The 121,896-nt window shown below is 55.2% G+C and overlaps 9 protein-coding genes and 1 non-coding gene across 18 annotated transcripts; 5 read left to right on the forward strand and 5 right to left on the reverse strand.

The window, feature by feature from the left end:
- Nucleotides 1-5,587: 5,587 nt before the first annotated feature.
- LOC110140442 (CD209 antigen-like protein C) lies at nt 5,588-8,906 on the reverse strand. Its single transcript, XM_020898864.2, has 8 exons — nt 8,738-8,906; nt 8,514-8,588; nt 8,307-8,396; nt 7,952-8,041; nt 7,603-7,680; nt 7,218-7,369; nt 6,615-6,727; nt 5,588-6,008 (listed from the first exon to the last, which is right to left on the reverse strand). Exons 1-8 carry the CDS (start codon nt 8,775-8,777, stop codon nt 5,813-5,815), a joined length of 834 nt encoding a protein of 277 aa, XP_020754523.2. The 5' UTR covers nt 8,778-8,906; the 3' UTR covers nt 5,588-5,812.
- A 4,431-nt stretch (nt 8,907-13,337) lies between these two features.
- Nucleotides 13,338-13,410, reverse strand: TRNAE-UUC (transfer RNA glutamic acid (anticodon UUC)). The gene has a single exon. It is a non-coding gene; the product is annotated as a tRNA-Glu (tRNA).
- A 14,240-nt stretch (nt 13,411-27,650) lies between these two features.
- Nucleotides 27,651-60,033, forward strand: EVI5L (ecotropic viral integration site 5 like). Of its 4 annotated transcripts, none has more exons than XM_070464795.1 (20): nt 27,652-27,838; nt 42,079-42,262; nt 43,561-43,750; nt 44,063-44,287; nt 44,369-44,443; nt 45,025-45,150; nt 46,287-46,430; nt 46,568-46,657; nt 47,790-47,887; nt 47,975-48,035; nt 51,046-51,099; nt 52,644-52,754; nt 52,982-53,122; nt 55,966-56,094; nt 57,391-57,531; nt 57,612-57,767; nt 57,854-58,000; nt 58,079-58,174; nt 58,257-58,352; nt 58,526-60,033. In XM_070464795.1, the coding sequence occupies exons 2-20, from the start codon at nt 42,126-42,128 to the stop codon at nt 58,802-58,804; spliced, it is 2,496 nt and encodes an 831-aa protein (XP_070320896.1). In that variant the 5' UTR covers nt 27,652-27,838; nt 42,079-42,125; the 3' UTR covers nt 58,805-60,033. The 4 variants fall into 4 exon arrangements, with proteins under 4 accessions (XP_070320898.1, XP_070320896.1, XP_020754520.1 ...); XM_020898861.2 differs by lacking the exon at nt 52,644-52,754 and adding an exon at nt 51,927-51,959 and having other exon boundaries at nt 27,653-27,838; XM_070464797.1 differs by lacking the exon at nt 46,287-46,430 and having other exon boundaries at nt 27,651-27,838.
- A 2,745-nt stretch (nt 60,034-62,778) lies between these two features.
- On the reverse strand, nt 62,779-67,841 carry PRR36 (proline rich 36). Of its 2 annotated transcripts, none has more exons than XM_020898857.2 (6): nt 67,443-67,841; nt 66,628-66,902; nt 66,416-66,515; nt 66,069-66,181; nt 63,807-65,987; nt 62,779-63,616 (listed from the first exon to the last, which is right to left on the reverse strand). In XM_020898857.2, exons 2-6 carry the CDS (start codon nt 66,893-66,895, stop codon nt 63,108-63,110), a joined length of 3,171 nt encoding a protein of 1,056 aa, XP_020754516.2. In that variant the 5' UTR covers nt 66,896-66,902; nt 67,443-67,841; the 3' UTR covers nt 62,779-63,107. The 2 variants fall into 2 exon arrangements, with proteins under 2 accessions (XP_020754516.2, XP_070320895.1); XM_070464794.1 differs by lacking the exon at nt 67,443-67,841 and adding an exon at nt 67,064-67,390.
- Nucleotides 67,842-73,742: 5,901 nt separating this feature from the next.
- Nucleotides 73,743-79,785, forward strand: LRRC8E (leucine rich repeat containing 8 VRAC subunit E). Of its 2 annotated transcripts, XM_020898855.2 has the most exons (3): nt 73,743-75,350; nt 75,596-75,738; nt 76,545-79,785. In XM_020898855.2, exons 2-3 carry the CDS (start codon nt 75,601-75,603, stop codon nt 78,795-78,797), a joined length of 2,391 nt encoding a protein of 796 aa, XP_020754514.2. In that variant the 5' UTR covers nt 73,743-75,350; nt 75,596-75,600; the 3' UTR covers nt 78,798-79,785. The 2 variants fall into 2 exon arrangements, with proteins under 2 accessions (XP_020754514.2, XP_020754511.2); XM_020898852.2 differs by lacking the exon at nt 73,743-75,350 and having other exon boundaries at nt 75,450-75,738.
- Nucleotides 79,786-81,310: 1,525 nt separating this feature from the next.
- Nucleotides 81,311-90,970, forward strand: MAP2K7 (mitogen-activated protein kinase kinase 7). Of its 2 annotated transcripts, XM_020898843.2 has the most exons (12): nt 81,311-81,516; nt 83,371-83,418; nt 86,270-86,411; nt 86,572-86,638; nt 86,757-86,870; nt 86,973-87,092; nt 87,188-87,295; nt 87,391-87,570; nt 87,672-87,752; nt 87,876-88,018; nt 88,563-88,608; nt 88,722-90,970. In XM_020898843.2, the coding sequence occupies exons 1-12, from the start codon at nt 81,393-81,395 to the stop codon at nt 88,854-88,856; spliced, it is 1,308 nt and encodes a 435-aa protein (XP_020754502.1). In that variant the 5' UTR covers nt 81,311-81,392; the 3' UTR covers nt 88,857-90,970. The 2 variants fall into 2 exon arrangements, with proteins under 2 accessions (XP_020754502.1, XP_020754503.1); XM_020898844.2 differs by lacking the exon at nt 83,371-83,418 and having other exon boundaries at nt 81,312-81,516.
- A 95-nt stretch (nt 90,971-91,065) lies between these two features.
- Nucleotides 91,066-94,844, forward strand: TGFBR3L (transforming growth factor beta receptor 3 like). Its single transcript, XM_070464798.1, is given in 8 exon segments — nt 91,066-91,465; nt 92,422-92,558; nt 92,634-92,678; nt 92,681-92,950; nt 93,280-93,406; nt 93,510-93,668; nt 93,852-93,924; nt 94,684-94,844. Coding segments are annotated over 7 exon segments (876 nt in total). The 5' UTR covers nt 91,066-91,395; the 3' UTR covers nt 93,920-93,924; nt 94,684-94,844.
- An 89-nt stretch (nt 94,845-94,933) lies between these two features.
- SNAPC2 (small nuclear RNA activating complex polypeptide 2) lies at nt 94,934-98,427 on the forward strand. 2 transcript variants are annotated; one of them, XM_020898845.2, is made up of 7 exons: nt 94,934-95,170; nt 95,491-95,820; nt 96,416-96,511; nt 96,768-96,887; nt 97,039-97,107; nt 97,374-97,704; nt 97,794-98,427. In XM_020898845.2, the coding sequence occupies exons 2-7, from the start codon at nt 95,638-95,640 to the stop codon at nt 98,114-98,116; spliced, it is 1,122 nt and encodes a 373-aa protein (XP_020754504.2). In that variant the 5' UTR covers nt 94,934-95,170; nt 95,491-95,637; the 3' UTR covers nt 98,117-98,427. The 2 variants fall into 2 exon arrangements, with proteins under 2 accessions (XP_020754504.2, XP_020754505.2); XM_020898846.2 differs by lacking the exon at nt 96,416-96,511 and having other exon boundaries at nt 94,934-95,820.
- Nucleotides 98,428-99,586: 1,159 nt separating this feature from the next.
- Nucleotides 99,587-100,611, reverse strand: CTXN1 (cortexin 1). Its single transcript, XM_020898851.2, has one exon. It carries the CDS (start codon nt 100,609-100,611, stop codon nt 100,363-100,365), a length of 249 nt encoding a protein of 82 aa, XP_020754510.1. The 3' UTR covers nt 99,587-100,362.
- A 1,126-nt stretch (nt 100,612-101,737) lies between these two features.
- TIMM44 (translocase of inner mitochondrial membrane 44) lies at nt 101,738-114,903 on the reverse strand. 2 transcript variants are annotated; one of them, XM_020898841.2, is made up of 13 exons: nt 114,785-114,902; nt 112,888-112,989; nt 110,858-111,028; nt 109,421-109,501; nt 108,339-108,488; nt 107,196-107,335; nt 106,812-106,897; nt 106,001-106,093; nt 105,783-105,907; nt 104,919-104,969; nt 103,183-103,272; nt 102,528-102,638; nt 101,738-102,234 (listed from the first exon to the last, which is right to left on the reverse strand). In XM_020898841.2, exons 1-13 carry the CDS (start codon nt 114,827-114,829, stop codon nt 102,115-102,117), a joined length of 1,365 nt encoding a protein of 454 aa, XP_020754500.2. In that variant the 5' UTR covers nt 114,830-114,902; the 3' UTR covers nt 101,738-102,114. The 2 variants fall into 2 exon arrangements, with proteins under 2 accessions (XP_020754500.2, XP_020754501.2); XM_020898842.2 differs by lacking the exon at nt 102,528-102,638 and having other exon boundaries at nt 114,785-114,903.
- Between the last annotated feature and the right edge of the window lie 6,993 nt (nt 114,904-121,896).

The raw sequence follows: 121,896 nt of genomic DNA on the forward strand, positions 1-121,896 counted from the left end.
ATACTTTCTGGAGTGATGAAAATAAAAGCAAAAACGAACAAATGAGACCTAATTAAGCTTAAAAGCTTTGCACAGCACAGGAAACAGTAAGCAAAAGAAAAAGCAAGCCCTGGGAATGGGAGAAAATATTTGCAAAGGAAGCAACAGACATGGGATTAATCTCCAAAATATAAAAATAGCTCAGGAAGCTCAATATTTTTAAAAAAACTCAATAAAAAAATAGCAAGGAACTTCCCTGATGGCACAGTGGATAAAGAATTAACCTACCTACAGATAACACAAGTTTGATCCCTGGTCTGCCGTGTGACAGCTAAGCCCATGCATCACGACTACTGAGCCCCGCACTCTGAGCCCGTGCCCCACAACAAAGAGAAGCCACCACAATGAGCAGCCTGGGCACTGCAATTAGAGAGTAGTCTCCACTCACTGCAGCTAGAGACAGCCCAAGTGCAGCAAAGAAGGCCCAGCACAGCCAAAAATTAAAAACTTACAAAAAATAAACTAATTAAAATGTTAATTAAAAAAATAAAATAGTTAAGAAAGATCTATGGTACAGCACAGGGAACTCTATTCAGTAGTATGTAATGACCTATATGGGAAAAGAATCTGAAAAATAGTGGACATATGTATATGTATAACTGATTCACTTTGCTGTACATCTGAAACTAACACAACATTGTAAATCAACAATATTCCAATACATTTAAAAAAATATTCAGGTCTCCCCACCTACTTCTGCCACAAACAGAACAAACTAAGACAAAATCCACTAAATTAAGTTAATTTTGCTGCATTGGCATAAGTGGGCACCATTGAGCTGCCTGTCTGAACAAAAAGCACAAAAGTAAATTCAGAGAGAGTAATTGGAAGCACCTTGAGAAAAAGGAAGGAAAAGAAAAAGATTTCTGACAGTTAAGGCTTATATTGATATCCAGAAAGTTCTCAAATAGTATCTAATCAGATCGAGTAACAACCTAATTTGTTCTTGTAGACATTATGTATGTGTGAGTGTGTGTGTGTGTTTAATTCAACTTTCTAAAATTTGGTTTTATGATGTCTATGGGGCTTCCCTGGTGACTCGGATGGTAAAGAATCGCCTGCAATGCAAGAGACCTAGGTTTGATCCCTGGGTTGGAAAGATCCCCTGGAGAAGGGCATGGCGACCCACTCCAGTATTCTTGCCTGGAGAATCCCCATGGAGAGAGGAGCCTGGCGGGCCACAAGTCCACGGGGTCACAGAGAATCAGACATGACTGAGCGACTAAGCACAGCACAGAAAGAAAATACAGACAAAATCAACAAAGGAAAAAGTTCCTCTGAAATGGAATCAGGAAGTAGAAGAAAACTGTAAGCCAACACTCCAAAGACAATTAAATATAATCCAACAAACATTTCAGGATATGAAAAATCACTATACATCAAAAATTAAAAACTAGGGATTTCCCTGATAGTCCAGTGTTTAAGACTTCACCTTCTGATGCATCACCTTCTGATGCAGGTTCCGTGTTTAAGACTTCACCTGACCAGGGATGAAACCCTGTGAGGTAACTGAGATCCCACATGCTGCAGAATGCAGCCAGTTTTTTTTTTTTTTTTAATTCAAGAGCTAAAGAGCCAAGTACTGATGTGATGAAGAGATATTTGAATAAACTAGGGAAAGAAATGGCAGAGAAAGACAAAATTATTTCAGAAATGCAGATTAAATAAAGTACCCAAGAGAGAATAAACTCAAATGAAAGTGTAATAAAAAGACATTGGAGAAAGACAGAAAAACAACAAAGAAAGTGACAATGACATAAAGAGAAAGAAATGGAAAAGCTTCAGAGTGGGGGAGAAATGAATGGCAATGGAATATTGGACATTGAAGGAGGAATACACCCTTTTTTGGGATCCTTGAAGAAACAAAACAAAACAGAGCAAATATTTAAAGTCATAGGGAACCCCTTGGCAGTCCAATGATTGGGACTCCACGCTTCTCCTAAAGGGACCATAGATTCAAGCCCTGGTGGAGGATCTAGGACCACACATGCCACACCGGCAAAAATAAAAATCAATCAATTTTAAAAAGGCAAACATGGGACTTCCCTGGTATTCCAGTGGTTAAGAATTAATCTTGTAATGCAGGGGATGTGGATTTGATCTCTGGTCAGGGAATTAAGATTCCACTGCTTTGGAGCAACTAAACCTGGGCGCTATAACTATTGAGCCCTCGAGTCATAGCTGAAGAGTCCATGCGCTGCAATGAAAGATCCTACATGATACAACAAAGACCCAACACAGTCAAATAAATAAAGTAAAAATCATAATAAAAAATTTTTCCCGAAATAGAAAATCACTTGAAATTACACATTGAGAGGGCTGACTAGGTACCCGGGAAAGCAGCCCAGAAGGTCAACTCTGAGACATATTCCTATGTCTATTTGAAGACATATGTCTACTTGACTTTGAAGATTAAGATAAAATTCTTAAGTCTTCCAAATCAAGAAATTTATGAAGTCATAAGAATTATACTGATATTAGACTTTTCAAAGCTAATATTCAAAGCAATACAACAGTGGTGGAACATTAAAAATTACTCAGTGCGTGAAAGTATGAACCAAGGATTTGATAACCAGCACAGTTGTCTTTCAAACATGTACAAGAAATTAGGGAATTTAATTTATGTGCATATATATATACACGTGTACTTAGTCACTCAGTGGTGTCCGACTCTTTGGGACCCCATGGACTGTAGCCCGCCAGACTCCTCTGTCCATGTGATTCTCCAGGCAAAAATAGTGGCATGAGTAGCCATACTCTTCTCTAGGGGATTTTCCCAATCTCGGGTCAAACCCGAGTCTCCTGCAGCTCCTGATCGCAAGTGGATTCACCTGGGAAGCCCCAATCTTAGGTGGCTCAGTGCTAAAGAATCTGTGGGCCAATGCAAGAGATGCAGGAAATGCAGTTTCGATTCCTATATCAGGAAGATCCCCTGGAGGAGGAAATGGCAACCCACTCCAGTATCCCTCCCTAGAAAAATCCCATGGATGGAGGAGCCTGGCGGGCCAAAGTCCATTGGGTTGCAAAGAGCCAGACATAACTGAGTATGCATGAAATGCAAAAACAGGAGGGCAGGGGTTGGGGGGCGGTAGGGGGAACACCAGGCAAACTCAATCTGAGGAACAGTGTACAGAAAAATTGACCAGCACTCATCAAAAATGTCAAGAGCATGAAGGTCAAGACAAGATTAGACCATCACAGATTGGCGGAGAATAAGAAATGACAATTAAATGCTATTTGACATCCTGAGCCAGGAAAAGAAACAAATAAGTTCTGTAGTTTGGTTAATAATAGTGTATCAACCTGATGTTCCTGGGTTTGATCATTATACTGTGGGTGGTAAGATGTTAACATTGGAGGAATGTAGATGAAGAGTATTTGGGAATTCGTGTCTATTTCCCCAACTTTTCTTCTAAGTCTTAAAATCATTTCACAGTACAAAGTAAAATAGATAAATGGACTCCAGTGCTTCTTTCACTCATAAATTTTATCTCAGCATTAAGTTTCTATTGAGTTTGTGTCTTTAGTGGTTAGCCCACCAGCTGACCCCACATTCAGGTGTGGTTTATTTGGGAGATGAACCTGAGAGGCATGAATAAGGCAGTGGGGATGTGAGAAATGGAAAAGTGGGAATTAAAATAACAGATAGAAATAATTGACTTACCTGAAAATAGTGAGTTTAGACTGCTTATCCAGTGTGTGTCTGTGCTAAATCCCTTCAGTCATGTTCAACTCTTTGCGATCTTATGGAATAGCCTGCCAGGCTCCTCTGTCCATGGGATTGGAATGGATTGCCAATGCCCTCCTCCAGGGGATCTTCCCAACCCAAGGATCAAGACTACGTCTTTTGCCTCTAGTACACTGCAGGCAGATTCTTTACTGCTGAATCACCTGGGAATCCTATGTTTATCCAGTGGGACCAATGTAATCACAGGGTCCTCTGAATGTGGAACAGAAGAAGCAATGTTTGAGCTACACAAGGTGAGAAAGACTTAGTCATGGCTGGCTTTGCAGATGGAGGGAAGGAGCCCCCAGCCAACAATTGCAGGCAGCCTCTAGAAACTGGAAAAGGTGAGAAAGCAGATTCTCCCCTGGAATATTCAGAAAGGAAGTCAGCCCGACTTGATTTCAAGCCCATGAGACCCATTTTCGACTTCTGACTTCCAGAAGTGTAAGATAACACATTTGTGTTGTCTGAAGCTACTAAGTTTGTGATAATTTGTTACAGCACCAATAGGAAGCGAACGTGTACTTAGTCACTCAGTTGTGTCCGACTCTTTGGGACCCCATGGACTGTAGCCCGCCAGGCTCCTCTGTCCATGGGATTCTCCAGGCAAGAATACTGGAGTGGGTTGCCATGCCCTCCTTCAGGCGATCTTTCCAACCCAGGGATCAAACCCAGGTCTTCCGCATTGCAGGCCAATTCTTTACCATCTGAGCTACTGGGGAAGCCAAAACACACACCTAGAAATAGTGGGCTTTTTCAGATTCATATGACGAAAATCATAAAACTTCACTGAAGGACATTTTTAAAGTACCTGAATAGGGGAGGGCGGGTGGGGAAGGGATAGCCTGGGAGTTTGGGATTAGCAGATGCAAACTGTTATATATAGAACAGATAAACAACAAGATCCTACTGTATAGCACAGGGTACTATATTCAGTATCCTGTAATAAAACCATAATGGAAAAGAATATGAAAAATATATATGCATAAAATCACTTTGCTGCACACTGGAAACTAAGACAATATTGTAAATCAACTATACGTTAATAAAATAAATTTTTAAAAGCTAAAGTACCTGAATAACAATTGGTTCATAAATAAATGAACACATAGCTAGACAGACACATATAAACATATACATATTGTATATATGCATATTCCCAACCAAAATTACAAACTGATTCAAAATGCTATCTGGGGACTTCCCTGGTGGTCCAGTAGCTGGGAGTCTGCCTGCCAGTGTTGGAGACAGGGCTTCGATTTCTGCTCTGGGAAGATCCCACCTGCCAAAGGACAATTAAGCCCGTGTGCCACAACTTCTTAAGCCTGTGGGCCCTACAGCCCAATCTCTGCAATAAAAGAAGCCACTACAATGAGAAGCCCACGTATTGCAATGAAGAGTAGCAACCCCCCATCCCGTTCCCCGCTTACCACAGCTAGAGAAAGCCTGCATGCAGCAACGAAGATCCAGCACAGCCAAACAGAAATAATTTAACTATATTAAATAAAAACTGTATGTGGGGGACTTCCCTGGCAGTCCAGTGGTTAAGACTCCATGCTTCCAATGCAGGGGGAGGGAAATACAGGTTCCAAAAAAAAAAAAAAAAAGAAATACAGGTTCCATCCCTGGCCAGGAAACTAAGATCTCACACGCTACATGGTACAGTCAAAAAACAAAACGGTATCTGGGAAATCAAATACACAAAAAAGAGAAAATCATATTGAAAAAAGACAATATCCTTGGGTACATCAAACAGATTATCAAACTACAGTAACTGAAACAGAGGCAAAGGAACAAAAATAAGCTCAGTGGGACACATAATGCAAGGTATGACTTTATTAAGGGGATACCATGGAGGGACAGAGGGGGGAGGTGAGCCTATCGACAGATGAAGAAAAATGATCTATAGTTTGTGCAGAGATTAGTCTTAGAGGATCTCAAAGTCTTCTGAATAGTAACGGGATGGGCATTCACCAAAGGGGAAAACGGAAAGGGGTGGGGCCCAAGAAGAACCCTCAGAATGCATGTTCCAGTAGCTGATCTCTGCTAATGGGGGGCGGGGGGTGGCGGGGCGGGACGGGATGGTGGAGGCAGCAACTCTCCGAGGTCTGGGCAGGGAGCCGAGGGCTTCTCACAGATCCAGGGGTTTTCTGTAACACACCTGCCATCATTCCAGCCATCGTTGTGCAGTTCCACACAGTCCTCATCTCCGTGGTTGTTGGGCTCCCCTTTTTTCCAGAAGCTGTGAACCGCATCAGCGCTGTGAGACCCCTACTCCACTCAGTGCCCGCCCCCAGTTTTGGAGGGGCTGGTCCCTGGACTTTGACAACAAATTGCCAAGTACCAGCCAGAGACAGGTGAGGAATTCAGAGGCAGGGTTTTTGAAATGTGGGTTCAAACACCACATCCACCAGAATCAGTTCTGGGAAAGTTAAATGTGGGCTTCCCTGGTGGTTCAGACGGTAAGGACTCTGCCTGTGATGTAGGAGACCCAGGTTTGATCCCTGGGGTTGGAAAGATTCCCTGGAGAAGAAAATGGGTACCCATTCCAGTATTCTTGCCTGGAGAATTCCATGGACAGAGGAGCCTGGTGGGCTAGAGTCCATGGGGTCACAAAGAGCCTGACACAACTGACAACACTAACACAAAATTAAATGCAGATTCCTGGGCTTGCACCTAACTTACAGAATCAGAGTCCCACCCAGCTCCTACCCCCTACCCCCAGAGGAAGGCAGGACTCTGCATCTTCACCAAGCTTCCCAGGTGATGCTTTCCAGTCCAGAGTTTGAGCACCTTTGTTTTGGAGTTCCCGCCCACCTCTCCTGGGCCGTTGTCACTGGGAGGTTACCTGAGTTGGACAGGACTGTCATCCACCCACCGCCAGGACCCCTCATTGTGGTGGTCGCTGAGGCCGATCCAGGTGGGTTTATTATTTCTGGCATACCAAAAGTTCAGGAATTTCTGGGGGTGGGTGGGAAGAGGAGTATCAGGAGGAAGATCCCTGAACGCGACACATCCCATGTCTGCCCACATCTCCATGGTCCCCCGCCTCCCATAGAAGTTCTTCTCACAGTCTAGCCTAGAGGCCCTACTCAAGTTGTATGTGTTCACATGTGCATGGAGGCTGTGGATGTGTGTTAATGTAATACACATGTGGATATGTCTTAACTTATGTCTTAGTTAACACGCATTGTATATGGCCTCAAGGGCACTCTGAATTCCCTTCCTATCCATACATGGGCTCCTCTCATCCACGTTCTTCTCTCACGTGACCTTCCTGAGTCCATTATGATTCCTCCTCCAAGAAGCCTTCCCTGATTGTATCTCACCTCTCACACCCCCGCCCCACCCCCAGCTGCCCATCTCTCAGAAGGGCAGAAGCGGGAGGCAAAAGGTTCTTTGTTGACCTGGCAATATGGCCCAGCCTCTCGGGGGATCTTGCCCAGCCCACCTCCTCCTCAGTACTCTCGATGATAACTAGGTGGGCCCCAATAAGCAGACAGGCGGAGACGGCAGATCTCCAGTCACTCTGGGTCCAGGAGAAGAAGTAGCAGCTTCCGTCGAAGAACTCCCAATTCTGAGGACAAGGATGGCACAGGCCAGCTGGGGAGGAGGGGTGGAGTTGGGACAGAGAGGTTGCTTGGCTCTGAGGCTCCAGATCTTCGGAACCCAGGGCTGGGCCCTTCTGTTCAGCTGTCAGTGCAGTTTCTCAAGAAACCCATGAGGAACACCCCAGCTCTGCTCTGCCCTCCTCAGCCTGGCAGCTGCAGCAGGTGTGGCCCAGCCCCCACCCACCATCCTGTGACTTCCTCTTGACCTTGGTGTGGGTCCCTTACCCAGGGTGGCATTCATCCTGGTCAGGCGCTGTAGGATCTCCTCCAGGTTTGATTGCATCTGCTTCTGTGCAACTTCAGCTGCAGGGAAAGGATGTCAATTATTACACACCTACTGTGTGTGTGGTGCAGAGAGCCCCATGAGAACATCATGCGTCGATGTCAGGTGACCCGGAGAGCCCATCATACAGACGAGAAAACTGAGGCTTAGAGAGGGACTTGCCCGACATCGCCAGCTCACCAGGACCTCTTGCAGGGGTCCGGTCCCCTCCCCCACTCCTGCCCTCTCTCCTCCACCCCTGGGCAGTGGTGTCTTGTCCACAGCCATAGAGCCCCAGAGCCCCTTCCCTACTCAGACTCCGGAACCTGGTGTCCAGCCACTTATCCAGGCTGTTGTTTTCACGGTCTCCCGAATCTCTCTGCAGACACCGGATCCTGGAAACTACGACAGAGCAGAGAATTCCCCCTTTAAGCACTGACCCTGAGCCAAATCTACTTTCAAGGTCTCCCCACGGGGAGGATGAGCTACGTTTCACATGAGGAAACAGACTTAGGGAGAGTGACTGGCCGATGGTCACACAGAAGGTGACACAGAGCCCGAACAACCCAGCCCTAGTAGGTCTAGGGACTGTGAAAAAGGGCAAAGACCACCCCAGAGAGAAAACCCAAAGGGACCGAGGACCCCAAGCCCCTCGATGCTCACTCACCTTGAACCAGAGTGGTCAGCTGGAGCGTGAAGAAACCCAAGGAGACGAAAAGGAGCAACAGGAGAAGCAGAGGAGCCCAGGTCACACACTCTGCAGGGCCAGCAGATGGGTGGGGCTTGGGGCTGGGGGCAGAGTCTGCCCCCACTCCACCCCCTAACCGCCCCCTTTCCTCCCGGCTGCCTGCTCCTGAACCAGTCACCCCAGTACCTGGCAAGCTCCTCAAACTGTGCAGTAGTCTAGGGTGCCTCTCAGCCAGTCTCTGGCCCCCAAATGTCTCCTCCTCTGGAGAGAAGAGAGCACACGCCCGTGAACTTGGGAGTCTGTGGAGCCCTGCTCTCAGAGCTGCAAGCTGGTTGCCGGGCCCCAGCACCAGCAGGACCCTGGGGCCCTGTCATCCCCACCATCACCCCAGACTGGGGGCCCAGCCTCACCAGAGTCATCTGCCTCCTTGGGTTCATACATCTCTGCCATCCTTCTCCCCTTTCTGTTCCTCTTTCCAGCTCTTCTCTGGACAATGGTTTTTATAACCTCACGTATTTCCCTCTGTAGCCCCTCCTCAGACCTGTTCTTTCTCAACTCACAAAGAATGAGGAACACGATAGGGATAACACTTCCTTCCAGAAAAATCTGGGAAGACATGAAGCGGCTGACACAACTAAAGGAAAGGTCACTTAGGGCGGGGCAGAGGCTGGGCCATCAGCTTTGCAACCAGAAGGCATTAGTCCAACCCCTATCCAACTCTGGTACCTTCAGCCTCACGGTTCCAGAGCCTCAGTTTCCTCACCTGTGAAATGGCACAATTAGCCTGCCTAAAGGAAATTGACCCTGAATATTCCTTGGAAGGGCTGATGCTGAAGCTGAAGCTCCAATACTCTGGACACCTGATGCGAAGAACTGACTTACTGGGAAAGACCCTGAGGCTGGGAAAGACTGAGGGCAGGAAAACGGGGTGACAGAGGAGGAGACGGTTGGAGGGCATCTTTGACTCAGTGGGCATGAGTTTGAGCAAAGTCTGGGAGATAGTGAAGGACAGGGAAGCCTGGAGCGCTGCAGTTCATGGAGTCACAAAGAGTTGGACAGGACTTAGTGACTGGATGATAGCAATCCTGCTTCACACTATAATTATGAGGTTGAATCCAGTGCACTAGTAATGGATATAAACTGCCTATTCTAATGATGAACACTCAGTAATAACAGCACTTAAGCATGTGCCAACCATTCTCCTTGGTGTGTGTTCTCCCTCACTGCTACAAGTAATAAATCTAGATTTGTTAACCACAGTGTGTTCCTGATGGTCTAACAGTTCTCACCATAGCCCTGTGAGAAAGGTAGTTACTGTCCTTCTTTACAGATGAGGAAATTGAGAAACAGAGAGGGCGAGGAACTGCCTGAGGTCACACAGCTCAAAAGCAGTGGGGCTGGGAGTTGACCCCTGAATCCGATTAACCACTACACAAAGCAGTCACTTCTTCCCCCTTTGTAACTACTAAATATAATATAGACAGTCACTTGGAAACTTTGTGTATCGAACTTCCAATTTACTTCTATATGGACCCTATCTGATTCAACTGAGTATACATAACTGTCTTTCCCCCTTAATCTAAAGTGGGTCTTTTTTAGACAGCATATAATGGGATCATCTGTTTGATTCTTTCTGTCAATCTTTACCTTTTAGTTGGAGAATTTAACCCTTTTATATTTAATATAATTACTGATAAGGTAGACTTTTCATCTGCCATTTTGCTATTTGTTTTTCATATGTCTTATTTCCTTTTTATTCCTCAGTTCCTTTATTACTACCTTTTTCATGTTAAATAATTTCTTCTTTTTTAAAAAAAAAAAAGAAGAATTGATTTACAGTGTGACCTTACGTAAACTGGAAAGCCAAAGAATTTATGTGATTTGCTTCATTACAATATTTGCTTTATTGTGCTAGAACCAAAATTCACAATACCTCCAAGGTATGCCTAGTAATATAATATGGCAACTATGGATATCATATTCTACCTCCTCCTGAAGGTTTGTTGTCATTGCTATTTTCCATAGTAGTTGTTTCTTGTTTATTTAATGATTTTTCTGAACTAATTCTGCAAAGTCTCTATTCTCTGTCATGTACAATCACTTAAATCTCTACTTAGCTTTGTGCTTAGCTAGTGATTGAACAGCCTTCCTTGAAAATCTGAAACTAAAAGTCTTCACCCAGGATCTCTCTGTGTTTTGACACACAGTCAACACTCAGTCAGGAAGCTTGCAACCCGGCCTTAGCCGCCACTTCCCGCTTTCTTGGTGCCTCGAAGTCAGCCAGAATTAAGAGCTTAGGGACTTGTCAGATCTTTCCTGGGTATGCACACGGCCCTCCACATGCATGTGGGCTTCCAGATTCCCAGGAAAATGTTGGAACTTTTCAAAGCCTCTTATGTGCATGCTCAGTCACTCAGTCATGTCCGACTTTTTGCAACCCCATGGACTGTAACCCACCAGGCTCCTCTGTCCATGGGATTTCCCAGACAAGGATACTAGAGTGAGTTGCCTTTCCTCCTCCAGGGAGTTGTCCTGACCCTGAGATTGAACCCTGTCTCCTGCATCTCCTGCATTGGCGGGTGAATTCTTTACCACTGAGCCACCTGGGAAGCCCTTTCAAAGCCCCTAGAGACATCTCTTTCCTTAACTTTTCCTTTTAAGACTTTTTGGTTATGTTATTATTTGCCCCAGGTGTTAGCCACTTCCTCAGGGAGCTGTGATGTTAAAATATTTGACAGACATCCCCTCGGGAGAGGTTTTTAGCATTGGGCAAGTTCGAGTGAGGTCAATGAAAGACAATCTGTTCAAGGGTGGTCTTCCAGGGAACCACTAGATAGACCGGGTAATACTGTTCCTTGGGAACGAGGCTTTATAAGAGCTCTGACTCCATTTTTCGTCCTGTACCAGAAATGTGACCTGTTATTTTTTAAGGCTATCTTGTTTTTAAATTTTATTTTATCAAAGTATAGTCAATTTACAATGTTGTGTTAATTTCTGCTGTACGGTGAAGTGGTTCAGTTATTCACATACATAGGTTCTTTTTCATATTCGCTACCATTATGATTTATCACAGGATATTGAATAAGGCTCCCTGTGCTCTACGTAGGAACTTACTGTTTACTCATCCTATATATAATAGTTTGCATCTGCTAATCCCAAACTCCCAGTCCTCCCCACCTCCTTGGCAACCACAAATCTATCCTCTACGTCTGTGAGTCTGTAAAGCTATTTCTGGGTTGGAGAGTGGGGAATGGGACTAGGGTGAGTTAAAATTCCACCAAGCTCACTGTTCTTTATTGAGATTCAGCCGTATTGCTTGTCTAAATACTCCCTGAATTACTGTAAGCTTTTGGTTGATTGCCAGCATTCTAAAAGTGTTGATTCTGACAAATTCTGCAGTTTTTCCATTGCTTTCATGGAAGGGCAAAATTTTTACTCTGCCATTTTTGCTGACATTTCTTTCTTTCTTTCTTTCTTTTTCATTCTGTTTTTTGAGGCTTAAAGTGTCTTTGATTTGGTTAGTGGGAGCCTTTCACTCTGGCTCTGTGTCCATTTTACAGGTGCTTATCAGTTTTTTACTGATCAGACTTTCCTTGCCCAGACCCTGGAATCACCCATTTTCCAAGAGACCTGGTTGCTTTTAAGTGAAGAATGACATTTAGAAGCCAAGACCTGAGTGTTAAGTGCATCATTATTATTAGGGTGTCATTGATCTCAGGACCTCTGAGTAGACAGACAAGGAAACAGATACATACACATGTATTTCTCTATCAGTTAGTTCAGTCACTCAGTCGTGTCAAACTCTTTTCGACCCCATGGACTGCAGCACGCCAGGCCTCCCTGTCCATCACCAACTCCCAGAGACTGCTCAAACTCATGTCCATTGAGTCGGTGACGTCATCCAACCATCTCATCCTCTGTCGGCCCCTTCTTCTCCTGCCTTCAATCTTTCCCAGCATCAGGGTCTTTTTTAATGAGTCAGCTCTTCGCATCAGGTGGCCAAAGTATTGGAGTTTCAGCTTCAGCATCAGTCCTTCCAATGAACACCCAGGACTGATCTCCCTTACGATGGACTGGTTGGACCTCCTTGCAGTCCAAGGGACTCTCAAGAGCCTTTTCCAACACCACAGTTCAAAAGCATCAATTCTTTGGCTCTCAGCTTTCTTTATAGTCCACCTCTCACATCCATACATGACTGCTGGAAAAACCATAGCCTTGACTAGACAGACCTTTGTTGGCATATTTCTCTATATCTATCACAGAGTTGGAAACGACTGAGCTACTAAATGCACACACTTCTATGTTGAAAACCATGAGTTCACACCAACACTAAATACAGTAGAGTTCATTTCTAATTTACCCTCCATTTTTTTTTTTTTTTTTTGGTCACACAGTTTGCGGCATCTCAGTTTCCCAAGCGAGACTGAACTGGGGCCTTGACAGTGAAAGCCTGGAATCCTAACCGCTAAGCCACAAGGGAATTCCCACTCCATTCATCTTTGTAACACTCCTCTCTGATGGTGGGAAACCTGGTTCCCATTATACTGGATGTATTTATTTACTTATTTCATCAATCCCACCATATGTAGAGCCAACCTCATCTTCCCATCACCAACCCTTACACTGTGTAGATTCACTGGGCACTGAGCCCCGCCCCCCCCCCCGCCCCCCGGCCAGGCAGGCGGGCCCTCATGTTGTCCTTCTTACCTCACTTGGGCTCTGACATCCCACACCACTCATCTCTCTACTAGGACGGTCTCCTCCCCACGTCTGGACTCAACACTCTAGTGGCCGCCATTTTGAATGCTTCCTTCTGTCATCTAAGAACTGGCTGATTTACCTTGTCCCCAAAACACTTCTCCATCCATGTAAGCCTGTCCATACCCAGAGCTTGTGCCTGCTTGTCCCCTGGTATAGAAGCTGCAACTGCTCTTGGCTCACCTACTAGGAGTTCTTTTATTGTTAATTAAAAAAAAAAAAAGTCACACCGTATGGCATGTGGGATCCCAGTTCCCTGGCCAGGGGTCGAACCTGTACTCCCTGCAATGAAAGCACAGAGTCTTAACCACTGGACCACCAGGGAGGTCCCTGAAGGGCTCATTTTTACTTCTGAAACCCAGCTCCTCGAGGCTTCCTTGCATTTACCACTCTGACTAGTTCTATTGAAAAGCATGGGGTCTTCTAGTTATCACCGTAGAAAGGAGGATCTTTGGGAAATTTCTGCATTCTCACCAGCGGAAATCCTGTCATCACCCTTTCAACACTTATTTTGTGCTAAATGCTTTTCAGACACGATCTCAGCAAATCTCCACAACACAGCTACTACTGTCCCCATTTTACCTATGAGCAAACAGATTCAAGGGCTTCCCAGGTGGTGCAGTGGTAAAGAATCCGCCTGTCAATGCAGGAGGTGAAAGAGACGTGGGTTCGATCCCTGGGTTGGGAAGACCCCCTGGAAGAGGAAATGGCAACCCACTCCAGTATTCCTGGCTGGAGAATCCCATGTACAGAGGAGCCTGGCAGGCTACAGTCATAGGGTTGTAAAGAGTTGGACATGAGTGAGCAACTGAGTACACACACACAGACAGAGGTTCAAAGGTCACATCAATTGTCCATGATCCATCAGCTTATAAATGCTGGGGTTTAATCCATAAAAACACATCATTTTCTTTTCTTATGTAGGTTTTTTTTTCTTTTTTAGTTTTGGTCATGCCCTGTTGCATATGGGATCTTAGTTCCCCCACCAGGGATGGAACCCACATCTCCTGCATTAGAAGCACAGAGTCTTAACCATTGGACCACCAGTGAAATCCCAAGCACATCATTTTCATTCATCACTGTGTCCCCTCAATTCAAACCAGCTCAAAAAATACCCATTGAAGTGCAGAGTGGGAATTGATAGTTTTTCATCTCTTAACTGAGAAGTCTAAGAGAAGGAGAGCACCAAAGAATTGATGTTTTTGAAATGTGATGTTGGAGAAGACTCTTGAAAGTCTCTTGGACAGCAAGGAGATCAAACTGGTCAATCCTAAAGGAAATCTGTCCTGAATATTCACTGGAAGTTAAAGCTGAAACTGAAGTTAAAGTTAACTGAAGTTAAAGCTCCAATATTTTGGCCACCTGATTCAAAGAGCTGACTCATTAGAAAAGACCCTGATACTGGGAAAGATTGCATCAAGAGGAGAAGGGGGTGACAGAGGATGAGATGGTTGCATGGCATCACCAACTCAATGGACATGAGTTTAAGTGAACTCTGGGAGATAGTGAAGGATAGGGAAGCCTGGTGTGCTGTAGTCCATGAGGTCACAAAGAGCTGTACACAACTGAGTGACTGAACAACCACAATAAGAAAAAGAGAGAAGAGGACAAGATTCAGGTTCAAAATCTGAACCTAGCTATCTCACCCAGAAGGTAACCTTCTAGACCAAAAATTGGCAAATGTTTTCTGAAAAGGACCAGATATCAAATATTCTGGGTGTCATTTCTGCCACAGTTACTCCACCGTACCCCTGTAAAAACCGGGACAATATGTATCAGTGGTTGGGTGGGGCTGAGTTTCACTAGACTATTTATAAAAACAGCTGGAGCCAACTGTTCAGAGGAAGGAGACCGAATCTGTTTTATTCACTGCTATATCCCAGTGTTAAGAACACTGACTGGCAAGTAATGGGCAATTCAAAGATGATAACAAATGAATTATCACTTGTATATTCTTTTTTCCCTTCATCTATTTCTCTTTTTAAGCTTTTTTGGCGGGGGGGGGCATGCCATGTGGCTTGAAGGATCTTAGCTCCCCAAACAGGAATTGAGCACGCCCTTAGCAGCGAAAGCAGAGTCCTAACCACTGGTTGTTGTTCAGTTGCTAGGTTGTGTCCGACTCTTTGCCACCCCATGGGCTGCACCACGCCAGGCTTCCTGTCCTTCACTATCTCCCAGAGTTTGCTCAAACTCATGTCCATTGAGTCGGTGATGCCATCCTCTGTCACCCACCCCTCCTCCTGCCCTCACTCTTTCCCAGCATCAGAGTCTTTTCCAATGAGTCTGCTCCTCGCATCAGGTGGCCAAAGTACTAGAGCTTCAACTCCAGCATCGGTCCTTCCAATGGATATTACCTAACCACTGGACCACCAGGGAAATCCCATCACTTGTATATTTTTAATGGAAAAGTAGTGATACAGCCAGAGTGAGGTGTGCTAGTGGGATGGTTGGACAGAGCATGGGAGATTCAGCTGTGCAACATGTTCAAGGTGTTTTGGAGGAGTTTTTGCTATTTAAAGAAAAGAGCAGGAATGGGACTCCCATGGGGGTCCAGTAGCTGAGATTGTGCATTCCAATGCAGGGGACACGAGTCCAATCCCTAGTTGGGGAACCAAGATCCCACATGCTATGGCCAAAAAAAAAGTTTCTTTAAAGGAGAGAAAGAAATGAATTTTATCGGGCAACTATTTGGTGCCAAGAGACCTAACTTTTCTCATGACAGACCTGTGAGGTGGGTCTGAATCATAGACTGAATGCTTATGTCCAACATCCCCACCTTGGTATTCCTACTTTGAAACCAAATCCCCAGTGAGATGATATTCAGAAGTGGGGTATTTGGGAAGTAATTAGATCAAGAATGGGATCAACACTCTTATAAAAGAGACCCCAGGGACTTCCCTGATGGTCCAGTGGTTAAGATTCCAAACTCCCAATGCAGAGGACTACCTGGTTCAATCCCCGGTCAGGGAACTAGATCCCACATGTTGTAACCAAGGGTTCACATGTTGCAACTAAGACCTGGCACAGCCAAATAAATTTAAAAAAAAATTTTTTTTAAGAGAGACACCAGAGAGCTCTCTCCTGCTTCCGCCACCTGAGGACATAGCCAGAAGGAGCTGGTCTTCCACGGACCCAGAGGCATATCCTCAGGTTGTGCTAGTGGTAAAGAGCTCGCCTGCAATGCAGGAGGTGAAAGAGACGTGGGTTCAATCCCTGGGTTAGGAAGATCCCCTGGAGGAGGAAATGGGAACCCACTCCAGTATTCTTGCCTGGAGAATCCCATGGACAGAGGAGCCTGATGGGCTACAGTCCATGGGGTCACAAAGAATCGGACACAACTGAGCACACACACACAAAAACACAAAATTCTCAGCAGACACCAAATCTCTCCACATATTGATCTAATTTATTTTATTTTTTGGCTGCACTGGGTCTTTGTGGCAGCATGTGAGCTCTTTGTTGTATTGGGCAGGCTTTCTCTAACTTAGTTTCTAAGCTCAGGCTTAGTTGCTCCCTGGCATGTGGGATCTTAGTTCCCTGACCAGGGATTAAACCCCCTGTCCCCTACATTGAAAGGTGAATTCTTAACAACTGGACTTCCAGGGCAGTCCCCTCACATGTTGATCTCAGACTTCCAGCCTTCAGAACTCTGAGAAATAAATGTTGGTTGCTTAAGCCCTCAGAAGTCTATGGTATTCTGTTACAGCAGTCTGAATGGACTAAGATGATCTGTGTCCCCATTTCTCATATGGGGAAAACTGAGGCTCAAGAGTTGAGGAGACATACCACTCATGGCCTCAGAGTTGGAGACACAGTTGGGAAGGTGGTGGCTTTCCCATCTCCAAAGACACATCAGCAGAGCTGGAACACCAGCCTCTCAGAAAGGAGACAAGACACTCTACTGGATGAGCTATTCCTACTACGTTCACTACAAACTTCTCTGCCTTGTAGGGCTTTCTTGGTGGCTCAGCTGGTAAAGAATCTGCCTGTAATGCGGGAGACCCAGGTTCAATCCATGGGTTGGGAAGATGCCCTGGAGAGGAAACGGCAACCCACTCCAGTATTCTTGCCTGGAAAATCCCATGGACAGAGGAGCTTGGAGGGCTGCAGTCCATGGGGTCACAAAGAGTCTGACACAACTGAGCAACTAACACACACTGCCTGGTGTTCAATACTTGGTGACTGGATCCTGAACTGGCCACCCCATTTTCCTCTCCTGGGGCTGCGGAGGCCTGCTGAAAAACTTTCTGTTCCTCCAGGAAGCCGCATTCTCTTTCACTTCCTGACCTCTGCACGTGCTGATTGCCCGAACAGAAAACACCCATTCTCCAACCACCCTGTCCCATCTCCTCTTGAACAATCAGTCCTTCAGGATGTAACCTTTCCCCTAGAATATGATCTTAAGAAAGCTCCGGAGTATTTTCCAGCATCCTTGAGCCATTCTCCAAGTCTCACCGGATTCCAATGGGGTGTCCTGCAGACTGAAGGCAGTTCTGACATCATCCACCTGGAGACCAAATCAGTTCTGTTTAAAAAAAAAAAAGCAACTGCGTATACGTTAAAGATCTTGTTGGCTTTATCCAGTGATGCATGGACCGGGCAGCATCCAGTTTGGCAGACAGAAAGGAGCTCTGAAGGGCTGGACAAGGTTAGAGGTTTTCTAGGCAGACAGGAGCAGGGTCAAGGAAGTTGTACCTGAAAAAAAAGTGTGTGGGTCATTGCAAAGTTACTTTCCAGTAGAGGGATGGCAGGGGTCTATCAGATGATTCCTGATTGGCTGGTTTAAGATTTCATTTCTGAAACAGCTGAAACTGTCATGAAGACTGAGTTAGGCTTTATTGAGGCTTTCACCGGTTAAGTCAAAGATATCCCTTGGTATTAATAAATGTCACATTGAACTTGAAAATATGTGGGTTATTTTTAAATATCTTTTGACACTGATTTCTGACATAATTCCACAGTGATAAAAGAACAGACTCTGTATGGTTTCAATACCTTTAGACCATGAAATTTTTGCACCTTGTTTTATGTCCCTGGATATGTTCCAGTGTCTCCTAGTTTATAGTCTATGGGAACTTGAATAGAATTTGTATCCTACTGTTGTGTGAAAATTGTATAAATTTTTAATTATGTTGAATTGGTTCATAGTGCTTTTCAGGTCTACTATATCCTTCTACTTTTCTGTATATTCATTCTATGAATTTTTGAGAGTTTGATATTGAAACTCCAGCTAAAAATCTTATCTACTTTAAAAATTTGTAATACATAGTGGGACAATTGGAGAAGGAAGTGGCAACCCACTGCAGTATTCTTGCCTGGGAAATCCCATGGACAGAGGAGCCTGGCATGCTACAGTCCATGGAGTTGCAAGAATCGGACACAACTGAGTGACTAAACCACCACCACCAGGTATATGTAACTTTGTATTTTCCAAGTCTCCTGTAAATGTGTTATCATGCCTTCACAGTTTAAAAAAAATTTTTAAAAGAAAGAGAAAGAAAAGACTGAGTTAGGTGTCATGAGATTTACCATAAGTAACTCCACTTTTGGTCTGTTGCCTTATTATTTTTTAAATATTTATTTCTAAGTTGCTAAGTCATATCCGACTCTTTGTGCTACTCTCATAGACTGTAACCCACCAGGCTCCTCTCTCCATGGGATTCTCCAGGCAAGAATACTGGAGTGGGCTGCCATGCTCTCCTCCAGGGGATCTTCCCGACCCAAGGATCAAACCCACATTTCTTATGTCTCCTACGCTGGTAGGCAGGTCCACTAGCACCACTTGGGAAGCTCCATTTATTTCTGAATGTACCTTTATTTTTGGCTGTGTTGGGTCTTAGTTGTGGCAGCGGGCTTAGTTGTGGGATTCGGGCTTAGTCGAATCCCAGGCATGTGGGATCTTAGTTCCCTGACCAGAGATTGAACTCATGACCCCTGCATTGGCAGGTGGACTCTTAACCCCTGGAGCACCAGGGAAGTCCAGATATATTTCCTATTGTATCACAGAAGCCATCCTAGGTTCCCTCCAGGCTGGGTCAGATGCCTCTTCTGGGCAATCCCAACCCCTTTTTCAGGTATCACACAAAAGTTCTCTGCTTTCAGATCTGTGTCCCCTTCCAGATTGTGAGTTCCACAGGAGAATGTGTCCTTGGAATCAAAGCAGGTGTTCGACAAATGTCTAGTAAACACATGAGATGAGTGAAGAAATGTTGTCTCATTCTATTGCCTATTATCATCTTCTTTACCACCCAGACATGCACAACTGCCCAGTCCTCCATTCCCACCCAGAATCTCACCTCTCTCTTCCACTGACAAATCACATCTTTTAACACCACTTTCCTCCAAGAAGCCTTCCTTTCTCAGCCACTTGGAGCCCCATCCAAAACCAGGTGAGGAGCAGACTGTCATCCCTCAGAAGATCTCATCTGACAGCAGGAAGATTTCCCCAAAGACTTGCCCCCGGTTAGACCCCACCTTCCTCCACAGCGCTCTGACGAGTGCCACCCGCTGCTATAGAGGCATCATTGAAATAGGGCTCAATGGGCTGGGCTGGCCTCACAGAAACTTCCCAGCACCAGAATTCCAGAACCGCAGCTAACATCGCAGACCAGGAGAAGACCACGATGGGCTGTGGGCCGGAAATCAGGGAACCAACAGCCTAATGGATTTCTCGCCAGGCTGGACAGCGCCACCCAGTGGTCAAGAAGGCTTCGACATAGGTTAACAGAACAGACACCTTCCTGCCTCCTTGACTTCGCCGTGGGCTGGTCCTTTTGCCTGGCATGCCGCTCTTCCTCCTCTCTCAACGTCTTACCTGCTCTTTAGAGTGACATCACAGTCCTCCAGTTTGCTCGTTTCCTCACTTTGAGCCTTAGCTCCTCTAGAGCCCCAGGAAGGAAGGCATGCCCCACCACACATTCTGCCCTGCAGTAAAATGTCCTGAGCCAGCTGTTCCTCCAGCCTCCACGGCTCCACTCCTGGTCATGTGGGTAAACTGTGCCCCACGTCTTGGAACAGGAAGACTTCCAGGAACAGGACCACACTTCTTCCATCTTTGGGGGGAAATCCCTGGGTATCATCACACTTCTCAGAAGAGGGCTGTTCTCATTCCTGCCTTCACCCCCGCCCCAAATCACCAATGACAGTATCTACCTTTCCTTTGAGAAAAACAGCAGACCCATTTTTGTCTTGGTCCCACCCTTGATAAAGGGGGCCACTTCCTCCTTCCTGCCTGAACTCCACTTTCCTGGGACTCCCCTGATGGCCTTACCTGCTGTGTCTCCTTCTTCCTCCTGGGCTGCTCCAGCTCCATCTCCCTTCCTCTTCTTTTGCCTGACCTTGCAACTTGCCTGTCATTGATGAATCTTTGCTATCCAAATCCTCTTTTTCTGTTGGGAGGACGAGAAAGGAAGAATGCCAGGGATGGACTGATTGCCCAGTTTCTTCTCCAGGATTGTGGCCAGCCTGAGGTTGCAGAGGGCAGCAAAGTCAGAGGGAGACACCAGGGCCAGAGCTGAGTAAGAAACCATCCAAGATCCAATAGGTCAAAAGTGAAAGCCCAGGGACTCCCCTGGTGGTCCCGTCATTGAGACTTCACGCTTCCAGCCCAGGGACCTCCCTCCTTGCGCTAATGATAAAGAATCTGTCTGCCAATGCAGGAGATGCAAGAGACGCAAGTACAATCCCTAGGTCAGGAAGGTCCCCTGAAGTAATAGGAAATGGCACTCTGCTCCAGTATTCTTGCCTGGAGAGTCCCAGGGACAGAGGAGCCTGGCGGGCTACAGTCCATGGGGTCACAAAGACTGAGAACATGCACACCTGCACAAACACACACACACACACTCTTTTCCAGTGCAGGGGGGTATGGGTTTGATCCTTGGTCAGGAAACTAAGATCCCACATTCTGTGTGGTGTCACAAAAAAAGAAAGCCCAAACTGGTTTTAAATACCAAATGGCCACAAGCTGGGGTATAGGGGAGACCAGGGTGAGGCTATACAACCATCTTATCCTGATGCTATTTTAGGTACTTGGTCTTTAATCATCTTCCTTTCGAGCATCTCCTATGATGTTTAGTCTGCTCAGTTTTCAAAACTCTCCTTCTTGGATCCCTTCGGATATCTTGTGTCATTCTATGATCTATTTCCAAATTGTTCTTTGATTGTTTGTTTCAACTCTGGCTCCTCTACACAAAAGTTATCTATTATTGTATAACTAATTGCTACAAACTGAGTGGATTAACACATATTTATTATTCCAGGTTTCTGTGGGTCAGGAATATAGCCATGACTTAGTGGATCCTTTGCCTAGGATCTTTCTTGATGACCTAGGGGGTGGGATGGGGAGTTGGAGGGAGATTCAACAGGGAAGGGATGTATGTATACTTATGACTGATTCACAGTGTTGTGCAGCAGAAACTAACACAACCATTGTGAAAGTGAAAGTCGCTCAGTTGTCCAACTCTTTGCAACCCCATGAACTATACGGTCCATGGAATTCTCCAGGCCAGAATATTGGAGTGGGTAGCCTTTCCCTTCTCCAGGGGATCTTCCCAACCCAGGGATTGAACCCAGGTCTCCCGCATTGCAGGCGGATCCTTTATCAACTGAGCCACAAAGCCAAACCCAAGAATACCAGAGTGGGTAGCCTATCCTTTCTCTAGCGGATCTTCCCAACCCAGAAATCAAACTTGGGTCTCCTACATTGCAGGCAGATTCTTTACCAACTGACCTATCAGGGAAGACCAAAAACATGTGAAAGTAAAAGTCGCTCAGTTGTGTCCAACTCTGGTTAAAATACCAGAGTGGGTAGCCTTTCCCTTTCCAGTGGATCTTCCTGACCCAGGGATCAAACCGGGGTCTCTTGTATTGCAGGCGGGTTCTTTACCAGTTGAGCCACAAGGGGAACCCAAGAATACTGGAGTGGGTAGCCTAACCCTTCTCCAGGGGATCTTCCGGACCCAGGAATCAAACCGGGGTCTCCTGCATTGCAGGTGGGTTCTTTACCAACTGAGCTATCAGGGAAGCCCACAACCATTGTAGAGTGGTTATATATTTCAGTAACAAAATAACTACCTTCAGTGTCAAGCTGGAGGACTCATACGTTCTGATTTTAAACAATGCTAATCTATGGTAACAAAAAAGTTCAAAACAGTGTGGTTCTGACCCAAGAAGAGATGTATTACCAACGGAAAAGAATTGAATGTCCAGAAATAAACCCATACATCAATGGCCAGTTGATTTTTCACAATGGTGCCAAGTCCATTCAAAGAGGGGAAAGTAGTATCTTCAACAAATGGTACTGAGACAACCAGATTTCCACAAGCAAATGAATGAAATTGGACACTTGGATCACACTGCACATAAACATTAACTCAGAGTGGAACAACAGCCTAAATGTAAGAGCTAAAACTATTAAACTCTTAAAAGAAAGCATAAGGGTAAACCTGTACAACATTGAATTTGGCAACAGATTTTTAGACATGATATGCAAAGCACAGGTGACCAAAAAAATAGATAAACTGGACTTCATCAAAATTTAAAACTTTCATGCATTAAAGGACATCTTCAAGAAGGTGAAAACAACCTATCGAATGAGTGAAAATACTTATAAATCACATGATAAGTGCTTGATATCCAGAACATATATACGAATTCTCCACCTAAATAACAACAAAAACATACAATTCAGTTTAAAAATGGGCAAAAGACCTGAATAGACATTTACCCCAAGATGATGTACAAATGGCCAATAAGCACATAAAAAGATACTCAATATTATTAGTCACTAGGTAAGTGCAAGTCAAAGCCACAATGAGATAACAATTCACACCTACTAGAATAACTATAATTTTTAAAAAATAATAAATATTGGTAAGAAGGTAAAGAAATTGAAACCCTCAGGCTTTGCTGCTGGGAATTTAAAATGGTGCAGCCACTGTAGAACACACTTTAGTGGCTCCTCAAAAAGTTAAACATAGAATTATCATATGATCCAACAATTTCATTCCTCTTGTTGTTCAGTCACTCAGTCATGTCTAACTGTTTGCAAGCCCATGGACTGCAGCATACCAGGCTTCCCTGTCCTTCACCATCGCCCAGAGTTTGCTCAAACTCACATCCATTGAGTCAGTGATGCCATCCAACCATCTTGTCCTCTGTTGTCCCCTTCTTCTCCTGCCCTCAATTTTTCCCAACATCAGGGTTTTTTCTAATGAGTCAGCTCTTTGCATCAAGTGGCCAAAGTATTGGAGCTTTAGCTTCAGTGTCCGTCCTTCAAATGAATATTCAGGATTGATATCCTTTAGGATTGACTGGTTTGATTGCCTTGCAGTCCAAGGGACTCTCAAGAGCCTGCAGCTGCTGCTGCTAAGTCGCGTCAGTCGTGTCCCACACTGTGCAACCCCATAGACAGCAGCCCACCAGGCTCCCCCGTCCCTGGGATTCTCCAGGCAAGAACACTGGAGTGGGTTGCCATTCCCTTCTCCAATGCATGAAAGTGAAAAGTGAAAGTGAAGTCACTCAGTCGTGTCCAAACCTCAGCGACCCCATGGCCTGCAGCCTACCAGGCTCCTCCGTCCATGGGATTCTCCAGGCAAAAGTACTGGAGTCGGGTGCCATTGCCTTCTCTGCTCAAGAGTCTATTCCTGGGTATGTATCAAAATAATTGAAAGCAGGGACTGAAACAGTTACTTGTACACTTGTGTTCATAGCAGCATTATTCACAGTAGCCAAAAGGTGGAAACTACCCATGCCCATTTACAGATGAGTGGAAAAGCAAAATACAGTCTGTGCAAACATCAGAATGTGATCTAACTTTTAGTAAAAAGGAAAGAAGTTCTAACACATGAATGAACTTGAAAATATTTGCTAACTGAAATAAAACAAACACAAAAGGACAAATAATGTACGATTCCACTTAGATGATGCCTAAAATAAATTCATAGAGAAAGAAAGTGAAATGGAGGTTACCAGGGTCTGGGCAGGGTAGGGGGTGGGTAATGGGGAGTTTTTAAATAGGGACAGAGTTTCTACTTGGGAATGATGAAAAAGTTTTGGAAGTAGGTAGTAATGATTGCACAGCATTGTGAATGCACCTAATGCCACTGGATTTTACATTTAAAATGGCAAATGTTAGGTTACGTACATTTTACCACAATCAAATATTCTCAAAAAAAATAAGAAGAAGAAGAAGCTGCCTTGTCTCTTAAGTTCTAGGCTCAGAACTAGCCCAACATCACCTCTGATGTATTCTGTTGGTCAGAATAAGTGACAAAACCAGCTCAGATTCAAGTGATGGGAAAACAGATTCCACTTCTTCATAGGAGGAACTATATGTATTATCCCCCTATCTTTGATCAATATTCACAATAAACAAATTTTGAGTTAAAATCTTAATCTCAAAAACATATTGTGCTAAAACTTCTTATCCACTAAATACTGAGAGAAAAATAATTTAATAAGTTGAAAGATGCAAAATTTGACTCTGAAGAAATGATAACCACCTCCCCCCTACTGAAAAAAACAGAGGGAGTATTGACAGTTGGTAAAAAAAAAAAAAAAAAATTGGACAAAAAGAACCCAATTAATGAATCAAATGTTTACTGCAAAGATCACATGGAAAAAACGTTCCTGATAAAAATGATTTCAATCAAATAAAAGTGAAAACTGAAACAAAAATTGGGGACAGTTTAAGTGCACTGAATAAAAGGAAAATTATCCAGGAATCTAGTTGGCTAGATGCAGCTTAGGATTCAAAATCTTTTCCAACAGAAATGTGTTGGATTTTTTTTTTTCTCACTGAGCTTTTAAAAATGGAATCAAAGTGTCCTCAGAATAAAACCATCCTTTGTGTGAGCATGGCAGGGTGAGCAAGAGAGGGTCAAAAGCCCTGGGCATCTTTCTGGCATTTAATTTTATTCCCCAGACACCAGATGCCAATTATCTCCTAGGCAAATTCCCAGAAATGATCCAGTCCTTATATCTTTCTGGGCTTCCCTGGACCCCACACAGGTTTGTGTCTCTGCAGACCCCTGTCTCCTGCCTCCCATAACAGTCCAGGTATTTTGTTCCTTGAAAGTTGTGGGTCACACTAAACTTTCTTTTCTGGGGATGAACCCCAAGATTTGTCCTCACTCCTCCACACTGGGGGACCATGGGCAGCCAACTCAGAGATTATGCCTTGGTGGTTACTTGGCCCTCACCACATCCTGGGTATTACTCTTGCCCTCCTGACTCGAGACCATGTGTCCCATCTCTAGGGCTCACCTAGTGCTCCCCAGGTGGCACAGTGGTAAAGAATCCACCTGCCAACGCAGGAGATGCAGGTTCCATCCCTGACTTGGGAAGATCCCCTGGAGGAGGAAATGGCAACCCACTCCAGCATTCTTACCTGAAGAATCCCATGGAGAGAGGAGCCTGGTGGGCTACAGTCCATGCAATTGCAAAGAGTCGGAGACAACTGAGAGACTGAGCACAGACACACATCCCATATCTAACCATGTCCACAGGGATCCTCCCCCCACCTCTTAAGTCTGCTAGGAATCAATGGACAATGTCCATGAGGTTCACTTCAGCTTCATACTCTGCAAATACAAGGCCACCTTGTGACTATGTCAGGACTATGAAATGTCCAGCACATAAATTGTAAAGGAAGGGAACAAATAGAGACTTCCCTGGTGATCCAGCGGTTAAGGCTCCACCCTTCCACTTCAAGGAGCATGGCTTCAATCCCTGGCCCAGGGAAAAAGATCCTCCTCCCAAAAAGGAGGGGGAAGGCAAAGATATGCTTTTTTAGCCATGTGGCATGCAGGATCTTAGTTCCCCAATCTGGAATCAAATCCCAGGCCCTCAGCAGTGACAGCACAGAGTCCTAACCACTGGACTGCCAGGGAATCAAAGATGTGTTCTTTAAAAAAAAAAAAAAAAAAAAGAGGAGTATGGGGGAATATGGGCATGTGGAGGAGAAGGAATTCATTATAATTATTTTTACCATTGAGTTTTTAGAAATATGCTTCAAAGCTTTTCTGAACAGTTCCAGAATTTTAATAGATGCAATGTACAATAGATAGTAAGAGAGAGGGGGAGAGAGAAGTCACACAATGAGGGAGTATAGACAGTGGCAGAGAGGGTGTAGACAGATTCAGAGTGGAGACAGAGACAGAGAAGGAAGGCAAAATGTAGATTAGACAGAGTGTAGACAGGGGCGGAGACAAGTAACGGGCAGGGAGTGTGGCCCGATGTCGTTCACTGCTTCCCAAACCAGAAGGAACCCCCTACCTACTATTTAGAAGATTGCGATCTCAGACCTCAGTAGGTCCTGACATGGCCCGTCTTGGGTCCCAGGCTTCCCATTCCCATTTCTGTCTCCTTCCATTTTCAGCTATCATTCTGAGCTGACAATATCACTCTATCTTCTGTGACAGGGTCCCTCTTCCCCCCCGCCAGCCCCTCGAGGACCCTTCCTTGCATCTTGGGGTATAAGCGTGTCCTTTTTGCTAAGTCTTGCCCCCCTATCAGTAACTCCCCAGCCTGAATGATCCTTCCACCCTTCCCTTCCCTGTTAATCATCTTGGGCCCGCCATTCATTTATCAAACATTTTATAAGCAGTTCCTATGTGCCGGGCCCCTACTCAGCAATGCTGGGGACCCCCAGAGGAAACCTGACTGAGGTCCTGCATCACTCCCACCCTGCCCCCGGGTGTCTAAGAGGTGTGGGGGGTGCAGGAGTCATGTAAGCAGTGATAAGGACATGCTCAGAGTTTGATGGAGGAACATTAGACACTTAAGATATTTAACCTGGCCTAGACTAGAGCAGGGCCTGAGTCCCCAGTGTGACACCCCAACCCCCCAAAGTCCCGCCCCCAACACTAACTGGGCAGTGTGAAGGTGCTGTCCCTCAGCCGCAGGGACTTCTGGCAACGCCCCTTCTCAGACCCAACCCTTTGGCCACTACCTGCTCAGCCCCTGTCTCAGGGCTGATCTAGGCCACGCCCCTCTCAGCTCCTCCCCTATTTCATTCACTCCAGGTCTTAAGTCCCACCGCCCGGGAGGGCAACTGCACAACAATATCGCAATTTCATTGGCCAGAAAGCGTTACTTCACCGCCCTCCTTCAGTGTCATTGGCTTGCTAGATGTCAATTTCCTTTATAGCGGCCCAACAGTTGCCATGGCCGAGATTTGAGGGACAGATAATAATGGCCGTGCCTGGACGTCTCTTTATTGGGCAAAAAGCCCGGCTCTGGGCGGGGCTTAGCGCCAAACGCTCGCCTGCCTGTCTGCGGTTCCTCAGGGACGCAGTCTTTTCTCAGAGACACACCCCTCTCTCCTCGCTATTGGTCCTGCCAAGTGTTGATCAACAGGACGCCACATTTCGATAGGCAAAACTACCCGTCCTTCACTGCTTCCCTAACTTCAATTCGCTTCTCTCCTTAAAGGCGGCAACCTTCTGGCCGTAGCCAGGGCCCGCCTTACGGTATGGCCACGGATTGGCCAAATACGCCATCACTCCTTGATGGTGGGCGGAGCCAGAGCGGCTGGGGGCGGTGAATTGGCTGACTGGGCCTCGGGGGCGGGGCAGCGGCTCCTGTCAGCGGGTGAAATGGCAGCGGAGGAGCCGGCGGCGACCGCGGTCCCGGGGGGCGGCTGAGGGGGCCGGGCCGGGCCGGGGCTGCGGGGCGAGCGACGCGGCGGGGATCCGGCGGCGCGGCCCGGGACGGCGAGACTCAGCATGGCGATGGCGGCGTGCTCTTCACAGGTAGGTAGGCGGCGCGGGCCGGGCCTCCCGGGCGCCTTCTCAGGCCCGCGGCTCCGCGTTGCGGCCCATGGGGGCCGGGCAAGACCGGGACTCCGGGCCCCTTGCCCCGGAACCCGCCCCGGGAGCCCTCGGCACTCCCAGCACAGACACTGGCCATCGACCTCGGGCCTTGGCCCCTGCACATCCTCGTTCCTGGCGCTTCCCGACCCCTCTGGGCCCCTCCCAGGACCCTTCCAGGTGCCCTCCTCCCCCACACCGCCCCCCTCCCGGGAGCCCCCTTCAGGCCCGTGACCCCCGCTCACCTTCTTTACTGACCCTCAGGACCCCTTTCCAGGCCCTTCAGGGCTCCCACAGTCACCACCCCACAGACCCGCCCCCTACAAGCGTCCCCCACCCCGCCGCAAGCCCAGGACCCCCGCCCTCCCTCTCTCCGAATCCCCCAAGACTCCTTTCATCTGTAGACCCCTGGTCACGCCGTCCTTTTCCTCACTTCATATCCCATCCCTGGGCCCAGACCTGCCCCCACCCCCAAAGATACCAGCCTTAGAGCCATACCCCTCCAGTGTGACCCGTCCTCAGCCTCTGTAAATCTGAATTCCTGCCCACAAGCCTCACCTCAGCCTGCTGGCCCATCTCCCACCCCCAGCAGCCCCATGCCCAAGGGCACCCCCAAAAACCACTCCTGGGACCCTCCCCACACACACCCTGATCCTGACTCCTCTTGATCCCTGCTTCCTGAAAGTCCACCCTCACCTTGTGCTCAGGACAGCCCAACAGATGGTCTGAACCCCCTCCCCAACCAGGGACACCCACCCCTCTGAGGGCCCCACTCACTTGCACAGACACACACACACATACACACTCACACCTGAGAGCCAACAGAACGAAACCTGTGAATCCTCAACAGCTCATACTGATATGAGTATGAGGGGCCCAGGGTGGGTGTGATAGACGGCCTGGACCCCTCATACACAGACATTCAGGAGCCCTTCACACAAACACATGCACACAGACAGAGTCTGACTCTTGGATCCCCAACACACACAGAAACACTTAAGACCTCCAACACAGACCCAGGCAGTTGGGAACACCCCCCCACCCCCACTTGCCTCCCATATACACACAGACACACACACAGCTTCTCAGCACTTTAGCACTCCTCCTTGGAATTCACCTGCCCAGGTCCTCCTGGAAGCTGCCACCAGCTCCCAGCTTAGGCAGAGACTCCGATGTCAGCTGCCTGCCCTGCCCCAGGTGGCCAGCCTTCCCATCCACACCAGCCTGCCTGAACCGGTGCCCCCACTGGGGCTTTTGCAGGTGTGGAGTGACCCAGAATCTCCCAGCATCCCTGTGGACACCTGCCCCAGACCTCTTGCCATTCATCCATCTCTCCCCATTTTTTCCCCCTTCAAAGGAAAGGATGCTCCCTCTTTCTCTCCCCTACACCAGTCTCCCTCAAAGACCCAGTGCCTGCCCCCTGATTGATGCCAACCCGTGGCAGGGGGTGGGGGTACCGGCTGCCCCTGGCCCCAGGCCTGCAGTCTGACGAGACTGGTAGGACCAGCATCCTGACCCCATCACGCCTGCTGGCCTCTGGTGGCAGCAGCTACCCAGGTGCCGCCCCTGACTGGCCCGGGAGCTCCTTCCCCCATGGCCAGTGTGTCATGAGAAAATGAAACAGCTTCCACCCACCCTGGCATTTGGGACCCGTGTGGGGCTGGGTTTGGGCCTACCAGAAGCAGGCAGCTCTTTGTTAAGGAATATTTTCAGAAGGGAAAAATGTGCTGAAGAGGCTCGGGTGGAACACAAGTGAGGAGTCGGCTTGGTTTTAGTTGTTTTTTTTCCCACCTTGGCCTGACTGGGATGGAGCTGGGGGACCCGTGTCCACATGTCTTTCTAGGTGCTCTGGCTCTTTCTGCCCAGCCAGCTCTGGACGGCTGTCCCACAGCCCACCCCCTCGTGTCCACCCTGTGGGTTCCCCTGGGTTTTGGCGGTTGCCTGCAGGTGGTCCGGCCCTGGCCCAGGAAGGGGGCAAGTCACAGAGGCGGGCAGACCAGAGAACTGGGGAGACAGCATGTCCAGGACCACAAGGTTGAGGAGGAGCCCCAGGTCGCCCTCAAGGGGAATCTGGATCAGTCCAGCGCTGCCTGCTGTCTCCTTCGTCTGACCTAAGCCTGCCTGGAAAACCCCAGAGAAATAAGCCCAGATTCTCTGTAGACATTCACCAGTGGTTTCTGGGTGGTTCTGGGGAAAAGCGCATCTTGGCTTGAGGCCTTGACTTACCCATCTGGAAAATGGGGAGGGAAATCCCACAACCAAGACTTGGGACTTCAGGGGAGCCAGCGAGATTAGGATGTGTCCCTGAGTGTCCCCCTGGGCACCATGTGGAAGAGGGGTCCATGGGGTCTGTGGGGCAGTCGCCCCACCTGTGGGTGCTAGCAGAGTCACTGACCTTCTCTGTCCCCTGGTTGTAATTCGCTGATGCCTCCGTGAATAGCGGCTGTCCTTCCATGGCTGGGCTATGCTCAGGGCTGAGAGACAGTTTGTTATGGGATTTGTGGTCACGCGTAGACCTCCCAGAGGGACAGAGGGCAGTTGGGGTTCCACTGGCTGGTGATGCCCACACACCATGGAGCCCTCTGACATGGGGCAGACCGAGGTTCTGTGCTGAAGGGAGGAGAGAAGGGGAGACTCCTGAAGGTCACAAGGCACACAGGAAGCAAACTCCACAGCCTCCCTGGGGAGGGGGAGACTTTGTGCTGATGCACTGGGGTCAGGAGGCTCCCAGGACAGACTGTGAGCTCCTCAGGAAAAAACGAGAAGGCTCCCAAGGAGGGCTGGTGAGCGACATCAGTGCCCTTTTACCCTGGCCTGGGGGTCCGGGCAGGTCTTTGTGTCTGTGCTGCTGATGTATGGTACAGGGGGCATGGAAGGTCCTGATCTCAGTTTCCCCTTGCAGAATACAGGTGTTGGTTGTTCCAAGTGAGGCCCCCCAACAATGAACTGGGAATTGAGTCAGGGGTTATGGTATGAAGGAATGTCAGGTGTGGCCCGTGCCCTGTGTCTGAAGCCCCTCTCCACTGCAGGAGGCCAGAGCTGAAACCAGTAGCTCATGCCAACCAGGCCGTGCCATGTGCCATGCCTGGTGCCAGTTCCATTTACATATCATCTCACTTAATCCCCTCAAACCACCCAGAAGAAGCAGCATTCCAGCCCCTGCCCTGACCACCACATCCTGTGTGGAAGCAAGAGACAGATTAAAGGATGGCATGTGCTGGGAGCAGAGGGAAGGGCCCGGCGCATCCCAGAGGCGCCAGGGAAGGGGAACAGGGATGACGTATGAGTTGGGAGAGGAGCTCTCTGGCTCTCCAGGCAGGCGTGGCTGGGAAGGGCGTTCAGGCAGCCCGAACGCTTGGACCAAGGCCTGGGCAGCAGGAGCGAGCGTGGCGAGGTGCACCTCCTGGGTGGGTTTCATCCTGTACACCTTCATGTCGTGCATGCAGTCCACGGGGCACACACCAGGGGACCCTCCCTGGTCAAAGGGGTCAGTATTTGGAACTGAACTTGGAACAGCAGTCAACCCCACCCTGCCCAGGGATGTCTGCAGCACGCATGCTCTAGAAGCTGAACACAGGGCAAGGGGGAGATGAGTTAGGAGAGCTGACCTCCAGGGCCGAGGAAGAGATTGGGCCCTCCAGGGAGATCTCAAGGGCCTCACTGGCACAGTTCACCTGCACTTCCATTTCATTTCTCATCATGGTGTGTTGGTGAGATTGTTTCTTTTCTTTTTTTTTAATCTTTCGGCTGTGCCACGCGGCATGTGGGAACTTAGTTCCCCAGCCAGGGATCAAACCTGTGCCCTCTGCATTGGAAGCATAGAGTCTTAACCACCAGACCTCCAGGGATGCCTCCATGAGATTGTTTCATTGGCGGCTGTTTTCCAGCCCACAAGTCCCACAAGGGCAAGGCACGTGTCTGTTCATGGCTGAGTCCAAGGCGAGAACAGGGCATGCAGATGTTCAGTAAACACTTGGTTGGTTTCAGGAGCTGAGCATCCTCCCTACTCACCCGCTTCTGCAAGAGCGCCTGGATCTCTTCTGCAGTAAGAGGTTGTGTCCATCTACTTAGAGAGCCCCCAAAGACAGGACAGATGAACCCCACCCCAGCCCCCAGCCTAGTCAGCCTTCTTCACAGCAGGAAAGCTACCATCTTGACTTGAAGAGCCAAGAGCCTGTACAGGATGCCATTTCTCTTACTCACCTGTCCCTGGAGGGCTTCTGGGGGCTTTAAATTGTTTTCTTTGTCATCCTCAGGGACACTGAAATATACAGAAATGAAGGATTTGCCAGGAAGGAACTTGTGACAGTGGCAGGAAGTATTAGCTGCTGACATGAAGGATAATAAAGTTTTGGGGTTTTTTTAGGTCAGAAGAGATTCCACAGGTCATAATGGTCATCTGCCCCTCAGATTTTAGCCTGAGGTTGTTTACTGCTGCTGCTGTTACTACTAAAAAGATGATTATAGTTTTACTGCATTTCACATTTAAACAGAGCCACCATGGAAGCGATGGGACTGCTGAGGAGGGGAAGTTTGTTTCTTCAGTCCGCAAATGTCAGATGCCTGATGGTACGCTGGATGCTGGGGATCCAGTAGTGGGCAGGTCAGCCCCTGCCCTCATGGAACTTTCCATCCAGGAGAATATTACAGGCCAGTTCCCTCCTAGGCACTTGACAGGTTTTAGCTTGTACATTCCTCCCAACAAAACCTGTGAAGTCGGTACTGTCATCAGCCGTGTTTTCAGATGAGGAAATTGGCATAAAGTGCATCATACCCAGATCAGAAAGCAAGAAACTGGGAGAAGAGGGATTTGAACCCAGGCTTCTGGCCGCGAAGTCCTCCTCGGAGACCAGGAGACCTGGGATCAGTTATCTACACACATAACCGGGCTGGGATGAACATGGACATGGAAACATTGTGTGTGGCACAGAGGAGAGGCTAGAACTGGGGATGAGAGGAGGGCCAGCAATGACCACTTGGATTCCAGCAGCCATCCTTGTTACCCAAGGGGCAGCTCGCCCATCAAATGCCCACCCCATTGCCGAGGGAAAGCGCCCAAGACACCAGAGTCAGGGTGGTCTTTGTGGCCCAAATGACAGTTCATCAGCCTGGGTAGATGGGGTCAGGTATCTCTGAAGACTTCAGGTTCAGAAATGATTCTGTGTCCCTATAATCCTTAGAGGTAGAGCAGGGGACCTCCAGACCAGGAACCAGTACTTTCTGTCAGATCAGTGGCAGCATTAGATTAGAAATAAAGTGCATGATAAGTGTACTGTGCTTGAATCATCCTGAAATCATCCCCCCGAACCCCTGGTCCATAGAAACACTGTCTTCCATGAAATCAGTCTCTGGTGCCAAAAAGGTTGGGACTGCAGAGGTAAGAAGCTGGGATGAGGGGCGGGGGGCAGAGGCAGGGCAGGTAGGGAAACAAAATTAAAGAACCATGGGGTCTTTCTTCCTGCCTCAGAAAGATGGAGCACACACACTCTCCCCGCTGAGAAAGAGTAACTCACTTACAGAGTGCCCACTGCACTCCATGTTTTACGTGAGTTATTTCTAAAGTATGCAGAGAGAGTGGCAGCTCAGTGGATCAGCTTGGGGTTAAGACTCTAGAGTCAGAAATCCAAGTGCAGGGAATTCTCTAGTGGTCTGGTGGTTAAGACTCCGTGCTTTCAGTGCTGAGGGCTCAGGTTCGATCCCTGGTCAGGGAACTAAGATCCCTCAAGCCATGTGGTGTGGCATGGAAGAACAAAATGAAATGATTTTTTTAAAAAATACTTGAGTCACTCAGTATTTTTTAAAAAAAATTTCAAGTGTAAATCCTTCCCCTACGGCCTCATCTAGAGACCTTGTGAATGACACTACCTGCAAGGGCACCTCTCACTTGTTATCACTGTCCTGTACTTTTCTGTCTACCCTGGTACAGAATCTTCTCTCTCTCTTTCTCTCTCTCTTTTTTTTTTCTTTTCCCTCTCTTTCTTTTAAAAAAAATTTTAAATAGACTTTAGGGACTTCCCTGGTTGGTCCAGTGGTTAAGACTCCACAATTCCACTGTAGGAGGCACTAGCTGTATCCCTAGTCTGGAAACGAAGATCCCACATGCCTCATGATGCAATCAAAAAATAATAAAATTTTAAAATAAAGTAGACTTAGTTTTCAAAACAGTTTTAAGTTTACAGAGAAATTAAGATAGCACAAAGTGTTCACACAGACCCTACACCCACACCCAGTTTCCCCATTAGTAACGTTATCTGGTATGTTTGTTAAAATGAATGGACCAATATTCAGTTCAGTTCAATTACTCAGTCGTGTCCAACTCTTCACAACCCCATGGGCCACAGCACGCCAGGCCTCCCTGTCCATCACCAAGTCCTGGAGTCTACTCAGACTCATCTCCATTGAGTCTGTGATGCCATCCAACCATCTCATCCTCTGTCATCCCCTTCTCCTCCTACCTTCAATCTTTCCCAGCATCAGGGTCTTTTCAAATGAGTCAGCTCTTTGCATCAAGTGGCCAAAATATTGGAGTTTCGGCTTCAACATCAGTCCTTCCAATGAACACTCAGGACTGATCTTCTTTAGGATGAACTGGTTGAATCTCCTTGCAGTCCAAGGGATTCTCAAGAGTCTTCTCCAACACCACAGTTCAAAAGCATCAATTCTTCTGCACTCAGCTTTCTTTACAGCCCAACTCTCACATCCATACATGACTGCTGGAAAAACCATAGCCTTGACTAGACAGACCTTTGTTGGCAAAGTAATGTCTCTGCTTTTTAATATGCTGTCTAGGTTGGTCATAACTTTCCTTCCAAGGAGTAAGCGTCTTTTAATTTCATGGCTGCAGTCACCATCTGCAGTGATTTTGGAACCCAAAAAAATAAAGTCAGCCACTGTTTCCACTGTTTCCCATGTTTGCCATGAAGTGATGGGACCAGATGCCATGATCTTAGTTTTCTGAATGTTGAGTTTTAAGCCAACTTTTTCACTCTCCTCTTTCACTTTTATCACAAGGTTCTTTAGTTCTTTACTTTCTGCCATAAGGGTGGTGTCATCTGCATATCTGAGGTTATTGCTATTTCTCCTGGCAATCTTGACTCCAGCTTGTGCTTCTTCCAGCCCAGCATTTCTCATGATGTACTCTGCATATAAGTTAAATAGGCAGGGTGACAATATACAGCCTTGATGTACTCCTTTTTCTATATGGAACCAGTCTGTTGTTCCATGTGCAGTTCTTTTTTTTTTTTTCCTCCATGTCCAGTTCTAACTGTTGCTTCCTGACCTGCATACAGATTTCTCAAGAGGCAGGTCAAGTGGTCTGGTATTCCCATCTCTTTCATAATGTTCCACAGTTTATTGTGATCCACACAGTCAAAGGCTTTGGCATAGTCAATAAAGCAGAAATAGATGTTTTTCTGGAACTCTCTTGCTTTTTTGATGATCCAGCGGATGCTGGCAACTTGATCTCTGGTTGCTCTGCCTTTTCTAAAACCAGCTTGAACACTTGGAAGTTCACAGTTCATGTATTGCTGAAGCCTGGCTTGGAGAATTTTGAGCATTACTTTACTAGCGTGTGAGATGAGTACAATTGTGTGATAATTTGAGCATTCTTTGGCATTGCCTTTCTTTGGGATTGGAATGAAAACTGACCTTTTCCAGTCCTATGGCCACTGATGAGTTTTCCAAATTTGCTGGCATGTTGGATGCAGCACTTTCAGAGCATCATCTTTCAGGATTTGAAATAGCTCAACTGGAATACCATCACCTCCACTAGCTTTGTTCATAGTGATGCTTCCTAAGGCCCACTTGACTTCACATTCCAGGATGTCTGGCTCTAAGTGAGTGATCACACCATCATGATTATCTGGGTCATGAAGATCTTTTTTGTAGTTTTTCTGTGTATTCTTGCCACCTCCTGTTAATATCTTCTGCTTCTGTTAGGTCCTTACCATTCTGTACTTTATTGTACCCATCTTTACATGAAATGTTCCCTTGGTATCTCTAATTTTCTTGAAGAGATCTCTAGTCTTTCCCATTCTATTGTTTTCTTCTATTTCTTTGCATTGATCGCTGAGGAAGGATTTCTTATCTCTCCTTGCTATTCTTTGGAACTCTGCATTCAAATGGAACTCTGCATTCAAATTGGAACTCTGCATTCAAATTCAAAATCTTTCCCTTTCTCCTTTGCTTTTGGTTTCTCTTCTTTTCACAGCTATTTATAAGGCCTCCTCAGACAGCCATTCTTCTTTTTTGCATTTCTTTTTCTCCGGGATGATCTTGATTCCTGTCTCCCGTACAATGTCACGAACCTCCATCCATAGTTATCAGGCACTCTGTCTATCAGATCTAGTCCCTTAAATCTATTTCTTACTCCCACTGTATAATCATAAGGGATTTGATTTAGGTCATACCTGAATGGTCTAGTGGTTTTCCCTACTTTCTCCAGTGTAAGTCTGAATTTGGCAATAAGGAGTTCATGATCTGAGCCATAGTCAGCTCCCGGTCTTGTTTTTGCTGACTGTATAGAGCTTCTCCATCTTTGGCTGCAAAGAATATAATCAGTCTGATTTCGGTGTTGACCATCTGGTGATGTCCATGTGTAGAGTCTTCTCTTGTGTTGTTGGACCAGTACTGATACATTATAATTAACTAGATGGTAATGTGGTAAAGAATTCACCTGCGAATGCAGGAGATTCAAGAAACCCAGGTTCTATCCCTGGGCCCAAAAGTTTCCCTGGAATAGGAAACTTGCAACCCACTCTAGTATTCTTGCCTGAAAAATAGGTAAGAGTAGCCTGGCGGGCTACAGTCCATGGGGTTGCAAAGAGTCAGAAATGACTGAGCGCCTGGGCACGCAAATGATTAACTAAAATCCATATTTTATTCAGATTTCCTTAGCTTTTCTGTCTTAGGACCACATCCTGGATCCCACAGGACATTTTGTCATCACATCTCCTGAAACTTCCCTTATATGGAGCAGCTTTCTTAGGCTTTCCTTGTCTTTGATGACTTTAACACTTGAGGAAGACTAGTCAGGAATGCTCTAAAGCATCTCTTAATCTGGATTGGTCACATGATTTTCTCATAGTCTTGGGGAGGAAGACACAGAGATGAAGGGCCCTTCTCACGTCAGCATATTAAGTGCACATGCTCTCCACGTGACTTATCACTAATCCTGTTGACCTTGATCACTTGGCTGAGTGGCACAGGGACTTTTCTCTTCATTCATCCAGCAAAGACGTTGATTGAGTACCTGCTAACAGCCAGATGCTGCATTAGAGGCTTGGATTAGAAAATTAAGAAGCCAAGCCTTTGCCCCCAGTATGTTCATGACCCAGTAGGGCAGGCAGGTGTATATACAAAGAATTGCTGTAGAATGTGTCTTGGGGAACTTCCCTGGCAGTCCAGTGGTTAAGAATCTGCCTCCCAGTGCAGGGGATGTGGGTTCGATCCCTGGTGGGGGAACTAAGATCCCACATGCCACAGAGCAGGTAAGCCCCTGTGCTGCAACTACTGAGCCTGTGAGCCTCAACTAGAGAAACTCATGTGCCACAACAAAGACCCAGTGCTGCCATAAAAAAACAAAAAAGTGTGTCTTGGGCTGGGGTGTAGGGTTAGATATTTTTGAAGAGGGGAGAAAAGTGAACCCGCATACTAGAGGCAGTGGGGTGGGGGGATTTACCAGGAAAGAGTTCACCAGAAAAAGTCTGTTCCTTTTTTATGGCTGAATACTATTCCATCATATGGATAGACCACATTTCATTTATCCATTCCTCCACCAATGGACATTTGGGTTGTTTTCCCTTTCTGGCTATTGTGAATCGAGCTGCTGTGAACAATTGTATACAGGTTTTCATGTGGATGTACGTTTTTCATTCAATTCCTAGAAGTGGAATTGCTGGGTCATATTGGTAACACTTTTTTTTTTTCTTAAGAGAGAGCCTATTTATTTATTTGACTGCACTGGGTGGGCCTTAGTTGCAGCACACAGGATCTTTTCAGTTGCATCATAAAGGGTCTTTAGTTGCAGCATGTGGGATCTAGTTCCCCAAATAGGGACCAAACCCCCGTCCCCTGCACTGGGAGCATGGAGTCTTAGCCACTGGACCACCAGGCAAGTCCCATATTGGTAACTGTTTACCTTTCTGAAGAACTGCCAGACTGGTTTCCACTCTTGTTGTTCAGTCGCTAAATCGTGTCCTAATCTTTGCTACCCCAAGGACTGCAGCACACTAGGCTCCCCTGTCTTTCACTGTCTCCCAGAGTTTGCTCAAACTCATGTCCATTGAGTCGATGATACAATCCAACCATCTCATCCTCTGTCACCCTCTCCTCCTCCTGCTTTCAATCTTTCCCAGCATCAGGGTTTTTTCCAATGAGTCAACTCTTTGCACCAGGTGGCCAAAGTATTGGAGCTTCAGCTTCAGCATCAGTCCTTCCAGTAAATATTCAGGGTTGATTTCCTTTAGGATTGACTGGTTTGATCTCCTTACAGTCCATGGGACTCTCAAGAGTCTTCTCCAGCACCACAATTTGAAAGCATCAATTCTTCAGTGCTCAGCCGTCATTGTGGTCCGACTCTCATATCCATACATGACCACTGGAGAAACCATAACTTTGACTATGTGCACCTTTGTGGGCAATATGATATCTTTGCTTTTTAATATGCTGTCTAGGTTTGTCATAGCTTTCCTTCCAAGGAGAAAGAGTCTTTTAATTTCCACTGTACCTCATCTTTTATTTCATGGGTTTCTCTCAGTAATAGAAAGTTCAGATGATCATTTCTGAGTCTCTTCTCCTCCCTGCTCCACATGCTGTGGGCCGGCAGGGGCTGTGTCTCTCTTTGCCCAGCAGTCTTCAGTCCTCACCTTGGTGAGGTGAGGAAAAAGAGAGAAGGGAAAAGCTGGGGACACAGGTGTCACAATCACAGACAAGCCTTTCTGTTCATTTAAGTCCTGAAAGCAACACCACCAAGAGCCTGAAGGGATAAGGGCCAAGGCGGGGCCTGTGGAAGAAGGGGCCTCTCGCTGGGCTGAGGCAGAGGAGGAGCCCCAGGAGGCCAAGGAGCCCAGTGTCTCAAAACTATATGGGAGTGGACTTTGAGAAGGAGGAAGTGTGGGGGATTTCCCTGGTGGCCTAGTGGTTAAGACTCCAAGCTCCCAGTGCAATGGGCATGGGTTCCATCCCTGGTCAGGGAACTAAGATCCCAGAAGTCACATGGCATGGGAAAAAAAATAATATTAACAGAAAAAAAATGTAGCAGGAGGAAGAAGCATGGTTGTCAGTGTCCAAACGCTCCTGCAAAGGAGGAAAAAAGGAGGTAGAACGACCCTGGCATCTGGGCCTTTCTGTACCAGCCCTGCCCCGCCCCCGGCCCCAGCTCACCAGCAGTCTCCTCCCACTCCTCTGGCTTGGCTCAGCCTCCTAAGCCATGCGGCCAGCGTTTGGGGGCAGGGAGGGTAGTGGTGCCAGCAGAGGCTGTGTTAGGTGGCCCACCACCCACTCTTTAGGCCAGGACCCCACTTTGGGTGGCCATAGTGGAGCAGAAACAAAGGGCATTGAAGTTGAAGCTGTTGAGAGGCTGGGACCCCAGACCTGCAGGGTCTGTGCATGGATCTCAGAGGCTAGTGGCTCCTCAGCACTCGATGGGACCTGTCTTGTCTCTGTGCCCAGCCAGCAAAAGGTGGGACAGCTGCATGCCCTGAGTGTGTGTAGGGGGCAGGGGGGGCTCATTCGCCTTGTTCCACTCCACATCCCTGTCCCTAGGACAGTGCAGGCCCTCAGACAACACCCAGTAAGTGCCAGGGGAAGAGAGGCTGAGCCAATAAGAGTCCAGGTGCTCGGAGTAGAGTGGGGTGGGAGACAGGCCTGCTCACCGAGCTCGGAGGGCAGAGAGCCCATGTCCATGCCTGTCTACTGGATTCAGGCATGGGGAGCCTTGGTTAGTGCAGGAAGCGTGAGTGTGAGCATGTATGTGTGTGCGTGTGGGCAAAGGGGTGTGGGTGTGAGATCACGTGTGAATGTGTATCTAAGTATGTAGGTGTGTGATTGTGTGTGTGTGTGTATCAGAGCATGTGTGCATGAGCACGCAAGACTATATAAGTGTATCCGTGTATTGATGTGTGAGATGGTTTGTAAGTGGGAATGCATCTGAGTGTGTGGGGTGTGAGGAGTGGGTAAATGTGAGTGCATGAGTGTGAAGTAATGTGTGTGCATCAGCTTCCAGGCTGTGCAGTGTTTAGAGAGTCGGAGGAGAGTCAAGAGAAAGTGCCTGACGGATTGGAAGATCCCGCCTCTCAGACTGCACATTTCAGCCCTAGGTGTGGGATCAGGTTTATTTCTTGTGTGAAATACACATTAATATGTGATAAGTATCTGAGCAAACTCTGCGAACAGATGGCCCTAGTTGTTTCTTTTCATCAGAAACCCAGAGCTGAACCACTGGGCTCTTTGCAGGCCAGGGTGTGGGGTAGTGGGGCGGGAAAGCAATGCACTTCTGAGATTAGGGTCCCCTGGGTACAGCGGGGAAACAGTGGGCCCCAGCCCCAGCCACATGTGGCCTTTGTCCCTGAGCCCCAATGACTCCTCAAATCCAGCTGTGCTTCCGGGGCTCTGATCCTTTTCTCCACCTCTCCTTTCCCACCCCAGTCCTGATGTTAGGAAACCCACACAGCCTTTCCTGCCCCTGCTGCCCACAGAAAGCCTTCCAAGTCAGCACTTCCTGTCCGCAGCCCATCTCTGTCCCACAGCCACAGACTTGGACTCTGCGGGAAGCCCCAAGCGGCCCCCACAGTCCCTCTCTCAGGAATGATCAACTCCTGGCTTGGAGGTGTGCGTGGCTTGGTCTTCAAGGCAGGTAGTCCCTGGGCCAGGCAATGGGAAGAAAAGTTCTTCCGGTTCTGAGGGGAGCCATCACCTCAAGTTTGTACCACTCACTAAAGCTAGAGCCCTCAATGCCTTTGGGGGCCAGAGGGAGAACCAGTTCCCTGGGGAGCCACAGAGTCCTGGGGTGAGAGGGTTCTGGGTACCCCCACGAGGTGAAAGAAAACTGGTTCCCCCCCTCCCACCCCATGACAGCCCTGGAAAAGGAGACTAGAATCAAGTGCATGGCCAGGGTCAAGTCCCACCGACCTGTGGGCCCGCGGGTGTGAGTGGGGGGTTGAGCTTGGGCTGTGGGAAGGTGCCCAGTGACCTGAGGGTGCCAGGCAGGTATGTTTTTGTCCTGTGACTGTCCTGCTGCCACCTAGGGGACCAGATGCCCCTTCTCCAAAAACTGGCTGAGAGCCCCTCTGTGGTTGAGCTGTCCGAACCTCCACTGGGGTCCAGGGGAGCCTCACTTCAGACACTGGTCCGTTTGAGTCCAAAGCCTCTGTTTTTGGCATAGTGCTGAGCCACCTCTCCTAGGGCTGGCAGAGGGGAGATGCCAGTGTCCCTGAAGCTCCCAGGGGGGTGGGATCAGACCCTCCCCAGGAAGAACAACAGAGATGGGCCAGCACCAACCCGGCACATGGCAGGCCAAGATCAGGATGCCAACCAGAGCCTGTGCCTCTCGCTCTGTGGCCACCAGAGCACAGATTCCCAGCACTTGGACGTGTCCGTGGCTTCCCAGCCCAAGAGGAGTCGGCTCTTCCGGCCATTGGCAGCACCAGACAATTAACAGTAGAGAATAATTGCTTCTGGCTGTGCCAGCAGCCCACTCTGGTTGATGAGACAGGGCAGGTCAGATGCTAAGGCAGGGCTCTCAGGTCAGACCACAGCTGGGGACAGGGACCAAGGCTGACTAGAACAGCCACCAGAGCAGGGACGTCTGCAGGTCCTGGCAGGGGCCCTGGGTAACAAGCAGCCTTGGCCTCTGGCCCTGCTGAAGACTCAGGGGTGTCCGCTGAGAATTGGTGTCCATGCCCAGGGAGAGCAGAACAGCACAGGCCCTGGCCGTGGCCCTCCTGACTCCTCGCTGGCATCTGGACCATAAAAATGGGGAGCCTAGTAGCCAGCACCCAGAGCAGAAGGAACCAGCAACTGGACTGGGGTGCCTGGGGACAAGGGGTGACTGAGTAGACAGACCCGAGGCGGGAAGCCTGGGATGAGGAGGTGTCTCAGGTGAGCAGTAGGCTCACCGGTCCAGAGCCAGCAGGACAGGGCGGGCACCCCTCCCAGTGCTGACCACGCGTGTCTCTGGTCCCCAGACAGTGCTGTGACCTGGCCCTGCTCACAGCTGAGGAGCCTGACCACCATGGCGAGCCCCACTCTGAGCCCCGACTCCTCATCCCAGGAGGCCCTGTCAGCCCCCACCTGCTCTCCCACCTCCGACTCCGAGAACCTCAGCCCCGATGAGCTGGAGCTGCTGGCCAAGCTTGAAGAGCAGAACCGGTGAGTTGGGCCTTGGGGGACAAGGTGGGTCCAGCCACCCACCTTGGGGTACAGCCTGGGTCCCAAACAGAAGCTCCTGGGTGCCTCCTGCACTCAGAGCCCTGGGCCAAGTAACACTCCTGCAGAGGCTAGGCAAGAGTATTTGCCACCACCTCCCAACAGACGTTCTCCCATTCAGATGAAGAGATCATGGGATCAGGGCCCAGTGAGCCCCGCCTGCACTTTCAAGCCTTTGTTGAAGGGAAGAGTAAAACTTCTGACTCTGGAGCTGGCCCTTCCCAACCGTCTCCTCTAGCTCGGCCCCTGTTTTAAAGTGTGGGTTTTATTATTATGCCAGTAAGTCGAGGCCAGCAGATCAGATGACCTTAGGAACTCTGGGGACTTCCCTGGTCAACATTTAGAACGCTGAGCTTCCACTGCAGGGGGCATGGGTTCAATCCCTGGTTGGGGAACTAAGATCCTGCATGCCACATGGTGAGGCCAAAAAAAAGAAAAAGATAGTTTGTTACTCACAGATTCCAAGAGGAGGGGCACAGCACACCATACACCTTGCAGGGTTACCCTGGGAAGCACCAGGATCAGTCAGGATGCAGAGGGAATGAGAAAAATGTGGGTGAGAGCCTTTATTGTGGTCTCTGCCAGGAGGAGTGGTGAGGCAGTGTAATCAGGGTTAGGACTGGCTAGTCTGAGTAACTTCAGCAAGCTGGGGCACAGGGGCTGGGCCTATTAGTCTAGTATCCAGCCCTGGGTAATTAGGGCAGAGGGCAGTGGCCCCAAGTGCTAGCACCTAGTTGAGGTGGTTGGTTTGTGGACTCTGGATTGGTTGGTTTGCATATAACAGGTACACTGACAAGCAAGTCTGTAACCATTTCTGGGTATCTGCTAGGCCTGGGAGGGGCTGTCCCTCCAGGGTCAGGGAGGCCCCAGACGTCAGAGCATCAGAAACAGCTGGTTAATGCAGCCTCTTGTGGGCCAGGGGCCCCCAGCCAGCCACTCACCCTCTCTGTACCTCATCTGTAAACATATCTTAACAAAACATGCCCCTCAGGACTAAATGAGCTGATCCCCAAGCTTCTCAGCCCAGGGCACAAAGTGGGACACGTGCCTGGCAGCCTCTCCAGGGACCCATGATCAAAACCAGAGCTCAGAGAGGTTAGGTCACACAGCAAGTGCCATGCAGGAAGAACAACTAAGATCCAGTCCGGGACCCCAGGGAGGAGGGGCCGGGCTCTCTGGGGTCCAGGGGCTGGGGTTGGAAGTACCTGCAGCCACCCTCCACCCCCTGCCTGCCTGCCTAGGCTACTGGAGGCCGACTCCAAGTCCATGCGCTCCATGAATGGCTCCCGGCGGAACAGTGGCTCCTCACTGGTGTCCAGCTCCTCAGCCTCCTCCAACCTGAGCCACCTGGAGGAGGACACGTGGATTCTGTGGGGCCGGATCGCCAACGAGTGGGAGGAGTGGAGACGCCGGAAGGAGAAGCTGCTGAAGGTGGGGGGACTGTGGGGCCAGGGTGGGCTGGTCGGTGGCTGGGGGCGGGCAAGGTCCAGGGCTAGAGGTGTGCCAGGTGGAGGGAGGGGAGGGGGGAGAGTGGGCGGGGCTGGCGTCCTAGACACCCCTGCCTGCTTCCTGCCTGTGTGCTCAGTGACACTCTGTGCCATGAGGTGGCTTAGCCAAGCTCTCTGGGCCTCCGGGGAGGTGTGGACAGGCCCCATCTCCAAGGCCAGGCTGGGCGGCTGTGGGGAGGCCACTCTGGGACCGGGTCCAGCCCGGTCTTCCACGTCCCCTCTGACCGGTCTCCAGGAGCTGATCCGCAAGGGCATCCCGCATCACTTCCGGGCCATCGTCTGGCAGCTCCTGTGCAGTGCCACAGACATGCCAGTCAAGAACCAGTACTCAGAGCTGCTCAAGATGTCGTCTCCCTGCGAGAAGCTCATCCGCAGGGACATCGCCCGCACTTACCCAGAGCACGAGTTCTTCAAGGGCCAGGACAGCCTAGGCCAGGAGGTCCTCTTCAATGTCATGAAGGTGAGCCCTGGCCCTGGAGAGATGCACCATGGTCGCCGGCCCGGGGGGACCCCGCCCTGATTCCTGTGTGTTCCCGTGCAGGCCTACTCGCTGGTGGACCGGGAGGTGGGCTACTGCCAGGGCAGCGCCTTCATCGTGGGACTGCTGCTCATGCAGGTAGGTGGCCTGGGCCAGCCCAGCCCTCTCTGTTAGTCCCCTGGAGATGGACAGAAGCAAGTATTCCCTCCATCAGTGTAGGCCTGGGGTCAGAACCTACCCCAGCCCACCTGTGACCTCCAACAGTCTCCCAACCAAGCACAGAGGGCTGGTTCTGGCCACTTTCCCATCCTGCTCAGTCACCTCCCAGGGTCAGATGGGGAACCCAGGCAGAGGACTTGGTTCGGCCAGTGCAGTGTTTATGGGGCTGGGGGTTTCCTCTGGAGGCTCGGGCAGGCTCAGGAGGGGAGAATGGCAGGGACTGGATGAGAGGCTGCCTCCACCATGGGCTCTGGGGTTCAAGTCCCAGCTCCACTGTTTCTTGCCAGGTGGCCATGGGTCGTGACTTCAGCCTCTAGACGCTTCCCATCAGTGAAACAGGGGGACGATATTGACCGGAGGTTTGCTGTGGGGGTCTGGGCAGCCCGGCACTGTCTGTGTTCAGTCAAAGTAAACCAAGCAGAAACAAGCCAAGTCAGGAGAAGAGCAGCGGGCACCCCGTCCCATGCCACGCCCACTCACAGATACCCCCCCACCCCCAGATGCCTGAGGAGGAGGCCTTCTGTGTGTTCGTGCGGCTGATGCAGGAGTACCGCCTGCGGGAGCTCTTCAAGCCCAGCATGGCCGAGCTGGGGCTCTGCATCTACCAGTTTGAATACATGCTACAGGTGAGCACGCCCAGGTGGTCATGCCTGCTCACTCCGCCCCCCCATACCCTGCCAGCCCACACTCACAGGTGCTGACCTTGGCTCTCCCAGGGTGTCTCTTCTACTGAAAATTCCAGGCCTGAGAGCCCACCCAGACGTTCCAGGGCAGAAAGGGGTCCTACTCCCCAAGGGGCCAGGGAGTACTGCCTAAAGGATACTTCAGCGGCCAGACAGGGGCCAGTCCTTACAGTGGGGGCTTCTCAGAACTCAGGGTTCCAGAGTCATCCAGGCCAGGATGGAGGGGTTGGCCTGCCTCAGACACACCCCCACACCGTCCCTTTCTATCTGCTCCCCAGTGTGGTGGAAGGGGGAAAGTGTTGTCTGCCTGCCTTTGCTGATTACTAGAGAGCCGCAGCCGCCTCTGTTTATAAATAGCAGCCCCCACAGGGCCCGCTCCTGGCTGGCAGACAGCACCGGTGTACATACACACACACACACTCCAGCCTGCTCTAGAAGCTGGTTGCAGGTGGGGCTGTGTGTCTCTGTGCCAGTGGGCAGGATGCATCTGGTTGTAAAAGCCCCCTCCTCAGGCCTGGAGGACCAAGAGGTGCTGTCGGTCAAGGGGACCGGAAATGCCAGCCAGCAGGTGGCCCAGGGCCACAGAGAAGGAGCTGAGAGTTCCCGTGGCAAAGTAGCTGGCCACCACCAGAGAGTCCCTGAGTCAGGAGGAGGCCCAAGGCAGGCCAGGCAACAGCCAAGGGTCCGTTCTCCCAGTGAAGGACCACCAGGGGCTCCTAACATCTTCTCCAGCCTCAGTTTCCCCAGTTTCTGTCACTTTCCAGCCATCTAAAGTTCAGGCCGGTCAGACATCCCTTAAGCATGTCTGGGCACAAAACGCAAAGCATTGTTGGGGGTGGTGGTGAGGATCCCCGGGCAGCTGGGCCTCCTTCTATCCCTGCCTGGGTCTCCCCTCGTGCTGCTCAGAGCCCTGGGGTGCTTCTGCCCCACCCAGGGACAGTGTGGCGGGGGTGCTGCCCAGGGAAAGTCAGGGAAGGCTCCCTGAAGATGCAGGCACTTTCGGGAAGAGGGAACCTAAGGGTGTGGACTGCTACGCCCAGCACCCTCCTCATGGTGCCTGGCTGCCTCCCTGACCCCAGGAGCAGCTCCCGGACCTGAACACCCACTTCCGCTCCCAGAGCTTCCACACGTCCATGTATGCCTCGTCCTGGTTCCTCACGCTCTTCCTCACCACCTTCCCACTGCCTGTTGCCACCCGTGTCTTTGACATCTTCATGTATGAGGTGAGGACCCCTTCCTCTCCTGGGCGCGCTGGATGGAGTGACTCAGGCCCCACTGGAAACGATCCCAGGGCTCAGGGAGGGCTCAGAGGCCCCCGGCAGAGCAGAGCTGGAGATGCGCTGCCCCGCTGCCTTTGCAGGGCCTGGAGATCGTCTTCCGGGTGGGCCTCGCCCTGCTGCAGGTGAACCAGACGGAGCTGATGCAGCTGGACATGGAGGGGATGTCCCAGGTGGGCAGGGGTCCAGGGTGGTGGGTTTGCCCCCGTCGGGCACCTGGGCAAGTGAACCCTTCCTGAAAGATGGGGAGACCCTGGACTTCCTGAGCGCCCTGATCCTTTCCCATCATCTCTGCCCCCGCAAGATCTCCCTGAAGGGCCAGGGAGGGAGCCCGGAGGAGCCCCCAGCTCTGCCAGACTTGGGCCAGGGCCAGCAGCCTGGCAGCAGGGAGAGAGGAATGCCAAGCCCAGAAGTCCACTCCCCTTCACGTGCCCCCAGCTCCAGATCCCCTAGAGCCTAATGTGACAAATAGCAATACTAGCCACACCTGGAGGCCTTGGGTGTGGTTTTAGCCCCAGCAACCAGGCCAGGTGAGGGCCCAGGAGGGAGTGAGGGTCTGGGGCTGACCCTCCCCCTGCCTGCCCTGGCCAGCTGCCCTGCCTGCAGAGAAGAGGCCGGCCTGCTTCTCACTGCCGTGTCCCCATCATGCAGGCCCCTGCCCCCTCCCCGCATTCTCCAGCTGGTGGTTTGGGGAAGAATGCACAAAGGCCACAGTTGTGTCCACGAACACGGGCACCCATTGTCCGCAGCTGCCAGAGGGGGCCAGCTGGGCTGCAGAGCAGAGCCAGCCCAGTCCCAAGCCGCAGCAAGCTATGTCCACCGGCAGCATGCACTTAAACTCTGCGTGGAGGCCCCACGGGCCCTGAGCGAGCAGGCAGGCCCCCAAGGGCTCCTTCTTTCGGCTTCCTTCCTGCCATCCTAATCCTTCAACCTCTTCCATCTCTTTTCATTACCCTGGGTCAGCGGCATGGCTCCCCTTCCCCCCCATGAAGGCTCCTCTTCTCAGACCGCACCCCGGCCTTCCCCCTCAGGAGCTCCCGAAGCCTGCTTCTCCTGTAGACAGAAGTCCTGGCCACAGGCAGCTCCTTCTCACGATTCCTGCTTCTCATACTTGCTTGCTCGATCCACATACACTGATGGAGCGCCCACAGGGGGCCAGGCCATGCAAGGCCCCAGGCCAACGGGCTCTGGCTGACACTTCTGGCATGCCCAGGCCCCTCCTCCAGGGAAGCAGGGCCTCCCAGGGGCTCCGGTGGTCCCATGTGGTCAGGGCCCACACATCAGTGACCACCCATGTCTCCACAGTACTTCCAGAGGGTGATCCCCCATCAGTTCGACAGCTGTCCAGATAAGCTGATCCTCAAGGCTTACCAGGTCAAGTACAACCCCAAGAAGATGAAGAGGTCAGTAGCAGGCATCCAGCGTGCAGGCAGTAAGGGGGTCCCTGAGGGTGGGACAGTGAGCACATTGGCCCTCCCGTCTCTCTGCAGACTGGAGAAGGAGTACGCGGCCATGAAGAGCAAGGAGATGGAGGAGCAGATTGAGATCAAGGTGAGTTCAGGTGGAGATGGGCCGGGCTGGGGCAGGATGCTCCGGGAGCCCCCTCGATGAGGGTGGCCCCACCCAGCGTGGGCCACACACCAGGACGTCCCATAGCCACGAGGGTGATCCCTCGGCCCAGCTGCGCTTTCACTCACCACCAGGCTGCGTGAGAGCAAGGGCCACCCCCACCCCCTAAACTGGGGACACGGTTTAACAGGTGGACAGTTCCCTGTGCACAAAGATTCGACTTTTAGCCCTCTCCCTTCCCTGAGGTCGGGCAGAAAGTTCCAAACCTCTCATCACAGGATCTGGTCACCTGGCTACCAACCCCTTGCTTAGGTGACCTGGGGGATTTCCAAAAGTCACCTCATTAACATAACAAGTGACACCTTGATTCCTTTCTAAGAAAATTCCCAGGGTTTTAGGAGTGCTGTGCCAGGACCAGAGATGAAGACCAAATACATACTCCTGATAGATCACAATATCAGAGGGGCTTTCCTGGGCACACAGAACCTCTACACACAGACTCCCTTCCATCTCCTTCCCTCTGCTTTCAACCCTCCAGATGTGATCTTGGTTATCTCTCCACAGGCATCTAGCAGGCACCTACTGGGTGCCAGAGTCACGGCAGAGACTGAGGGCCCCCAGTCCAGTGGGGGTTGGGGACAGACACAGGCGCAAACCCCAACACAGCCTGGCTCTGTCTTCTTCTGGGACAGAGTCCCACAGTGCCTGGGCCTGGAGTCCCACAGACCAGAGTTCAAATCTCAGCTCTACTACAAACCAGCTGGGTGGCCTGCCAGGAATGTGAATTCACCTCTCTGAGTCTCAGTGGCCCTTCTGCACAATGGGGATGACACTTGCTCTCCTGTTCAAATTATTATTATGAACCACCACCATCATCCCAGCTTCCTCTCGAAAGACAGAAACAGAACCTAGATTAGAATCCAAGTCACACGCTGCCCATATCTGAGTGGGGAAAGAGGACCTTATTGTCCTGGCCCTGTTGGGAGGTTTTCTGAGAAACAGTTTTGTGTGCTGAACTTTTAAGCATCTCCCTTTCTCAGGAATGGCAGCATTACTGATGCACCAGTCCAAACATGTACATGTGTCTTGCTCATGCAGACAAGGGCCTGCTCTTACCTGGTGGCCAGGAGGGCTCAGCAGTAGGGAGGGATGCAGCAGACCCTCAGACCACATGCCCAGCCTGGAAATTCCCACAAGACAGGCCTGAGCACCGCCAAGGGCAGGGCAGGACAGATGCCTTCTCCCTTGTCCCTGCCCTGTGCCCTTTCACCTTTTGACTATTTTAAAGCAAACCTGGGATTTGTTTTCATCACGTACAGCGAGGTGACAAACACAGACAACCGCCTTTAGAAGGAGAGTTTACTCAGAGTTCCCAGAGAGGCACACCTCTGCTGTGTGTGCAGGGTCACGTGGGGAAGCATCAGTGCAGGGCAGGAGAAAAGCCTGGGCCAGAGCCCTTGCTGGGATTTCCATGGGAAGGGGTGGGTGAGGGTTCAAGGGCGTGCGTAGGCAGGTTCAAGAGAGTCAAGATTGGCTGGTTTGAATAATTTCCAGGGCTCTGGGCTACAGGAGTGGTCACCACCTGTCCTGGGACAATTGAGGGCATGGGAAATAATGGTTTGGTGTGTGAGAGGTAAGGGGGGTAGGCAGAGGTGTGACTGGTTAGGGTGTAAAAGGCAGACCAGCAGGCATGCTGTCTACTCGCTAGGAATGAACTAGTCCTAGGAGCAGCAGTGTCTCTGGGATTAGCAAGGCAGCAGGATATCAAAGTATCAAAAATACGAAACAAAAAATTTTTCAGTACTGTGATTAGTATGTAGGCCTCCACAGTCCTTGTTGTTCACACCCTATCTGGTTTTCCCCTGGGAGGAAGAGGAGCGAGGTGAGGTGTTGGTCAGCACACCCAGCTCCTCCAAGGATGGCTGAGCTTGGCCATCTGTGCGTTGAGGCCAGAAAGTGGACAGAACCATCCAGGGGTCAGGGGTCAGGACTCTGGTTCTGGATCCCTATGACGGACAGAAACCCGGGCCTGCAACAGCTCCGACTCTGGTGAGCCAGGAGCCTCCGGCAAGACCCTGCCCGCCTCCGACTCAGTTTCTCTTGACATGAGTCAGCGCCCATCAGTCAAGTCTGTGATCCTCTCTGACCATAGCTGCTTCCTGGGTGTGTTCTGCATGTTTCCATCACCTTCTTCTCCCTGGAAGAATGTCCTGTGTGATACACAGGGAAGCCGGACTCTTGCTGACCCGCTGATAGAAATGATTTCTGTACCCACTGCTTAAAGGGCCCGGGGGTAGAAACTAGGGGCGAGGCAGATGTCAACCTCCCCGGCTTCCCAGAAGGCTGTGGGGAAACCTAAAACCACAAGTACCCCACCAAAACCACAAGCACAGCATGGAAGGCGGCAGGAAGGAAGACTGCCTCGAAAATTAGCGGGGGGTGTGGGGGACACAGTGACAACTGTCGGGCGCAGCTGGTTCTCAATGGGACACAGAAATGTAGTCAACAGCACGCACGTTCCGTAAGACCCCTTTCCTTTCCTGGACCTAGACTCAGAGTCTGTCCTCTAAGCCTTGGGGCTCAAATCCAAGTTGTGAAGGGTGGGGACTGTCTGCCAGTAGCTTCCCCCAAAATGCAGAAGGCTCTGCCCTTGACAGGCCCAACTCGACTCGACAGAAGGACACGGATGCTGACTGCCCCCTCGTACCCGCTCCGTCCCCGACATACCCCCTCACACAGTGCATATCCACCCAAGCCATCACATTGGTTTTCCTGAACCAAGATTTGGTTTGGTTTGGTTTGGTTTTAAATGGCTAGTGGGCCATTCCAGATGGGAATTGACCTTGACTGTTTTCTGGGATCACCAACTTGGACCATTAGACGCTGGTGCCCTCCTGCCCGAAGATGGCCTGGCCCCAAGGGGACAGACTTCTGGGTGCACAGGAGCAGAACACGGGGCTCTGACGCACTCCCCCCCTTCCCCCAACTACAGAGGCTTCGGACGGAGAACCGGCTCCTGAAGCAGCGGATTGAGACCTTGGAGAAGGTGAGGGGTGCAGCCGCCAGCCTGTGGCACCAAACCCTCCCAGTCCTGAGCAGGACCTAGCAGCCAGAGGGCCGGCCAGCCAGCCTCCTGCCCCAGGCGCGACCCCCCCTTAAACCCCATGGCATAAATCCCACAGGCCCCACCATGTGTTTCCCTGAGACTTGGGCTGCTGTGTAAATTGGGGACCAAGGGGAAGCTTTGCCTGAAGGGGGACTGAGTTATAACCCCATTAACTGCAAATAAATCCATTTGGGTCCGGCGCCCTCCCGGGCTGCCTGGGTGTGGGCTGCTCTGACAAAAGAAAGGAGGAGAGGATAGCCATGCACCATGGAGGGGGTGCCACAGCCTTGACCCTTGCCCCCAACCCATTTTTAAATGCGGGAGTAGAGACGGGGGCTCTCAACTTCCAGCTCCCCGATAAGTCTCTCTTGACCTACTACTGACCACAGGTGGAATTTGTCATTGCCCCAAAGCCTTGAGTCTTGTTCTGCCTCCAAATTAAAACTGCACTCATGGGGGCCAGGGCTGCCCTCCACAACCCTCCTCACACAAGGCCCCAGCCCCGCAGCTCCCATGGGTGACCCTGCCCCCCCCCCCCCCCCCACTCACACAGACTCCTCCCCAGGACAGAGCTCACTCTGGCTTTGGTCTTCCTCCCGGTCCTCTCCTGCTGGTTCTCTGGTTCTCCAGTCTCACTCCTCTCTCCCGCTTCTAGAGATAGCCCACCGCGTTAGTGACATGTGGTTCTTGTCTGTCTCCCCTCTCCTGTCCCTGCGCCTTCCGCTCTGCCTCCTCCCCCTGTCGCTCGGAACCCCTCCGCCGGGTAGGAGAGCGCTGCTCTGGCTGATAGGTTAATACAGGTACTGTAGCTTTTCCTCTCCCTCTCCCACTTCTTCCCGGAGCCCACACATGACCACCAGACGCCTCTGCCTTGGCCGCTGCCATCCCTCAGGGGAGGAGGGGGGAGGGGCAGACCTGGCGCTGTGCATGGGGGCGGCTGGGGACCACTTCTCCAGGAGACAGAGGCTTCCCTCTGGGGGAGGGAGCATGCGTGTGAAGGCCTGATGCCTGTGGGCGCGTGTGAGTGTGCACGCAATGCACAGATTTCCACTGATAGGGATAAGGGTGGGGACCCTGAGGCTACATCAGCAACAGGCCCTGGCTGGTGTCTGCACAGCTGAGCCACCCCAACACAGACACAGACACACACATACACACACACACACACTCCCCTACCCCCATGGCCCCTCACGCTCTTCTCTGCTCTGACCTGCAAGGCCTGTCCTCTTCTCTCACTCGCCTGCTTCTGCTGCTGCCTCATCTTGAATGGCTTTCTCTGGAAGCTTCTGCCTCACCACCTGGTGGCTCTGAGCCTGGAATGGGGGGCCTAAATTGGGGGTTGAGGGGATGAGGCTGGGGAGTCTTAGTCTTGGGCAGGTGGAAGTCTGGGGGCCCAGGACTGAAGAAGGTTGGGGGAGAGGTGTACCCTCCAACCTGGCCCCCAGGAGCCCGTCCTGAACCTCTGGGCCCTCGGCTGTCCCCAGATCCCCGTCATCCCTGGCAGATCCTGGCCTCTGCTGTGCTGTCCACCCTGTGGACAAGGACTTATTTCTCCTCACCGGGACAGAGGTTGCACGCCAGAGCCTGGGCCCCGGGTCGGTCTGTTCCTCCAGGTTCCTCCTGGTTCCTGTTCCTGCCTGCGCCCGCCCCCCCCCCCACATCCCCAGGCCCCACGGGGCACCCCATCCCAGGCTCTGAGTGTGGGAGGTCCTTCTCCTCCCACCCCGCCTCCACCCTCTCTGAGCCTTCCCCCAGGCGGGCCCCAGGCACAGCGGGGGGTGTGAGCGTAGAGTCACGGCACCCCCGTCCTCGCTGTCCTCAGGGGCAGGTGACGCGCGCACAGGAGGCGGAGGAGAACTACGTCATCAAGCGGGAACTGGCTGTGGTGCGGCAGCAGTGCAGCTCGGCGGCCGAAGACCTGCAGAAGGCGCAGAGCACCATCCGGCAGCTGCAGGAGCAGCAGGTACCAGGCCAGTGGGCAGGGCCCCAGGCCACGCCCTGTGCCTGGCTGCCTGCAGAGCTCTGGGGCACCTGGCCCCAGTCAGCCCTGCCTCAGCCCCTGGCCCTCCTTGTCCTTCCTGGGGGACAGGTGACCCAGAGTCTCCCCCAGCCCCGCACCCAGGGGGATCCTGTGGTTTGCGTTTCCCACCCCCTAGTGAGGTGTCTGGCCTACCACATTACCACACTGAGGGCAAGACAGTCAGCCTCCCCTCCTCCCCCCAACACAAGGGCACCTGGGAACCAGCTGTCCCTGCAGGGACCCGCCCTCCACTGATAGAGCTGTGATTCCTTGGGGAAGCCTTGATGTCTCCCCAGGGTCTGAAGGGCCGTTGGGCTGTTATCAAACCAAACCCAGGTCCACTCATCTGACATGCAGCAAAACCAACTACCAACACAGGTTGTGGTGAAGGAAACTACAGCATCTTTTGCAAATAAGGAGAAAGGGCAGCTCATGCTCAAAAGAACCCAGAAAGTCCCTGATGGCTTTTAGGCAGGGGATTTTTTAGTATTTTCATTTATTTATCTGGCTGAATCAGGTCTTGGTTGTGGCACTTGCGACCTTTTGTCTTCACTGCGGCACGTGGAATCTCTAGTTGCAGCATGTGAATTCCTTGTTGTGGAATGTGGGATCTGGTTCCCCAACGAGGGATCAAACCCGGGCCCCCTGCGTTGGGAGTGTGGAGTCTTAGCCACTGGGCCCCCAGGGAAGCCCGTAGGCGGGTTTTTTTTTAATGCAGTGCCAGGGGAGAGGGTCCTAGGATGCAGGGTCAGCTCGTGGACCTTCTTCTGATTGGTTGGTGGTGAGGAAACAGGGTGATGTTTAGGGAACTTCAGTCATCATCAACCCTCTGGCTACAACCAGTCTGGGGTCAGTGTGTAGTCACCATGCTCCACCTGGCTGGGGCTCTTAGTTTCTGCAGAAGTCAAAGACCCATGTCAAGTAGTTATCTCTCCTCCCTCAGGAGGACCTAGGCCTCCTGGGACTCTATGGTCCTCATCGTTTACTGCCTGAGGCTGCTTTCCAGGACTCAGTGGAGGCCTTGGAGACTACAGCCTTTTTCTACAAACAAGAAACAGGGACACGGAAGGGCTTTTGTATGCAGGAGGGCCCACGGGGTCCTGCTTGGTTTCAGCCCGCCATTTTCTTTGAAACTCAAGAGAAGGGTGGCACATGAAAGGCAATAAAGTTTTGGAAGATAGAGAGGTTAATCATACACTCGGCTGGGGAGCTGTTTCAGGGCTTCCTCAGGGGATGGGTAGGCAGCCATGCATGGTAGAAGCTGGGACAAGGGAGGGTAACCCCCTCCAGTGCCCAACACCTTGCCCTCAGAAGAGGGTCTGGTCTGTGCCCACCAGCCTGATCTGACGGGTTGGGAATGAGGTGGGGGCAGCCCAAGTCTGTTGTGGAGTCATGAACTCGGGTGGGTGGTGGAGGGCCCATGGGCTGAAGCATGGCAGAGTCTACTTCTCCCAGAGAGGACTTCCAGAACTCTCCTCCAGCCACACCCAGCAACTGCCTTCCTGATGTGGTAACCCACTGGCAGCTGTGGCCTCCAAACTCAGCAAGTACGCCTGAGCACAGGCCCCGAGGGGCAGGGAAGGGTGCTTTCAGCTCTCCACACCCCAGGGCTAAACCAGCAGGGCCTAGCAGTGAGGTGAGGCTCCCTGATGTGGAGAAACCACAGGGTGCTTGAGAAACAGGAAGAGAAGGAATGGTCATTGGCTGAGGAGAATCCCCCGCTTACGTGTTGAGCCTCTGCTCCTGGGGACAGAGGGGTAGAACTTCGCCATTGCTTACCCACGCCCACCTTCCGGCCAAGTCCACATGCTGTAGCCCTCCCTGACTCTGAGGCAGCCAGGCCAGTGGGGAAGCTGAGGCTGGGCTAACCCTACCCGTGGCACAACACCCTCTGTCAGGCCAGTTGGAGAGACAGTCACCTGCCCCCTCTGGGCTCCTGCCCTTAGGCCTGCTGCAGAGCTGGTGAGACAGGGAGGTCGCTGCAAGCCAGGGGGAGGCAGGGAGGGAGTGTGGAAGATGCCGGTGGGGCCCCTGGAAGAGATGCAGCCGGGCAGAGCTGCCACGGGGCCCAGAGCCCATCTGGGTCGAGAGAGGGCTACCCACACCCCTGGACTTCAGAGACCCCCAGTGGTCAAGGGTAGCGAGCAGACCTGGGCAGTTAGGCAGGAGGGCCCCGTAAAGACCTGGTCAGTGGGGAAGCAGGGGGTGGGGCAGCTGAGGAGCAGGGTGGCTGGGGCAACTTGCCAGAGAACTGCCCTGCCAGGCCACCCAGGCAGCAAGATGCAGGCTGTGCTTTGACCCCAAGCGCTTCCTCCCTCACTGTCAAGGTCTTCTGTATGGAGCCCACCCATCACCCCTGGGAACCCCAGGTACCTCTGAGAAGCCTCTGGACACTGACCAAGAAAGCAGTCTCAGCCAACTCTTTCCCCCACAGTGCGGTCAGGCCACAGACCACACAGTAGGAAGCAGCACCCAGAGAACTCGCTCTGCATACTCCCCCCAGCGATCCTGTGAACCAGGCACTGGTGTCCCTCAGGGGGCTCCTGAGGCCATGTGTGGTGTCCCTAGGACCCCAAGACAAAGCATCAGGGCCCCCGTGGTGTTCTGCCCCTCCAGGGGATCTGGACTTTCTCCTTGCTCCCCTCTCCACCCACAACCTAAGCCCCGCTCCTGGCCCTGGGGATGGAGGAGGTGGGACCAGGCCTGGGCCCTCACCTGGCTGGCAGGAAGGCTGCCCACCTCCGGCCGAAGCCTGTCACCCAGCACCGCCCTCTGCCTGCCCCTAGGATAACCCGCGCCTCACCGAGGACTTTGTGGCCCATCTGGAGACGGAGCTGGAGCAGTCACGGCTTCGGGAGACTGAGACCCTAGGGGCCCTTCGGGAGATGCAAGACAAGGTTCTGGACATGGAGAAGGTGCGACTGGGCGGCCGCCGGGGGCACCCTGGAGATGGGGCAGTGAGGGCGCCCCTGGGAGGTGACAGCCAGGCCCTCGCTGTCAGGGGCAGCCCCAGGGACCTGAGGGCCAGGCCCTGGAGTCAGAGCCCCTCCCCTACCTCCTCCCCCATAGTCTCCACAGCAAGGTGTGTACCACTCAAGCCCTGGAGGTGTGCGCGCACACGCACACACACACACACAGCAGCACGACTCCATGAGGGGCACGCCTGCCCTCACATGCCACGCACCAGGCCAGCAGCACAGCGGTCGCTGCGGGCCTCCTGGACAGCCCATCCTGCCTGTGTACGACCCTCAGGCCCTGAGCTCCAGGGTGAAGGGAAGGCGCAGGCCTGTCAAGGCTGCCCCCCTCCACAGCCCCACCACCCAGGGGGCCGCCTTCTCCCACCTGCAGCCCTTCAGGGAGCGCCAGGCCTCTTGGTCCCCTGCAGTTCTTCCACCCTGGTTATTGTCTCAATTTCCCTGAGCTGCCAGAAGGGAAATGCCCTGGCCACCAGAGGGCAGCACTCACCCACTAGCAGAAGCCTTGCCCCCCCACCCCAGCTTCAAGCTGCAGTTTGGGGTGTCCTCCTAGGTGGGGTGTCTCTGCCACAGCCTTGCATGGGGCCATCCGCCTCACAGTCCCTAACAGACCCACCACCCAGATTGGGCTTTCCTCTCCCCTCTCTACATCAGAGGGAAATGTGGGCCCAGAAGTTCCACCACCCTCCCCCCAACTCCCAGACAAGGGGCAGCGATAACCTCCTGCAGCGAGTTGGCTTTTGGTCCAAGAGGCTGGAGCACAAATCTCTCATCACTGAGCCCTTGGGAGACCAGGATAGGGCCTAGGCCGGCCCTCTGCCCCCAGGGAGACAGTGGCCACACCTGCCATCTGCTCAGCTTCTGCTGGGCCAGGTCTGGGCTGGGAGGGCGAGGATCTCAGGCTCCCAGGTGAGGAGAACCTGGCCTCCTGCCCTCTTGGTGTTATTAACAACCACGTGTGGTGTGGGGGTTGCCCTGGACCAGCCCCCCGAGAGAGCAGGTGCTGTTACTACAGCGGCTTTACAGACCAGGATTTCTAGCAGGGGCTGCGAGGGTGGGGTCTCCTCCCCTGGGGGCTCGTCCTCTTCGCTGGGCATCCGGGCGTCCAGGGTGCACCCTCTCCCAGCCCAGCCGCCAGTGGTGAAGCCCAGAGGAGAAGGGGGCGGGGAGTGAGGCCTGCAGGCAGGGCCACGTGGCCGCAGCTCCTCTGGGCTCTGAGCGCTCCTCTCCCCGCAGAGGAACAGCTCACTGCCCGACGAGAACAACGTGGCTCGGCTTCAGGAGGAGCTGAAGGCGCTCAAGGTTCGGGAGGGTGAGGCCGTGGCCTCAGCGCGGGAGCTGAAGCTGCAGCTGCAGGAGCTCTCGGACACCTGGCAGGTGAGGGCGGGCCTCGTTCCAGGCGGCCGAAGCGGCCTCGGGGCCCCCGGCGCAGACCGACCGCCGACCTCTCCCCGCAGGCCCACCTATCCCGCGGTGGCCGCTGGAAGGAGTCCCCGCGGAAGCTGGTCCTGGGCGAGCTGCAGGACGAGCTGATGAGCGTGCGGCTGCGCGAGGCCCAGGCGCTGGCCGAGGGTCGAGAGCTGCGGCAGCGCGTGGTGGAGCTCGAGACGCAGGTGGGCCGAGGCCGGCCCGGGGAGGGAACCCGGCGCCCGGGGTCGGGCCCTCAGCAAGGCCGTGACCCCCGCGCATCCGCCCCCAGGACCACATCCACCGCAACCTGCTGAACCGTGTGGAGGCTGAGCGCGCGGCGCTGCAGGAGAAGCTGCAGTACCTGGCGGCGCAGAACAAGGGGCTGCAGACGCAGCTCAGCGAGAGCCGCCGCAAGCAGGCGGAGGCCGAGTGCAAGGTGCCCGCACCCCCACTCCCCCCATCCCCTAAGCCCTGCCGCGCCCCTTGACCCCTTTTCCCCCACCCCCGCCCCCAGAGCAAGGAGGAGGTGATGGCCGTGCGCCTGCGGGAGGCGGACAGCATGGCGGCGGTGGCCGAGATGCGGCAGCGCATCGCGGAGCTGGAGATCCAGGTGAGCGGTGAGGCGAGGGGGGGCGCGCCTCGGACTGGCTCCGGGACCGGACCCCGTGCTGACTGGCACGGCCCGCCCTCAGAGAGAGGAGGGCCGCATCCAGGGCCAGCTGAACCACTCGGACTCGTCGCAGTACATCCGCGAGCTCAAGGACCAGATCGAGGAGCTGAAGGCCGAGGTGAGAGCGGGAGAGGCGTTGAGAGCCCCCGTGGCCGCGGCCAGTGATGGGCCGGGCGTTGGCGCTTCGGGGAGCGGGAGAGGAGGGGGACCCGGCGGCCAGACTCGGTCCGTGGGGACATCGATGCACGCCTCCAGCGCGTGGGTCCCACCCACCCCAACCCCCCGCCCCAGGTGCGGCTGCTGAAGGGCCCGCCGCCTTTTGAGGACCCGCTGGCCTTCGACGGGCTGGGCCTGGCTCGGCACCTGGACGAGGACTCGCTGCCATCGTCCGATGAGGAGCTGCTTGGCGTGGGCGTGGGCGCCGCGCTGCAGGACGCGCTCTACCCACTGTCGCCACGCGACGCACGCTTCTTCCGCCGGCTGGAGCGACCGGCCAAGGACAGTGAGGGCAGCTCCGACAGCGACGCTGACGAGCTGGCCGCGCCCTACAGCCAGGGCCTGGACAACTGAGGCCGTGCCCCGCGTGCTCGGAGCTGGGGGGGGTGGGGGGGGCGGGGGCGGACCGCCGCCAGCCCGCTCCTGCGTCGGCGCCAACTCTTCACAGACTCCAGCCCTCTGCGGTTTCACCCACCCAGAGGGCCAGGCCCAGCGCGCAGCCAGGCACAGAGGGTAGGGCCGGAGGCCGGGGATACTCACAGTGCCCTGGCAGGCCCACCCTCCCCAGCAGTGTTTACCCATCTTGGTCCGTTCCCCTCTCGGCCCATTTATCAGGAAGGTCTGCCCCTCTTAACAGCCAGGGCCAGGAGGACCCAAGGGTCCCAGGACTGCACCAACAGAAGCTCCCCCTCCTAGCCGGCCTCCTCCTGGGACAAGAGCGGCCCTGCCGGGAAGGGCCCAGGCTCTGGGGCAGACCTGAGGAGGAAGGTGCCCCTGTAGGCCGGACTTTACCACCCATGCAGGCCCTGGGGACCCTTGGCCTCTGGAGACAGATGGCCAGGCGGGGCTTCCCTGCCTGGAGCAGGCATTGTGGCCCCTGCAACAGAAACCAAAGTCCCCCTACTGAGTGCAGGGCTGCCAGGGTGTGAATGGCCAGCTGGAACCAGCCAGGGAATGGGCAGTATCTGTCACTGCTTCCTGGGGGCCAGAGCAGCTGTAAGGAAGTGGAGAGACCTCCCTCTCCCCAGCACCCCACCTCTTCCTCTGTGGCAGTCCCATCACCTCAGCTTGGCCAGTGACGGAGGGAGGGGGGCTCCCCGCGCAGGCTAGCCCCCTCTCCAGGGGGTCCCCAGCCTATAATTCCCTTCCTCCTCTGTATCCCTAGCCCCACCTTCCAGCCCCAGGGGAGGAGGCCTCCTGGCTGAGTGCCCCCCCCACCTGCTCACAGTGGTCCCGTGGTCTCTGCTGAGTCAGAGCCAAGAACGGTGCCAAAGTCCAACAATGCCCCCAGACCCGACCCCCCGGGACCTCCTGACCCCCGGGCTGACCTTCTCGGTGCTCCTGGAGCCTAGAACAGCATAACAAACAGTCCCCCTGGCGCTTCCTGGGGTGGGGATCCATGCTCAGTCCCCGCTTCCCAGTCGCCCACTCAGTGTTACAAAGCCTGGGGACCAGGGTGGGCATCCCAGGGGCTCACCCACATGCCCCCCGCACTGCCCACCACCATTTTGCACACTGCCTGTTCACACTCCACATGTCGCCCAGGCGGGAAAGATGAAAAATAAAGTGTATTTACACAGTCACGACAAGGGGCGCTGAGCGGGGTAGGCCTGGGGGTCCTTGGCCCTTTGTGAAGCAGTAGGGAAGGGAGGAGGCTGTCTATGCCCTTGGGAGCCTCCCACTGTGTAAGAGAAACGGGCACAGGTCACAGCAGGCCAGCAGGGGCCCAAAGAGGCTGCCCAGGATGGGGTGCAGCGTGGAAGAGCAAAGTTCACACTGTGCGTGTGAACATTAAGTGTGGGGTAAGAAGAGATAGGTTGGTATTGGAGGAACAGGTCACCAAGGACCTGGGACGTCCAGCTTGCAGATGCACCCTTAGAGCAGGCATTTTCAGGAGGGTGGCTCTGGACATGGGGAGAGTGGGCCATGATTTTCCACCAGGGCAATTCAGCCAGGGCCTCCCCTGAGAGTCATGGAGAATGAAGAGGCTTGGGATAGGGGCCTCAGGAGGATTCAGGGTCTAGTTTCCTCCATTTGGCATGTACTTCCTGAGGCCTTCGGGGCTTTCTGCTCTGAGCCTGGTCCTGAGGGGTCCCAAGTGAAGTGAAGGAGACAGACATTGAGGTGGGGGTGGGGGATAAGCTTGCGCTAAGAGTGGTGAGTGCCTAGATGAATGTGTAGGGAGATCAGGGAAGGTTTCTTGGAGGACATGGGGGGTGGGTGCATCTCCAAGGGCAGAAGCATAAGGGTGAGGTGTGGCGGGATCAGCAGGAGACACGTGAGATCTGTGAAGAACAGGAGAAAGTGGCCATGGCCAGATTGGGAAGGGGGTTTTCAAGTCAGGAGAAGAAAGACTGCACTTTGAAATGAGGGTACTGGGGAGCCATGGAGGGCTTAGGTGAGAGGGGCGCCATCAGAGGGACTACTGTCTTGGGGGTCAGCACAGAGACAAAACTGAGCCAGCAGTGGGTACTGCCCTAGGGAAAGAAGACCCAGAGAGGCGGGTCCGTTGTAGGGTTGCCCACGGAGCTGAGGTGTAGTCCCAGCTACTGCAGGGAGTCAGATCCAGGGATGGCAAGGAAGGCTTCCTGGGGGAGACATTTAATGGTCCAGCCAGATACCAGCCTGACCCTGGCCTCTACACCCAGTGTGGGCCCACAAAGTGTACCCCACTCTGCTGCATGATACCTGTAGAGCAGTGAGCAGGACACCTGTCATGCACCAGGACAGCTGAGCCCCTCTCACGCCACAGCTCCTGTGGATCCATCACCATCCCCACCACACAGTTTGAACACTGAGACCTTGACTGTTGCTGCCTGCCTCTCCTGCTCCCACCGAGTAACTCCACCTGGTTAGCTCCCAGGATGGGGCATGAAGTTGGGAGAACTGGGACTCTGCCCTGCTCCCTCTTGAGGGCTGGTCTTGGGGCCTCAGCTACCCAACATGTCATGAGTCAGCTCAGGCTTGTCTCAGCATCTGGAAACAAGGACACCCAGGTCCTCACCAGGGCCCAGCTTAGAAAAGAAACCTCTGTAGTTTGTCAACTTAACCGATTGGCTCCCAGGGATGTAGGTGACAGTATCCCATCAAGACTGGGCCAATTTCTCTTCAGATCCTAGATTGGGAGGCAGTTGCTTCTGGGGTGGGGACCAGCAGGAACCCAGCTTCAGAGACTGGGTCTATGGGCAGAGAGATTACCCCACATGGGATCATCTCTCTGTCCTTCTACCTGTCCTGAGGATTGTGGTTCCCCTCGGGCCGCCATCATTTTGGGTGTAAAGCAGGACACCCATGGGGAGGAAAGGCCTAGGGGGTCCATTTCCTGCACGGGTACTTGGGGAAAAGGAGGGCCTGGGCTGTGGCTTAAAGGAGCTAGAGTCAGGATGACTGGACTGTGGGAGGAAGGGCAAGGAATTCTGACTCGGGGAGACAAGCAAAGGCAGTGGTTGGCTCTGGTGAGGACCCGCGACACTGGTGCACAGGCAAGGATGCCTGGCTAGAGGGCTTAGGGGGGACACCCAAGGTTGGGATGAAAGGCAAGGGCCATGGCTGGGAGGCTGGCACAGAGGGGCATGGTGAGGGCACCTGGAGAGGAGTGGGCAACAGAAGGATGCCTAGATCTCCCATCAGCCTTGGAGAGGCTGCTCCTTCCCTGCAGGCTCCTCAGCGTGGTCCGCCCAGGAGGCAGTGACTCCCCTTTCCAAGCCCAGGGTTCAGCTGCAGGCCTGCCTTTTGCACTGCAGCCTTCTTGGTGAGCAGCTCTTGGGAGGCCCTGGAGGAACCCGAGATGGCCATCAGTCTCAGGCCTCTCCTGTCTCCCTCTGACACCCCAGGGCATGGAAAGTAAAGGGGTGTACACTGTGAGGAAGAACCTCAGGAAGTGGCTTGCGCCCTCTCCTGAGATCCAAGCAATCCCTCCCTGTGTCTTCCCCGACCCCCCAAGGAGTGCCTGCTCCCGCGGCAGAGTGTGAGAAGAGCTTGATCAGCTGGCCACACCGGGCATACCTCGTTCATTCACTTGGTCAGGCAGCCCCACCTGCACTTGATATTTCCATGAGAAGTCGGGCATAAGAATGCCTACGTTCACGCACGCGGGTAGGTGCACGGTGCTAGACCACAGGGACTCTCAGCATTTCCTGATCCCACCGCAGCTCCTCCTTGTACGCCCCTACTCTCAGTGGAGGAACTTTGGGGAAAGCCTTCAACCAGAGCTACAACCTGCTGTGCACCGCCTCCAGCACCGCCCACCTGGCCCCTCGTGCCGCCCTGCTGTCCGATGCGCCCGGTAAGCCCCCAGCCCGCGACCGCGAAGGAGAAAGTAAACAGGCCTCAGTCTCCGCTTTATTGCAAACTCGGGCTGCGCGCGGTAGACAATACACTGAACACCGGGAAGAGCCTAGGCCGAGGGAGGGACGGGGCTTGAGGGGTGCAGGAACGCGCTCTAGGCCAAAGGCGAGGGGCTCAAGGGGAGGGCCTTGGCCAAAGGTGTTGGTCGCAAGCCAGGACCAAAATTCTAGGGCTCTAAAGGGACTGAGACCAATCCACGGGAAGCCGGACTCCTGGAGGAAGGGAGAAAGAGATCTAAGACCTTTGAGGTGTAACCAGAGGGGCGAACCTAAGGCAGGGGTGGGGTGGGCGGGCGGGAACAGGGTCGGGCTCAGTGGAAGGTCTCCACCTCTACCACGGTCCAGTCACCCTGCGGGGAAGCCACGTCATCTGGGGAGAAGCTAGTGACTGAAGTGATGCTGGCGCGGGACTCGTCCAGCGGCGACAACAGTTCGGCCCAGCGGCCCAGTTCGGCGTCGCTCAGCGCAGTGCGGGCTCCCCCCGAGCTGCCGCCACCCCCAGCGCCACCTGGACCACCGCTGCCTCCCGCGGCCTCCTCAGTCGCAGCTAGCAGCAGCGTCCGGCTCAGCAGGTGCTGCACGACGCTCGCCTGCAGCGCCCCCAGCGGCAGCTCTCCCAAGCGCGCCGGCTTCGCGCCACGAGAGGCCGCACCAGCCGCAGCTCCGGCCGCCGCCTTCCCACCGCCCGCGCCGGGCCCGGGCCCGGGATCTAGTGCGTCTGTGGCGGGGCTCGCCGACTCGGGACCTTCAGCCTCATAGATGGTGCACAAGCCATCAGCAGAGCCCGACCCGGATGCAGGAGACCAAGGCAGGGGCGCTCCTGCGGGGAGAGGAGCCGGGATGCTCAGAGAGAGCGGGAAGCCCCACCCCAGCCACGAGACTCCGCCCCTCCCTTCAGCTCCGCCCTCAGACCCAACTGTCTTGCCCCCGAGCCTTGCCTCCGACCCCGCCCTCTCACATCCCAGACCTCGCCCCTTCTACTGCTCCGCAGAGTCCGGAGGACTGTTTACCTGGGGTGCTGCGGATGGCCAGAGGCGGAGCGGAACCTCGGCTCCAAGCTGCCGGGTGGCAGGCGGCGAGCTCGGCATCGGCAGGCGGAGAGGCTGCGGCGCCGCCCTCGGGCCCACTGTCGTAGCCGCGCAGCTCCTCGGGCGTGCTGGTGGCGCTGCTGCTGTGGCCCGCCAGGTCCGGGCCACTCAGCGTACTAGACGGGCTGCGCGACGGCGGCGGCGGCGGGCCTGGGGCCAGCGCCAGGGTCAGCCGTGGGCCCGAGATGGGGGCATCGGGACCCGGGGTTGGAGGGCGGCGTGGGGCCTGCAGAGGAGGTGAGGCAGGGGGAGAGGGAGGGGTCTGCAAAGTCGGCAATGCCAGGGAAGGTGGAACACGTGGTAGGGGCGTGATCAGAGAAGAGGGAGGGTCTTGCAGAGGGGATGAAGCAGAGGGACAGGGACCCCCCTGCACTGGGAGAGAGGCCAGAGAAGGTGGAGCCTGCAGAGGAGGCAGGCTCAGAGGAGGAGCGGCCTGTAAAGGGGACGTGCTCAAAGAAGGCGGATCTCGCGGAGGGAGTGTGGCCAGGGGAGAGGGAGAGTCTTGCAGAGGGGGTGAAGCAAGGGGAGAAGGAGGGGCCTGAAGAGGGGGCAAGGCCAGAGAAGGTGGAGCCTGCAGAGGAGGCAGGCTTGGAGGAGGAGGAGTGGCCTGTAAAGGGGGCGTGCTCAGAGAAGGTAGAGCCCGCGGAGGGGGTGTGGCCAGGGGAGAGGGAGAGTCTTGCAGAGAGGGTGAACCAGGGGGAGAAGGGGAGGCCTGAAGAGGAGACGAGGCCAGAGAAGGTAGACCCCTCTGTGGGGGCTGAGCCCGAAGAGGGGGAGGATCATGCAGAGATGAAGCAGGGGGAGGAGAGGGTGGGGCCTGCAAAGGAGGTGAGGCCAGAGAAGGTGGAGCCAGCAGAGGAGGCAGGCTCTGATGAGGGGGAGTGGCCTGTACAGGAGGCGTGGTCAGAGAAGGTGGAGAGTGCGGATGAGGTACGGCCAGGGGAGGAGGGGTCGCCCGCAGAGGTGGTGAGGCTAGAGATGGGGCCTGTATAGGAGCGGCCTGTCGAGGGGAAGTAGCCAGAGGAGGTGGAGTCTGTAGCAGGGGCCTGACCAGGGGAGAGGGAGACTCTGAACGGGGAGGACCCTGAAGAGTGAGTATGGTCTGAGAGGGTGTGGCCTGTGAAGGGTGTGTGGGAGGCGTGTCCAGTGTATAGGGTGTGGCCTGAAGAGGTGGAGACATAGGACTGGCCTGCGGAGGGGGCGTGGCTAGGGGAGAGGGCAGGTTCCTCACAGATGCTGCCTGAGACAGAGGGGCTTGTAGGGGGCCAGCGGCTGGTGGTAGAGGACCTGCGGAAGCCGGTGTGGCTAAGGGAGAGGGGAGAGCTGGAAAAGGAGGTAAAGTCAAAGACGCCTCAGTGGGGAGTACACTATGCAGAGCAGGTGAAACTGATGGAGGGACTGATGCCAGAAGAGGGGCCATGGCCAAGGGAGAGGCGGACCCCTCCGGAAAGGATGTACCCAGGTGTGTGGGTGGAGCCTGCAAAGGAGGTGTGGCCGGCGGAGAGGGGAGGGTCAGCAAAGAGGGCGGAGCCGGAGAGGGAGGGGCTAGTGGATGGGGCGTGGTCAAAGACCGGCTGAGGGCCTGGGAAGGGGGCGTGGTCGGTGGAGAAGGAGGGAGCGCATCCCGACAGGGAGTGGTTGGGGCACGCGGAGGCGGTGCGGTAGGACAAGGTAGAGAGGATGTGGCCAGAGGAGGAGAAAGGCCCCTCACTGGGGCTGCGCCCTTCCTGGGGGATGTGGCCTGCGGGGCGCGAAGAGTCTGTAGTCCTTTCGACTTGGGCTGAACAACAAGAGCCCGGGGTGTTCCAGCCGGGGAAGCTCCAGAGCGGACTGGGGAGGATACAGGGGTGACGCTAGAGCCCAGGGGGCGTGAGGTTGGCCTCTGGAGGCTCCCGCCGGCGCTGGGTCGCTTCCTGGAGGCAGGGCTCGGCTCCGCCGCGCTGCGCTCTGGGGCGCTGCTCACTGACTTCCTGGAAGCCTCAGTAGTCGGGGGCCGGAGCCGGGCACTTGGAGCTGCCCGAGGGACACCCACCTCAGCGCCCACAGCCCGGGGCCGACGGGAATTGACCGGGGAGGGAATGGCTGGGGTGGACCCAGAAGAGTCTGGGGACAAAACAGAAGGCCGAAGGTCACCAATACTTCACAGCTCAGGAACCCCACTGGTTCCTCCCCCAGGTCACATACCTCTCCGTGCCCCAGTGCTCAGGGTGCTCCTTCTGGGTGAATCTGTGGCTTTTCCTCTGGCTGCAGGTTCCTCAGCTGGGGGTCGGAGCCCCTTCTGCCCAAGAAGGCCTGGTCTGGGGACAGGAGGGCCTGCGATCAGGGCAGAGCTCCAGCTCCTATTTCCTCTCCCAAGTCTACATTTCCTCATCTGTAAAATGGGGCATATGCTCTCTCTGCCAGCCAATAACAGCTTTCACCAATTTGCGCCCAGTGATAAGCAAGTGCTCCCACACACTTTAATTAAAGGCTTCCAGATGGAGACACTAACCCTTGTCCAAGGGACTTGGGGGTGGGGGCGGGTGTGTTACCTGGTGGGCGCGCTGGCATGCCTGGGGCTAGAGATACAGCCTGAGCCTGGGGTCCTGGCAGGAGCCCGCTCCCCTCTCCCAGCTGCTGTGGGCCTGGAGGCTGTGGGGAGAAGGCCAAGTCAATGCAGGTGCCCCAGAAATCAAGGGAAAGCTGGTGCCTCAGAGGAGGGGAGGCAAGATGGGGTCAGAATCAGGGAAAGAGGCTGAAGTACCTGGGCTCCGGGGACCCGTCCCAGAGCTCCGCGTTGGTCCCACCTGGGGAGTAACCTCCGGGAGAGCGGCTCCCCGGATGCCCCCGGTTCGCTCTGCCAGGGGCCCTCGCCCTGCGGCTGCTGCTGCTCCCAGAACTCGGAGAGCCGCGCTGGTTACTGGAGGAGGGGGTCGTGGAGACCCTGCGGGCTTAGGGATTGGAAGGCCAGGAGGGCGAGAAGCGGGCGGGCGACCAGCGGCCGCTGCCCTGGACTTGTCCCTCTTGTCCATCCAGCACCTGAAGAAGAAACAGATTAATCAGCATCCCAGGTCCTGGATCGCTATGCTGCCTGCAAGGTTCTGGGTCCTGGAACCTCTCTGCTCCTTCTCCTGCGTCACCAACCATGGGCGCCCAAACCTCTGCTTGGATCCACTTCCTTCCACCCACCCACCACTCACCAGCGCAGCTGCTCACGGTGGTCCCCAAGCCTCGTCCTTATCGCCTTTCCTCCAGGCCACGCCTGCCTCTGCTCCTTCTCAGGACCAGAGATCAACCCACCTACCCCTCGCCCTCTCAGGGCCTTGACCACCAGCGTCGGGCCAGGGAGCTACCACAGGTTCCAGATGAAGGGATGAGCACACGCCCGGATCCCCTCGCCAGCCCCCAGAGCCGTCCCGGGCCTCCGGGAGTGATGCCGGCACCTGCCGGGAGGAGGAGCGGTCCCGGCTGCCCGCGCACCGGCTTGCGGAGACAAAGAGCCGTGTTCCGAGCCCGTCCCCCTGTGCCTGCTGGGCCCTGGTCCGCGTCGCCCTTCCACCTGCTCGCGCCACTGCTCACCTCGGGCTTCGGTCTCCCTCCGCTCCACGCTGGATCCCCTGGGGTGGGGCCGGGTGGGAGCGCCGCGGCGGTGGCTGCGGAGGGCAGGCGAGGGGAGGGGGCGGCGGGCGGCGGCGCCGTGAGGCGGGCCCGGCCCTTGGCGGCGGGCGGGGGAGAAGGGGGCGCGTGCGCTGGATGTAGACCGGGAAGGCGCAGGCGGGAGCGCGCGGAATTGAGTGGGGAGGGGAGAGCGCGTGGGAGGCAGAGGCGGCTTCTCTGCGGCTGCGCCTGAGCACCTCAGACACCCAACCAGAGGGGCTTCGGGGAGGGGGGTAATCCCTTGGGGTCTCGGATCCAGTCTAACCCCCTCTTCCCCAGCCGCTGCCGCACACACCTGCCCAGGCCCCCACCCAACCACCTGGATACCCGAGGCCCGCCTAAACGCGGATAGGCTGGGCCCTGGCAACCAGGGGGCGGGACCATCGCGCCTCGTGCCCAGTTCGCCAATCGGGCCTCTCGATGTCCCTGGCCCAGTCTTCGCCTTCGCTACCGCAGAGGCTGCCCACAGACCCCAGGAAACCTCCTATCTCGTTGAGCTCGGGGACTGGTGGAAGAATGAAGCCCTGGGAAAGTAGGGGTAGCCCCCGATTGGGGGGAAGAGAGGAAAAAAGAATAAGGGGGAGAGAGAGACCGAGGCTGGTGAGAGGTGACCCAACATTCTACAGGGCATCGCACCCCCACTCTCCATACCCTCCCAGGTCACATAAAGTCAAGTCAGCAAAGGCTTCCGGATAGAACCAGGCTTTGAGGAGATGAGATTATTGGGGGGAGGGGGGGCTGGAGGTGTCAAAACTGGTGCATGAAGGAGCTGAATAAATTCCGTTCGAGGTTTCCCAGCCCAGCCTGAGGGAGTAGAAGTGTCATTTTGGTGACTTGCCAACTGGTGCAGGGGCCACCTGGAGTACCTTGATAGGGGATTGTGGCATGGAGGGGATAGAAGCATGAAGAGGGAGATGGCCATCTTCAGCCGCCCTGAGCTGGGGCACAGTGTCAGGTGCCCTCCTGCACCTCCGCTTATACTCAAAAACACATTGGGGACTTCCCTGGTGGTCCAGTGGCTACCCTCCCAACACAGGGAACTAGACCCCACATGCTGCAACTAAGGGTTCGCCTGCTGCAACTAAAGGTCTGCGTGTTGCAACACAGACTGAAGATCCTGTGTGCTGCAACTGAGACCCAGTGCAGCCAAATCAATTAATTAAAAAATAAAAGACCACATCGACCCCACAGAAACACTGGGCTCTCTGCTCCCAAGCCCAATCTCTCCAGACTCTTAGCTACCCACTATCCCATCCCAAGGAACTGGCTCCCTCTGCCCCACCTTGTCCCCATCACATTTGTTCATATAGAGAGCTTGAGAATGCCCTGTGTGGTCCCATTCATACAACCTTCTGGAAACTGCAGGCTAATCTATAGACAGTGATAGAAAGCAACTCAATGGTTGTTGGGGTCCAGGGAAGGGAAACTTTTGAGCCACTCATTGTAGCCACTCTGACTGATTCCTGACCCTGAGAAACTGCATGTGTGCTCAAGTTTCTGTCAAGTCTGACTCTTTGTGACCCTATGGACTATAGCCCACCAGGTTTCTCTGTCCATGGGATTTCCCAGGCAAGAATACTGGAGTGAGTGGCCATTTCTTCCTCTGGGGATCTTCTCGACCCAGGAATCAAACCCTTTTTCTCCTGTGTCTCCTGCATTGCAGGTAGATTCTTTATTGCTAAGCCACCAGGGAAGCTCTGAGAAACTGTCAGACAGTAAATTCTTGTTGTCTTAAGGAGCTAGGTTTGGGGGCAGTTTGTTACATAGCAATAGATAGCTACCGCAGGCTCACAAAACCTTAAAAGCTGGTTATAAACAATCAAGTATTGGTGAGAATATGGAGAAATAAGAACACTTGTGTACCATTAGTGGGAATGTAAAATGATACAGCCACTGCGATCCACTTATATGAGGTCCCCAGAGGATTCAGATTTATTGAGATGGACAGTATAATGCTGAGTGCCAGGGGCTGGGGGAGAGGAATAGTGAATTCGTGTTCCATGAGGACAGAGTTTCATTTTTTTCAAAATGAAAAAAGTTCTGAAGATGGATGGTGGGGATGGTTGCCTAACACTGTGAAATTACTTAATGCCACTGAAGTGAGAGTATTGGTTGCTCAGTTGTGTCTGACTGTTTGGGGACCCCAAGGACTACAGCCCTCCAGGCTCCTCTTGTCCATGGGATTCTCCAGGCAAAAATATTGGAGTGGGTTGCCATTTCCTTCTCCAGAGGATCTTCCTGACCCAGGGATCAAACCTGCATTGCAGGGATCAATGTGCATTGCAGGCAGATTCTTTGCCTTCTGAGCCACCAGGGAAGCCCTTAATGCCAGTGAGCTGTACCCTTAAAAATGGTTAGGATGGCAAATTCTTTGTTATGTGTGTGTACATTACCACAATTGTTTAAAAACTTGGATAATATGCATGTGGGGAAACTCATGAATTACCAATGGGAATGTAAAGTAGGCAGTCTTTCTGAAGGACCACTGGGAAGCATTGCATGTATGTCATATGGCTAAGACATTCCACTCAAGCGTTTGTACCTGTGACAGATCCCATACTGCCCTTGCCATATCCTCTGAGCACCCAGAGTCCCCACATGCAGGGAAAGTCAGGAGTCCCATGGTGTGAACGCCCCCCTCCACCTCAGTCTCCAGAGAAGCCCTCAGCCATGACAGACAGAAGCTGGTGCAACAATGCTTCCACTCCTCCGCCACTTGGGTGGGACACCTTGGAGGTGCATCTGCCATCATCTCCCAGAGCTGCCATCATTAACACTGGCTTCCTTCTCTTCCCCACTGGCTCACCGTCAATCCTTCCTGAGTTCACCTTCCAGAGAAACTATTGCCATCTAATTCCTTGCCTAGAGGTCTGCTGGAAGAAGAGCCTGAACTAAGCATCCATCCATTACTTACTGAATGCCCACTGTGTGCCAGGCACCATCTGAAGTGTCAGAAAAGGTATGTGTCTAGGGCTCGTGGGGCTTCAGTTCCAGCGACCGCAGAGACTATTGCACAGGAGTGCAAAGCAGTGTGTAACAAGACACGCATCCCAGCATATAGCTGAGAACAAACCCTCAGGACATGCATCTCAAGGAGCTACTCCAGAGGCTAGAGGAGAAGGAGAAGCTATTCATCTCAAAAGGCCCCTTTGCTACCACTTCACCTCACCCCGTTTTGCTATAGACACAGCATAAGTGCATGCTCAATGGCTCAGTCATGTATGACTCTTTGAGACACCATGGGCTATAGTCCGCCACTCCTCTGTCCATGGGATTATCCAGGCAAGAATCCTGGAGAGGGTTGCCATTTCCTTCTACAGGGGTCCTTCCCCACCTGCATCTCCTGCACTGGCAGGCAGATTCTTTTCCACTGCACCACCACAGCATTTGTCACAAATTGACATTATCTTGTTCCTTAGTTACACACATCCTTACCCTCTCCCTCTCCCCACCCCCATCCACACACAGACACACTCCAATAGAGCAGAAGCTCTGAGAGAGAAGATAGCCTCGCTTATCTTGTCCACACAAAGAAGGTTTGTCTTTGGGTGGCCTGTGGCCGAGCCCGCAGGGACTTCTGCAAGGGGGGTCACACCCATTGCCAGATTTCACAGAGGAACCTAAGCTTAGGGGGTCCCAACCCTCGAGGTTTCAGAGTATCTCTAATCTGGTGAACTTGTGGGCTCATTTTCCCCATGAGAGATGGGGCCTCACTCTCCCACCTTCTCAGGTCTCCTCTCCCTTGAATCTAGCAGACAGAGCAGGTCAAGGCAAAAGTCTTTTCTGAGATCTAGCGCAGGCCTCCCAAAGTGGGGAGGAAATCGTGGGGGTTGGGGCAGCAGGGTCTCCCTTTGAGAAGCAGACCTCCCAGATTGGACTCCAACCTTGGCTCCCAGAGCCCTCTGACCCCTGACTCTGTCTCCTCCCCAGTGGAGAGCGTCCCCTGGTTGGGTGGTCACAGCAGGAAGGAGAAAGCGCCCCGCCCTCCCTTGGGCCCTGATCACGGATTCCCTGTTTGAGTTTCAAAGCCAAGTAACTCCACCTGTTACTGACTGGTCTATACAGCTTAGCTCCCAGAAAGGTACTCTCAGGTTGGCTTTGGGCGTCCAGCGCCTTCAGCCCCTCTCAGGGTCCCTCATGCCAGGTCCGCCCCACTGCAGCGGAGCCCAGCATTCTACCGTTCCTGCTCCTCCGACGAGCCCCTCCCCTCCCCGGGGACTTCAGGGTTAGGCTCGCCGACCTCCGGCTATCCCACGGTACCGGGAGTCCCGGAGCGTCCGAAGGGAGGCGGGGCCGAGACGGCTGGTGGGCGGGGCGGGGCAGTCCGCGGCTCCGGTCCCGCCCGCCCTGACTCACCCAGTCCCGCCCGCGAACTCCGCGGGAGTCCCGGCCGCTCAGCTCCCCGGGACACAGGAGTTGGAAACAGCGTCTGGCCCGTGAGGTGAGTAGGTGGCTCTCCGCGCTTGGGGACCCGGTGGTGAGGGGTGAGGGGTGAGGACCTGGCCCACAGGAGGACCGCCTGAGGTGCGGCTGACCCTGCGACCTGAGCCCTAAGCCGTCTGGGGCACAGAAGGAGCTGGGCGGGGGGTGGGGGGTGGGGGGGGCGGTGCAGAGAGAGGCCCGGCCCTGGCCAGCCCAAGGGCGCCTATCCAGGGAGCCCCGCAGGCCTGGCCAAGGACAGAGTGAAGATCGAACAGCTAGGGTCCACCCTGGGCGTCTTGATACCCTGTTCCCCTCTCCTCTTGCCAGTGACAGCTCATCCCAGCGAGCCCCTCACCTCCCAGAGCCCTAACACGTGGGGGCCTCCCCAGGCTGTCCCTTCCGGGTCCCTTGAACCTAAAGACTCCCCAGAAGCCCCAGTCCTGGAAGGGCAGCTTGGAAAAGTACTAGGTTGGGACTCCCCAGACGTAAGGCCCAGAACTGGCTCTGCTGCTACTGCCCCCCACCCCCGACCATAATTTCTCTCTCGTGTAGAAGTCAAAGGTTAAACCGAGTGCCCTCCAAGGCCCATTTCGGGGCTGACAACTGTCACTGTTTCTTCTTTGCCACTTAGCTTGGGCGGTGGGTGGAAATGTGGGGTCGGGGGGATCAGGGGCACCCATCACCGCTGCCAGTGTTTAGAGGCAAGGTGGGGGCTTGGGGGAGGCATGAGAGAGAAGCAAGGGTGAGGCATGGGTAGGCGGAGCTAAGCCTACATAGGGGGCAATTTCCCGTTCAGAGGATGACAAGGACAACTTAGCCTAGTAGTCAGAGCAGCCATCCTCCCTCCATCTCTTCTCTACCGGAAGGAGCCCCCGTCTGAGGCTCCCTGGCAAAGACGCTTCATCTCAGTGAGATGTTCTTGCTCAACCTGGAACAGAGTGCCTGTGATCAGACGGACAGGACTCAAGGGTCTCCCTCAAACGCTGCTTATCACAAGCTGGGACACCTTGAATGAGTTATTTCACTTCCCCAAGTCTGGGAAATAAGCGTCTCCACATCCATGATCCCAGAGTTGGAATCAAACAAGACACCGAAAGCATCTGGTGGCCTTAAGTTCTCTGTCCCCACACCCCCATGAGGCTTTCTCCCCTAGCCCTCCCACCAGCCTGGTTCAGACAAAGGGGGCCAGTCTTGTGTCTGGGGGAAACTTAATGGCAGGTTCCAAACAGTCAAGATTGAGTCATGGAGACAGATAATGATAACCCCATGTCTGCCTTTGTTGTGTATACACCTTGCTCCGTGGGAGCCTCTGACCCATCCGTTGGGGACCCTGGGTGTCTCTGCCTTCTTGCTTTTGATTGTGGGTCTGGGATGGCCAATGGCAGAGCTTCCACAATTGTGAGATGTGTCCTGAAGGGTGGCAGGACCTCAGGGGCAGGAAGCTGGTCGTCCCTGCCTGTCTGTGTGGCATTTCTGTTAAGAGTCACCATTCTTAATTGAAGCAGTGTCCCTTGCAGGGGCAGGTGGCCAGGGCAGGGAGAATAGTGGGTGGCCAGAACTGGAAGAGAGTGTATGGCTGAGTCTCTGGTCCTGAGTCTCCTTTCAGCTTGTACACACGTGCACTGGTGTGTACACACTAGAATGCCCCCAGGGTTGTCCCACTCAGTGGCTGCAATTTGGCCCCTGGGGGCTGTGGAGTTGCCCTGGGTGTGTTTCTGTCAGATTCCTTGGTGTCCGAAGCCTGTGATGCACTGGTGGGGGTGGGGGGGTGGGGGGTGGAAGCAGGGTGGGCATCTTTACTGGGCTTGTTGTTGAGGACAGGTTGTGAAACTCAGTGCAAGGGCTGGGTCACTGGGTGAGGGATCCTGTGTTCTATGTACCCCCTTGCGTGAGCCTGGTGCTGGGTGAGTCAGGGCCTGAGTCAGGGGCCCCTGGAGACCGGGTGTAGGCAGGTGTGTCCCTTCCCTTGCCTGCCATCCCTGGTGGGATTAAGGGATGTGGCAGACTGCCCTGACTTCAGCCTGCTGGGCGGGGCCTGCATCCTACAGCCCTGCCCACTTCCACCTTGTCTTCATTCAGTAGTAATAGAAGGCCTTCCAGGGTTATGGGGACGGAAGGGGGAGGCATGGAGGTATCAGAGCAATTGGCTGAAGTGTGGGACAGAGGCCAGGCCCTGCCCCCCAGGAGATGGGTGGGAGGCTGGAGGATGATCCGATGACTCAGACGCCTCCCTTCCTTGCCCAGCCAGTGACAAGCTATCAGGATGAGGACCACAGGGCCCAGGAAACCTACATGAGAAACAGGTGTCTGTGCTCAGTCATGTCGGATTCTTTGCAACCCCATGGACTATAGCCCCCGGGCTCCGCTGTCCCTGGGATTCTCCAGGCAAGAATACTGAAGTGGGTAGCCATTTCCTCCTCCAGGGGATCTTCCCCACCCAGGGATCAAACCTGCATCTCTTGATCTCCTGCATTGGCAAGTGGGTTCTTGACCACTTGCCATCTGGGAAGCGTGAGAAGGATGAGAAACAGGGGCTTTATATTGGGGAGCATGGGTGCTGGGGAGGGGTGATGGACCGGCCTAGGAGCCCCCTCGGAGACAGTGGGGGCCTTGCCGCCTCCCTTTCTTTCCCCTTCCAGACCTGGGAAGAGAGGCTCCAGGGCTGCCTGTCTGGGAGGGTGCTGTACCAGCTTGTGGTCCACGCCCCCAAGTGACTTGCGCCTGGCTGTCTGTATCTGGAATAATGATACCTTGGTCTAAAATGAAACCCAGGGACAGACAGAGTAGGCTGGCCGCCCAGGAGCCTGGCAGCCCAGCCCCGTCCTAGACGTTGTAGTCGTAGGTGTCACCCTGGCTCTCTCCCTGTGAGTTTTCCATTTCCTGATTCTTTGCCGCTCAGCCCTTGCCTCTCGGGTGTCGGTTTTCCGCAGCAGATCCTAAACATTGGCCCCACCAGAAACCCAGGTGTCCTCGTCCCTGCCAACCCCCACCCCCCAGGGCCGACAAGCCTTCAGCTCCGCCACTCCCTGCCCCTGGGGCCCGTAACCAGAGCCAGGCTCCAGCCGGCTTTTCCGGTTGGAGGTTGGAGGTGGTGCCCGGAGCGCCCCTGAAGGGGGTGGGGGTCCACGCCCCGGAAGTCCCGAGTCTCGGGACTCTCTGTGGTCCAGTGACAGAGAGATCCGGGGCTGGCCGCCTGGGTACCGGGTGTCCGGAGTCAAGGAAGCAGAGCGAAGTGTTCGGGACTGGCGTCAAGGGCGGGAGGAGATGCCTGGGCTCGGGGAGAAGGCCACACCGGCGAGCGGCGGAGCAGCGGCCTCGTGGAATGCCCCTCCTGAGCTCTGAGAGGGCAAGCCCAGTCCCAGCGGGGCAGGGTCCCTGGGAACAGGGGTGGCGAGGACTGACCGAGCAGTAAGTACTTCCCACCTTAAGCCAAGTAGTCAGTCTTAGTCGCTTGGCTCCAGGAAGGAGGTGAGGTCTGGGGGGCGGGGGAGGGGAAGGGAGCGAACAGCTGTGGGTTCTGCCGGAGTTCGGCGGGGCGGAGCGCGGATACTGGGAGCAGAGGCGTGTTTCTGGCTCTTCTGGGGGCCCGGCTCACAAGGCGCCCTTTCCTGAGGGTCTCTCTCTGCATCCTCCGCTTCCTGCTCTCCTCATAGGAGGGATGATTCCGGTGGCGGAGTTCAAGCAGTTCACGGAGCAGCAGCCTGCCTTCAAGGTGCTCAAACCTTGGTGGGACGTGCTGGCCGAGTACCTCACCGTAGCCATGCTCATGATCGGGGTCTTCGGCTGCACCCTCCAGGTAAGGGGCGGGGCGGGGTGTGGCCTGGATGGGGCGGGGTCCCCAAGGGGCGGGGTCTGGGAGATTTCGGAAGTCTTCCCTTATCCTGTCATAGTTCTAGAGACTGGACATCCGAAATAAAACTGTTGACAGGGCTGGTTCCTTGCGAAGGCTATGCCTCTCGTCCAGACTCTGGTGGCCTCAGGCATTCCTTGGTTGATAGAGGACATTCTCCCTGTATCTTCACAGCATCTTCCCTCAGTGTGAGTGTGAGTGTGTGTCCAAATTTCTCCCTCATCTTAACTTGATTACATCTGCTCTGCAAACTATTTCCAGATAAGGCATCAATCACAGGTTAGGTATTTGGGGCTTAGCACTTCAACATCTTTTTGTTTAATATTTATTTGCCTGCACCAGTTCTTAGTTGCCTCATGCGGCATTTTTACCTGCAGCCTGTAAGATCTTCATTTTTTTTTTTTTAAGTTGAAGCATGAACCCTTAGGTGTAGCATGTGGGATCTAGTTCCCTGACTAGGGATCAAACCCAGGTCTCCCTCATTGGGAGCGCCCAGTCGTAGCCACTGGGCCAGCAGGGAAGTCCCTAGGTCTTTAACATCTTTTCGAGGAACATGAATCAACCCAGCTCTTGTATTTCCAGACAAAGTCCCATGCTCAAAGGTTTAGTGACTCTTCCAAAGTTACAGCCAGCTGAGGACAGCTGGGGATCAACGCAGACCTCTCCTGCTTGCAGCCTGCTTCCTCTTCCTATAGCTTCCCAGGCCGCCCCAGATCCTTCACCCTCTTTCATATCCTCTCCCCCATCCCCAGGTGACACAGGACAAGATCATCTGTCTGCCCAGTCATGAACCCCGGGAGAATTTATCTGAAGCCCCGTGCCAGCAGCTGCTGCCGCGGGGGGTCTCAGAGCCCATGGGGGACCTCCGGGAGTTGAGTGGCCTCAAGAACAACCTGGACCTACAGCAGTACAGCTTCATCAACCAGCTCTGCTACGAGACGGCCCTTCACTGGTACGCTAAGTACTTCCCCTATCTGGTGGTCATCCACACGCTCATCTTCATGGTCTGCACCAGTTTCTGGTTCAAGTTCCCCGGCACCAGCTCCAAGATCGAGCACTTCATCTCCATCCTGGGCAAGTGTTTTGACTCGCCATGGACTACTCGGGCGCTGTCCGAGGTCTCCGGGGAGAACCACAAGGGCCCTGCCGCCACCACAGCTGGGCGGGCGACAGTGACCGTGACCACAACAGCAGGGCCGGGGAAGGCAGGGGAGGGTGAGAAGGAGAAGGTGTTGGCAGAGCCCGAGAAGGTGGTGACAGAGCCCCCAGCTGTCACCCTGCTGGACAAGAAGGAGGGGGAGCAGGCCAAAGCCCTGTTTGAAAAGGTCAAGAAATTCCGCGTGCACGTGGAGGAGGGCGACATCCTGTATAGCATGTACATCCGGCAGACGGTGCTCAAGGTCTGCAAGTTCTTGGCCATCCTGGTCTACAACCTGGTCTATGTGGGAAAGATCAGCTTCCTGGTGGCCTGCAGGGTGGAGACCTCAGAGGTGACAGGCTACGCCAGCTTCTGCTGCAACCACACCAAGGCCCACCTCTTCTCCAAGCTGGCTTTCTGCTACATCTCCTTCGTGTGCGTCTACGGGATCACCTGTCTCTACACCCTCTATTGGCTCTTCCACCGGCCTCTCAAGGAGTACTCCTTCCGGTCGGTGCGGGAGGAAACCGGCATGGGCGACATCCCCGATGTCAAGAACGACTTCGCCTTTATGCTGCACCTCATCGACCAGTACGACTCACTGTACTCCAAGCGCTTTGCTGTCTTCCTCTCTGAGGTCAGCGAGAGCCGCCTGAAGCAGCTCAACCTCAACCACGAGTGGACTGCCGAGAAGCTGCGGCAGAAACTGCAGCGCAACGCCCGGGGCCGGCTGGAACTGGCCCTCTGCATGCTCCCGGGGCTGCCAGACACGGTCTTTGAGCTCAGCGAGGTGGAGGCGCTGCGGCTGGAGGCTATCGGCGACATCACCTTCCCCCCGGGCCTCTCACAGTTGGTTCACCTGCAGGAGCTGAGCCTGCTCCACTCGCCCGCCAGGCTTCCATTCTCCTCGCAGATCTTCCTGCGGGACCGCCTGAAGGTCATCCGAATCAAGTGCGAGGAGCTGCGGGAGGTGCCCCTGTGGGTGTTTGGGCTGCGCGGTCTGGAGGAGCTGCATCTAGAGGGTCTCTTCCCCCCAGAGCTGGCCCGGGCGGCCACCCTAGAGAGCCTCCGGGAACTGAAGCAGCTGAAGGTGCTGTCTCTGCGGAGCAACGCCGGCAAGGTTCCCGCCAGCGTTACTGACGTGGCCGGCCACCTGCAGCGCCTCAGCCTGCACAACGACGGGGCGCGTCTGTTGGCGCTGAACAGCCTCAAGAAGCTGGCGGCGCTGCGGGAGCTGGAGCTGGTGGGCTGTGGGCTGGAGCGCATCCCCCATGCCGTCTTCAGCCTAGGCGCACTGCAGGAGCTCGACCTCCGGGACAACCACCTGCGTTCCATCGAGGAGATCCTCAGCTTCCAGCACTGCCGCAAGCTGCTCACGCTACGGCTGTGGCACAACCAGATCGCCTACGTCCCCGAGCATGTGCGGAAGCTCCGGGGCCTCGAGCAGCTCTATCTGAGCCACAACAAGCTGGAGACGCTGCCCACCCAGCTCGGCATGTGCTCCAGCCTCCGCCTTCTGGACGTCTCGCACAATGGGCTGCACTCCCTGCCAGCCGAGCTGGGTCTGCTGCAGAATCTTCAGCACTTGGCTCTCTCCTACAATGCCCTGGAGTTTCTACCCGAAGAGCTCTTCTTCTGTCGCAAGCTGCGGACGCTGCTCCTAGGTTACAACCACTTGAGCCAGCTCGCGCCCCAGGTGGGGGCCCTCAGGGCCCTCAGCCGCCTGGAGCTCAAGGGCAACCGGCTGGAAGCACTGCCGGAAGAGCTTGGCAACTGTGGGGGGCTCAAGAAGTCGGGGCTGCTGGTGGAGGACACACTTTACGACGGGCTGCCGGCCGAGATACGGGACCGGATGGAGGCGGAGTGAAGCCAGGGAGGGAGGACAGGTTGAGGTCAACGCCTCCTGGATGCTACCGCCCCGGAATCTACCATTATCTTCAAGGGAGGTGGCCAAGTGGGCCCCAGCCAGGAGACAAGGAACAGACATGTCAGGTTGATGGAGCCCAGGCAAGATCCTGAGACTGGTTTGTCTGGGAGGCTGTGGATTTAGGGTGGAACATCCTGGAGAGATTAACTCAGTCAGAAGACTCTCAGACCAAAACCACACCCGTGTCTTTGGCTTGGCTCACCTGCCCCTAGCCTTGGGCCAGAGATGCTGCCCTCCCCCAGACAGCAACCACAGTACCCCATATGGAGAGTGCGGTGGGGGAGGCTCATCCCAATGGGATTTCAACCCTTTCCCCCTGACCAAAACAGCTTACATCTGGGGTTTTCTCCCAATGAGGGGACACAGACATAAGGGACCACCCCCACCCCCCCAATTTTGATATTAATCTCCTATTTATAAGTTGCTTGCTATGGACACCTGAACTCAGAAAGCAATGGTTCTCATATTTGGCTGAAATCAACATCTCCAAAACAAAACATCCCAGGCCCCACCCTTGAAAGGCTGACTCAGGACGTTGGCTGGAGGCCAGGAACTTGCTGGTAAACAAGCATTCCAGGTAATTCTGATTCTGACCATCCCAGGCCTGAATGTTGGAAATGCTGACCTACAGAGTAGATATCTGGGTGTCGAGAGCAGGGATTCTGAATTTGGTTTTAGATCCCTAGATGCCTTGAGAAATCTGATGAAAGCTGGGCACCTCCTTCCTCAGGAAAATGCTCCTGTTCACATAAGTTAAAAGCTCTGCAGGCAACTTAAAGCAATCAACATTCCCCCAGATCCCCCAGGGGGATTGGAACACCTGCAAGGGTGGTACAGTTTTCTGTAGGCTGGGGCTTTCTTTCAATATTCCCTATGTGAAGGAGTGTATATCAGTGGGTGCTTAATAAATAACACTATGAGAACTATACTTTTTTTTTTGGCTGAGCTGGGCCTTCCTTGCTGCACTCAGGTGTCCTCTAACCGTGGTGCATGGGTTTCTCATTGTGGTCACTTCTCTTTTGCAGAGCACAGGCTCAGTAGCTCCAGCACAAGGGCTTAGTGGCTCCGTGGCAAGTGGAATCTCCCCAGGCCAGGAATCGAACCCATATCCCCCGTGTTGGCAGGTGGATTCTTACCCAGCCCAGGGAAGTCTGAGAATGATAAGTCTGATCCCTTGTGTCCACTCCTGCCGTTGTCTAAGGTTTCTATTCCACCAGACCAAGTACAGGCAAGTGGCAACAGTCAGCTTCCAGAATCAAGGCTATAAGCCTCTTCCCTGGGAGCAGAGGCAAAGAGAGACCTCAGTTAACCAGGAGACATCAGGTGGTCGTCTACCTAGCCTTTCTCTGGTAGAACTGCCTGTCCTTTACATTCAGTTATTCTCATGGCTCCACAGTTTTGGATCTGCTTCACCCGTAAATTGTCATCAGGAGAGTCATGAAAAACCTTCAACACCCATCAGTTTTCTCGTGCTAGAGTGGGCAGGGCCTTGGCACAGACTGCCCAACCCTGACCTCCTGGGATCCCCACCTCCATGGTGTCTTCAACATGTGAGCCTCTTCCAGGCACCAGAGAGCAGAAGCAAGCTGCTCACCTGGGCGCCCCAGGGTTCCTGATGGGGACATTTTCCGAGCACTCTTCAGACCAGCTGAAGAAAATGTGTAGGTGGTGAAGACACCAGGTGGAGGAACCAAACCCCAGGTCCTAACTCTGCATTGTCCCGGAGCTAAACAGATGAGGGATGTCTTCAAATTTCCCACGGCCAGTCTGACTTGGAACTCTCTAGCCTTGACCTTGGCCCCACGTCGCTGAGGGCAGGGATCACGCCGCTGGATTCCCACCGTCCAGGCAGTGGCCCAAACCCTACCCCGCCCATCCTTCAAGTCCTCGTGGCCAACCCTGACCCCGCTGAAATGGAAAGGGCTTCCCACAGGTGCCTAATTATGGTGAGTAGGCAGCAATTAAACACAACAGGGACCGTAACGAAGCACTGTCCGAGATGAGAAAGGCAGTTTTGGAAGGCGTGGGTGCCAGCTAGGGCCGGCCGGGAAAAGAGAACGAATCTGAGGATAGCCTGGCGACCACCGGGGACAGCGGCAGGAAATTTAAAAAAAGAGAGAGAGCGAGCGAGGGGCCAGGAACGCGCATGCGCAGCAGACGGCACGCGCGTACTCTCGTTTCCCCTTCTGTGCGCCTGCGCGCTGCTTTCTCCTCCCATGGCTCTGTGTGAGTGGTGAGTGGGTTTTCAAACAGCGCCTCCTGCCGGAGCTCTCGGGGATTTGCACATGCGCATCACACTGGAAGGATGTGTACGCTGCCACCCGCGAGCTCTAGGAGGCGTCACCCCTCCGGCTGGGACGAAGCACGCACGCGCGGAGGTTCGCACGCGGGAAGGGCGGTGCGCGCCCAGGGCATGCGCCGTGCAGAGCGAGACGGCGGCTCGGCGGGGTCATCCAAGCGCAGGCGCAGTGCGGTGTTTGTCTGCCGGACTGACGGGCGGCCGGGCGGTGCGCGGCGGCGGCGGCGGCGGGGAAGATGGCGGCGTCCTCCCTGGAGCAGAAGCTGTCCCGCCTGGAAGCAAAGCTAAAGCAGGAGAACCGCGAGGCCCGGCGGAGGATCGACCTCAACCTGGATATCAGCCCCCAGCGGCCCAGGCCCAGTAAGCACGGCAGCATGGGGGAGGGGGCGGGCGGGGCGGGGCGCGCGCCGCGGGAGGCCCCGCCCCCGCCGCCAGGCCCCGCCCCCGCTTCCGGGGCGCTCTTGCTCCTCCTCCTCTCCGCCCGGCTCCCCGCTGTCGGCCTGCGGGGAGAGGGTCACGGTGACCCGGGGGTCGTGGGGCCCGTGAGCTCCCCGTCAGTCCTCACCCTGCCTCGGGGCTCCCCCTAATGGGGCCTGGGAACCTAATTAGTTATCGGCTCCAGGGCGAGGCCCTCCATCTGATGACCCGCCCCCAATCACCGGGAACCTCGGAGCCTCTGTCACCTACTCTGAGCCTTGGTGCTCCTACTCTATGCAGCCATGACCACATCCAGCTCCTCCGTATACGTGTACACATCCCTTTTCACCAGCTGATTCCAAGATTCAAGAGGTCCCCTCCCCCGCCACCTGGGTCCTTGTCAGCCGGGTTCAGCAGATGACACAAGTGCACCTGACCTGGGGACAGCTGACGTCGCTGGACCATGTATAACTGCCCCAGTGATTGTGTCTAGTGCTCCCTTCTTCCCCGCTCTGAGATCTTGTCACTGGTTCAGCAGACTTCCTGCCACCTACCTTTTTACCCACCGAAGCCAGGCCCCTCCTCATACTCCTCGGACTAGTTTCACTGCCACCATCTTTCTGGATTCTCCAGAAATAAATACGCAGCTTCCAAGTGTGGCAACTTTGTCACCTTGAATCAAGTGACTCCCCCTTCCACACACAGCCCAGGGACACCTGAGGCCAGTGTGAGGCTACCTGGGCATCCCAGGATAAACACGTATCGCTCCTTTGTGATCCCACGATCTCAGCGCCTGTCTGTCCGGAATCCTGTCCTCTGGCATCAAGAGCTGCCCCTCAACACCCGCACCTGGCCCGGGATCACCATGCGACATCTAGTCTGCTTGTAACGTCCTGCGGAACCCTTCCGCACATCCTGGAAGCTCACAGGGAGTCAGATTTTCCCCCTTCCTACTGACCTGATTAAGAGCATCCTCCACACATGCTTTTTCTTCTTTATATAACTTTTTTGGCCACTTCTTGCGGTATTCGGGATCTTAGTTCCACGACCAGGGATGGAACCTGTGCCCCCTGCCTGCATTGGAAGTGCAGAGTATAAACCACTGGACTACCAGGGAAGTCCCCTCCCACACATGCTTTCTGTGTCTCTCTTGACCCAGCAAATTCCCCTTGTTAACCCCATTGATATGACTTGTGGCTTATGTAGCTCCCTGTCGGCCCATCTTGAGAGGTGGGGAAGATAGCTGCTCATCTGGGTATTCCCACCACCCCCTCATCACCCCCCATTCTCGTATATGGTCCACTCCCCACCCTCCCTTTTCTGCCCTTGGTCCGTGTGGGCTCCTTACTGGAGTGGGGAGGGGTCTCTAGGGGCCCCAGAAGACCCCTGAGGCAGCAATGCTGTGTTAAGACTCTGGGGTAGGAAGCCCAGCCAGGACTGGAGGGTCCCCACCAGGCTCTTCAGCGCTGCTCCCCCTCCAGCCCCAGCGTGGATGAGACAGGCCCGGAAAGGGCCGGGGGTGCCTGGCAGGGTGGCTGTCCCAGGTGGGCAGGGAGGCACAGGGAGACCCACGGAGAACATGCCTTGGGGAGCCCCCTCCTGGCACCTGTGTCTGTCAGCTCCATCCCATCCTTTCAGCCCTCCCATCTCTGTTCTCTGCAGTTTGGTGCCGCGTGCCTCCCCCCTCCTCCTTGTTATGATTTGATTTTCTTTTCTTTTGGACAAATCAGTTGTTTCTGTTGTGATTTATTGTGGTGTTGTTTTTCTTTTTTTTTTTTCTTCCTTTTCCCCATCCAGTTATTGTGATCACTCTAAGCCCTGCTCCTGCCCCGTCCCAACGAGCAGGTACCAGCCTTTTTATCATCGCTGCTTGGATCTCTGCACCATTGACCTAACCGCTGCCCTGGCCGCAGAATGCCATCCCTCCTCCCCCCCCCTCATGCTCCGTGTGTGCGTGTGCGTCCCCCCGTCCCACCCTCACTCTCTCTCCAAACACACGGTCAACGTCTGGCCCACCCGGGCACTTCCTCTGTGTCCTGTCCCCTCCTGCTCCTCTGTTTCTCTCGGGCTCAGGTCTGCACTCCCCGCAGGAGGAAACAGACTCCCTCCCCTGCCAGGAGTCTGTCGCCTGCTGAGGGGGTCCCGAGTGTCCATGCGCGTGCCTGCAGGCATGTGTGTGTGTGTGCGCACGCGTGTGTGTAAGTGGAGGGAGGGAAGGTTGGGCTCCCTACCTGTTGATCCACCTCATCAGCTCAGCGGACCCGTGTCGCCCCCACCCTGTGCTGAGCAGGCCTGGACTGAGCCCATCTGTTCCAGGGGCTGGTGCTCCCCTGGGGGTGGAAGGCCCTGGGGGTTGGAGGGTCCTCTGGGCAGGGAGAAGTGGAAGAGGCCCTGTGCCTTGGAGGAAAGGCCCAGTGGAGCAGGGTCATGGGTTCTGCAGGGTTGGGGGTGGGGGGTGGGGGGCGGTGGTTGGGAAGCCTGGGGAGAAGGTGGCATTTGAGCAAAGTCTCCTGGGAGGTGGGGGAGCACAGGAGTGGAAGGAAACAGCCCCCCAGGGCCCAAGAGGGAGCCAGGCGTGCCTGTGGGGAAGGTGGGGGATGGGGGGCAGGCTGGCCTCATTGATCCTTCTGTGTGGAATAGGACTGGGTTGGGAAGTATGTGTGTGCTTGTGTGTGTGTATAAGTAAGAACAGGAGGGAGAGCTGGCTCTGTCGGTCCTGTGGCGTGGCGTCTGCACGTGCTTGTGGGTTCATGCCGTGCCCTGTGTGTGTGCGCGCGTGTGCTCGCTGACAGCCTGGCAGGCTGCATGCTCCACCCTGCCCCACCGCCCTGTGTCTCCCTCACCCTCACTCACTCATCCTCCTCTTTTCCGTCTCCCCATCAGTCTCTCACTCTCGTTCTGCCTTCTTGACTTGCCGTGGGCCCGGCACCACCTGTGTGATCTCTGTTCTCAGGGCCTCTGTGTACCTCCCCCCTGCCTTACCCCCCTCAGCCATCCTGCACCGGCCCCTCTTAAACACCTACCATGCTTCAGTTTGTGGGACCGGCTGGAAGCCTCTCTCCCCCCACAAGCTGCCTTGGCCCCAGGCTCTGGGGGAGCCTTCAGAGGGCCCGGTGGACTGTGTGAGGGGTGGGGGTGGGGGGCCGACAGGGCACAGAGAGGCCTAGGGAGGGGAGGGGGGTGGTCCTCACCCCGGGAGCCGATGACAGCATGGGGCAGCCTGCCAGGGATCCAGGGTCCCAGAGCTTGAGGGTCTTTGGGAGCCCTGGAGGGTGTCCAGCCAGAGAGGGAGGGTTTAGGACCAGACTTCTGGCCGTGGTAGAGCAGGGAGGGCACCGGAGGAGAGGCCTCTGGGCCAGTGAAGGGGACTGGGCTCAGCCACGTCCTCGGGCTCCCAGGTCTCTTCCATCACTCTCACCAGGCCCTCCTGGGACTGGCAGGCCAGGCTCAGAGGTCTGCTCCTCGCTCTGGCTGCGACCAAGGTCGTAGGCCAGCAGGGCACAGAAAGTGCCTGGGCGCCAAGAGCCACACTGTATCTGTCTGCCCATTGGTCACTGGGCCCACGTCACCAGGCGCCTGCAGAACTTGCAGGGGAGAAGCTCCCGCCCCCCCCGCCCCCCCCCCCCCCGCCCAGCTCCCAGCCCCCTCTCCAAGGGGAGGTGAACCTGGGAGGGTGCTTGTAGCCTTCAGCCTTCCCAGCCAGGGGCTCCCTTCTGGAGGCCGAGTGCCAGGGTCTCTGAGGTTCACGGGTTCCCTGGAGAGTCGTCCATCTTTTCCAGGGCCACTCTGGCCTCTGCTCCCACTCTGTGGCCTGCCTGGCCCGGAGGCTCCTTGTCCATCAGGGGGCTGCTCTCCTGTCCCCAGCTCCTCTCTGGCCTGTCTCTGCAGAGCCTCTTCTGGGCAGCTGGGCCCCAAGTCTCAGCTCCCATCTGTCTGTCTCCCACCCTCCCGTCCCCTAACGCCGCCTGCCCGTCCTGGGGTGCCCGCTGCCTGCCCGCTGCCTGCCCGCCTGCCTGTAGCATGCCCAAGCTGTCCGCATGCAGGCTTCTGGAAAGAACCGAGCTCCCCTCCTGGCCTGGCCCCCGTCCCTGGAGCCCTGGAGGGGCTGGGTCAGCTGGCTCCCTTTACCTGAAGGACACAGGTCCAGCTCGGGCTCCTGCCCCGGCCGCATTGGCCCCAGCTCTGCAGGCCAGGCCGGAGGCTCACAGAGTCTGCTGGCCAGAGGGCAGCCCTCCCTGACCCTGAAACAGAACAGGCGAGGCAGCCGGAAGCCTGGGTCCCTCACCCACTCTCTCACCAGTTCAGCGTTGCCAGCTTCTGGGGGCAGTGGCCCTGGGCCTCTTACCGGGCAGAGTGGGGAGGAAGGGGCCCCAGGGTGGGGCGGCCTACCTGCCCAAGGTCCACTAGCAGCCTCAGGGCCTCCTTTCTCTATCAGGGAATACTTGGGATGAACCCTCAGCCTCTGGGGACCACCCTTCCCCCAGGGCCCGCTACAAGCCCTTCCCAGTCAGGGGGGCCAGGAGAAAGCACCCCGAGAGTGGCCTAGGAGCAGGGCGCTCCCCGTCTACCAGGGCTGGGGGCTGTGCTGGCCCACCTGAGGGATACCGGGGAGGGAAGGATGGGGGCTCCAGGCCCTGCAGTTGGGGCCAGCCGGGACCTAACCCCCTCCCCACCCCTGGTTCTCACCACCCCCCAGCCCTGCAGCTCCCACTGGCCAACGATGGGGGCAGCCGCTCACCGTCCTCCGAGAGCTCGCCGCAGCACCCCACACCCCCCGCCCGGCCCCGCCACATGTTGGGGCTGCCTTCAACCTTGTTCACACCCCGCAGCATGGAGAGGTGAGCCACCTGGGGGATGGTTGGGAGATCAGGGGGTGCAGGGCCAGCCTTGGGGTGGCACTGGTGAGCTGTGTGGAACCCCCTGTGTGTTGGAGGCTGGGGTCACCTCATGTTGGTCAGGACCCCCCCCTCCACCGGCACCCACTCCCTCTCCATTCAGCATCGAGATTGACCAGAAGCTGCAGGAGATCATGAAGCAGACGGGCTACCTGACCATCGGGGGCCAGGTAACGTGACGCACTTCCCTTGGCAGCCCCAGGGAGGGTGGGCGGGAGAGCTGGTAAATGTGGGCCGGGGGTGAGGGCAGCAGCCTGCTGGATCCCCAGCCCTGGCTCTCCTCGCCAGCGCTACCAGGCGGAGATCAATGACCTGGAGAACCTGGGGGAGATGGGCAGTGGCACCTGCGGCCAGGTGTGGAAGATGCGCTTCCGGAAGACGGGACATGTCATTGCTGTCAAGGTGAGCCCGCCCCGCCCTGCCCATGGGAGCTCAACCCCCTCCATGTCCGACGGGGGCCCCGTGCCCCAGGCTCCGCGCTAAGCCCTCGGCTGTCCTGTGCAGCAAATGCGGCGCTCGGGGAACAAGGAGGAGAACAAAAGGATCCTCATGGATTTGGACGTGGTGCTCAAGAGCCACGACTGCCCCTACATTGTGCAGTGCTTCGGGACTTTCATCACCAACGTGAGACGAGGGCTCCCCCCAACTCCCCCATCTCCTCCCCCAGGCCCTGAGCCTGTTGGGTGGGCAGAGGGGTACAGCCACTGCTGTCCCTGCAGACGGATGTCTTCATCGCCATGGAGCTCATGGGCACGTGCGCGGAGAAGCTGAAGAAGCGGATGCAGGGCCCCATCCCCGAGCGGATCCTGGGCAAGATGACGGTGGCAGTGAGTGGCCTGGAGGGTGCAGGTGGGCAGGCAGGTGACCCCCCAGCCTCAGCCTCCACGTCACTGACCAGTGCCCTCCCCTGCCTATGCTGCAGATTGTGAAGGCGCTCTACTACCTGAAGGAGAAGCATGGCGTGATCCACCGTGATGTCAAGCCCTCCAACATCCTGCTGGACGAGCGGGGCCAGATCAAGCTCTGTGACTTCGGCATCAGTGGCCGCCTGGTCGACTCCAAAGCCAAAACGCGGAGCGCTGGCTGTGCCGCCTACATGGCAGTAAGTGGGGGGCCCCAGGGGTGCCAGTGGGAGGGGTGCCGGCGGGAGTGGTGGCACACCCACCCCAGCCCCAGGGGTCCATCACCCTCTCCTACCGGCAGCCCGAGCGCATCGACCCCCCGGATCCCACCAAGCCTGACTACGACATCCGGGCCGATGTGTGGAGCCTGGGCATCTCCTTGGTGAGTTGGGTCCCCGGCTTTTGGAGGCTGGGTTTTCTTGGGGTGTGGAGGCAGGCAGTGGCAGCAGAAAGGGCAGGGCCCCCTCCTCCTTGGCCAGCCCAGCCCTGCCCATTTCTCTCCCAGGTGGAGCTGGCGACAGGACAGTTCCCCTACAAGAACTGCAAGACGGACTTTGAGGTCCTCACCAAAGTCCTCCAAGAGGAGCCCCCGCTCCTGCCCGGACACATGGGCTTCTCGGGGGACTTCCAGTCCTTCGTCAAAGACTGGTGAGCACCCCCAGCCCTGCCCTCCAGTCTGGAAGGCAGGGCGAGGTTAGACATGACCCTGAGCTTAGGCCACTGGGGTGGGGTGAAGGGCCCCCTGGGATGGCGGTGGGGGGCTGCAGATTGGAACCAGAGCCCAAGCACTAGGGGCTAGAAGTTGGGTCCAGACTCAGCCACAGGGGACCCCTAGCCCTGGGGTGTTTGGCAGGGTGGTCCTTGGGCTTCACCAGGGAACTGTGAATGAGCACAGGTATCCCAGGCCTGAGAGCTGGGTCCACACAGGAGCTCCCGTGGGAGGGGAGGAGCCCACCCATCTACCCACCCCACAACCTACCTACTTCTCCCATGGGCATCTCACAGCGTGTGTCAGGCTTCTGTCACAGATGAGGGGCCTGAGTGCCAACCCCGGCTCCTCTGTCAGCACAAGGCTTGGGGGGCGGGGAGGACATGGGCTCTGGCCTGCAGATCCAGCAGCCGTGACTCAGTGGGGCGGCCAGCCAGGCCTCTTCTCCTGGCTCTCATTTCTCTCCTCTCTCTCTTTCTCCAGCCTTACTAAAGATCACAGGAAGAGACCAAAGTATAATAAGCTACTTGTGAGTACCCAGGACCCCTCTCAGCCCCCATCCAAAAACCCCTGCCCCACTGGAGGCCAGGCGGCCAGGGAAGAGACACCCTGGTCCTGAGCCCCACCCCCTTGGGTCCCCAGGAACACAGCTTCATCAAGCGCTACGAGACGCTGGAGGTGGACGTGGCGTCCTGGTTCAAGGATGTCATGGCGAAGACCGAGTCACCGAGGACAAGCGGGGTCCTGAGCCAGCACCACCTGCCCTTCTTCAGGTAGCCGCACGGCTGCGGCCGGCCCGCTGGGGGACGCGGCCTCAGGCCCCCCTGCCCTGCACAGTCCCCCAGCTGCCCACCAGGGGAGCCCTGGGACCCGGACGGCCGACGAGGGCTGAGGACAGATAGTAGGGGGCGCCGACCCACCCCCTGACTCCCTGCCCACCAGCCGTGGACAGATGGGCCTGCCAGGCCCCAGCCCTTTCCCGTCCTGGGATCAGCCGGCCGTACACGTCCCCCAACCCCGACAGACACTGTGAACGGAAGACAGCAGGCCGCGAGCAGTCTCGCTATTTATTCAGTTGTAACCTCTGGGCTGGGGCGGCCCCCAGGGGTCGGGAGAGAGCCGCCATTCCCTGCACCCTCCCACACCGCGCTGTCCCCATCTCCCCCTCCATGCACACATGCGCCCTGGCTCCATCTCCCTCTCTGCCACTTCCCTCTCTACCTCTCTGGCTTTCCCCGTCTCCCTCCCTGCCTCTGCCTCTCTCCTGGCCCAGGCCCTGCCACCCCTGGCAGGACCCCTGGGTCCACTTAGGTCCCTGGCCAGTGATGAGCCAGTTGGCGGGCGCCCTTCCCCCGGCAGGCGGGCTGGACATTGTGACTGCAGCCAGACCTGGCTGGTCTCTCTCTTTCTCTCTCTCTCTTTGATCTCAGGGGGTCCTTTTTGGAGTTTATTGTATTTTATTGTACTTGGTGGGGTGTTTGGGGGTGGGGGGAGGAGAAGAGCTTGTTCTCATGGGCTTTGTTGGTACCTTCAGAAACTTTTACCAAAGTCGTGTTTAGCTGCTTGTGGCGGCAGCCCCCCGAACCGCCTCTGGGTACTGGGGGGCTGGGCTGGGGGCTGAGCCGTGGGGGCTCGGGCCACCACCTGGGAGACACTAGTCCCAAAGGTGGGCTCTGGGGGTAGGGGATTGCTCCTCCCTCAGGGCTGGAGACTGGCCAAGCTTGCAGGGGTGAGTGGAGGACCTCAGGGGGTATGGAGGAAGCCCAAGGGGCCATGGCCACACAGGGTGGCCTTCAGGGACAGTAGGCGCGGGGCGTGGTGGAGGGCAGCCGGCGCTGGTGTGGCAGGGAGGTGGCGGAGGGAACGGGTGACAGGAGGGGGTCCATGGGGCCCCGGGAGGCAGGGATGAGGGTGCACGGATTGGACGCGGGGGTTCGAGGATGTGTTGACAGGGACAGAGGTGGGAGCAGGCCAAGGGCTGGGCGTGTGCAGGCAGTTACGCCCTTGTAGTGGCCCTCGAGTGCCCCTCGACTCACCCGGAGCTGGCCAGTGCCCAGCCCACCCTGAGGCCCCGGCATCCATGGGGCCCTGGGCAGCAAGCAGCCAGAGCAGGAGGGACTGTTTCCTTGTTGTTGGTGACGCATGCGAATCAAGTGGACAGTAGAACAAAATAACGTAACAGGAAAAAAAAAGGAAAAAGAAAACCCCAGAAAAACCATAAAAATCAACCAACACCAAAGGTGAGGAACCTCGCTGGATGTAGCTGAAGCAATCTAGACTAGGCATCATTGTACCCTCCATTTATCTCACCGAATCTAGTTACTACTAGGGTAGTCACAAAACGCCGCATGTTTAAAAAGTACTCGAAGTCATCTTTGTCCCCCGCCCCAGGGGGTGGCCACCTTTTCTTGCTCCAGTCCCCTTTGTGAGGGGAGGGGGGCAGGGTGTGGGGCCAGTAGGCATGGCCTCCGCCCTCCCCTGCCAGGGGCCTTTCTGGGTAGCTGGGAAGGTTGCATGGCCAGCCCCAAGGCCCGCACAGGCCTGAGGCCAGCTGCCTGGGTTTAATTTTTATTTAACTTTATTTTCTGTTTTGTGTGTGAGTGTCCACCCATGTCCCCCTCCCCTTCAGTGTTAAATGGAAGCCTCTCCTTCCCCCCCCCCCCCCCCGCCACCCATGTCTCCCTCCCCACGCCCCCCAGTCACCAGCCACCCCCCTCTCAACCAGGCAGAGGGCAGAGTGGGCAGCCAGGGGCCTGGGGTGGCCTGGCCCAGCCCATTGGCCCCCCACCCCTTCTCAGGCCGCCAGTATTGCCCCATCCCTTTTTAAAACAAAATGCCCTCGTTTGTAAATCCTTAGACGCTTGAGAATAAAACCCCTCCCTTTTCTTCCACTTGAGTCTGTGGTGTGTGTCCTGAGCCTGGCAGCAAGGTGGGAAAAGGGGAAGGGGTCCTGAGGCCTGACCTTGGAAGTGGGGGGCTGGGAGCCATTCTAGTGGACAAGGCCTATGCAGTGAGGGGAGGCAGGGCTGGGGGCCAGAGGGATTGTTTGTAGTGACTTGCCGCATATTTAATGGCCAGTGTGTGGGACCTCCCCCTAACCTGATAGCCACAGGTCCGGTGGGAGAGCCCTTAATCCCCGGCAGGCCTTGGGCGCCAGCTCTGATGTCGACCCAACAGTCTGCCGCCCCCATTCCTTGCCTCCTGAAGTGGCCACCCAGTCAAGGACAGGGCCGCCTGCCCACCTCCTGGGTGTGCGTGCTGCCTGGCTGGCGCCTCTGCCACCAGCTCTGCACGCTCTCACCTCAGCCAGGCCAGCATGCTGGGCACCGCGCTCCTGCTGCTGGCCCTGCTCCTGGGGCCCACCGCCTTGCCCAGCGAGCCAGCTGGTATGTACAGGCAAGGGGACGTGGCCTGGCACAAACCCGTTCCTGTGCTGCCCTATCAACGAAACCTCTCATCTACCCTGCCTGGGGGAACGGGGGTGGGTGGGTGGAAGGTGGGGTCTCCCCCACCCCCGATTCCAGGTTGTCTTGGATCCCCAACTTCAAACTCCCCAGCAGCCATGGGGAGGCTAAGGGCTGTGGGAGGGGAGTGGTCTGCACAAATGATCTTGGGTACTGTGCATGGGTGATCCTGAACGTTTAGATAACATCCTTTGAGAAGAACATAGTCGAGTGCCTCCTGAAGGCAGATGGGGGTAGTGGGGTGACCACACACCCCAGTGGGGGCTCCCCGGTGCATATTCCCTTTGCTGCTGCTGCTGCTGCCCTCAGTCCAGAAGTGAGGAGCCAGAGATGGGGAAAAGCCCCGGACCCTGGTGGCCAGGCTGGGCTTCCATGATGCCGAAAGGGTTGGAGGAAGACCCCCTTGCTATTATCCCCAAACCTTAGAAAGGAAAGGGTGGGGTCAGCATCGTCCCCCCTAGACGGCCCTGCTGTGATCCCAAAGCAGTCCCTGGTCCTGGGTGGGTGGGGGGAGGAAAGGACCTCTGCTCACCCAGACTGACCATCCACCATCAGGCGCCCCTCAGCCCCGCCCCCGCTGGGGATCCTTTGCCCGCTGCAGGTGGAGAAGACGGGGTCTGGAAAAAGGGGAGCCTCCCCAGGAAGGTGCAGCTTTGCGTCCAGTCTCAGGGGCTGGGCTGGGACGTCCTGGGGGTCTCCAGGGGGTACATCACAGCAGGTTTATGGCTGAGGGAGTGAGGCACAGAGCCGAACGCAGGTGAATCCTCCACCACAACTGCATCCATCTTCCAAAGAAGGCAGGGAAGGCGGGAGGTGGGCCGGGGGAACCAAGAGACAGCGCGTCCTCCCTCTCCTGTGCCACTCTTTCTCCCCGCCAGAGCACCCGTTCCCTGCGGCGCCCGCGCCCTGGCTGCGCCGACCCCTTTTCAGTCTGGAGCTCTCGGATGCGGAGGACGGCTTCCCGCGCCGTGCGGGGCCGCTCGAGGTCCCAGCGGACAGCCGCGTGTTTGTGCAGGTAGACGCGGGACGCACGGAGGCCGGGTGAGGGCCGGTGGGGGCTGCCGATCCTGATGGCGACCCCGCCCCCCAGGCGTCCCTGGCCCGTCCCTCCCCGCGCTGGGGCTTGGCCCTGCACCGCTGCTCCGCTGCTCCGTAACACCGTCCTCTCGTCCGGCCCCGGGCCCCGCCCTGGCGCTGCTGCGCGGGGGCTGCTCCGCCGACTCCTCAGTCACCTTCCCGCCACCGCGGCCGCTCCTCGGTGCCGCCCGTCCCGCGCGTTTCAGCTTTCGCCTGCGCCCGGTCTTCAACGCCTCTGTGCAGTTCCTGCACTGCCAACTGAGTCGCTGCCGCCGCCTCCGCAGAGCCCGCTGGACGCCTGCACCTTTGACAATGCCTCCAATGTCCCCGGTGCGAGGGCGCAGGACCGGGAACCTCGGCGCCCGGGCCCATCAAGGGTTGGGCGCAAGCGCCTCTGACATCCGAGGGAGAAACTCCTTAGGGTTTGGACATCTGGGTGCTTTTAGACCTGGGGGCGGTGGTTATCTCGAAACTGGGAGTAGGTACTGGGTCTCAGGCTGGGGTTGGGGGCAGAGACGTCCGAAGGGGCCATTTTTCCAGGGTTCTAGTGATGCGATCCCTGGTTGCAACAGAGTGCTGGACACTTAGATCTGCCCGCGGCCCAGTCCGTGGAGTCCGGCCCCTGACATTCCCGTCTCTTGTGCCCCCTTTCCTCGCAGTGTCTGCCTCAGGATGAGGCGTGCGCGGGGGCCAGCAGTGGCAGCGATGAGAGCCCGGGTGCTGACAGCCCCCACCTGCACACACTGACGCAGCCCATCGTAGTGACTGTGCCACGGCTGCCCTCCAGTGAGCGCGCAGCAGTCCTCCGCGGGGGGATCTCTGGGGTCCAGAAGGGGGTGGGGAGGACATCTGAGGCCTGATCCCAGTCTTAGCGCTGTACTTCTCACAGGGCTACCCAAGGGCTTCCCCGGCAGAGCTGTGCGCCCCGAGTCCTCCGCGCCGGCCCCGCAGGCCCTGGAGCCCACGCCGGTGGTAGCGCTAGTGTTGGCCGCTTTCGTGCTGGGCGCCGCTGTGGCCGCCGGGCTCAGCCTTGTGTGCGCGCACTCAGGTACCAAACTCCGCCCTCCAAGATCTCCGCCTGGCCCCCAGTCTATTCCAGCGCGTTGGCCTGCTCCGCCCTGAACATCCCTAGACCGGCCTCCGCTACGCCCGCAGCAGCCTCCAGGGGTCGCCCTAGCTCCGGCCCTGCTCACCGCAACCCCCTGCTCCTCAGCTTCCCTCTCTTCTCCAGCGCCCCAACTCCCCGGTCAGCCCCCGAGAGCCTCGCCCAGCGGCCCCCCGCCCAGGAGGCCCCAGTGAGGCAGGTAAGTGTCGGGGTGCAGGAAGGAGGGAGAGTGTAACGTGGGGCCGGTTAAGACAGATGGAGGAGGGAGGTGATGACAATGATCTTCATAGCCAGTTCTTTCGGAGAAGGCAATGGCACCCCACTCCAGTACTCTTGCCTGGAAAATCCCATAGACGGAGGAGCCTGGTAGGCTGCAGTCCATGGGGACGCGAAGAGTCTGACAAGGCTGAGCGACTTCACTTTCACTTTTCACTTTCATGCATTGGAGAAGGAAATGGCAGCCCACTCCAGTGTTCTTGCCTGGAGAATCCCAGAGACGGCGGAGCCTGGGGGGCTGCTGTCTATTGGGTCGCACAGTGTCGGACACGACTGAAGCGACTTAGCAGCAGCAGCAGCAGCAGCCCGTTCTTTCTGCCAGGCGGAGTTCCAAATGATTAACGCATATTAATCCTTGCAAAAACTTTCTGCTATAATCCCCATAAGGAAAATGAGGCACTCTCTGAAATGGACTTGCCAAAGGTCACAAAAATTTAGTGGAACTGGTATTCGAACTCAGGTGGTGGGTGACCCGTAGCCGACTGCGGGTTTAGTGTCGTGAGAAAGGATCTCAACACCTCACACAGGCACTAGGCAAAGAGAATTCGGGTTTCAGACTCTCCCCAGTTTCATCCACTCTCACCCGGCCACGCAGACTGATGGGGCGGTGGGCGATGGGTTGAGAAGGGGGTGACCAGCCTTAGCGTCCTCTCCCCGCTCAGCCTGAGTCGCCTCTTTCCAGAGATGGAGCGCCCACAGCAGGATCCGGAGACAAACCAGCCACGGCCTCGTATTAGGCCCGCCAGCACCTGGGACTCGATGGGACTACGATCTCTGCGCCCCGCCCTCCTTGCTTCTCCTCCTACCCTCCCACCTGGGCCCAAAATAAACCTCTGGCCTGGACTGCGGCTTTCTGAAGTCCGCGCGTGCGCATGGCGCGGGGTTGGGGATTCCGGGCCGGAAGAGGTCCAGACTGGAGGGGTGGGGCTTTGAGGCGGGGCTCACGCTCCCTTATACACGTGTGCAAATACCGCCCACGGGCATTTTGTCCCTAACAAAAGGGAACACCCAATCCTGACAGCTTCGTCCCGTCTCCTCCTCCAAACCTGCACCAGCTCATCGGCCTTCTCGAAACCTCTCCGCTCTCCACTCCCACCGCCCGGACCCTGCCCTTGCTAAGACCTCGAGCTCAAGTCTCTGCTTCAAGCTCCTCTCCGTCTAGCCTTAAGGTCCTTAAATCCCTCCTGCCTGACCTCACCCTCCTTAGAGTATAGACAAGGGCGGGATTTTAGCTCCATTTTACAGCTGAGGAAACTGAGGCTCGGGAGGTCACATCACTTAAATCGCCAATCTGGGCTATCCGACCCCACAGCTGAGGTTCTTGGCTACAAAGCACATAACAGGAGTTTCACAAGACTTATTCCTGGAATGGAGGGAAGGGATGAGATCTAAGGTCTCGGCTTCAGTTCACGAATGAGACAATGCGGGCGGTGGGGTCTCGTTCGCTTTAGCCTCAGTTAGATACCAGTCCCCATCGCTTCTGCTGTAGGCAGTTCCCTACGGCCTGCAAACGCAGAACCACGCCCCCATCCAATTCTGCTTCCGCGCGGGGCATTTGGACCGAGAGGCCACCGTAACCCCGCCCACCAAGGAAACACTCCGGAACGACGCCGACGCCCTCACCCGCCTCACCGGCATGAAGCCACCGCAGCGGCGGCGAGCGATCCCGAGGCGCTATCTGGTTGAAGTGACTGGCCCCGCGGCCTGGAGAGCCAGCGAGAAGCGGCAGCTGTTACGACTACTGCAGGCGCGACAGGGCCAACCAGAGCTGGACGCCGCCGAGCTGGCCCGAGAGTTGCCGGGCCGGAGCAAGACCGAGGTGAGAAGAGTCCCGAAATAGGAGCAAGGCTGGAGGCGGAGCTAGGATGTGTCCGGGGCTGGCAGAGGGGCGGGCCTTGAGGGTGGGCTGGATGTAAGTAAGGCTTGGGGGCGGGGCCTTGGAGTGGCCCTGTTGAGGGTGAGGCGGGGACGAGGCCGAGGTTGAGGAACCGGAAGAACGGCGGAGGAGGCGGGACTAGTGCAAGGCTGGGCCTTGTGTGGCTGCGAGAAGCTGAGGGCGGGGTGAGGACGGGACAGAGTGAGTTGAGGGGCGGGGCGAGGAGGAGGTCGTGTCGCAGAAGTCGGAGGGGCGGAGCGAAGGCAAAATTTAGGGGCGGGGCGAGCTCTGAGTTTGATCGGAGGCCCCAGAATGGGTCTTCCCTGCTAGCTCAGTTGGTGAAGAAATCTGCCTGCAATGCAGGCGGCACCGATTCGATCCCTGGGTCGGGAAGATCCCCTGGAGAAGGGAATGGCTACTCACTCTAGTGTTCTTGCCCGGAGAACTCCATGGACAAAGGAGCCTGAAGGGCTGCAGTCCATGGGGTCGCTAAGAGTCGGCAACGACTGAGCGACAAACACTTTCCTTCACTTCCCAGAGTGGGTGCAGGTCGCAGCGGGACTGGACGGGAATGTGGTTGAAGTGGGAGTCAGGAAATGAGAGTCAGGGAAATAGAGCGGAGTGGAAGAAGCGGGTAGGTGACTTGGATAGTACTTAACCACGGGTGTGGGCTGTGGCTGCGGGGAGGAGCCAGAACCGGCCAGGGCCTTATATCTTTGTCAGGTAGCTGGTCATGCCTAGGGCCTTGGCCGGAGAACCCTGGGCAGAGTCCCTATGACCCTTAATCCCTGGCCAGCGGGAGGCTAGGGAGAAGTGGCTAGCCCTGGAACAGGCAGGACTGCTTAGCCCTGGGTTCTAGAAGGTCCGTTTGGCCTCTTCTTACTTCCCAGATCGAGGACTTTCTCCGGCAGCTCAAGGGCCGAGTGGCCCGGAAGGCCATTCAGAGGATACATCCAGGTGGCCCAAAGGGTCCAAGGCGCTGGGAAACACAGACCCCAGCCCCCATCGAGGTGAGATGGGGCAAGGCTCCCCAGGGCTGGCCCCTGGGGAATGAGGTGGGAGTTCAGGGGGATAATCTGGACAGGGGAGCTCCAGGGAGGAGTAGGGTATGGGGGACTCCTGAGGATTAATCCCTAAGTACCTTCTGCTTGTTCCACCCAGGTGTGGATGGATCTGGCTGAGAAGATAACAGGCCCACTGGAGGAGGCGCTTACTGTGGCTTTCTCACAGGTAGAGCCATTCCCCCCAGGCAGGATGGGGGTGTCCCGGAGGACAGGGTCATATACATGAGTCTAAGCTGGACCTGGCTCCTTTCCCTTTGCCAGCTCTGTGATTTTGGCCCGTCACTGGTCACCTTAGCCTCCGTGTCCACCATCTCAGCCTTCCTCAGGGTGGGGGGAGGGGGGAGGGATTTGAAGGTTTTCTCCTGCAGGGCAGGGGAGTAACCCGCGGGGACACTTCCGCCTTTCCTTCCCTGATCTTTCTCTGCCTGCCAGGTGCTCGGCATCGCTGCCACGGAGCCCATCAACCTCCTGCACTCAGTGCCCTCCAAGCCCACGCAGGCAAGTGGGAAACTACTGCCCCTCAGCACCCCTGGAGGACAGCAGGACCTGGGTCCTGAGGCTTCCAGCCCCGCCCCCAAGGCCTCCGGAGGGCATGAGGTTCCCGGCTCCACCCCCAAGACGCAAGGCCCTGTTCCTGAGGCATCCTCTGAGTCCCTGACTGGCCAGTCTGCTGAGGGAGACTTTTTTGTGGACTTCGAGAAGATCTACACGTACCTGTCATCCATCTCCCGCGGTGGCCAGGTCCCTGAGCTTTCCGCAGCTGGTGAGGAGGGAGGAGCCGGCACTCTGGGGGTGGGTTCTTTGGTGGCCAGCCCCGCCCTCCCGACTCATCCCCTTTCCATCCTTCACCAGAGTCCGCTGTGGTCCTTGACCTGCTCATGGCGCTTCCTGAGGAGTTGTCCCGTCTGCCCTGCGCCACCCTGGTTGAACACATGTCGGGTATGTACCGACATCTGATGGCCCCTCAGCGTGACTTTGCCAGTGGCAGCCTGGCTTCCAGAACTGGGGATAGCGGGGCAGGTTCCAGCGGTCAGGAGGAGACTGGCCAGGCCACCCCTCAGGCCCCCGAGAATGCTGGCTCCAGCCAGCCCATAACCTCTTGGCAAGCGGCTGGGGTGTGCCCCCTGAACCCGTTCCTGGTACCCTTGGAGCTTCTGGGCCAGGTGGCAAGGTAGGGGCCTGGCAGGCAGGGGACACTGCAGACCTCGGTGAGCCCCCAGACCCTCAATCCTGCTTGGTCTGGCCCTGGGTTGTCATGAGGTCCTTGCCACAGTGGAAGGTCCCTGAGGCAATGTGCAGTGGCCTTAACGTGCTTGATACAGTGGCGGTCTCAGAGACGAAAGCCCAGTTGTACAAGGAGAGGTTCAGCCATACAACTGTCTAGGCTAACACCACCGTCAAATATTTCCCCTACTGGTTCCTCATCCCCTTCCGAAGCTCGGTATCCTGTGTCCTATAATGGTGAATAAAGTTCTTGTCAACCCCCCTGACTGACTCTTTCTCCTGTGAGTTAGAGGTGGGAGAGGGTTCAAAATGCTGGAGGGAAAATCTGAGCTGGAGAACCACAGCTTAGATCCTGGGGTCTGAGTGTGGTCTGTCAGGCAGGAGGGTGCAGTGGGCAGTGAAGTGACCCTTGGTGATTGTTTGGAGGGTCTTGCCCTGAGCCTGACTGAGGTGGGGGAGTCAGGTCCCCAGCCAGGGGAGACTGAGGGGTGGGCTGCCCATGTCAGGAAGTTGCAGGGAGGGGAGTGAGTCCCTGAGGTGGCCTTGGGGAGGGAGGGAGAGCTGGAGGGGGAGCAGAGGAGCAGAGAAGGGAGCACAGCTGGGTAGAGGGCAGGGCTGGGCTCCCGGCGGCTGTCAAAGGCCTCATGTTCCCGGGGGTGCTCCTGGGTCTCTCCCCCTGCCTGGCCCCCTCCATTAGCCTCCCTGAGGGTGCGGGGGCAGGGACAGGCTGGTTCGGGCTGGGCCGGGGCACCAGGCGTCCTCCCACAGCACCGCCTTCCCCCAGATCTCACCAGTCCTCTAAGAGCTGGCGAATTTTCTGTTCACAGAGCCTGTGCATTCACACAACCTTCCTTTTATAGCAACACTCAGTTTCTCCCCACACACACTGCACACAGCTCCCCCAGGGCGCACGACACTTCTCCCAGGCGGGCCATGGAACAGAGCCAGCCCACTCCATGACTACAGCCCCACCACACCAGACCTGAGGTTCCCGAAGTTGATGGTGGGACGGAGGGATCAGGTCAGAGTGGTCTGGGGCTGCAGGTATGGTCAAAGTGCCAGGAGGCCATGTCAGGTCTCGGAGACAACCTCCAGGGCTGGCTGAGGGTGCCCCATCCCAGCTCCCTACCAGGCTAAGTCCATCAATGGCCCCCAGAGTTGCCCCAAGTTAAGGGAAGGAAGGGTGGTCTTGGCTCTTTCTGGAATGGGGGGAATTAGAGATGGTTAGCCTCAGTTCCCCAGAGCATGCATCTGGGTGTTTCTCAGCCCTGGGCAGCTCTTAAGAGTGTGCAAAAGTCAGCCATGGGTTCAGATTCTAGCTCTGGCAAGTCACTGAACCTGTCTGGACCCGAGTCCCCAGGCCTGTAGAATGACGATGCTAACAGGATCCTGAAAATACAAGAGACCAAGTGCAGAGTCACTACCTCAGCACACTGCTTGGCATGCAGTAAGCGCTCAATAATAGCTTTTATTAACAGCATGGGCTCAGAGGCAGGGAGGAGTGAGAGGCCAGGGGAGGGTCTGGGGAGGGGTGTGTGGCAGAGGGATCGGGGGAGGTAGCAGGGGAGCCAAAGAAAGGTGGAGGTGGTAACAGAGGGAGGGACGCGCTGACCTGAACTGGGGCCTGGGCTGGGGGCAGGAGGGAACATGTCTGCCCTCTCCTCGCGTGGAAGGAGCCACGCATCCTGGACACAGCAGCCATTGTCTTGCTCTTCAGGCTCTGTCTCCGGGGCAGGCCGCGCAGGGCATATCGGTATGCAGTGTCCCACCCCGTGAGCCCAGGAGAGCCGGCCCTGCAAGGCCGAAACCCGAGGAGGGGCTCAGCGCTTACCGGCGGGGTTGCGCGGGGTGGGGAGTGAGGATGGTCACAGAACAAGGAGGAAGGGAAAGGATATGGGGGTCTCCGAATCCAGGAGTGGACAGGACACTCATGCTGCTGGGCGGCAGGACAACAGCAGAGAAACACCTACACACTGGGGGTGGAGGGGCGGGACAGGGCAGGATAAAGGCACGAAGTGGGGCTCCGGCCTGGCCAGGAGGGAAGATGGGAGGGGTCTGAGGGGGGAGGGCTTGGACTTCTCATGCCCTCCCCACTCGGGCTGCGGGCTCGCGGGGCAGGATCCCGAGCGCGGTCCAGGCCTGGCGGCGGCCCTGGGAGAAAGACCCTGCCGAGGGCCGGCCAGGGGCGCCGCACCGCTCAGACCAGCGCGTAGTCGAACTGCCCGCGCTCGAGCGCCTCCTTGTGGTCGGTCCAGGACGAGGCGGGCATGCGGCTGTAGGGGTCGAGCAGGATACGCACGCAGCGCACCATCAGCAGCACCAGCACCACGAGCAGGCACAGCACGAAGGCGAACACGGTGCGCTGCTCCGCGTCCAGGCCCGCACCCACCGGGGGCCCCGTAGACGGCGGCAGCGGCTCGGGGGACAGCGTCCACGTCGCGCTCATGGCTCACATCGCCGCGCGCCCTGGGGAGGAGGGGCCCGCCGGGATGCGGGGATGAAGCTGCGCCCTCCCTCTCCCCCGCGTCGCCCCCTCCCGCCGCCGCCCCCCCACTCCCTGCCGAGTCCCAGCCCCCGCCTGCGCCTCAGTCCCGGGGCTACGCCCATGCCCGGCCCGCGGGCACCCAACTCCGGGCGTGCTCGCAGGTGGGGACGCTATGAACAAGGAGAGGAAACCCCGACCCGGTCGGTCCGCGCACAACAGGTGCGAACGCACGGCCCGCGGAGGCGGCGGGGGCTCGACCCCGCTCCCCCGCCCCACTCCCTTTGTTCTTGCGTCCCGGGGACCCCCTCCCCCACCACCCCCGTCCCGCCGCGCCCCTCACCCTGGCCTGGACCGGGACCGGGACCCAGCGCCCGGCAGCCGCGCTGTCTTCCGGGACCCGCACCCTGTCCGCTCTCGGCCTCTCCGCGGCGGCCGCGGCGGCGGCCCCGGCTCTGCCCACCCCACCCGCCCCTGAAGCCGCGGAGACCGAGGCAGGCGAGCCGCGCGCGAGCCGGGCCGCCGCGGCTGTTCCCATGGCGACGGGGGGCGGGGCCGCCGCGGGGGGCGGAGGCTGCGCAGGGAGCGGCGCTCGCGCCCGCGACCCCGCCCCGCCCACCGGGAAAACCGGGCCCCGCCCTGAGCCGCTGCAGAGACCACCGGCCCCGAAGAACCGTTGAGCACCAAGGACTTCACCCTCCCACCCCCACCAGCACTCCTAAACCTCACAGCCAGACCTCAGCTCCCACACCCCCACTCTCCTCTGCAACTGACCCCTCAGTTTCCCTGTTTGAAGGGTCTCAGTGCCCCAAAAACTCATTCGGGCACTAAAGGTCCTCTGGCCCCAGGGACCCCAACCTTCAACCTTCAAGAGACCCCAGCCAGGTCACCGAAAACCTCCATAGCTTTTCTTGTCATTGTCCCCCATCACCCCCACACATACCCAAGGTGGGCAAAGCCTCCCCCTCTTCCGTTGCAGCTTCTTTAGTGACCACGACCGCCTCCCCATCACCACTGGGCTGGCCCACCCCCACCTCCTCCTCAGTCCTAGCTCCCCCACCCCAGTGACAGACACCCTGGACAACCCAAGTTGTTCTCTTGCACTTTGGTGATTTATTATTTCCAAATCTCTGCTTATATACAGGATAACAAGGGCACTGTTTTTTTTTTTTTTAAAAAAGGAGCTAAAATGGCCTGGCTGATGTGGCCGGTGGGCCCAGGCCCCACTGCTCAGTCCTGAGAGTGCCTGGTCTGAGGTCCGCAGGCCAGCAGCCCGCCAGGGGGCCAGGGGCCAATGCAGCCCCCACCCTCCTCTCCCCATCCGGCCGGTGTTGCAGCTGGCCTGGCAGAGCAGGCGCAGAGTTGACAGTCCTGTCCCCAGAGGTCTGGCTGCTGTAAGTGGATGCCAGTTCCCTGTGTGTCCACAGTGAGGGTCAGCCCTGGAGGGCCCGGGCATAGCCGCCATGCTCAGAGGACCTGCTCTGTGCTGGAGGCCGAGATGTCCAGGAGTCTCCAGGCCGCATAGGGGTTCAGCTCATCCTGGTCTCGGCAGAGCGCCCACACATACAGCATTCGCAGTACCTTGTCCTGCGGAACCCGGGAAGGGTGAGGGCTGGAGGCGGGGAACACCCAGTAACCACACCAGAAGGAGGGCAGGGTGATGCTGCAGTCAGATCAGGGCTGGGAGGGAGCAGGGAGCAGGTCTGGGGTGTTGGCCTGGGCCTGGGATCCAGAGCAGAGGCTGGGACTCAGGACTTGGTCAAACCAGACAGATCAGCAGCCCTCCAACCTCCACCAGGCTCAGCTCAAGGTGCTGTCCTGGTGCCGTGCAGTGCAGGGAACTCAGTGCATGCCCTGCCCCTCCCTTCCTGCCCACTCACCGGGTCGCCCTCGACCACCTCCCCTTTGGGGTTCTTGATCACCATCACCATCTGGGCCTGGAAGGTGATGATCAGCACTGGCCCCTGCTCCATCATCTTGCCCATGGCCAGCTGCAGGGGGTGGGGACAAGGTGGATGGGCCTCAGAGAGTGGTCCCTGGTGCCTTCCTTGCAGCCCCCATCCAGGGGCAGACCCAAGCTTCAGCACCCTAGGCCTACTGCCTCCCACTGGTCTGCTTCCAGTGGGCACTTCCCAACTATGAGGGGAATCTGAATCGCTGAGGACCCAGACAGGCTCCCTGGACTGAGGCTTTGTGGACACACACAGGCCTCTCAGAGCCACCTGTCTTTCATACAGATGTGGGCTTCCCACACAGTCGTGGCAGAAAGACTAGTGGGGGCCTGAGTGGTCCCAACAGAGCCCCCACCTTTCTCAGTGAAGGTGCAGGGAGAGCCGTGGCCTCAGGAGCCCCTGGGTCTGAGCAGCAGCACCCCTGGGCCATCACTTGCTGGAGAATTCCTAACCCCAGGACTATGGAAACCTGTCAGTGAAAGCGACCCTACTCCTCCAGGGACAAGGAGCTCACCCTGCCGAGCTGAGCACAATTCAGAGAAGCACCCCTGCCCCTCCCCCCAACCCTGGAAGAGGCACTCACATCAATGTTGTCAATGTCCAGGATGCGGGAGTGGAACTGGAGGCCCAGAGCCTTGGCCTGCTGGATCGGGTGGGCCAGCTGGCTGTAGGTCTGCAACAAGAAGCCGAACATGCCCATGGGACCGGCCACTCTTGAGCAAGCCACGCCAAGGAAACTGGGAGCTGAGGGCACCACACACCCCAGGCCAGTAGTGGGCTCACAGGCGGGGTTTCAGGCTTTCAGCTCGTGTGCCTCCCAGAAAGGGCTCCCGCGCCAGGAGTGACAGATGCCAGGAGCAGGCAGGCTGGTGCCACCCTCTTGCTGGCGCGAGTCACACACTTCCCTCTCATTACCAAGACAGCACCATATTACCACTATTGAAAGCGGTATTAATCAGTGAGGTCGGGAGCGCTCCTGGAACGCAAACAGGAACATGCTCCCGGAGAGGTAAGTTGAGGCCTCTCTGGCTGATGCAGAACATTCTCCTGTGGATCCTGGCCTGGAACCAAACGCTTTTTTCTAGGATTCATCCTGCCCCATGGCTGCGCTGGGGTGAGCTGCCTGGGTCTGCCTGCTTCTCCCTGACCAGCGCCTGTGGGTGGCTCTCGGCCGCAGGCAGCCTGTTCCTCCTATGGGGGCAAAGACACATAGCCCTCTCGTGCCTGCTCCCAGGCCCAGGATATGGCAATCTCACATCTCAATGGAAGACATTCCAACAGCACCCACTTTTTATGCAACTAATGGACACACCAAATGAAAAAATAAGAAAAGGTGCCAATCTGAGTTCTGGTGTGCTTTCTTAAAGATGACATTCTCAGAACGCCCCGGTGTGAGTGGCTTCAACTTCAGCTCTGTTTCTAGGAGCACCAGCAGCACCCCACGGGTAGAGATAACCAGTCACATCTTAACAGTACCAAAGTGAAAAAAAAAATAACCAACCCACTCATAAACGCCTGCTGGATTAGTCACCGTGCAGGGGAGTATTTAAAAAGAAAACCTGACATCTTCTCCTCTGCTTTTTCCAACTTGTTTGTGAGCTGGGTACAGAAGAGAATCAGCCAAAAGAGATTCTGGATTATTTAGTATCAAGAAGCTGGGGGTGAAAAAAACAAACTCCCAGAAGACACAGGTCAGGGAGCCAGAAGGATGGGGCAAGGTGGCCCCGTGGGGACAAGAAGGCTGCCAGAAAGGGACAGGGCAGACGGGGTGCTCCCGAGGCCGCCTGACCCGCCATCACGCAGCCCAGCCCTACCTGTGGCCTGGGACCTGGAGCTCCAGGAACAGCTAGGCCTCCTTAAGACTCGCAGCTCTTACCCAGGCAGAAATATGTCAGTGTCTACTTGGATCTATGTTTGAGGATCTCTCGATAAGAAAAACAGCTAATGAATCCATCCAATGCCACCTGTGTGGGATCTCCGCTTTGGTGTCCCTGAAGCACCCTCTTGATCCCCAAGGGGTGAGCCCAGTGATGTAACCCTGGCCTCGGGAGGGGAGCCGTGGGGCTCACACCCCACTTGCTGGCCAGCACCTGTGACCCCCACGCACAGAGTGAACATTTGATGCACCCCAGGGTTCTCCAGTGTCGCTTTCCACCCACTTCCCTGACCCCTGGATCCCCAGCCTGCAGCCACCCCCACCCCTGACACCCCCATCCCCATCGAGCTCTTCCTGGATGGAGCCACCCAAGCAGATCTCCTTCAAATTGTTATTTCTTCTTAGGCCTAAACAGGAAAAAAAAAAAGCCAGCGAGCACTCACAGCTTCATAGCACCAGTCTTTGAGAATGTCGAGTTCCCCAGAAATCATGGCCTAAAAAGGGAAAGACAAAAAATCAAGTATGAGAATGAAAGTGGGCTTTGGAGGCAGGGAGATACTGCTGGAGAATGTTCTCCAAGGAGACCCTTTGCTCGGCAGCCTCCCAGCCCCATCCTGGGGTCCAAGTCTGGGGTAGGGAGCCCGGGCCAGGCTGGGGCAGTGGGAGAGGAACTCCCACAGCTAACAGTGGGGCAGCCCAGGGTGGGTCCTCAGGGTCTGCAGGAAGGAAAGGGAAGGTGGCAGTGGTTGGAGGTCTGGTCCCAGCTGGGAAACTGAGCCAAGGTGGCCAGGCAGGGGCAGCCTGCCTGCCCCGGGGACAACGCCCTGGATGGCCTGGCCCAGGAGGGACGGGGCAGAGAGGGCAGAGGGGAGTGTGGGGCAGGGCTCCCCGGGTGCAAGGAGAGAAGCTGCCACAGGAACTGGATGTGGTGAGAGCCCTGGGGGGTGGGAGGCACTGGGGGGGAACCACAGGGAGTGGTGGGGGTCAGGGCTGAGATGACCTCACCCAGAGGATCCTGCCTGGGCCTGGGCTGATGCTTTTGGGAGTTGCTACTTTTTCACCTCCTGCCAGCCCTGCCCCGAGTATCCTGAGGAAGCTGGGAACGCGGAGGAGGGAGAAGGGCCCCAGGAGGAGGGATCAGATGTTCACAGAGGACCGGGGGGCTGGGGGGGTGCTCCCTGAAGCCCCACTATGCCACGCCACAGGCTTCTGTATGGGCTGGGCTGCAGGACTCCCAGCCTCCAGCCAGGGCTGGTGGCCATGGAGGGGCAGGGAAAAGGCAGAACACCCCGCCGGCGCACACCCACCTCCAGGACGTTGGGGATGATGTCATTCTCGCACTGCTGCAGGAAGCGGTCCTTGTCAAAGGCGGGGTCCACACGCAGGATCTCTGTGAGCACCTCTGACATCTCGGTCTTCGAGAACAGGCCCCCTGGGATGGCCGAGCCGGCAGGGCAGTGAGGGCCTGGGACTCCGCCCCTTGCCGGCTCAGGGTGAGGGGATGGTCTTGGGGCGGCCCACTCACCCAGCAAGTCCGTGACCTTGTCTGTCAGCACACGGGACGCCCGGATGAAGGCGTTGTCGCTCTCATCATACTTCATCTTCATCTCGAAGAACCCTGTGGCAGGTGACGGGTAGGGTCAGGGCTCAGGGGTCCCTTCCAGAAAGACACCCCCACTCCATCACAGCCCCCCCCCCCCCCACCCCGAGCAGACTGGGTAACTGAGGGGCCTCTTGGAGGCTGCTTCTTCCTCAAGAGACCAGGGCCTGGGGGCCAACCTCGGGGTTGGGGAGTGGAGACCCTGCCACCATGAGCTTGGGAGGCTGTGAACTGCGGGGGCCACATCAACTGGCAGCTGCTTTCCCTGCAAAGGAAGCACTGGCTTCTGGGAATCCCTATGGGATGAGGGACAGGGCTCCCTGTCAGCACAAGGGAAGCCAGGTGCCCCAGACTGGGCAGAGCACGCTGGGCCTTGAGCTGGTTCCTGGCATGTGAGGCGGGGTGTGTAGGGGCCAAATCCACAGCTGCACCATCGGGGTGGGGATGGGGGCGGGGGGGCACTCACACCTGCCTGCCTCACAACCACACTGGCTCTAGTCAAGATGGTGACCCAGCCCCGACGGCAGAGCCCCTGCCGCCCGAGACGTCCTGGGTGCTTCCCCTCGGGCCTCCTGAGGCCCGCACTCCACTGCTCACACGCTGGGTGACTCTGCCGCGGTGACTGGCCCGCTCGGACCCCAGTCCCCTCCTCTGTCTGGTGCCCGCCCCCCGGGAGCGCTCAGCGAGTGTCTCTCACTGCCCTGCCACTGAGCCGTCCTGAGATGGGGACACTCACGATTGAACACCACATTGTTGTCCCTGAAGTCCTTCCACTGCTGGTACCACTTGGAATCCTTGTGCAGCACGACCCCCAGCGCCTCTCTGGGAAAGACCAGGGAAGCCAGTGAGCGCAGCGCGGGGGCCGCTCCCACGGGGAGAGGGACCAGTCAGACAGTGTGATGACCCCGGCCTCACTTCCCGGCCCCCTGCCTTCTCGTTTCCCCTGCCCATCCCTCCCCACCTCCATTCTCTCAGGGAGCCAGGAAACCTTGGGCAGAGAGAAACCCCACTGACAGACTCGGGTCGGAACCCCGTGTGGTCCTGAGACAGACAACACTGCAACTGGCTGAAAAGGGAGGTGGAGACAGGGCGGGAAGGCCCCGACCGGCCTGGGACCTACTCATTGGCCTCAAACACTTTCTCTTCCTTGAATTTCTCTCCGGCGAACTCCTTCCTTTTCCGGAGCCGCTCAGGCCGCCGATAGGGCCCGGTCTGTCCTAGGACGCTCTCGTCGATCTCCTTCTTGACAGACTCCACGCCCTGCAGGGCACAGCCGGGCGTGTAGGAGTTAGGTGACCCCCAGACACCCCCAACCAGAAGCTGTATACCCACCCTGGCTCCACGTCTCCAGGTCACCTGCCTTGCAGGTGCAGGCCAAGGATTTGTCGGAGCCTCAGGGGGAGGCAGATGCTCGCTGCCATGAGGAGACCCTGGCTATCTGACTTCTGGTTCTGACTCCCCCCCACCCCCACCAACCCCTGCTCTAACAGCAGCCCCCAGACGACCCTCACATTCTGAGGTCTATTCCCCTGTCTCCCTGGAAACTTCCCTTCAGGTAGGGAGAAACCAGCAACTGGAGGGACATCCTGAGCGGCCCCTGCCCCATGACCCCCATCCAGGCTGACCCAGTCTGTGGATCCCGACTTCCCAAATCTCCGGAACCCATTTCCCTCCCCACCCCACCACCCCAGACACTCTCCGGCCGCCTCTGAGCCGCTGCCCGAGTCCTCGCTGGTGGCTGTGCTTTCAGGATAAAACCTGAACTCTTCCGTACGGGCCTCAGGCCCCCGCAGTGGCTCTGGTCACACCCAGTTGTCCCTGGTGCCCGCAGCTGGCAACGCCTGCTCCTCTTGCCTGGAGCCGCCCCCGGACACTCCTGTCATGTTACTCAGAACTGCCTGCCCCTTCCCTGTCCCCACGCCTGTCCTGCGATCCTTTGAGAGCAGCAACTCGGACCTTCTCTCCAGTGGCCCTGCGGCCAGCAGCGGGCCCTGTGTGCGGTAAGGTCTTCACAGAATGAATTCAGGACCTCAAGTGACTGGCAGTGACAGTCTCGGGGTTCTGGGCCAGACCTAAGGGTGTCAGCCACTGACTGCGGGCTGGAGGCTCTTGGTCTGTTAACCAGTAGCTCCCTAGGGGCTGTGATTTGCCCAAGACCACCCAGCTGGGAGGGGCTGAGCCCAGAGATGGGAACTCGGCTCCCGGGGGTTGGGAGCAGGCCAGAGCCTAGAGTGCCCGCAGGCAGGAGCCCAGCCCAGCTCACCTGGGAGAGGGCTTTGAAGGCAGCGGTCCGGCCAAGCTTCTCCCCGCCTTTGGACACTGACTCGGCAGACTGCTTGGCGGTCTTGGCTGCTTCTTCCACACCTTCCTTGATTTTCCGGCCAAGGTCACTTTTACTGACTTCGTCAAGACTCTACTGAGACGGAGAAGGGGGAGGTGTCAGCGCAGCACAGGCTGGGGGCTGGCAGGAGTTCCCCCAAGCTAAGGGCCAACCAGGCTGAAGAAGGGCGGGAGCAGACAACCTGAGCTTGTCTGGCTGGTGGAGCTGCGACTGGGGTATGTGCATGCTTGAGAAGGGTGCCTAGGACTCCTGGGGATCTGGGCCTGGGGCTGTGGGCACGGAGCAGACAGGAGCCCCAGCCCTCCCAGGATACACAGTTGCGGCAGCCATGGGTGGCAGGGAGGCAAGAAGAAGGTGAGGAGGTGTGCATGGAGCTGGGCTGGCCTAAAAGCCCTGCCCCTCTCTCCTGGAGATGCAGGAGACTCGGGTTTGATCCCTGGGTTGGGAAGATCCTCTGGAAAAGGGCATGGCGACCCACTCCAGTATTCCTGCCTGGAGAATCCCATGGACAGAGTAGCCTGGTGGGCTACAGTCCATGGGTCACAAGACTAAAGCAACTTAGCAGGCAGGTCCCTCTCTCCAGTCCAGAGCAGAAAAAACAAACAGAAGCAACAAAGAAGAAAGCCCTCCAGGAAAGTCACTCCCACCTCCACCCTCACCTTGGGGCAAAGTGCTCCCCTCCTATCCTAAGGAGGGAAGAAAAACATCCTTATTTCACGAATCTCCTGTTCGATTGTAGCACAGAGGCTTCTAACTTAAGCAGGCCAGTGAACTGTAGGCCAGTGGGCTGGTCTGACCTCGCCCTCCTTCCTGAGGGCATCGGGGACTTTATCTCCGGAAAGCCTCTGGAGCGGACAGGCTGCTCACCACCCCAGCCTACACAGTGCTGGCTGCCAGCTCCTCCTGTGGCTCCAAGCACTGCCCCCCCACTCCTCTGCAAGAGGTGAGAACAGATGGGCCCTGCAGCCTCGGCTAAGAGGCCCTGGGAGCCCTGAGGCCATTACCTCCTTGACGGTGCCCGTGATCTCCCCCAGCTTCTTCCTGATCACCTCACTTGTCCGCAGGGTTTCCGATTCAATGGTTCTCTAGGGGAAGGACATTGTGTCTTTGTGTTGTGATGCACAGTCCAAAGCAGCATTTTCTGAGCAGTCCCTTCCTCCTCAGACACCCCTCCCCCTCAGCCTGCCCAATGGGTCCCTCCCTTCCCCCCAGGGTCCCTGGCTGCCCCCCAGCCTGGCGTGAAGCCTGGACAGGGACCCTCCTGAGCACAAAGCCCCAGGCCCCAAATCTCTCTCTGGGCGGCAGTGGACGAACTCGCCTATCTGCTCATCAGAGATATGTTGAGGGGGGTGGTGGTGGCGGGGGCGGGGTGGGGGGTGCTGTTCCCATTCTGCCCCGACCCACCCTGCCCCAACCTCAGCCTCTTCTGCCCCCAGGCGGCCCCTCAGCCCACTCCTCCTCCTTAATGACAAGGAAGGGTGCTCCCCCATAGGGTGGAGTCCCCCACAGACAGTTTGGCGGAGACTTGGAGGGAACAGGCCTCACTGCGCCCGCGGCCCAGGATGGGGGGTCAACACAGCAAAACGCCGAGGGACCTGGGGCACCCAGGGCAAGCGCCCACACCCCAGGCTCAGCCGCCCATAGGGGAGATGGTGGCGCTCTGCATCGGCCTGGCAGAGCCCTCGCGGGCACAAGCCCATTCACAGGCAGCTGAAAATTGTTTGGGTGTTTCCCTATGCTCTAATGGAAAAACCCAATTTTCTTGGCCAAGCGACCACGTAACAATTACACTAGCCCTGGAACCCACTTTCTACCCATTTCATTCAGAGGCCTTCTGGAGTATGCATCTCAAACCTAGTGCCTGAGAGGCCTATGGAGATGCAGATTCTTCTTTTTTTTTTCATTTATTTTTATTAGTTGGAGGCTAATTACTTTACAATATTGTAGTGATTTTTGCCATACATTGACATGAATCAGCCATGGATTTACATGTGTTCCCCATCCCGATCTCCCCTCCCACATCCCTCCCCATTTTTTTCCTTTTTAAAATTATTTATTTTTAATTGGAGATAACTGCTTTACAATGTTGTGTTGGTTTCTCCTGTAGAGCAGTGCGAGTCAGCCATAAGTATACACGTGTCCCCCTCTCTTGAGCCTCCCCCACAATGCAGACTCTGATGCAGAAGGTCCAGAAAGCCCCCCGTGTGCTGGTCTGTGTGTAGAGAATGCCGCAGGCTCACCGCAGACCTGGAAGGCTGAGTGGCTCCCCCCGCCCCCTTACTCCCCATCATCAGGGATCCTGACAGCCGGGGCACTGCGCTACGGGAATTCCTGGCTCCAGGGAGCAAGTGAGAGGTGGTGAAGTGAGAGAGGTTAATAGTGATTAACATACTGGGTTGGCCAATAAGTCTGTTCAGAGACGAGTCACGAAGGGGACTCACGTATTTCCTCCTGGCTTCCTGGAGTGCATCTGACTCTTCCAGCTTCTTGGCCTCGTCTCGGAACTTTTTTATACTTTCTTTCATTTCTTTGTTTTTGGCTAATTCCTGTTTGATGTTATCGAGCAAGCCGGAGAGAAAGCCTTTTCTGCTTCCAGAAGAATAGGATTTGGACTAGAAAGCATATAGAAAGAGACACAGGATTTTTTTTTTAATTTTCTATTTTCTGTTGATACTGGTTTAACAATGAAGAGCTCTCTCTTTGCAGAACAGTAGAAGAGGCACACTAAAAAACTATTAGGTGATAAACTGTGGGGCACCCAGGCAACAAGATATTATTCAGCAATAAAAAGAAATGAGACCAGGGACTTCCCTGGTGGCACAGCAGGTAAGAATCCGCCTGCCAATGCAGGGGACACGGGTTTGATCCCTGGTCCAGGAAGATCCCACATGAGGCCCTGCTCCATGCACTGCCCTGCCCAAGACACGGGCTTTGAGGTCAGACACAGCTGGGTTTAGATCCCGGCTTCTCCTCCTTCACAGGCTCAGGAAAGAGAAAGCTTCAAAAATCATTGTGAGCGAGTGACTCAGCTCAGGGGGACATGGCCTCGTGTGCTTGGCTGCTCCCACTTCTGAGGGAGCACAGGGTCCACCACCAGGCCTGGGGACTCACCCTACCAGTTTCGGGGGCAACAGCCTGCGTGGCTGCTATTGAGCCCCAGCAAAAGAGGTGGAAAGTCTGGGTGCTGCCCCAGAGGTGGGGTGTCCAGGAATGCTGCTGGCAGGCAGCTGTCTGGTCCAGATGGGTCCTGTCCAGCCCTTCTCCAGGGGAAATCCAGGTTCCAAGAGTGTCAGGGACTGCATCAGCTCACAGCAGCCCCACCACTCACCCCAGGGCTGTGGACTGGGTGGTAGTGGTGGGGGGCGGGGCAGATCAGAGACATGGACAACTAATGGGAAAGACATGTCCCACACCTACAACAGCCCCAGGACACAGTTGGGGAAACAGGCTGGCACAGGTAACTAGAGGGCTGTGCTGAGACTCAAAAGGGAAGGGAGGGTGGGCTGCTCAAGCATGTGGAAGTGGAGTCAGTGTGAGGTTTGGGGCTTTCCTCCCTGCCCGTGGTGGTGAAACACCAGCAGAAGCATGGTTGAGGAGTGATGGGGAGGGCAAAAGCTCTAGAAAATGCTGTTTCTGACAAACAGCATCAAGACTAAGAGAGATATCAGGGCTTCCCTGGTGGTCCAGTGGTTTAGAATCCACCTGCCAACGCAGGGAACATGGATTCAATCCCTGACCCAGGAAGATCCCACTTGTTGCGGGGCAACTAAGCCCTACGCCACAATTACCGAAGCCTCCGAGCCCTAGAGCTTATGCTCTGCAACGAGAAAAGCCTACACAATGAGAAGCCCATGCATGGCAACCGGAGAGTAGCCCCCACTCGCTGCAACTAGAGAAAGCCCCGAGCATAGCAACCAAGACCCAGGATAGCTATAGATAAATAAAATTATGCAAATTTTATATATAAATTTTATAAAAATATAAAAACTAACATTACATAAATATAAAATTATATAAAAACAAAATTATAGAAATTTTGTATAAAAATATAAATGTAAAAGGTTTATAAATACATACAATTAAAAAAAAATAAAGGTAAGGACGGTCTAGCCTGGGGAAACCCAGTTCCAGGAGATGTGTGACTGTGCAAACGCAAATGCCCATGGAGCCGTCTCCCAGAAGCAAGGCCCAGCTTTGCTTGAAGGACCCAGACGTGCGACCCAATGAGGGGTACATTTCAGCTCCGCTACAGGAATCCCACTCCACTCTGGGAGGCAGAAGCCCCACCTCCAAGTGTGCCCAGCACTTCCAGATACCAAGAGCACTAGGCCTACTGGGCTCTGTGACTCCAGAAGGCCTGCCCATCAGACGCCCTAGCAGTGTGGGCAGCATCCTGCAGGCCTCTTGTCACCTATGCCTCACTCTCACACCTCCCCTTCCAGCCAGCTCGCTCACGTCTTGAGTCACTCACCAGGGTCAGCTCTCCACTAGGCCGGGGCAGCTGGTAGGTACCATGGGGCAGTGGCACTAGATTGTGGCTGGACAGGAGATGGACTCCACTGCCAACACATCTCTAATTGAGGGAGAAGAGATAAAGATCCATTTAGACCAGAGAGTAATGAGGAAGGAAGGAAATAGGCCACCTAAAAGAGCAGGGATTGCCTGAGACTCATCTGATGATTTTTATCACATGCCACCTGCATGCTTGATGCTCGACCATCTTCCCAAATTCTGAGAAGCCAGTGGAATCTGGTAGAAAGAGAAAATCTTGGAACTGTACCACAGGGCCCACATGTACCCTCCTGACTCTCAACCTAGGGGAAACCAGACGGGTCCTAGGAAATACCAACCTATGTTGGAAGAAGGCTAAAGGCTAAATGTGCCAGTCTAATTTAAGGCCTTAGTCTGAAAATGGGCATGCTGAGCCTTGATGCTGGTAGCAACCAATCTTCTCTCACCAGCCTTCTCTACTTCTGCAGGCCTTGGAGGACCAGAGGCCTGGGCTTTCAGAGGTAAACATTGATAACTTACTGTCCCAGGCACGACCCTGCAATAAACGTACCATGTCCTGATCCAGGGCTGGGATGTGAACAGAGCAACTTAGGGGAGTCACCTGGGCAGAGAGATGCTGCTAACCTCATGTGAAAGGCATTTCTTCTCTGACCAAATGATGAACTTAAGTTCCAGGAAGGAAGTTACATGTAGGTCCTGTTCAATGCTGCATCCTAGCACCCAGCATGGAGCCAGTTAGACATATGTCAATGACCTGACGAAATCACATTTCCATGTCTACAATCCCTGGGCCTCTCCTCATCCTGTTCCATGCTTCCTGTCTCCAGGAACTCTAAGCAATATACAGACTGACACAGATGCTATGATCACCTATAGCTACCCAAGAGTAACTCTTGTGAGTCAGTGAAACTTTTGTTTTAATTGCTTTGTTGTTTTCTTCCTCTAAACGCCTACAGCCATTGATCCTGGAGCCACTGATGTCAGCTGCAGTCTGAAGTTAAAGTGGATCGCTGTCTAATTGGGGAGGAAAACCCCACAGGAGGAGGGAACCTGAAGGTGGCTCCTCTTTTGTCTTGTGCCCAAATCCAAACACCTGTACATGCAGCTTTCAAACCCTGACTCAAAAGACAATCAGTCCAGAAGAAAAGCTCTGCCCTGAGTCAGAAACACCTTGTTTCTCCTGACACTCAGATTCCTGTGAGATACTTTCCTTCCTGACCTGAGCTTTGGGCTAGGTCAGCGACCCTGCTAGTTCTGAGACTGTGGGCAGCTTGCTTAACTCCTCTGCGCTCCCAGTTTCCCCAACCTGTGAGATAGCATCAAATAGTAGCGACGCGAGTACTATTTTCCCAATGCACTTTATACGCCCTGACCCCCAAGTCATCTGTGAGCCCAGATGCTCAGCCAGGGCGACAACTACCTCCCGTACTTTCAGAGGATTAGGAAGAGGGACGGAAAGTGCCCCCGGGAGCGGAACAAGCATATAAAGCTGAGCCGTGACTGTCACGGTCTTCTGGCTTTTCCTTGCCACTGTTTCTCCACGGAGCGCCACGATCACCATTCACTCATCGGTACACGTGGGGTCAGCCAGAAATGAGGGGCGATCCTCTCCCTGCCCGGCTCCATGCATTACTGCCCCCGGTCGGACAGTCTCGGCTCCCCCGCCCTCTGGCCTAGCTCCAGCACGTTACCGGGCCCCCGCTCCGGCCTCGGCTGACCCAGTGACCAAACTCTGAGTCTCTCGCGGAGCCCAGGGAAGGGGCAAAGAGGTCAAAGACCTCGGGACAGCGAGATCCTGGAGGTCGCGGGTCCGGAGCTCCCTAGTCCCGCCCTCCTGGCCCCGCATATCTGCTCACCCGCGGGCAGCGGCACCAGCCTGCCCGCAGCGCCGCCGCCGCCATGCTGGAGGATCCCGTGTGACCTTCTCGGGGCGCGACTCGATACCGTCATCCGCCGCGTCTGCCTGGTAGGGTCTGGGCCTGGGAAAAGCAAGTCCTGGGGGCGGGGTTTGTGAAAGGAAGGGCGTATCATTGGACAGGACTCCCAAGGAAGGAGGGGCCGTGGAGGGAGGACCACAATAGGGGCGTGGCCTTACCGAGGGCGGGAGAATCCTAGAGAGCTAGGTCTCTGATAGGGCAGAGTTTCGGAAGAGCGGGGCCTGTGACTGGATGTGACCTGGGGGGCGTGTTCTCCTGTGTGGCAGAGACCTGTGGTTGGATAAGAAAGCGAAGAGGCGGAGCCTGAAGATGTGGATTCTGTCGCGAGTGGAGATTTTCCTACAGACAACCTAGGGTTCGCGTGGCCGGAAAAACCGGAACAGAACGACCCACCATAAGAACCGATTCAATTGGGTTCTGACTGATTGACCGATGGGCCCGCCCTTTGCTACTGACTGACTCAGTGACTGACATTGACTAACAGACTAGCAAGTGAGTTGCTTCACGAGCAAGAGAGAATGAACCCACGTTTGTACGGCACTTTCGGAAGGCACCTGTTGCTTTTGGTCCAGAAAAGGAACGAGAAGCTGAGACCTGGCTGGGTGTGAGCCACTCTTCCCTCCATCCATTTAGTGTGAATTGATACACCTGGCCCGGAAGAAGGTCATGCCTCTGTCACGTCAGCGCCCAGATGCTATTTACCATTTCGAGAATCCACCACCAAGTGGCGGTACCTGGACATGGTCATGCATCTAGGAAGAGGTGGTGTGTTGGTAGCGTTGTTGTTCAGTATCTCAGTAGTGTCCGTCCGACTCTTCCTGACCCCATGAACTGCAGCATGCCAGGCTTCCCTGTCCTTCACTATCTCCCAGAGTTAGCTCCAACTCCTGTCCATTGTGTTGATGATGCCATCCAACCATCTCATCCTCTGTCGGCCCCCTTCTCCTCTTGCACTCAATCTTTCCCACCATGAGGGTCTTTTCCAGTGAGTCAGATCTTAGCGTCAAGTGGTCAAAATATTGGAGCTTTAGCTTCAGCATCAGTCCTTCCAATGAATATTCAGGGTTGATTTCCTTTAGGACTGACTGATTTGATTTCCATGCTATCCAAGGGACTCTCAAGAGTTCTCCAGCAACGCAATTCAAAAGCATCAATTCTTTGGCGCACAACCTTCTTTATGGTCTAACTCTCACATCTGTACATGACTATTGGAAAAACCACAATTTTGACTATACGGTCCTTTGTGGGGGAAATGTCTGCTTTTTAAGATGCTGTCTAGGCTTCCCTGGTAGCTCAGTTGGTAAAGAATCCACCTGCAATGCAGGAGACCTTGGTTCGATCCCTGGCTTGGGAAGATCCCCTGGAAGAGGGCATGGCAACCCAATCCAGTACTGTTGCCTGGAGAATCCCCATGGACAGAGGAGCCTGGCGGGCTACAGTGCATGGGGTCTCAAATAGTTGGACACAACTGAGTGACTAGGCACAGCACAGATCTGTCATAGCTTTTTTCCCAAGGAGCAATCATCTTTTAATTTCATGGCTGCAGTCACCATCCACAGTGATTTTGGAGACCTAGAAAAGATCTGTCACTGTTTCTACTTTTTCCCCATCTATTTGCCTTGAATTGATGGGACTGGATGCCATGATCTTAGTTTTTTGAATGTTGAATTTTAAACCAGGTTTTTCACTCTCTTCCTTCACCTTCATCAAGAGGCTGTTAGTTCCTCTTTGCTTTCTGCCATTAGATATCATCTAGATATCTAAGGTTGTTGATATTTCTCCTGGCAGTCTTGATTCCAGTTTGTGTTTCATTCAGCCCAGCCTTTCAGATGGTGTACTCGCTGGTACCATGGGGAGAGTTAATGTACGTTGCCTTTGCCCTATTGAAACCTTTGCCATTACTAAAACTGTGATGAGGTCTATGGAACTTGGAAGGGAGGCAGCATACGCTCCCTGGCTTCAGGGTTGGACAGATCTGCGTTCTCTGTCCCTCAGGAGCGCCACCTAGAGGTGGGAAGAAGTTTTGAGGGCTTCCACTCCGGCTTTGTTGGAAATGCCTTTATTTGAAGAGGAGCAAACTAGTTAAGAGGTCGGGATATACAGGTTTGCTGCTGAGAAGAAGGTCTAAGTGTTTCTTAGTTGTAGTTGAAATCATGGAGTTAGACAAGGGCACCCAGAGAGAATATGTCAGGTGGGATATCAAAACCCCATAGTCAGATGGGGGAAGAAGAGCCCTTAAAAGATGCTGGGCAGGACTGGTGAACAGGTCAGAAGAGGACCTGGAGGGGCTTGGAAAAGACAAGTGGAGTAAGTGGTGCTGAAGACAGTAGAGAACTCAGGCCAAGCAGACCAGGCCAGAATGGTATCCATCGGCCCTTGCACTTTGTAACATGGAGGTTCCTGAGGAGAGAAGCTAGAAGGTTTTGGTTGAATGGTGTCTGTGGAAGCCAGATTTCAATTGGCTGAGTCTTTCGTTTTTTTCAGAGGTATGCTGGAACCAGCTTGGACTGCCTGGCAAGAGCCAGTTGTCAAATTTTCAGGAATTTTGGAGCTAGTTGTTAAACACGGTCATTATTTTAAAATTGATTGTATAAGCTTACAATCAATTGGATTATATTAAAACAATGGTAATAAATTCTCAAAACTCAACACTTCTTATTATGTCCCTGTCTATGCTACTGAAGTTATTTGCATATGTCTCTTCCGTAGGCTGGAAATACCATATTAGATGTGCTATACCTCTTAACTAGTTCTGTCTTTTTTTTTTTTTTTCCCCTAAAGTAATGGTTTATTTGCAGGGTGCCACACAGGGAAATAGGAGACAAGTCCCAAGTTCACTTCATCTTGGTCACTGAGCTAGGGATTCGTTTTCGTATTTATTTTTATTTATTTAATTTGGCTGAGCCAGGTCTTCATTGCAACATGTGGGATCTAGTTCCCTGACCAGGGGTCGAACCTGGGCTTCCAGCATTGGGAGCACCAAGTCTTTGCCACTGGACCACCAGGGAAGTCCCCACCAATTCTGTCTCTAATGCACCACATTAATAGCCTGAAATTGGCCATGGTGGGAGTATTTGCGCCATAGGAATTGACAAATGCTACAGATCAAGAACTTTCTGGTATGTTTGGAGAGTCAGTTATTAAATGTTTAACAAGCACATAGAGAGGGAGAACAGAGATGCCTCTGAGGAATCTTTGCAGTGCTTAGAAAGTGAAATTATGACAGCTGGAGGTACATATGGGGTATAGTAAGGGTGGTTTATGTTTTCCCTACCTTTTCATTTTGAAAATGTTCAAAGCTACAAAAAAGTTGCAAGAATAGTATAGTGAACACTCATACACCATTTACCTACATTTGTTTTGCCACATGTGCTTTAGCATTTGCTATGTACATGTGAGGGTTTCCCAGGTGGTGCTAGTGGTAAAGAACCTGCCTGACAATGCAGGAGACATAAAAGATCCTGGTTCAATCCCTGAGTCGGGAAGATCCCCTGGAGGAGGGCATGGCAACCCACTCCAGTATTCTTGCCTAGAAAATTCCATGAACAGAGGAGCCTGGTGGGCTACAATGCATGGGGTCACAGACTTGGACATGACTGAGTGTCTGAGAACTGAGGTTGATTTACAATTTTGTGTTGGCCTCAGGTGCGCAGCTAGTGATTTGTGATATATATATATATATATATAATTAATTTTTAACAGTTCTTTTCAATTATAGTTTGGTATAAGACATTGAATATAGTTCCCTGTGCTATACAGTAGGTCCTTGCTGTTTGCTTATTTTATATATGTACTCAAATGCTCAATCATGTCTGACTCTTTGTGACCCCATGGACTATAGCCCACTAGGCTCCTCTGTCCATGGAATTTTCCAGGCAAGAATACTGGAGTAGCATTATGTGTATGGGGAAAAAAAAGGAATACTGGAGTAGGGTGCCATTTCCTCCTCCAGGAGATCTTCCCAACCCAGGGATGGAACCCACAGCTCTTACAACTCTTGCATTGGCAGGTAGATTCTTTACCTCTAGCTCCACCTGGGAAGCCGTGTTATATACAGTGGTGTGAATCTGTTAAGTCAATAGTCCCAGTTTATCCCCCCATCCATCACCTTTGGTAAGTGAAGTTTGTTTTCTGTATCTATGAGTCTGTTTCAGTTTTGTAAATAAGTTCATTTGTACTGCTTTTTGGACCCCACATATGTAATATCATACGATATCTGTCTCTTTCTGACTTACTTCACTTAGTAAGCTATTCTCCAGGTCCATTCATGTTGCTGCAAATGGTATTATCCCACTCTTTTTATGACTGAGTAATAGTCCATTACTTATTACACATAGAATATCTTCTTTGTCCATTCACCTGTCGATGGGCACTTAGCTTGCTTCCATGTCTTGGTTATTGTAAATAGTACTGCTCTGAACATTGAGATGCATGTGTCTTTTCAAATTAGAGCTTTTGTCTTTTCTGGATAACTGCCCAGGAGGGGGATTGCTGGATATATGGCAACTCTAGTTTTAGTTTTCTTAAGGAATCTCTATAGTTTTCCATAGTAACTCTGCCGATTTACAATCCTACTAACGTGTAGGTTTGTACCTACCTTTTTTCCGTGTCTTCTCCAGCATTTATTATTTGTAGACTTTCTAATGATGGCCATTCTGACCAGTATGAGGTGGTACCTCATTGTGGTTTTGTTTTGCATTTCTCTAATAGCAATACTGAGCATCTTTTCATGTGCCTATTGGCCATCTGTTTGTCTTCTTTGGAGAAAAGTCTGTTTAGGTCTTCTGTAGCCTGGGCACAAGGTTAACAAAGGCAGAAAAGGTAAAAGGGAAGGGATTTTTGTGATTTCAGCTCCCTGAGTAGACCTCGGTTACAGGGTTGCCAGCCTTGTCTTGTAACTTGGTGGGTCATTGGTGATTGCGCCTGATCTACGTGTTCCTACAAAGCAAAGCAGCAAATCGTGGTCTGTTGTCCAAGCCAACTAGTGGGTGGTATTGTATTATAGCTGCCCCAGCTGACTAAGACAGTCAGTTCTCCCAGATGGTAGACTAACCCCAGGCTGTCTGGAAACCTTCCCAGTGCTATCAGGTGAGTCTGTGTTACAGTCGACCGGGCATGGTCCACAATGAAGCCAGGAGTGGAACAGGGACCAAGACACCAGGGAGTCACCCTTTAGGGGGAGCATCCAGAAAACCCATGCTGGGTAGTGTGTGCACTGAGACCCCAGGAAGGACGAGGTTTGGAGCTAAGATGATCACAGAAAGACTCTGTGTATTATTCATCTACTGCTCTGTAACAAATTACCCAAAATGTTACAGCTTGACAAAGAGAAGAAGGGTGGTTGCCAGGGGCTGGGTGTAGATAAGCAAGATGCATGAATTCTAGAACTCTGGTATACAGCCAGCTCAATGCCTACAGTTAATCGTCTCGTACTGTGCACTTACACATTTCTTAACGTTGGTCCCAGCTGGTCCAGTTTTTAAGAAGCCACTTTGCAATGCAGGGGCCACAGGTTCCATCCCTGGCCTGGGATCTAAGATTCCACGCCCAGTTTCTGCTGCCCACGGACCTCCGCCATCTGTCTGCCTTCTGTCTGGCCTTCTTCCCACTTCTGCTCCCTCCTCTACCCAGCTGACTCTCTTTTCCATCTCCTGTTCTCCTTCCCCAGGAATAATAATAGCTGCTGGCACTGGCGGCACGCCTCCCCTGTTCCAGACAGTGCGCTAGGCTCCAGGAAGCAGCTTCTTATTTAGCGTCAGCCCACAAGCCCCCAAGGCGGATGCTATCATTAGTCTTCTTCTATAGTCAGGCACCCACAGCTCACAGGCAGGGAGGAAGCGGCCCATATCAACCACGTCAACAAAGAGAATCTAGCTGGAGAGTTAGGGCCAAGCCTCTGGCCCAGGTCACAGTATAGACCCCCCACCCAACAGCCATGGCCAGGCTGGGTGATGTGAAAAGCAGGGGCTGTTGGTAAGGTAGGATTTGAATCCTTAAAATCTGTGAAGCTGGCACTATCATTCTCTTTCTATCAAGTAAGCAAAACCTCCAGAAGTTGATCCACTCGAGGGCCAGGATGCGGAAGTCAAAGGCATTTAAAAGAAGCCATAAAGGGCAGTTAGAGACTTCCCTGGGGGTCCAGCTGCTAAGACTCCATACTCCCAATGCAGGGGGTCCTGGTTTGATCCCTGGTCAGGGAAATAGATGCCACATGCCACAACTAAGAGTTCAGATGCTGCAACTAGTGATCCTGAGTGCCACAACAAGGACCGGGCACAACCAAAAAAAGATAAATAAATAAAGGAGCAACTAGACGGGAAAGCTTGCTGTGGGGACAGTGCCAGCAGGGGTTGGAGACAGATCATGGAAATGTCAGGGGAAGCAGGAGAGCCTGGCTGGAGAGGATAGGTGGGGACCAGCTCACGACGGTTGCCTAAGTAGGAGCACTGGGGAGTTTTAAAGAGGGCATGGCGGGGTGCCGTGTGAGCCATCTGATCAGCTCTGTTTTGTGGAAGGATCCCGAGGCCACTGTGGTTGCTAGAAGACCACAGCATCCCGAATGAGGGGACTGGCAGATGGACCTGTGGAAAAGCCAGGGGTCAGGGTGCTCAGGACTCCGGGTCACGGAAAACTGTCTTTTATGGTGCAGGTTGGGGGGGCGGGGCACACCTGGCTGTCAGCTTCCAGACACGATGCAGGGCGGTGCCTTTGGCTGTGCTGGGCAGGACCCTCAGCAGGTATTTGATCCGGAGGGGCTTCTAGCATCTCCAGTGGTCCTGAGGGTCCTTTATCCTCTCTCTTTGGAACCTTATCTCTCTTCTCATGATTATTTGCGCCAATCAGATTCCATGTAGACTGTGGGTGGAACAGTCAGGTAGCAGATGCAGAGCTTAAAGGCAATCAGACCTTTCAAAGAACGAGAACTGGGACTGCTCAAATGGTCCCTGGGACTTCCCTGGGACTTCCAAGATGGTCCAGCAGTTAAGACTCCATGCTCCCACTGCAGGGGGCATGGGTTCCATCCCTGGTCA

Source organism: Odocoileus virginianus, chromosome 3 (genome assembly GCF_023699985.2).
Source record: "Odocoileus virginianus isolate 20LAN1187 ecotype Illinois chromosome 3, Ovbor_1.2, whole genome shotgun sequence".
In the NCBI taxonomy this organism is placed as follows: Eukaryota; Metazoa; Chordata; class Mammalia; order Artiodactyla; family Cervidae; genus Odocoileus; species Odocoileus virginianus.

Bases quoted from the DNA above. Each gene is read 5' to 3' on its own strand.
- LRRC8E (XM_020898855.2), top strand. From the start codon at position 75,601: ATGATTCCGGTGGCGGAGTTCAAGCAGTTCACGGAGCAGCAGCCTGCC. The intron at 75,739-76,544 runs GTAAGGGGCGGG...CCCCATCCCCAG, and splicing joins TCTTCGGCTGCACCCTCCAG to GTGACACAGGACAAGATCAT.
- EVI5L (XM_070464795.1), top strand. From the start codon at position 42,126: ATGGCGAGCCCCACTCTGAGCCCCGACTCCTCATCCCAGGAGGCCCTG. The intron at 46,658-47,789 runs GTGGGCAGGGGT...ATGTCTCCACAG, and splicing joins ACATGGAGGGGATGTCCCAG to TACTTCCAGAGGGTGATCCC. The intron at 53,123-55,965 runs GTACCAGGCCAG...GCCTGCCCCTAG, and splicing joins GGCAGCTGCAGGAGCAGCAG to GATAACCCGCGCCTCACCGA.
- SNAPC2 (XM_020898845.2), top strand. From the start codon at position 95,638: ATGAAGCCACCGCAGCGGCGGCGAGCGATCCCGAGGCGCTATCTGGTT. The intron at 95,821-96,415 runs GTGAGAAGAGTC...TTCACTTCCCAG, and splicing joins CGGGCCGGAGCAAGACCGAG to AGTGGGTGCAGGTCGCAGCG. The intron at 97,705-97,793 runs GTGAGGAGGGAG...ATCCTTCACCAG, and splicing joins CCCTGAGCTTTCCGCAGCTG to AGTCCGCTGTGGTCCTTGAC.
- CTXN1 (XM_020898851.2), bottom strand. From the start codon at position 100,611: ATGAGCGCGACGTGGACGCTGTCCCCCGAGCCGCTGCCGCCGTCTACG.
- LOC110140442 (XM_020898864.2), bottom strand. From the start codon at position 8,777: ATGGCAGAGATGTATGAACCCAAGGAGGCAGATGACTCTG. The intron at 8,589-8,737 runs GTGAGGCTGGGC...TCTTCTCTCCAG, and splicing joins CAAGGAGGCAGATGACTCTG to AGGAGGAGACATTTGGGGGC. The intron at 8,397-8,513 runs GTACTGGGGTGA...CTGGCCCTGCAG, and splicing joins CAGTTTGAGGAGCTTGCCAG to AGTGTGTGACCTGGGCTCCT.
- MAP2K7 (XM_020898843.2), top strand. From the start codon at position 81,393: ATGGCGGCGTCCTCCCTGGAGCAGAAGCTGTCCCGCCTGGAAGCAAAG. The intron at 83,419-86,269 runs GTACCAGCCTTT...ACCACCCCCCAG, and splicing joins TGCCCCGTCCCAACGAGCAG to CCCTGCAGCTCCCACTGGCC. The intron at 87,753-87,875 runs GTGAGTTGGGTC...TTTCTCTCCCAG, and splicing joins GGAGCCTGGGCATCTCCTTG to GTGGAGCTGGCGACAGGACA.
- TIMM44 (XM_020898841.2), bottom strand. From the start codon at position 114,829: ATGGCGGCGGCGGCGCTGCGGGCAGGCTGGTGCCGCTGCCCGCGG. The intron at 112,990-114,784 runs GTGAGCAGATAT...TCCCTCAATTAG, and splicing joins GCTGGTGCCGCTGCCCGCGG to AGATGTGTTGGCAGTGGAGT. The intron at 102,639-103,182 runs GTGAGTGCCTCT...CACCCCCTGCAG, and splicing joins TGGACATTGACAACATTGAT to CTGGCCATGGGCAAGATGAT.
- PRR36 (XM_020898857.2), bottom strand. From the start codon at position 66,895: ATGGACAAGAGGGACAAGTCCAGGGCAGCGGCCGCTGGTCGCCCGCCC. The intron at 66,516-66,627 runs GTACTTCAGCCT...TTCTCCCCACAG, and splicing joins GACGGGTCCCCGGAGCCCAG to CCTCCAGGCCCACAGCAGCT. The intron at 63,617-63,806 runs GTAAACAGTCCT...CTCTCCCCGCAG, and splicing joins GGCCATCCGCAGCACCCCAG to GAGCGCCCCTGCCTTGGTCT.